The 142,488-nt window shown below is 52.9% G+C and overlaps 1 protein-coding gene across 3 annotated transcripts; it reads left to right on the top strand.

Annotated features, from left to right (window-relative positions):
* Positions 1-85,810: 85,810 nt before the first annotated feature.
* On the top strand, positions 85,811-141,910 carry PMEPA1 (prostate transmembrane protein, androgen induced 1). 3 transcript variants are annotated; one of them, XM_037811410.1, is made up of 4 exons: positions 85,811-85,974; positions 132,294-132,448; positions 139,851-139,904; positions 140,370-141,910. In XM_037811410.1, exons 2-4 carry the CDS (start codon positions 132,317-132,319, stop codon positions 140,916-140,918), a joined length of 735 nt encoding a protein of 244 aa, XP_037667338.1. In that variant the 5' UTR covers positions 85,811-85,974; positions 132,294-132,316; the 3' UTR covers positions 140,919-141,910. The 3 variants fall into 3 exon arrangements, with proteins under 3 accessions (XP_037667338.1, XP_037667336.1, XP_037667335.1); XM_037811408.1 differs by lacking the exon at positions 85,811-85,974 and adding an exon at positions 86,339-86,916; XM_037811407.1 differs by lacking the exon at positions 85,811-85,974 and adding an exon at positions 89,325-91,668.
* Positions 141,911-142,488: the final 578 nt, after the last annotated feature.

Genomic DNA, 142,488 nt, shown 5'->3' with positions numbered 1-142,488 from the left:
AGTGTTGACCCTGCCTCCATCCTTTTAGGGTGTGTTATCCGGACCCTGGGGGTGGCCGCTGGACAAATCAGAGCATCTAAGGGTCCCCTCCGGGCAATCCTGGGGACCGGAGCAGCTGTGGCCGCTGAGCCGTGGGCAGCTGAAGCCTGGACGGTACTGAAGCCCGAGGCTCACCCAGGACAGAGGCTGAGGTCAGGGGACGAGGCAGCCGCAGAGAGGGCCACTGGTTGTCGGCCTCAGGATAGCATGGTCTGTCACTGGGGAAAGCGGCCAAGGCCTAGGGCACGGGTGACACCTTGAGGAACCTGCAGTGCCACCTAATGCAGCTGGCATCTGCCCTTTTCCCCAAGGCACCCCCCGCCGCGGTGACCCACCCTGCCGCCCCCACAGCAGGCAAAGACACCCGAGCCTCTCACAATCGGGTGGTCGGAAAAATTAAGCAAACTCATATTTCTAAAGCCCTTGGAGCAATGCTGGGCAGACAAGGGGCATGACGTCAGTGTTGGTAAATAAGTGAACAAAGCCGGATAATTTTCAGAATGGTGTGCAGAGTTTCTGGTTTGCTTGGTCATTTCGATTATTTAATTTCTGTTTGGCCAGAACGCGTCAGAGCCTGCTGCACTTCCCTCAGGTAAACCTTGCTCGGGCGAGACATGTGGGAGGAAAGGACGTGGGAGAGCACATCTGGCCTCGGGTGCCCATGGCCTCCTCGGGCCCCGTCTCGCGCCTCTGCGCCCGGCCGCCCGGCTCCGTCCACTCCTGCCCGCGCTGGCACGGCCCCTGCAGTGGCTGCTACTTCATACCAGAGTCGTAACGAGCTCTGAAAGCACCATTTAAAAATAAAAATAGGACACGGGAACTCATTTCTGCTGAGACGATAGTATTTTTCCAAGCTGCCCGCAGGAAAGAACAATAAAAAAAAAAAAAGTCCTTAATGGCATTTTGCTGAATTTTGCCACAGGAGACGTTTTTCTCCCCATTAGAGGCTGGAAAGTTCTTGGTGGCGCTGCATCCGGCCCTCGGCCGCGCTGTCCCCCACCTGCCCCCTTCCTGCTCACCGGAGGGCAGCTGGCTGTCCCCCTCCTGCCTCACCCCCAAGAGTGGACGCTGGTCGCCCGCCCCGTGGAACTCCCCTCGGGGAAGCTGGCAGCCCGTACTCAACCTCCCCTCCATCCCCACCTCCCAGGGATAGATAAAAGGGTTGTGTGACATCCCAAAGTAATTTGGGCAGAGAATAAAAAATATACTTACAGCCTCCCTGCCCCCCAACCCCGCCCTGAGGAGCTGGGGGAAGGTGCAGAAGGGTTGGACTTCCTCACCTGGACTGGTGTTGATGTTGTCACAGACATTGGGACTGGCCGTTTGATGTGTTGAGCCCTCAATCGTGGGACCTGCCCTTACGAAGCTTGTTACTGCAAAGAAGAGGCTAAACTTGCATTTAATTGTGCCTAAGAGTCTCCCCCTGAGTACTTTGTTTCTCCGATGTGGCCCTCTCTCTCTCTCTAAGTCACCTCGGCAGGTGAACTCACTGCCCTCCCCTCTACATGGGACCTGACTCCCAGGGGTGTAAATCTCCCTGGCAATGCAGGATATGACTCCCAGGGATGAATCTGGACCTGGCATCATGGGATTGAGAATATCTTCTTGACCAAAAGGGGGATGCAAAATGAGATGAAATAGTTTCAGTGGCCGAGAGATTTCAAATGGAGTCGAGAGGTCAGTCTGGTGGACATTCTTATGCACTATATAGAAAACACCTCTTAGGTTTTAATGTATTGGAATAGCTACAAGTAAATATCTGAAACTACCAAACTCCAACCCAGTAGTCTGGACTCCTGAAGACGGTTGTATAATAATGTAGATTACAAGGGATGATAGTGTGATTGTGAAAACCTTGTGGATCACACTCCCTTTATCTAGTGTATGGATGGATGAGTAGAAAAATGGGAATAAAAACTAAATGACAAATAGGGTGGGATGGGAGGATGGTTTGGGTGTTCTTTTTTTTACTTTTATTTTTTATTCTTATTCTGATTCTTTCTGAAGTAAGGAAAATGTTCAGAAATAGATTGTGATGAACACATAACTATATGATTGTACTGTGAACAGCCGATTGTACACCATGGATCATTGTATGGTATGTGAATATATTTCAATAAAACTGAATTTAAAAAAAAAGGGTTGTGTGAGGAGGCAGAAAAATGAGAGGAAAGAAAGCCCAAGAGCCAGAAAATTAATTTCATAAAGCTGGTGTGTTGCGATGTTAAAAATCTGCGGAGGGTCATGAAATGAGAAACGAAAAACAATTAACAAGGGGCTTCTGGTTTGTCCTCTCCACTTACCTCTCTACTGTTTAAAATTTTACAAGAAACATTTTTTATAAAAAATGTTTTATTACAGAAGTTGTAGGTTTACAAGAAAATCATGCATAAAATAGAGTTCCCAAATACCACACCCTTATCGCACACACAGTTTTCCCTATTATTAACATTTTGTATTTGAGTGGTGTCTTTGTTACAATTGATGAAATATTATTGTATTTATACTATTGACTATAGTTCATAGTTTACATTGGGGCTCACTATTTGTGTTGTACAGTCCTATGGTTTTATTTTTCAATTTTTATTCTAGTAATATATATATATATCTCACTTAAAATTTCCCCTTTTAGTCACATTCAAATATATAGTTCAGTGGTGTTAATTACATTCACAACATTATGCTACCATCACCACCATCCATTATTAAAACTTTTCCATCACACCAAACAGAAACTCTGTATCAATTCAATATTAACTTCCCATTCCTTGCCAAAAATCAATTGGCCATAGATGCGAGGGCTTATTTCTGAACTATCAGTTTGATTCTGTTCTGTATGTTCTATATGTCTGTCCTTGTGCCAGTACCATGCTGTTTTGAATTTTCTGACTTTGTTAATAAGTTTTAAAATCAGGAAGTGTGAGTCCACTAACTTCATTCTCCTTTAACAAGATAGTTTTGGTTGTACAGGGCCCTGAACATTTCGTGTAAATTTGATGACTGGCTTTTCCATGTCCACAAAGAAAGCTTCTGGAATTTTGATTGGGATAGTGTTGAACCTGTAAATCATTTTGAGGAGAACTGAGTCTATGCAATTGCCTTGGGTAGTATCTTAACAATATTTAGTCTCATCCATGAACATGGAAAGTTCTTTCTATTTACTTATGTCTTTGATTTCTTTTAGCAATGCTTTGTAGTTTTCCATGCGTTAATCCTTTACATCCCTAGTTAAATTTATTCCAAGATATTTGATTATTTTTGTTGCTATTAAAAATGAAATTTTTTCTTGATTTCCTCTTCAGATTGTTCATTACTAGTGTATAGAAATGCTACTGTTTTTGCCTGTTGTTCTTGTTGATCCTGCTGCTTTGATGAATTAATTTATTAGTTCTAGTAGCTTTGCCGGGGATTTTTTCAAGTTATTCTACATAAGGGATCATGTCATCTTCAAACAGGGAAAGTTGCACTTCTTTCTATCCAAAATTTGATTCCTTTTATTTCTGTTTCTAATTGCTCTGAACTTCCAGTACAATGTTGGATAACAGCGGTGATAGTGGGCATTCTTGTCTTGTTGCTGATCTCCGAGGGAAAGCGTTCAGTCTCTCACCATTGAGTATGATGTTAGCTGCGGGTTTTGATTTCTAAATGTTTTCATCAAGAAGGGGTACTGGATTTTGTCAGTTGCCCTTTCTGTGTCAGTTGAGATGGTTGTGTGGTTTTGCTCCTCATTGTGCTAATGTGGTGTATGACATTAATTGATTTTCTTATGTTGAACCACCCTCACATGCCTGGGATAAATCCTACCTGATCATGGCATACAATTCTTTTAATATGCTGTTGGATTTGGTTTGCAAGTATTTTCTTGAGGATTTTTTGCATCTATATTCATAAGGATATTGGTATGCAATTTTCTTTTCTTGTGATTTCATTATCTGGCTTTGATATGAGGGTGATATTGACTTCATAGAATGAGTTAGGAAGTATTCCCTCCTCTTCAGTTTTTTGGAAGAGTTTGAGCAGGACTGGTATTAATCCTTCTTGGTATGTTTGATAAAATTCACCAGTAAATCCATTTGGTCGTGGGCTTTTTTTCTTGAGAGGTTTTTGATGATTGATTCAATCTCTTTATTAGGTATTTGTCTGTTGAGATCTTCTATTTTTTCTTGAGTCAGTGTAGGTACTTAGTGTGTTTCCAGGAATTTGTCTACTTCATGTAGGTTACCTAATTTGTTGGTCTACAGTTGTTCATGGTATCCTCTTTTAATTCTTTTTTACTTCTGTGGAATTGGTACTAATGTCCTCCCTTTCATTACTGATTTTAGTTATTTGCATCCTTTCTCTTTTTTTTGTCAGTTTAGCTAAAAATTTGTTGATTTTATTGATCTTTTCAGAGACTCAACTTTTGGTTTCTTTGATTCTCTCTTGTTTTTATTCCCTATTTCATTTACCTCCCCTCTAATTTTATTATTTCCTTCCCTCTGCTCACTTTGTGTTTAGTTTGCTCTTCTTTTTCTAGACCATCCCATTGTGAACTTTGGTCTCTATTTGAGATCTTTCTTCTTTTTTAATGTAAGCATTTAGAGCTATAAATTTCCCTCTCAGCACTGCCTTTGCCGCATCCTGTAAGTTTTGGTATGTAGTATTTTCACTTTCATTTGCCTCAAGATATTTCCCACCTTGCCTTTTGATTTCTTCTTTGACCATAGGTTTAGTGTGTTATTTAATTTCCACATATTTGTGTGTTTTCCAGTTCTCCCTCTGTTATTGATTTCTAGTCTCATTCCCTTGTGGTCAGAAAAGATATACTGTAGGATTTCAATATTTTTAAATTTGTTGATACTTGTTTTCTGACCTAACGTATCCTAGAGAATGATCCATGTGCACTAGAGAAGAATGTGTGTTCTGTTGCTGTTGGGTGAAGTGTTCTATATATACTCTTTAGGTCTAATTGGTTTATCATATCATTCAAGTCTTCTATTTCTTTATTGTTGCTATGTCCAGACATTCTATCTATTATTGAAAGTGGTGTATTGAAGTCTACCACTATCAACATAGATCTTTCTATTTCTCCCTTCAAATCTGTCAGTATTAGCTTCATATATTTTGGGGCTCTGTATTAGGTGCATACATAGTTATAATCGTTATGTCTTCTGGTTGAACTGGCCTCTTTGTCATTATATAATGAACTTCTTTGTCCCTCGTAACTTGACTTAAAGCCTATTTTATCTGATATTGGTTTAACTATGCCAACTCTCTTTTGGATACTTTTTCATGATATATTTTTTCCATCCTTTCACTCTCAGCCTACTTGTGTCTGAATTTCAGGTGAGTCACTCATAAACAGCATAGAGCTGGGTCATTCTTTTTTTTTCCCACTCTGCTAATCTCTGCCTTTTGACCAAAGAGATAGTCTATTTACATATATAGTCACTACTGATAACGTAGAACTTTATTCTGCCATTTTGCTATTTGTCTTTGTAACTCATACCTTTTTATGTCCCTTAATTCCCCAGTTAATGGCTACTTTCCTATTTATTTGATTTTTTTTCTTTTTTTTCTTTTTTTTTTTTTTTTTTGCCTTGCACCATTTTGAATCACTTCTCATTTCTTCCTGTACCTGTTTTTCATATATTTTCTTTATGGTTACCATGGGGCTTGAATTTAACATCCTAAATCTACAACAATTATGTTTTATTTGATACCAACTGTTCTGGTTTGCTAATGCTGCCATCATGCAAAACACCAGAAATGGATTGGCTTTTATAAAGGGGGTTTATTTGGTTACAAATTTACAATCTGAAGGCCATAAAAATGTCCAAATTAAGGCATCAACAGGAGTATACCTTCACTGGAAAACTCTGTTGGCTGGGAAGACACGTGGCTGGCATCTGCTGATCCTGGGTTGTGTTTCAGCTCCTCTCCCAGCTCCTGTGCATTCTTCAAAATGTTGCCCTTGGCTGCTCTGAGCTCCTTCTTTTGTGAGCACTTTTATAGGACCCCAGTGATTAAACCAAGACCCACCCTGAATGGGCAGGGTCCATATCTCCATGGAAATAACTTATTCAAATGTTTTATCCACAGTCAATTGAGTCACATCTCCATGGAAACACTTAGTCCAAACATTCCAACCTAATCAACAGTAATACGCCTGCCCCCACAAGATTGCATCAAAGAACATGGCATTTTGGGGAACATAATACATCCAAACTGGCACACCAACTTAACTTCAATAGCATACACATACATTTTTCCCGTACCTCCCCATACCCCCATCTTTTCATTGTACTTGTTACAAACTATGTCTTTATACATTGTATGCCCAAAACCACAGATTTATCATTACTTTTCATGCATTTGCATTTTAGCACTTGTAAGAAGTAAGAAGTGGAGTTACATATCAAAAAATATAATACAATAGTACTGGCATTCATAAACTACCATACAGTTAACTTTACCAGAGGCCTTTATTTCTTTCTGCCATTTCAACTCATTGTCTAGTGTCCTTTCTTTCTCTCTGAAGAACTCCCCTTAGCATTGTTCTAGGGCAGATCTAGGGGTGATGGACTCCCTCAGCTTTTGCTTATCTAGCAATGTCTCAATGTCACCCTCATTTTGGAAAAACAGTCTTACCAGACATAAAATTGGTTGGCAATTGCTTTCTTTCAGAACTTGAAATATTTTGTCCCAATGCCTTCTTACTTCCATGATTTCTGATGAGAAATTGGAATGTAATCCTATTGGGACTTCATTATACACAACATATTGCTTTTCTTGTGACTTTCAGAACTCTTTCCTTGTCCCTGGCATTTGACAGTTTGACCACTTTGTTTCTGGGTGTGATTCTCTTTGGGTTTATCTTGTCTGGGGTTTTGTTTGGGTTTTTTTGAGCTTCTTGAATGTGCATATTCATGTCTTTCATTACATTTAAGGAGTTTTCTGCCATTATTTCTTTGGCTATTCCTTCTGCCCTTTCTCTCTTTCTTTTCCTTCCAGGATCCCATAATGGGTGTATGTTGGTATAATTGATGGTGTCCCAGACATCTCTTAGGTTCTGTTCACTTTTTCATTCTCTTTTCTTTCTGCTCCGCAGCCTGAATCATTTCAATTGTCTTGTCTTCAAGTTCACTAATTCTTTTTCTGCCAACTACAATCTGCTGTTGAAACCCTGCAGGGTATTTTTCATTTCAGTTATTGTGACCTTCAACTCCAGTATTTCTGTTTGGGTCTTTTTCAAAATTTCTGTCTTCTTTATTGGGACTTTCATGTGTTCACTCATTGTTTTCCTGATATCCTTATATCCTTTAGTTCTTTTCCTCCTTGAGCACATTGAGGATCTTTTCTTTTTTGAGTCTTCGTCTTAAAGTCTAAAGTCTAGTCTTCTTCATTGGTGGTTTCTGGATTTTTATCCTGCTCCTTTGGATGGGCCATCACTTCCTGTTTCTTTGTTTGTCTTGCAATCCTTTGTTGCACACTGTACATTTTAAAATTTAAGTGCTAACTCTGTGTTAAGTTTCTGATCTGTCTATTCCTTAAATTTTGTATCCAGTTAGTGATATGACAAAGGTTTCCTTCAGTGCCAGGAGCTAACAAAAACAAACAAACCAATTCAAAAAAAAAAAAGAACACCTTTCAGTCTTAGCAAATCGGCTCTGCATTTGATGGTGCTCTCCTTCAGAATTTATTCCTCCTATCAGGAAGATCAGCCCAAGTTAATGTGAAGTGCAGGGTCTTCTCCTGGGCTTTTGCTTGCAGGAATTTGAAAGCCCCCTTATTCCTTATGAAGTAGACTTTCTCCCCTCCAGGATGCACTTTTGTGTGATGTAAAGCTGGGGTAATCCTTTGCCCCTGGCCACTTTGGCTTAATTGCTTATTAGACACCTTCAGCTGTCCACAGCTGTTTCTACCTGCAGGGCAAGTCCTGGGCTGGTGAGCCAGAGACGAGTTTCCTAGTTCAGCCTTTCACACCACCGCCTGATAGACTGGCACTGACTACAGGCACTACAGTATGTATGTAGAGGTTGCTCTGCTCCCTCCAGATCAGGGCCTGGGACCCACAATGCAAGCACAAGCTGGCTCCACACCTCACTGGGAAGGGTGTGGGGGACAGTCCAGCTAGGGCCCCACGAGCTTCTCCTAACAGTTTTTAAAGCTTCAATTTCATGATTCAGCACTTGCCCAGTGACTGCAACCCTTTAACTGTTTTTCAGAGTTTTGAGGAAGATGGCTCTGCCAGTTTTGGCTAATAGTTCAAAGATTCTGTGAGGGGATATACCCAGGAGCATCTTATGCCACCATCTTGGTTGACCAGAAGCCATGCAGGTAACTTTTAAAAATAATTAAGAAAAATTAAAATGAGAACTCCCATATGATTAAAAATAGGTTTTAAGTTGATATATCACTTGTTGGGGAATATGTACAGAATTGCCACACACCATTGGTGGGATTGTGTATTGATACAGCCACTTTGGAGAATAATTTTTCAACATCTATAAAAGTTTCCAACATGCAAGCCAGCACCGAGCACTTCCATTTTTCTGAGGAACATACACTAAAGGACACAGGTAAAAACATCCATTACTGTTCATAATAGAAAAAGAAACTGGCAATACCTTGAAAGTCCCTCCAGAGGGGGCTGGCAAAATCAACTATGGAGTGTCCAAACCACGACCTCTGTCACCACATTTAAAAGCATGAAGTAGAGTTAGATGCCTGACCTGGAATGCTCTCTAAGATACTTTTTTAATGAAAAGGAGAGTATTGCAGAATAGCTGCTATAATATTATTAGGGATGTTTTCTTGAGTACATATGACATTACGGGTTTTCTATGGGTACATCTCTCTGTATACAAACACATAGAAAAAGACCTCAAAGGAAATGCACCCAATGGATCCCAGTGTGTGGCAGTCACCAAATTGTCCTCCAGTCATTTGGTTGCTGCCACCATGGAGCCACCACCACAGCTATGGACAGTCTGCTTTCAAACTAGAGAGAAATAAACCTCCACCTCAAGCCACTCCTAATTCTGGTGTTTGTTACCAACATCCAAATGCTCTTAACTGGTGTATCTTCTAACATCCATGTTCCTCGGTCCTATTATGAACGCTGATGAAGATGATGATGAAGAAGTTGATGATGAGGAGATAGCTAACACTGTTTCTTCTACACTTAGGCATTTAACATGTTGACTATTTCATCTTTATAACACCCCTGTGAGGCAGATACTATTATTATTTCTATTTTAAGGATTAGGAGATGAAGGCACAGAAAGGTTAAGCCACTTGCCCAAAGTCACACAGCTCTTACACAGCAGAGTCAGGCTGTGAACCCAGGCAGGCTGGGGAGAAGCTCCCCACTCTTGCCCACTACAATATATCACCTACTCTCTCAGGCACAGAACTTCCCGGACATTCCCTGAAAAAGCCATTTCTTCCCCCCACCCTTCCCCTGTCTTATGACTTTCTAGAATGACAACTTTGATATTTCATTTTCTAAATGAAGTAAACTCATCAGGCTTAGCAGAGCAAAGGGTAGGATTTCCCAGCAAGCCTTCCTCAGGACACAGGTGCCTCTGTGACTTAATGAAGCCTTTTGTGAGAAGACGGGATGGAGTGACGAGAGAAAACGCCTCGGCCCCACTGAGGAGGTTTTGGGGGCTGTGACACCCTGACAAGCTGGGGACACAGGGACCTTGCCCTGCATTGTCCAGGCGAGGCCCTCACACGGTGTCCGTGGGCACTTCCGGGGTAAGATGCAGACCTCCTGGTGTCGTGGCGACAGACGGGGGAGCAGGCAGAGCGCACCACACGCGGCAGCTGCTCCTGACAGCGCTGGCCAGGACGGGAGGGCGGGCAGGGAGGGCAGGGAGATGCGCCTCACGGGAAAAACGTCATCCCTGTGCCAGAGTCCTGGGTTCAAGGCCTTCCTTCCCCTGTGCTCTGAGAGCTGTTGAACCTCCCTGTGCTCACATCTGGCCGAAGTGAGGCAAGTCCGGGCCGCAGGCTGCCCCCGTGTCTACACTGTGGAACCGATGCACAGAGGCCGCAGTGAGCCTCCAGCAGCCCCGGGGGCTGGATCCCAGCTCCACACTGACGAGCGTGCGATCTGAGCGTGTCGCCTCTGTTCTCTGGGCCTCAGTTTCCTCAAAAGGATAAAAACTGTAGAGCTTACCCTAGCATTCTTGTCCGCTTTTTCAGCAAATATTTATCAAGCCCTGCTATGTGCAGGCCCTGCACTGTACCCTGCCCAGTGGAGGGGACCAGCAGGCTCACCCTCACCGCAGGCCCAGTCCGGGGAGCAGACAGACATTACCCCATATTAACTGTGCAATGTCAAGTTGTGATGTGGTATCTGCCTCGTGAGAAGTGTGGACCTGTCAGGAGGGCAGCAGGAAATGCATGTGCAAAGGCCCTGTGGTTTAGACGGTTAAACACGGAAAGCCCCAGGACCCGATGGCCCACGTTTGTTTCTCAGTAGGATGCCCTTGGTTGGATTCCAGGAGGCCTCTGTGTCGGCGACAAACTTCCCTCATGAGTCCTCCTCCCCCAGCTGCCATCTGCTTCCGCCTTCTGACGCGGGGTCTGCCCGCAGGTTGGAAAGGGCTGGTCACTTGCCCCCTCGACAGGAACTTCTTATAAACAAATACATTGGCCTTCTGGTTTGATATGCTTTTGGGGTGCAGGGGTGACCCTAAGACCACCAGTACAATCAGGTTTCTTGTCTTGTGCCAAATTCACCCAGGTAACCAATGCCACCCTGGGGAAGGGGGGTCCCAGGGACCCCCAGGCAGCCTCTTGCAAGTGCCTGTTTTCTCCCTCACTGCAGTGACTGCGAGGACAGGCCACAAGGGGCTTGGGACATGGTGCGTTTCCCTTTTATCACTTCCCAGATTCCGGACAAGTTTCTCAGCTCTGCTTCGGGAAATCCAGAGCCCTGAGCTTCTCTAGACATCAGCTGAGGGGACAAACATCCTAAGAGCAAACGTGAACTTGGCATTCCAGGTCCTCACAGGAAAGGGGAGGCCACTGGCCTGGCAGCCAAGATAGCTCGTTCCGCATCCCACCCAACACCCTCGCCGCTGAAGTCAAACAGGATAATGTCTCCTGTCACAGGCTGCGGGGCCACCGGGCCCCGAGATGCATATTTCATCGTCGCTGTGCTGGGTCAGGGTTCTGGGGGGCTCATCAGCACCCCAACAGAGCATCAAGGCCCCTCCACAGGTTGTCACATCTGGGGCCGGTCACAGCCAGGCCAGGGGCCACACCTGGGCACCTGCCCACACCTCCAGTGCACCCCATCCTGGGTTAGCCCCATGTGCAGACAAGGCTATTCCCGGGGGGACTGTCCCCCAAGTGCCAGAGGCATCCCTGACCCTGCCTGTGTTTGACCAGAGGGGCCACTGAGGCCAGGGGGCAAAGGTCATGGGCCAGGCCACCCAGCCAGCGCGAGAGGCCCTCGCCTTCTGACTCCGCCCCACTGGCCAGCCGGGTCCTACATCCTCCCCTCCAGCGCTGCCCCCGGGGACCCACTCACCCCTCAGGACCCGACTGGGGTCCCCGCCTCTCCAGGCAGGTGCAGGCACCCTGCTCCCCTCTCGCAGCCCCCGGCCCTGCCCTCGTCACACAGCCTCCATCAAAGCCACCTGGACACTCGCCTGGGCCCTGTGGGAGGCCACGGCGCCCACTCGGTGTCCATTAGAGGAGTGAACACACTCACACACACCACAGCCACACACGTGTACATGCTCCATGCACTCACATCACGTATCACACACATCACACCCACACACGTGTACATGCTCCATGCACTCACACACATCACACACTCACACCCACATCACACCCACACATGTGTACATGCTCACATGCACTCACACACACACACATCACACCCGCATCACACACACACACACACACCACACACACGTGTACATGCTCCATGCACTCACACACATCACACACTCACACCCACATCACACCCACACACCCCACACCCACACACGCGTACATGCTCACATGCACGCACACGTATACACACTCACTCACACACATGCACTCTCACTCATTCAGCAAATAGTTTACTGTGCACCCACTATTCTAGGCTCTTAGGATCCAAGAGAAAAAAAGTAATCCAAGAGCCTTGCCCTCATGCAAAAGAAGACAGACCATGAGCAAAAATATGATAAATAAGGAAACTGTATACCATGTTAAAAGATTCCCTGTACTACGGGGGAGGAGGGCAAGGTAAGGGGGGGGTCGAGAGTGTCGGGGGCTGGGGGAGGTGCACTGCTGAGTAGAGGGCAATGGGGGGCTGGGGGAGCTCACAGAGAAGGTGGGGCTGGAGCAAAGACCTGAAGCGGGGGCAAGGGAGCAGGGGAGCCATGTGAGCAGCGGGGGGAGAGCATTCCCAGCAGAGGGAACAGCCAGCGCTAAGGCCCTGGTACAGGCACTGCGGGGGGGTAGGGGGTACTGTAGTGAGCAAGGGGGGATGTAGAAGGAGGTGGGGGCAGTAGAGGGTCAGCAGCTGCAGACCTGGAGGTCCCTGAGCCCATTTTCAGAACTATGGGTATTCTGATGAGCGAAATGGGGACACGGCAGGGTCTTGAACTGAGGCGTGGCACGCTCTCCTTGCTATTTGCTCTTGACGGGCTGTGAGGACAGAGGCAGGGAGAGCGGGAGGAGACACCGCAATGGCCCAGGTGAGAGAGGATGTGGTCAGACCCCGGGCGGTGGCCGTGCAGGTGGGGACAGGAGCGACCCGCTGAGGTTAGAGGATATTCCAGGCCCACCGTGGAGGTGGCCCTGGAAAGGGGACAGGGGCTTCTGCAGGAGGGAAGGAGCCTCCCTGCTTGGACCCCTGTCCCAGGAAAGACCTTTGGGAAAAGCAGCAGAGCTGCTTTGCTTTTGTCCAGAGGATACCATTCTGTGACCTTGAATCTCCGTCCAGCAGTCCCCAGGGTGACCAACATCTCCCACCTCAGCGCTGAAGAAAGCTACTGCTGCTGCCTCCCCAGCAATTTATCTGTTTACAGGGTGTCTAGAATGTCTAGACAGGCTTCGGGGGTCAGAGAGTGCAGCCCCAAGGCTGTTCTCAGCTTGGTCGCGGGCCGGGCTGCAGGGAACAGCTAAGCCGACAGCCGGAGAGCCGCGTCTGTCTGCACAGTTGATTAAACAGGACTTGGAATATGCTTAATTCTTTTCTTTTTTATCAGTTGACAGCTTCCAGCAGATAAAGCTTTTTTTTATTTAAGCTTTCACATACCCAGCAAAGATAAATATCCCTGAATTCTAGTCTTCACAGGAAAAGAAATTAGAAGTGGACGAAGTTGGAATGTTAAGTAGGTTTCCCGATATTTGAACAACGACAGACCCACGTGATTGGGTCCGAATTAGATCAAGCGTCCAAACTGTGATGAGTTTGGAGTGAGTGGGGTCGACTGGACTTTGGTGCTGGAGTTGAGAAAAGATGGACTGTCCCCTGTGAAGGACGTAAATGGAGCTGCGGTCAAGATTGTTCCAGGGAAGAGATCAGTCCCTGGTGGCCTCGGGGATCAGGGCTTCTGGAGTCAGCTGGAGAGGAAGAAATTGTCTGTAGGATGCCATCGCTGCGGGTTTAACCCCGGCCCTGATGCTTGCAAGCTGCATAACCGTGAGCACAACACTTTGCTTCCCTGTGCCTCAGTTTCCTCAACTGGAATTCACACTCATCGTGTTCAGAAATCGTGCAATATATTTTGCCCACCCACTGTAATGCAACACTTCTCCCAAGCCAAGTAATTCATTTCTGCAGCGTGATGCTCAGGGGCTGCGCACTTCTCCAACATGCAGATGTGTGTAACCCATCCCTGCTGCCAGGCAGATAGATAAGTGCCCTTTTTACCCTCATAAACGTGGCAGAGGTAGACTTGCAGTTCCCATTCGGTCTTCCAGCAGGCACCTGTATGTCCCCCCTCTCCGGTGGCTCAGGGCAGGGAGGTCTGGCGACAAATCCATGCCCAAGAGCACCGCCTGGGACCCTGCCCTCAATTCCTGGATGCTGAGCTGAGGCACTTTCTAAGTGGCCCCTCCTGGGACCTAAAGGAAGCCCGATGCCATCACCACAAGGGAGCTGGGGGCTCTCAGTGGCATTTGCCGACAGGACACAGGGCAGGTCAAAAAGGGCGGTGGACAGAGCCAGAGACCACGGGGAAGCCTGTCCCCTGAGGCAGGTACCCCGCCCAGCGGTGGAGACCCCACTCGTGCTGCCAAGGCTGGTCCCAGGCCCCCCGTTCACATCCAGGTGCTCAGCACTGGAGCCGGGGTCCCCGGGGAGCTGCCCACCACCTCTGCAGTGGACCCCCCGAGAGCCCGGCGGCTCTGTCGCTGATGCCTGGGGGAGGTCCAGGACAGGGCCTGTCAGGTGGAGTCCGGGTCTGCAAGGCGGTGCCACGGGGACAGTGTAGCAGCATCCGGCGGGCTGCAAACGGCCTCCTCCCTGCCGCTGACCAACCGGGAGTTTTGCATAAATTGGCTGGAAAAAAACCGTCTGGCTTTAAAAACTAGTATGCGGGGAAGGGGTGCGTGTGCTCATAAAGGGCAACCCGGGGCCGCGCGGTGGGCTGTCCTGCACCTTGGCTGTGGTGGGTGTGGGAACCCACGAGTCGTATCCAGCCCCAGCGGGGTCCACACCGCACGGCTGAGTGCCAGCCGCAGGGGACAGGCCTCCCCCGGTCTGGCTGCACCTCGTCCACCCCCCGTTCCCAGCCCAGGTCTCCCCTGTAGGTGACAAGGTGAACTCAGTGCTCACACGCGAGTACAAGGAGCGCTGGGGAGGCGAGTGGGAGCCACGATCACGAATATCGTGCCTGTGCCACTGCGCCCAGCTGCGCGGGAGGCTGCCGCTGGGGCAAGCCGGGCAGAGCGCACGGGAGCCGCTGCCCTGTTCCTTGTGGCTGCACGTGAAGCCGTGGTTGCCAGCTTAAAAATTAAAAAACTAAAACAAAACGAAAAAGCAAAGTATGAAGATCCCTGAATTGGTGACCTCCAAATGCCCTTTTCGGCATTCATTAATTTATTCCAAAAATTCAATCAAACAAACTTGTTTTATTCAGCAAATATGTCTTGACACCCCTCTGGGCCAAACACCCCTGTGGACAGGGTGGGCGGCCGGGGCCGCGGCCTCTCTTATGTGCCTAAACCCCGTGGGGGCAACAGACCCCAGACCAGCAGATGAGTGAGTGCAGGATAGCAGCCGGGATGATAAATGTTTTCAAACATAAAACCCAGGACATGTTTAAGGCTGCCAACATGGAGGCCCCTCGAGGTGACAGAGAGCCTGAGTTTGACATCGCAGGAAGACCCCAACCGGGGAAGACCGAGCTGGAGAGTTCCAGAAGGAGGAAGCTGCAAGGACAACGGCTGCGAGGGGGGATGAGCTTAGCCCATGTGAGGGTCAGAAAAAACCACTGGTGTGGACGGAGACTGGCACACGAGGAGGACGGGGGACGATGGGCTGGAGGGTCGGGCAGGCCTGGTGGGGAGCCAGGGTTTCAACCTCAGGGCCACAAAGAGTCACCAAAGCATTTTTTTTTTTAATTCATATATTTTATTGTTGAGAGCAGTTTTAGGTTTACAGAAAAACTGTTTGGAGAAAGTACAGGGGGTTCCCATGTTCCAAGCTGCCCCCCCCCAGCCCTGCACACAATTTCCCCCATTATTCACATCTGACATTAGAGGGGTGCATTTACTATAACTGATGAATCGATAGCAATGATGCTTCCTTATTCACCTGTGTCCATGGTTTACATTGTTAGGCTTCACCCTTTGTTTTGCTCGGTTCCATGGGTTCTGACAAATGTATAATGTCATCTATCCGCTATTATAGTATTGTACAGAATAGTGTCACTGCCCTATAAGTGTCCCGTGCACCACCTGTTCACCCTCTCCTCCCTCTTCCCCTTCTCTCCAGGCCCAAATCCCTGGCAACCTCTGATCTTTTTACCGTGCATGTAGTTTTGTGTTTCCAGAATGGCCTACAGCTGGAATCCTGCGGTCTGGTGCCTTTTTCAGGCTGGCTGCTTTCACTTCGCAATAGGCATCTGAGATACTCCATGTCTTGGCAACGCGATCAAGCGTTTCTTGGCATTGCTGTACAGTGGTCCACTGTGTGGAAGTACCACCACCAAAGCCCTGCGAGCAGGTGGCGTGAGGGGGGCCGTGTCTGTAGAAGATCACTCTAGCTCCCGGAACCTTCTGGCCAAGTCCAGAATTCTCCTGGGCATTCGTAAAAAGCCTACTATGTGTCCGGTGCAGACCCAGGAGAGGCCTGGCCCTGCCCTGTGTGGCCTCTGGTTGGTGAGCTGGGGCGTCAAGCACAGTCGGTGCCCATGGGGATGAGCACGAGCTGAGGGCCCATGGGTGCCTGGCAGCGGGTCATGCTCTCGCCACGTGTAGACCCCGGAAGCACCTGCCTCCCCTGGCTCCACAAACAATCCCACTCCCCAGTGGAGCAGGCACAGCTTGGCCTTTTGGTCCCTCCATTCCCCCATCCCCAAGCTGAGCAGTGACGGGGGTGGGGGGCAAAGGAAGGTGACCCCACCCCACCTAAGAGGGGTGCAGAGCCAGTTTGTGGCGTTCCAGGGAGGCTGCCCGGGAGGCCCAGGTGCTCGCTGCTCGGCAGAGAATCCCAAAGGTCACAGCTCGGCAGCCAGATCAAAAGCAGCACAGATTTCAGACAGCATCTCATATATGGTTTATTTTTAATTAACTCCTCTCCGGCACATGCAGAATCTGCACTTCCTCTCCCTCCTGGCTCTTCCAACCCTGTGCATATATAACAGCTTGACAGCTCATCACGTGCTAAGTATAAGTCACATTTCAAGCTGTGAGGGTTCAGGGGCAGGTGGGGTCCTAGCCCCACACACCTCTGGGCTATTTTGTTCTTCTGCTTCTTGCTGGTCAGGTATGTGGGTGCTCCCCACCCCACCAGTCACCCCCAGGAGACCACAGACCCAACGTGCAGTAGGTATTTGTTGTTTTCGTTGTCCCACATCCATACCCCCTCCTCTGGGAATGGCACCCCAATTTTCCTCTGGGCAATGAAGCTGACCCCACATCCACTCTAAAGGGGTATGTGTGACCCAGGCCTGGCCAATCAGAACACTGGATCCCTCCAGACACAGTGATTGGTTCAGGAATGTGTCCGTCAATCAAAATGGCCCATGGAGAGACTTCTCTGGGACTTCTGCTGGAGCCAGAAGGACAGATGCTCAGAGGAAGTCCTGCAGCTCCTGGCAGCCACCTTGTCATCAGGAGGGGAGAGCTGACCGAGGCTGAGGCCAGTGCAGAGAAAAGCAGAGCCTAAAGGCAGGGGAGCGAGAAAGGCTGTGTCGTGCGCACAGCACTTGATGCCCTCGATCCAGCCACACCTGAAGCTTAGCCCGGTCATGTAAGCAGGAAGTTCCTTTCTTGCTTCAGCTACTCTGAGATGGGTTTTCTGTTGCTTGCAACCAAAAGAGTCCTGATGCCATCAATAATCACAGAAAAGGGGGAAAAAGAAAACATTATAAATGGGAGGTGCCCAGCACTCAATGGACACTCAACAAACATTCTTTTCTTTTCTTTCTTTCTCAGCTCAGTCTCTTTCTTCCTTCACAGCAGGATGCCCAGTGATACAGGACTCACTTGAGCACAGCTGACGGGTCTGTGGGATCCTCGGAGCCAGCTGAGGAGGGATGCCCACCCACATGGGAGAGCAGCCTTCTTCTCTGAGGCCCTGCCCAGCTTAACCCCCATCTTCCTTACTATTGTTATTCACATAACAACAAATGCTTTTGTTACCCTTTGACTACTTATCAGCCAATAAACACCCACGCCTCACAAAACAACAAAGAAGTAGATTCTACTATTGACTCATTCCCTAAATGTGATGTCCAAATTATTAGAGCTGCTATTTGATATGGACCTCCTAGGTGTCGGATCCTTTTATATGCATTATCATGTGGGACCATCACCCCCAACCTCTGAGGTAAACATTGTCTTCATGATCCCCATGACTTGGACAGGGAAACTGAGGCTCAGAGAGGTTAAGCCGCTGACCCAAAGCCAGCCCGCTTGGAAGGAGTGGAGTGGGATCCAAGCCTGGCTCCCTCAGACCCCAGACCCAAGCTCAAGCCTGCTCTGGGGTGCTGCCCCCCACTCAACTGCCCCAAGCAGGGGCCCTGGGCTTCCCCAGAGGGGCCAAGGCTCACACCTCTTAAAAGCCAGTCCCAGAGCAAACATTTCCGACAGTTTTCTTATTGGAAAAGGGGGAACCCTCAGAAACCTTCAAAGTGATCCCCTGCTGGTCCAAAGAGTGACATAAGGGGGTGATTTGGGGAGATTTTTCAGAACCTGGAAGGGATAAAAATTTGAAATTTGTGGGAAGGTAGGGGGTACAGTACAGGGTGACAGTGTAGACTCTGCACTCTGGAGTCAAGATGTTTGTGTTCAAACCCTGGAGCCATTCTCCCAGCCCTTTAGGAGGAACTAGCTGCCCCCCGGTGAGGGAACCCCTCGTTTACAGCAGAACGCCAGCTCATTAACACAGGCAGAACGCGGGCCTTAGCGAAACCTCCATTCGCAACTCCTGATGAAGCAATTGATCCAGAAAAGGTCCATCCATGGATACCAAAACATCAGGTGCAGGTTGTCGGGGGAATAGATTTTTTGCAAGAGGCCGAAATATCCCCTCCTACAAATTAATTTCAAATGGAGCCTTTCACAATAAAAAGGTTGGTGGCCGCCATCTTTTCCAAGAGGCCACTCGGCTTCTCTAAGAGTGGACTGACCTACCATTGCATGTGTGGGGGAAATAGAGGAGAGAGAAGAGCAAGAAAAATCTGGCTTGAGGACTAGTCTGCAGGAGAGCTAGTTCATTCACTTTGAAAAGTCAGTGTCATGGGGGACAAGGCAAGTGGGAAGATGCTCCAGATTTAAAAAAGAAAATCCCAAGAGATGTGAAAACTAAATGCAATACAAGAAAATCGTGTTATCCTGGTTCAAAATCAGAAGTACTGAAAGGATATTTGGGGAACAAGTGGGGTAATTTGCTTATGGGCTGAATATAATAAATAGTATTAAGGAATTATTGTTAATTTTCTTAGGTGAGAAGATGGTGGTGCAAACATGGAGGAGAATGGCCTTTTTATCAGGAGCTGCTGCTGAAATATTTAGGAATGAGCTGTCATGATGCCTGCAACTTACTTTCAAATGGTTTAGGAAAAAAACACACACACAGATAAAGCAAATATGGCCAAAGGGCAGGCATTGTTGAATCCAGGTGGTAAGTATATGGGTGTTGTAGTACGAGCCTTCCAACTCGGTGTATATTTGATACTTTTCATAATGAAAAGTTGGAGTAAAAGCCCAGCCCCCTCACTTACTGTGCCATAACCTTGAGGATGCCACTTTACACCTCTGACCTGCCTCTTCCTCAAAAAAAAAAAAAAAGAAAGTGGGGGCGACAACATAAAAATCTCCCTAAAGCTCTTGTATGCATTAAATGAGACAACCCATGTAGAAATCTAAGTTTTACTGTGTGGCCCCAAAAAAGCACTCAATAAAGCCTAATGTTCACATCATTAGGAAACAGGGAACTGAAACATTCCCAGTCATAACCAAGAGACCCCAATGGTAACAAACCCGGAAAGCACAGCGGCTCGTCCTCCGGGGCTGGAGGTGAGTGACAGCCCAACACTCCCGGAAGCAGGCCAGACGGGACCACCGCCGGGACCAGCCACCTGGGGACTATCCCTCTTAAGTACCTCCTAGGACCTTGGTTTCTACTTGGGAAGATAAGTTAGGATCCTACTCCTGGAAATAATCCTCTCAATCACCTGTTCAACCAGCAACGATGGAAAAGATGGACCACACACAGTGTTGGTGACAATCAGGGAGAGGGGGTCCTTGCGTTTGCTCCTGGGGGGGCTGTAGCCCGGGCCCAGCTCCTTTGGAGAACAAATTGCCCAAGAAACGGACATGTCCCCTAGTGCAGCAAAGTCTGTTTCCAGGAATCCATCTGAAGGAACAAATCGGACGGTGCAGAAAAGTGTACAGGACATTTGTTTCCAGCCCCATTTCTAAAAACAAACAAACAAAAAGAACTAGAATATACATTAGGGTCCATCCAAACAAGGAAATAATGCAAAACCATTAAAAAGGCTAGTAATGAGTGTTGATCGCCTGGTAAGGGAGGCCCTGAGGCTTACTGAAATCACAAGGAAGCAGTTAACAAAATAGCTTGTGTAGAATAACCTCATCGTTGTTTAAAACTCTGTGTGGGTGTATTGGGTTTGCATCAAAAAAATGTATTAGGGAGGGTCATTTTAAGAATTATTGCACATTGTACTGTGGAATACCATGCAGCTGTTTTGTTTTTTTTTTAATGGATGAACTCTGAAAGTGCTGATGTAGAAAAGTCTCTAAGATATATTTTATTGCAAACAGCAAGATGTAGAACCATGTGTGTAACGTTTTACCTTGTATTTGTAAAAGAGAGGAGAAGAGTATATATTTGAATTCGCCTGTAACTAGAGTTCCATAGGAACCTGTCGGGTGCAGGAAGCTGGGCAAAGGGGAGCAGGGCTGGGAATGAGACTTCACCGTATTCCTTCACGTTGTCCAATTTGTGAACCTACAATTACCTATTGGAAACTTTTTCTCCTTGCTTATTGGGCCACAAATAAATTCTAGAAAGACAGACACTGGAATTATACTAGTGGTTATTTCCAATTAATGAGATTTCTAGTAATTTTTATTTCTACTACAAAGCTTTTTAAATTATGTTTTCTTTTCACAAGGAGCATGAATTTTTTTTTTAATCTGAAAACAATAAAGTGCTTTCCATTCTGAAATTTCCAAAGCAGCCATACTTGCCTTTCTTTTTTGTCTATTTCCCTACTTTAACATCCCCTCCTCGGTCCCATCACCGCACCACATACCCACATACGTACATATACACACATCACAAACTACACACATACCACACGTATACCACACCACACACACACCATACAGCACACAAATACACACATCACACATCCACACACATCCCCATAACACAAACACACACATACACACTGCACACACATAAACATACACCACACACACACACTACACATACACCACACCACACACACACTATACAGCACACAAATACACACATCACACACCCACACACATCCCATAACACAAACACACACATACACACGGCACACACATAAACATACACCACACACACACACACACTACACATACACCACACCACACACACACTATACAGCACACAAATACACACATCACACATCCACAAACATCCCATAACACAAACACACACATACACACGGCACACACATAAACATACACCACACGCACACACTACACATACACCACACCACACACACACTATACAGCACACAAATACACACATCACACATCCACGCACATCCCATAACACAAACACACACATACACACGGCACACACATAAACATATACCACACACACACACTACACATACACCACACCACACACACACTATACAGCACACAAATACACACATCACACATCCACACACATCCCATAACACAAACACACACATACACACGGCACACACATAACAAACATACACCACACACACACACACACTACACATACACCACACCACACACAGTATACAGCACACAAATACACACATCACACATACACACATGCACACCACATGCACACATCCACACATCCTCACACACGTATACCACACATGCACACATGCACACAGGTTGCTGGGTTTATTTCCTGGCCCCTCTGGCTCCCTGTCGCAGGTGCATTTATTTGCTGGCTGCATGTAAAGGGGACCGTCCTCCCCAAGCGGGCACTGAGACTCATGCCCCCAGGGTGAACCAGGACCTCTTGTAGCCGAGCGGGCAGAACGAGGAGAGCTGGACCAGGCGGACGCAGGCAAACAGCACAGGAAACAATCCCCACAGACCAGGATGTAGAACCAAGTCCACAACTGTGACAGCAGGTTCCAGAAACTATTCACAACCTCTAGGCACTTTAAAAATAGAAAACAAATCCTCAAGGTCAAAGTAAAGGGCAGTCTCCCCTCAATCCTACAAGTTGTTGGCCTTTTTCTCATGCATGTTTACAGATGGAGATGAGAGAGAGATGGGTAGAGCTACTTGTCTCATCTACTCCTCACCACAAAGCAGTAAATAATACTAGAATCCTGATAAAAATAATATAGCTGACATGGAAATGGCAATTAATATGTGCCAAGCACCATTCTAGATTTTGAATATATTCACTCTTCTAAACTGAGCAAATCTAAAATTATTCTTAATTTATGAATAAGAAAGCTGGGCCCAGAGAGCTTAAGTGCCTTGCCCAGGGTCACACAGCCAGAACAGGGAAGCTGGGACTTGGCCTCTGGCCATGTGGCACCCTAGCCCATCCTGCCAGCCACTGTTCCCTGCTGCCCCACTTTCCCGGAGGGGGAAACAGGATGCGGAGAGTCTAAACAGCTTGCTCAAGGTCACGTAGTTGGTGGGCCTGGGCAAAGATTCAAACCCGGGTCTGTGTTAATCAAGAACCCAAGTACCTCCCGGCCACGGCATGCTGCCCTTCCGGTCCCACCTTCTCCCCCCGTGAGGTGCGGGATAAACCCGCCTCACCTAGCAGAGGGCACCCAGCAGTGCCTCGCCAAATACTGCCTAACCCCGGTGGAAATCGGTTCGCCCTGCGCTCACTTTGCTGCCAAGCTCAGTGTTTGTTCCCCCACCCTCTCCCCCAAAAACCTGACACAAAAGGCCGTGGTGAGTCAGGTAGACTTTACCGAGGGTGTTTGAGGCCAGGAGGAAGGAAGGGCACCTCAGGCCACGTGGGCAACTTCGTCAAACATCCCTCCTCCCAGGTTCCAACTCTCCTTTAAGGTTTTCCTCTCTCTTCTCCCCAAAGCCCCATTTTCCAAAGCAATTCTGCAAAACCAGCCTCTGGAGCTGCTAACCAACGCTGCCCTTCACGCAGCAAACACCAGGCTGCAGACGCTGAGGGGGATAGAGGGAGGGGCACTTAGGGGAGCACCTGGTGGACGGAGGGGAAGGAAGCAGACGGGGTAGAGGGAGACAGTGGGGTGCAGCTCAGGCCCCAGGAGGGCCTCAGCCCCGTCGTGCAGCTCAGGGGGCCCTTTTGAGTCATCCGGAGTTGGGGTGAGGGAGCGGCCAGGCCTTTATCCCCCAAGCTGAGCAGTCATCGATGCCGGCAGTCCCCAAAGCAAGCGTCACCCTGGGGGAGAGCCTTGCCTGCAGCCAAAGCAGTCCCCCGAGAGCGCTGACTGCCGAGGACCCCTTCCCACGGCAGACCCTGGCCAGCCCTGGCCGCGTCCGGCACACGCACCCTGGAAGGTGACTCTCCCACCAGGCGGGGAGCCTCCGGAGTCCTCCCTGCTTCCCTGGGCAGAGGCACAGATGAATGCATGGCCCGGAGGAGCTGGAAGCTTAGGGGAGCACCCCTCACCTCGCCCCACCCTGACCCCAGCCCCACACCTGCTGCCCCAGGGCAGAAGCCCAAGAACTGTCCTCTTGGCCCCCAAACGCCACACCCAAACCCACCATCCCCCTGAGAAGGCAGGCTGAGGGCACCCTTGTCACCAGCTACCTGCGTGGAGCATCAGCCCCTGAACTCAGCACCCCCTAAAAGTCCCCCTGAGCTCCGAGGGGCTCACACTGGGGCAGACTCTGGGGAAGGAGGGAGGCAGCCGGAGGTGCAGACTAGAGAAGTCCAGGGCCATGGACACCGTGGAGTGGAAGGACCCACGGTCAAATACAAGCCCATGATCCTGAGCAGCACCTCAGTGCACCTTGCCGAGTCTCACCTGTGCTCTCCCACCTGTGCTCCCCCACCTGTGCTCTCCCACCTATGCTCCCTCACCTGTGCTCTCCCACCTGTGCTCCACCTGTGCTCTCCCACCTGTGCTACCCCACACCTGTGCTCCCCCACCTGTGCTCCCCCACCTGTGCTCTCCCACCTGTGCTCCCCCACACCTGTGCTCCCCCACCTGTGCTCTCCCACCTGGGCTCCCCCACCTGTGCTTCCCCACCTGTGCTTCCACACCTGTACAGTGAGGATAACACCCCTGCCTTGCCAGCCACCAAGAGCACAGGGTGAGAGGGCAGATGCAGCAGTCACCTGTCCTACTGTCCCACAGCCTGGCCGCTGACCATCAGTGGCACCTCACTTTGTATAGGGCTCTGGTTCTCGATTTTGGGAGCGGCAGCCTCAGCATCCCCAGGGAATTTATTAGAAACGCACATTTTCAGGCCTTACCCCAAACTACTGGATCAGAAACTGGGGGTGGGTCCCAGGAAGCTGTGTTTCCAGAGCAGCCCAGGTGATTCTGACACACATTAAAATGTGAGAACCACTGTTTGAGGGAATATACCACGAATCAAAAATGAAAATGCCAGCCATGCACCATCTGGGCAAGAAGAAAGAAGAGGAAAATGTCAGAGATGCCCTGTGCAGGCATCCCAGTCCACTGGAGGTGGAAGGAGATCCCAGCCCAGCACAGGATGCAGCAGAAGCTGGTGATGCAGAAAGCATGGCAGGGGGCAGAGCCCGCCTGCGTGAGCACTGTGGGAGCCAGGGCCCCTGTACCCAGAACTCTGCAAAATGAAAATAATCAGAACACCCTCCTCAAGGGCTGCAACCAAAGTTAAAGAGATGGTTCATAAAGGCCATGCTGCAGTGCATACAGTGAGTGCTCAATAAATGCATATGTGGTTAGAGGTAATAACCAATGCATGTGACTTTAGTTCCTCTTAGAGAAGGGTCTTTGTTTGGGGTGGACTTCCAGGGCCTAAGGACCAAAACCTCTAGCCGGGGAGAAGGGCTCTGCGTAAAAGCCAGCGATTTGGGAGCTGGGGCAGGGAGGGCAGTAGAACCCTATCGAAAAGGAGCCAGAGAAGAGCAAAGATGGCTGGGAGGACTGTGGGCTGTGAGCCTTTCCCAGAACCCCAAAAATGCACAGGAAACTGTCCCAACCTCAGGAACACCTGGGGAGGGAGATATTTTTCTTGTGGACACCAAAGAAGCAGCCAGAGAGCCAGAGGCAGAGGAGAACTGAGGGACAAATGCTGAGATTTAGCAGAAACCCTGGAGAGTGCCAGGGGACTCCCAGGCAGTGAGATCTGATGGGGAGGCAGGTGTCATGGCAAAGTCACTGAACTTTCAGGAGGCCTGAGTGGACAGCAGACAGCAGGCTGGCGCCTACTTTCTCTATCCCTGCCTGTCAGTGAGGATGGTTTCAAGTGCAAGTAACCAGGATCACTGGCTCAGAAGGGCACAAATAAAGAGGACCAGAATTCTCTTGCCTAACAAGATACCCCGAGGCAAGGAAGTGCTAGGGTTGGTCAATCACAGCATCTTTTTGAAGGATCCAGTTTCTTTTCATCTCTGTGCTCTGCCCCCTGCCCCAACCCATTGACTTGGTCCTGGCTGGCTTCCTCATGGCCCCAAGGTGGCTGCCACAGCCCAGGAATCAGGGCAGACATGACCACATGTAACAAGAGAAGCGAGGCTACTTCTCCTGGTGCGTCTTTCATTATTATTGTTAATGCATTTATTTACTATGAGCTTTAACATATATACATAACAGTGATAACTTTCAAAGTACAATTTAACAAGTAGTTAGCAAATTTCAAAGAATGTCATGGATCACAGTTCCACAGCTTCAGCTATTTCCATCACTGTAAAATATAACATATACACAGAAAGGTGCTAACTTTGGATGTACAGCTCAACAAGCAGTTATACAGGTAATTTCAAAAATTGTTTTTGGTTACAGTTCCACAGTTTCAATCTTTTTCTTATTATGCGATACGAGGTATATACAGAAAGGTGAAGACTTTCAAAGCACAATTCAATGAGTAGCTATAGAGCAGATTTCAAAGAATGTTATAGGTTACAGTTTCACCATGTCATCTACCTCCTTCCAGCTATCCAACACCCCAGCATCTAAATATATATATACATAAAGTTTCAGTATTCATAGACCTTTGTTAAATCTTATCTTGCCTGTTGCTAGCCCTTCCTCTCACTTAATCTCTTTCTCCATCTTCAGGGGTGTCTAGGCAGTGCACACCCTAATTTGTTCATATTGAAAGGTGGTGTCGACTGTATGGGGAAGGGGGCTGCATCTGATTGTTGTTTTTAAAGAGGCTGTTGCCTCTGGGTTTTAGGACTTGTCTGGCATAGGAACATTCTGGTGGATTTAAGTTTCTGAAAGACAAAACTTAGTGAGTGAATCTTTTATAGAATCTCAGGTAGGGACCCAGGTATTGGGGACTACTTTTGGTAAGGGCATGGCTTACTGTGGCCATTTGGGATGTCTAACTGGAGCTTACACAAGAGAAACCCCCAGGATAGCCTCTCGACTCTGGGATTTCTCAGCCACTGGGACATCAGCTTGTTACCTTTCTTTTTTCCCCCTTTTGGTCCAGTAGGCTTTTCCAATCCCTCGCTGCCAGGGCCAGGCTCATTCCTGGAAGTAGTGCATCTCTTTTTAAGAAAAATGAAAACCTTCCTCAGAATGTCTGTTTTCACATCACATGAGCCACAACTGGGCATATACCCCTCTCTGGGGAAATGGGGCTCCCTGGGTTGGTTGCCCTGCTCAGGGCCTGGGGTTGGAGCCGGATCTCAGGCCACTCAGAGAAAGGTGGATCCTGAACAAAGTCAGAGCTGTAGGAGAGGAGGAAGGCAGAGGGTGCTGGATAGCAGACAACTCGGCTGCTGCATCCTTCAATTTACAGATGGGGAAACTGAGGCCAAGGGGGCAAAGTGGGTGCAGGGCACCCGACCCCTGGCCATGTTTGTACACCAGGCGTGGCCTGGCCACTGGGTCTGGGTGGTGGGTGTTTCAGGACCACAGGTCTTATTTCTGGGCCTCGAATGATGACAACACAGCAGACCACCCCCCCGCTCCTTGCCCCCTCCCCCAAGGCTCCTTGGTCGGCTGGAGGCATTGGGCTGGTTTTGCACACCTGCAGATGTGCACACATGCTGTATACATCCCCATGGCTCACCCCTTCCTTGGGGCTTCCAGGTGCAGCTGGTAGGTGTCTGGGCTTCATGCACCCACCCCTGAAAGGAGAGAGGGCTTTCCACATCCCAAAAGATGCCCCAGGCCCCGTGCAAGGTCTTGGGGGCCCTGGCTGTGCTCTGAGGAAGTACTGGATGCCGTCTCCTCCTCCTCTGGCCATGCCACCTTCTCGCAGCACAGACATATTCAGGCCCCATGGGCACCCCAAGGTGCTGTCTACCTGACCAGGAGGGACGTACTGCCTGGAGTTGGACAGACTGCACAATCAGGCTCACTCCCCCAAACGCTGACCCTCGAGTGGAGAAGTGGATCTGCTGGTCCCCTGGAGAATTCTGCGATGGACTCTGTCCTGCCACAGACTGAAGATGGACTCTGCATGGTGTCATTTCCATCCTGCTCCCCAGCCCCAATCCCAGGCAGGGCCTCTGATATCTATCCATGGCACCCTGTTGTATCCTCAGCACCCCACATCATGGCAACCACGCGGCTGCACGGCTTGGTGTGCTTGTTGTTTAATATTCATCCCCCAACATGTCTGTGGGCTCCGGCAAGGCAGACACTCTCTGGGGCTTGTTCATCTCCACATCCCTAGAGCTCAGAGCAGCTCCCAGAGCTTAGTAGGCTCTGGATCGATGCGTGCTCAGTGAATTGACTGAATAAACGAAATACAGAGGGTTTCAAGTGTCCATTATACAGGCAGTGAGTGAAATAGCAAACAAATCAGTCCCCCAATTCTTATCACCCCAGGACCTCCAAAGCAAGCCCAGCACCTCCCTCCCTGCAACTTGAGGGCCACCCCGGGCTGGGTCCTGAACAACAGCCCTAGGTTTCCTGGGGCTGCCCCACGCAGAGTCAGCTAGGAAATATTCATGCCAGGCCCTTCCCTGCAGACTGGGACGTGTGCCTGACTTTGAAATCACTTTGGCCTTTGAGTTTTAAAAGAGGCTGATTCTGATAAACTGACCTGAATGTTAACCGCCCAGGAGTTTAATTTGTATTCAGATGGGAAGAAAATCCCCCACTCCGTGGAACCCGTGCTGTTTAATTAGGTCTGGTAGTTAACTCAGAATAAAGGCAACGCACTGCCGGGAACCAGGAGGGGAGGCAAAACCTCCCGGGAACACGCAGACTTCAGAGCTGCTGCAAAATAAGAAGCCAGCGGTTTAGAAATGACAAATTCACTTCCCGAAGGAAAGAGACCAGAGCCCCCCAGCCAGACATGAATATTTCCTAGCTGACTCCCAACTGTGGCTCCCAATTCAGCCCCAACTAAGGAGAAAACAAGTGGGAATACGTTGGAAAGGACTCAGGTGTGCACATGTGTGTTCACAGCATGTGGGCATGCATGTGGTGGTGTGTGTGCACATTTATGATTTGTGATCATGTGTGTATGATGTGGGCATGTGGGCATGTGTGTGGTGTGTGGGCACACATAGTAGAAGAGCCAGCTTTTAATTCAAGCAAGAAATATCTCTCCTAATGCTCATAGCAGCACAATTCTTAAGAGCTCCAAAAAACAGGGAATGACTCAAACACCCATTCCCAGAATGGACAAATCAATTGCGGGGCAGTCTCACACGGAGTACTACACAGCAAGGAAAAGGGACAAGCTCCTACCGTGCACGAGCACATGGACGAATCAGAGTCATAGCAACGAGTGAAAGAAGCCAGCACAAAGATCACATACCAGCAGCTGATTCCATGTATACAAAGTTCAAGAACAAGAACCACCAATCCATGGTGGCAGGAGTCAGAACAGAGGTCACCTTGGCAGGGAGGACAGACCAGGAGAGGGTGGGAGGGAGCTCTGAGTACTGAAATGCTCCGTGCCTCAATCAGGGTGGAGGTCGGACAGATGGGTATGTGTGCAAAAGTGTGAGTGGCATGCTTTTTGAAGAAGTGTGCACCCTGCTGTGTGTGCACTGCACCTCCATGGAAACACATGCATATTGAAAGGAAACCCTATTCCAAGACTCCTGGCAGCCAAGCCTGGCATCTCTGGCACCGAGCTCCTTGGTGTCACGTTCCTGACATGTGCAAGCTCCAAGCCCTGCATCCCTCCCCACGGCAGACAAGCACAGCTCCCGGTAATGGGGGATATTATCCTCACAATTATAGGTTGAATTCTTTGCAGTTGTCTCTCCAGTTCGCAAAATAAATTATACATCTTCTCTACACTCACTTTGCCCACATGGCTTAATAAAGTGGGGAGACTTGGCATTTCTTGCTTTTATTTAAGGGCTCCAAGGGGTGGAGAACCAGGAAGACATTGCAGATTGCTAACTGATTTGCTCCTCATGAAATTACATGGTGAGCGTAAAGCTGTCCCCTTCTACAACCGAGCACGAGAGGAAGAAATGAATTATGCCTCAGAGTTATAAGACGTGAAAATTGATTCAGGAAAGCTGGCTGTTTTCAATTTTATATTGCCATTTATTTTAAGAACACCCAGGCTCTCCCAAACAGGAGTTTTTAGGAAGATATGAAAATATAATTAACACTTAAACTGACACTCGATATCCTGGGGTGTTGGCTTTTTACGCTCTGATCTGCGTGCTAGGCAAACATGATTCAAACCAGGCTTAAACAACGAAACAATGAAGCATCTAACAATAAATAAAATATAAAGAATCTGCTGCCCTTTTCCAGATTTTCCTTCCCATTCTGTCTCCCTCTAAACTTTTATGTGGAGACTTCTCTGAGAGGAGAGGGAAATGGTTGGTGATAGGATTCTAGGGACTTTTAGATTCAAAGGTAGAGAGGAAACAGATCTTGCAAAACAAAGAGCCCAACTGAAACTCCTTTGTTTGCCCATCTGTAAAACGGGACAATAGGGTGGTGGCGAGAGCTTGAGGTTTAGAGACAGAAAGTTCTAGAGTCTGATATCAGCTTGGGCACTTACTAGCTTGCAAAATCATTCTACCCCCTGGAGCCTCAATTTCTTCATTTGTAAATTGGGAGAAAGTAGCAGTGCCCCTTTCCTAGTGTTGTTGGGAAAATTCAAGGAAGACATTCGTGCAGAGCACGTAGACGGTACCTGGCCATCCAGGGTGTGCGGTGGTTCTTTCGGTCATTCCGTCCTGTTGTTGTCAATGAGCCAGCATCAGGGGTCAGGGCCCCAGCCACAGACAGACCAAAGAACCAGCGTCCGCGAATCAACTGGGAGCAGGAGCAACTGCATAATCTTTGGGAGTCACTCAAAAATGAAAATGTGGGGTCCCTTGTTCAGAAAAACAGGAGATGGGGAGCTTTTTCTTTTCTTCTGCAGTGTCTCTTTTGAGGTGTTTTTTATTTGCTATTGAAGGCTGTTCTAAGTAAGGATATATTAAAATTTTTAATGATTGGCAAGAATTTTACTGTTACATGTTTATATTGGGCTGTGCCTGTTTTAAATACAAGCATAAGAGCATTTACCTCACAGGCAGAGTCATCAATTTACACAGGTCGTATTTCGGAGCTCGTTCATGCACATGTATTTCATTCTTACCAGAACAGTGGAAACGCCAAGCAAAACGAACCGGCCGTTTTCGTTTCCTGTCCTGGTCCCGCGTCGCACCCACGCTCTGTGCCCGCAGTTATGACGGGAACGAAGGATGGAAAGGAAAAGGCCTTCTGGCTGCCCCGTCCTTCCCCCGCCTTCGTTTCGGCCTGAGCGGTTGGCCAAGGCAGGAAGTGGCAGAGTAGGAAAGGGGACAGTGGCTCCCTCGGCCACTCAGGTTTCTCGGGACCCTTCCTGTGTTTGAAGCAAGCTCCAGTTCAAGTGGTAGCGCGTCCCCCAGGCTGTGGGTGCTCCCCGCTCTCTCAGACACGACGCTCCACCCCGTACTTGCTTTGAGTCTCGCTGAGCTCCCAGGCATCATGGGTCCACCTGAATTCCAGTTGGAGAGTGTTCTAGTTTGCTAATGCTGCCAGAATGCAAAACACCAGAGATGGATTGGCTTCTACAAAAGGGGGTTTATCTGGTTACACAGCTGCAGTCTTAAGGCCATAAAGTGCCCAAGGTAACACATCAGCAATCGGGTACCTTCACTGGAGGATGGCCAATGTTGTCCAGAAAACCTCTGTTAGCTGGGAAGGCACGTGGCTGATATCTGCTCCAAAGTCCTGGTTTCAAAATGGCTTTCTCCCAGAATGTTCCTCTCTAGGCTGCAGTTCCTCAAAAATGTCACTCTTAATTGCACTTGGGGTATTTGTCCTCTCTTAGCTTCTCCGGAGCAAGAGTCTGCTTTCAACGGCCATCTTCAAACTGTCTCTCATCTGCAGCTCCTGTGCTTTCCTCAAAGTGTCCCTCTTGGCTATAGCTCCTCTTCAAAACATTACTCACAGCTGCACCGAGTTCCTCAAAAATGTCACTTTCAGTTGCTCTTGGGGCATTTGTCCTCTCTTAGCTTCTCCGGAGCAAAAGTCTGCTTTCCAAGGCCATCTCCAAAGTGTCTCTGTAAGCTGAAGCTCCTCTCTCAGTTCCAGTGCATTCTTCAAAGTGTCCCTCTTGGCTGTAGCAAGCTCGCTCCTTCTGTCTGATCTTATATAGTGCGCCAGTAATTTAATTCAGACCACCCAATGGGCAGGCCGACACCTCCATGGAAATTATCCAATCAGAGTCATCACCCACAGTTGGGTGGGGCAAATCTCCATGGAAACACCCAAAGAATTACAATCTAATTAACACTGATAGGTCTGCCCACACAAGATTATATCAAAGATAATGGCTTTTGGGGGGACATAATTCATTCAAACTAGCACAGAGAGCGTCATCTCTGCCCACACACATGCTCCTTGTCCCCTTGCGCTTCTCCTACAAAAGAGGCTCAAAGGCAAGCTTGTTCTCACTTCCAAGGTGGCCGCTGTGGAGCGTGCGACCCAGCAGGGTCCCCTGAGCCCTGAAGGGGTCGGGTCGCTGCAGCCCACCCTTCCCGCTCCTGGAGTGACTCTCTGAGCATCAGGTGGTCCAGTCAACTGAAGATGTGGACACTTGTTTCAAGTGCCCTCGCGCCAGGGACAGGGCGAAGCAAGCATTACCCCAATTTACAGACGAGAAGACTGAGGCCCCACAGGTCACCTTTCTTCATGTCACACCTCCAACAGGTGCAGAAGCTGGGCTGGGACCTGCGGATCCAGAGACCTTGTTCTGGGAGGGATCCCGAGGTGGCCCTGGAGCCTGCTGGCCCATGTCCCCTCCCGCAAGTCTTTGGGGCCCACCTTGAAAGGCTCAGGTGTGACACAACCCGGGGACCTGCAGCCAGGAGTGGCCTCCTTCCAGCCAGAATGGACGTCAAACAATCCAACAAGGTGGTTAGAAAAAGACAGACAACACAATTTGTAAAAAGGGGGCAAAAGATGTGAGTAGACCCTTCCCAAAGAGGATACATGAACGGTCATCATGATACCCTCAGCTCCGGGGCCTGTGCTCCGGTCGGATGCTCAACTGTCACAGCTTGAAACTTAATGGTGTTTGAACAAGAGGGCTGCGTTTCCATTTCACACTGGGTCCTCCCGATTATTTAGCTGGACAAGGCCCCCGTTCCTGTCTGTGTAGGGGGGACCCCAACAGCCTTTGCTCCCGGACGTGTAGGCGTTGGATGTGGTTATGACAGCGTCCGTTCACAGAGACTTAACAAGTGCCAGGCCCTGGGCACACAGCCCCACAAGGTTGCCTCATTGCCATTTCACAACATCCATGGGACTGATGTTACCCCCCTTTATTTTTTTTTAATATTCATTTTATTGAGATATATTCACATGCCATGCAGTCATACAAAACAAATCGTACATTCGATTGTCCACAGTACCATTGCATAGTTGTACATTCATCCCCCAAATCAATAATCCCTGACACCTTCATTATCACACACACAAAAATAACAAGAATAATAATTAAAGTGAAAAAGAGCAATTAAAGTAAAAAAGAACACTGGGTACCTTTGTCTGTTTGTTTGTTTGTTTCCTTCCCCTATTTTTCTACTCATCCATCCATAAACTAGACAAAGGGGAGTGTGGTCCTTATGGCTTTCCCAATCCCATTGTCACCCCTCATAAGCTACATTTTTATACAATCATCTTCAAGATTCACGGGTTCTGGGTTGCAGTTTGATAGTTTCAGGTATCTACCGCCAGGTACCCCAAGTCATTAGAACCTAAAAAGGGTTGTCTATATTCCTCTCGGCTCCTTTTGGAATCTCTCTGCCACTGAAGCTTATTTCGTTTCCTTTCATTTCCCCCTTTTGGTCAAGAAGATGTTCTCCTTCCCACGATGCCAGGTCTACATTCCTCCCCGGGAGTCATATTCCACATTGCCAGGGGGATTCATTCCCTTGTGTTACCCCATTTTATAGATGAGGAAACCAAGGCTAGGAAAGGTGATGTAACTGACTTGCCCAAGGTCACAAAGCCAAGTGGCAGAGGATTTAAACCTAGGTCTGTCTCCTCTGAGTCATGCTTGTGTTCTGCAGTATTGCTGACCTCCCTGATATGACACCAAAATTTAGAGAGCAGCTTTGGAGAGAAAATCTCCTCAGGACCTCAGAGGAGAACTAAAAGAGGAGCCTGAGGAGGGTGGAGAGGCAGTCACCAGGGGCTTGATCAAGCCATTCCTGAATCCCACCCATACAAGCCTGTGCCCTGGAGACTCCCCAGTCTTATTCCTCAGTAGAACTGCTCCCAGGGACACACAGAGGAAGTTGGCAGGGCCAGGAAAGTAACCCTTGGTGGAGCAATCACACTCCGGGCTCAGCACCAAGCCCAGCACAGCCCAGGGCTCATCTGTTTATTTGGGGAACACAGAGGAGAATCACAGAAAAGCCAGAGCCTGGGTGTGATGCCTGCAAAATCAAGGTTTGCATCCTGGCTTTAGCACTTACTCTATGACTTGGAGAAATCCCTTCACCTCTCAGCCTCGGCTTCCTCATCTGTAAAATGGGGCAACACCTGCTTCCAGGAGCTTTTGGAGGATGAACTGCATACACAAAGCACTAGTTCACGTCTGCTATATGCTGACCACTCAATAAAGCACTACCAAGATCCTCTGGACCACAGGTCAAGCTGTCCTCAGAGAAGCCAGCCACGGCCAGGGACAAGCCTCCTCAGCATGGAGACAGGCCCTGTGCCTCCCCATCCCTGGTGATGGATGCACTTTGGGGAACTTTCCTGCAGATAAAGAAATCCATTGAAGGCCCATAGCCTTGCTCCATACGATTCCTTTGTTTTCTCTGGTGAGGAATATTTTGCTTTCCCTTCTCCATAGAACAAACCCACTTCCCTCCCTGCATCGCCAGCAACAAACAAAGAGGGAAGAGAGAAAACATGCCTGGTCCTGACGGGACTATTATAAACTCATGATGTGATTGTCTCCAGTTCATAACTGGCAAGCCATCCCCAACCTTCCTGCATAGGCCAATCATTCCCCTTTGCTGAACATTAATGATGTTTTGGGAAACCTTTGCACCAGGCTGCCAAGGAGAAAATGGCTCCTTGAGGTGAGGAGAAAGGAGAGAGGAGCTGTTTGGGATATGGTTGCTGGAGGCAACTGTGGGTGCCCAGGGTGACACATTGCCCTCGCCCTAACCCTGACTGCATTCTCTGTGTGCCAGCCCCTCTCCTTGCTCCCTGTGGGTGCCAAGCACCTTCCCACCTCAGGGCCTTTGCCACTGCTCTTCCCGCTGGGAGAACACTCTCTCCCCAGATACCTGCAGAGCTGCTCGTCCTCTCCTCCCCAGGGAAGCCTGCCCCAACTCCACTGTCTAAAGATGGATCCACACACACATATTTGCTGTTTGTTTTCTGCAGAGCACTTACTTCATCCTGCAATTAGCTTATGTATTTAACCTGTGTTTTTGTCTTGCCCACTAGAATGTAAGTACGTGAGAACAGAGCAGAGTGACAGCTTCTAGAATGTAAGTACGTGAGAACAGAGCAGAGTGACAGCTTCACACCGTGCGCCTAATGTCCAGTGCAGTGCCCAGGGATGGCAGGACTCAGTAAATGAATGAATGCTGAATGAATGAATGAATGAATGGGCTCAGTATTTGAGAACGGGGTGAAATAGGAAGGAAAGAATGTGACCCCTTCCCCAGAACTCAGTTTCCCTTTGTGCTCCATGCTTTGAGCCGTGATTGGACCAAATACCCAGCCTCCTTGCTCCCTCTGCAGACAACCTCACTCTCTCCTCCCCCTAGAGCTCCACCCCCAAAAACAAGGGTTGGGAAGCTCATCCGAGAGCATCATCAAAGAGAATCGAGCTTCCCCTGGGGTGAGCCCTAGAAACCAATCCTAGAAACAAGGAAAATAATAGCATTATAGCAACCACCAGAAAATCATCACCATTATCACCACCGCCATCATCACCACCATCACCACCATCAACACTACCAACACTACCATTGCCACCACCACCACCATCAACACCATCATTACCACCATCATCACCACCATCACTACCATCACCATCACCACCATCACCACCACCATCACCACCATCACCACCATCACCATTACCATCACCACCACCATCACCACCACCATCACCATCATCACCACCACCATCACTACCATCACCATCACCACCATCACCACCATCATCACCACCATCATCACCATAATCATTATTTTCTTCATCTTCATCAAAATGACAGATCTTGTCTCTTTTCTGGTGATCCTAGTAATGAAAAATATATTAAAAACTCTAGGACATGTCCCAAACCATTGTCCTCTCTTTTGTCTGCCTTCAGATCCTGGGAGAAGCCTCCACCTCATGAAGCTCTTCTTTAGGTACAGGCCTAGGAAGCTGGGAGCAAATGGGCCCAATTCCTAGAGACTTGCTTCTGGGTTTTTCTGGAGATTTATTGTGGTTTTTGATCCTTGGTTATTGGGTTCAGAATAGTTGTTGTAAGACATTCAAACAAAGAGAGGATGGGTATGAGGATGAATGTAAGAAAAGAAAAAGTAAAGAAGCAAGAGTGGGTTGGTGAGTGAATGAGTTAATGAGTAGACAGATGGACAGGGATGGGGGAATGGAGAGGTGAGTAGCTACGACAGATGAGTTGAGTGAGTGGATAAGTGGCTCATGTAGCAGACACAGTAAAAATTATCCCATCCTTTCTTCCCCAGTGAGACCTCTACAACTCCAAAATCTACTTTCTGCAAAAGCCCCAGACTCTGCCTGAAGATGTTTTTCTGGCTTGTTTAGTCCAGGAGCAGACTAAGCTGGAGGTGCAAGAGAGTTAGTGGATAAATACCCCGGCTTCATCACTCCCTGATTAGGATGTCTCTGAGGCTCTCCTACGCGTCTTCCAGCGTTACCCAGGGGCACCAACCCCGAGTTTCCCATAACTGTAACTGGCATTATTAAGTAAACTTCCCTCCATTCCCTGTCTCACTTCTCCACTCTTCTCCTCATAATTCCTGGGAACCCCTCACAGCTGAATTACTTGTACTCAAATCCTCATCTCATAAGACCTGTTTCTGGGGAAGCCAAATCCAGATGGAGAGATGGATGAATGAATGGGAGGGTAGATACAAGGAAGGATGAATGGAAGAGTGGATAGGTGGATGGATACATGGATAGATGTATGAATGGGTGGGTGGATGAATGGTTACCTGGATGGATGGATGGATGGATGGATGGATGGATGGATGGATGGACGGACGGATGGAAGGATGGATGGATGGATGGATGAATGGATGGATGGACAGATAGATGAATAATTGGACAGATAGGTGAAGAAGAGCTGCAAGTTTCCTGATTTGGTTCCCACTGTTGGAAACAGGCCTTCCCATACCCCAGGGACAGTCACGTAAGCAGCCCTCTCCTGAACTGTCCTGTCTCTCAGTTGGTGGGCTCCAAAGCCCTCCACGGCAGAGCTCTCTTGCCTTCTGGCTGCACAGCAGCCCTTCTCTTGCCCTGAGGCGCTCATCCTCATCGTTTTCCTGGTGTGCTTTGCTGTCAGTATTTCCTCCAGGCACCTCTGCTATGAACAGCTGCTTCCCCATGAGCCTTGCTCCTGCCTGGGCAGAATTTACAGACCACTTGCCGTGAAGACCCCCAGCTGGACCAGCCCCGCTGCAGAGACGAGGAGAGGAGCACGGCCAGGCACTCCGGGCAAACTGGGCAGGTCACCCGGGTGACTCGTTCCCCTTCACAGACTTAGTCGGAAACCTGGGGCTCATTCTCCATCCCACGGGCAGCTGTGACGCACGGCCCCGGGCGGCTGGAATCAGAGGCTCGGCCTCGGGGCGTGAGGTCTCCTCAGGTGAGGGGAGGACTGCGAGTCCTTGTCAGCTGAGCTCGGCCAAAATGCTCATTGTTCTTCCTAGATTCTATTCAGGAAAATATTGAGGCTTTTTTCTCCCCCATTCTGGATCAAATTAAACTTTGGCCTTTGTTTTGCATTTTTCATGGCTGACCTCACAGTCTTTGACACTTTTATCATGTTTATGTCAACTGCAAAAATATTAGGGAATCAGGGCCAGTCTTTGATGCTCTGTGGCTTTGTGGTTTATGCTTAGGAATATCAGGCTACAGGTGGGCACTGCAGGTGCTACCAGGTGCAAGGTGACACGTGACACCAACAACCCTGCCTTCCAAGAAAGGTCCAGAAGCCGAGGACACCTCCATGAGTGTGCACTATCCCTTCCACTTCCCAAAGCCCTGCGCCCCACGACCTCAACTGACCCTGACAATGACCCAGGCGGGTCGGAGGGAGATCAATGGCTTCCCCCAATTTACAGCTGAGGAACTAAGGCTGAAAGGGGTAAGCACTGAGCATTTATGGGGGCTTACTATGTACTAGGCACTGTGGCCTGCCATTCATCCCTTCATTTCTTCACTTGCTTATTCATTCATCTGTTCAGCAAGCATTCATTAGTCTCCAATTGTATGCCACAGGTACCTGCTAGGTGTCGAGAAGACAATGGGAAATAGAATAGATGTGAGTCCTGCGCTGTGGGGCCTTCAGTCCAAAATGGGGATCCACGGTACACAAGTCCTGCCTTGGAGCCGACAGGCTGTTTGGGGAAATGCTACCTGCACAGGTGAGAAATCTCAGCCACAAACTTTCACCTGGGGTAGTCATTTAGACCAGTGGCAAAACTAACTGGAACCCCAGGGGAGCATTCGCCCAGGTAGCCTCCAGAGCTTTCTAGCTGAACCAAGTCCCCCTCCTCATTTCCCTGAGCAACAGTTGGAGCTGTGGGCTTTTGCACAAGGTCACTCCAGCTCAAGTGCACTCAGTCATGACATGGATTCCCTTCTTTATCTGGTGGTGTTTTAGCTGGTGTAGACTGCTCCCCCAAATACACTGCCACCCCCACACCTGGACTCAGGGTGGAGCGGAGTAAAAGGCCCAGCCCAGCGCCTGGCACAGAGCAGCCCCCAACACCTCCAGGACTAGTAGGAGACCTGAGCAGAGTCATCAGGGACAAGGTAAAGTGACAAAATTCAAAAGCATTTCTTGACACCACCGGTCACCTAAGTTGCCCACTGGAAAACATGATCGTGAAAAACCATATGTCTTTCATTAGAGCAATAAAAGGTGGGAAGTGTCTAGAATCAGTTTCATCCAGAACACACGAGAGCTGTGTACAGAAGACTTTTAAATTCAAATAAAGGGTGATGTAAACAAACAGAGCATCCTATCACGCCTGAAGACCGGGCAGCATAATAGTGTAGGGATTTCAAATCTCTGCAGAGAATCTGCAAATTCAATGCAACTTCAGTCAAACTTAACAAACTACACCACTTGTATCCATAAAGAGCTAAGTCCACCTTTTAATCAAAGCGTGAATAGGCAACCCGGGGCCAGGGGTGGGGTGAGGCGAGAGAGGTGGCTGGGGCACCTCTGCATGGTTTGCACCCAAGGGCCTCACTAGACTCACGCTGCTCCCAGCCCTGGAGCAGACATAAGGCTACCAAGCCTCAGTGATACAAGCCACGCAGCCCTACTGCAAAGACAAACGGCCAAGGGAACACAACACTACATGTTCGCACGGCAACTTAACATATGGCAGCAAAAACTCCAGAAACCCACTGGGAAATTAGTGGTCATTTTGCAGACAGTGTCGGAGAAACTGTCTGAAGACAAATACCATCATGTTCCCGCCTCTCAGGCATGTAAAGTGGACTCCAGACGAACTGGAGACCTGGACGTGAAAGGAAACAGTGACATTCAATGGAAGAATGTGTAGGATTGTCTCTTTGTGACCTGGGATGTAGGGGATGACTTATTGAACAAAATTTCAAGAGTACAAACCATAAAGCCAAAAAAGTGGATTCATTCAATTACATCAAATTGAGAATTTCTGTTTGACAAAGTACAACATGAATATTCAGTTCACAGAGCCATGACGATTGAGAAAAGATATTTACAATCTCTAAAACCTACAGGGGATTAATATCTGGAGCCTAGGAGGAACTCTAGCAAGTCCACCAAAAAAGAGAGAAACCCTGGTGGGAAAGCAGACAAGAGATAAGAATAGGCAATATATGGACAAGGAAACGAGGAAGCTGATAAGCAGAGGAAGAGATGTCAAAATTCATTAGCAGGCAGAGATACACACATGGAAACAATGACTGAAGATAATTAGAAGGCCGGTTAGTGCCCAGGTTTGAGGGGCACATGGGGATATAGGGGCCTCAGGCCCTGGCAAGGAAGCCTGGAGTCCCCCAGACTTCCCGGGGGTTCAGCAGTCCAGCCTCTGGGTTCCGGGTGCACAGGCCAAGGCAGTGTCCAGGAGGAGGCCTGTGGGAGAGTGTTCATCACGGGTCCATCTGTGAGGGGACCTGGGGGCCGCCTGGAGGTGAACCCCCCGACGGCAGTGCTGCACTCAGAAGCAGCGCGACAGAGCATCTCCTCCGGGGGCTGAGCGAGGAAAGGGGATGATGAAATCTACAACGCATCTACCATTTACATGAATTAAAATCCTTGCCCGTAAAACTATCCTTATTTTGCAGGCACACATGACAGCAAAAGGAAACACATCACCCATTGGAATGGCCGCTGGTGGGGAGGGGGCTTTAGGAGCAGGGACTAGCTGGAATAACCACATAGAAGAGAGCGAAACGCGGTGTTAGCTGTTGTTAGGAAGCCGGCTCAGCCCAGAGCTCCAGAGCTCAAGGTCGGCAGCCCCCAACTCGCCCGGCGGAGGGGGACTTTGCTTTGGGAGGACAATGTCAGCGGAGAGGGTGGGCTTTCTTCCCACATAAGCCAGGCCACTCGGGGCCACACGGCTTCCCTTCTCCACCCAGGCCCTGCCCACTCCTCCGAGGGTGTTCCTCTGCCCCTACCAGGCCCCCGGGCCCAGGGGTGCCCAGGTCGGGCGTGAGAGCCAAGGCGGCCGAGGGGCCAGTGGGCCTGGAGCCAAGCAGCCCTGAGCCTCCCAGCTCGGAGCTCCCAGCCCTGCCATCCCGACACCCAGCTCTCAGGACCCTTCGCCAGTTCCAGGGTCTCCTGGGTCCCAGTGTCATCCTCTCTGTTCATCCCAGACCCAGAGAGACGGCTGTGGGCACCAACTTCCACTCCATCCTCAGCGTCACTGGCCCTCCCTGAGCTCCTACTCTGTACCGCAACACCCGGAATCCACACAAGCAGTCACAAGGGTCTTATGTTACAAACCCACTGTACAGACGAGGAAACTGAGGCTCAGAGAGACAGGTGATGAGCAGGTCATGCAACTACTGAGAGGGGGCTTGAACCCCGCTCAGCCTGCCTCCTGGGCTTTCGCTTTCACTACTGCCCCTCACTGCCAAAGGTCTCTACAGCATCCGGAGCAGCCACCAAGGGGGGAGCTTGTGGGGGCACGTGTGGAACATTCCAGAAAAGCAGCCCCTAGGAGCAGCCTCAGTTCCTGCAAAATCTGATGCAGCAACTACGTTCCTTCCTGAATTTTCCTCCACCCCCAGCTCGGACCTGCCACCAGCCCCAGTGGAGCCCAGCAAGCCGGCACTGGTTCCAGGTCTGGGGTTTCACAAGCACCCACCTGCCCCTCCAGGCTGGGAATTCCTTAAGTGTGTGTGTGGGTGGGTGGGTGGCGGTGGGGGCTGGGTCTGATTTCTCCAAAGCCAGTTCCCAGCAGAGGAGGGTGTCCTGGCCCAGAGCCAGACAGACTCGGTGCACTCCCCACCCCGCCTCTCCCGGCTCTGTGACGGGGGCAAGTCTTCCACCTCGGGGGTGGTGGGTCATAAACCCCCAGCTGCCGGGACCCCTGCACTGTCAGTGCGGATTGGGCTTCGTTCCAGAGTCATCACGAGTTAGTCCACACTGGCCCAACATCCCAGGATCTTTGGGAAAGGGAGGGAAGGGGACAGGGTGGCATCTCCCCCAGGCTGGGGGCTGCACCCTGGAGGAGCTGGGTGGGAAGACAGAGCCACCGGAGCGGGGGGTGGAAGCTGGGGCGGGGCGGGGGGTCAGGGGGTCTGCAGAGCAGGGCGGGCACCCAGAGAAGAGCTTCTGCAGGGACTCGGCAAGAGGACATACCAATTTGGGGAAGAGCAGGACCTCCCAGTAAAGAGTTTTAGAAAATATTTCAGTTTCTTTCCAGTTGAGTTGGTTCACTAGGAATATTTTTAAAGGGAAAAAAACCTCTGGTTTGATTCCACAATGCTGAGGAAAATATGAAACTTGGGGTCTAGGTCACTCTAGTTCATGGTTTGATCGTCTCCACTGCCTCCCCCGTGTCAGGAAAACCCAGGTGTCCTGTCAGGTCCCCACCGGTCAGCGAGCCCAGGCCCCAGCCAGGCCATGACAGTGACCTCACTCTAGACCAAGGGTCAGCAAACTACGCCCATGGGCCAAATCCAGCCCATGGCCTGCTCTTGCATGGCCCACAAGCTAGGGATTTTTTTTTTTTTTAACTTTTTATTGTGGCAACATAATATAACATGAAATTTCTCATTTTAACCACTTTCAAGAATACAATACAGTGGCGTTAATTACATTCACAGTGTTGGGCTACCATCTCCACCATCATTACCAAAACTTTTTCCTCACCCTCACTCCCCATTCCTCTCTGGCATCCCCTCTCCTGGGCCCCTGAAACTGACTTTCCATCTCTACGAATTTGCTTATTCCAGGCATTCCATATGGGTGAAATCAGACAAAATTTCTTTTGTGTCTGGCTTATTTCACTCAACATGATGTGTTCTAGTTTAATCCATGTTGTCACATGTATCAGAACTTCACTCCTTTTTATGGCCAAATAATATTCCACTGTATGGAGAGACCACATTCTGTTTATCCACTCATCTACGGGGGCGTTTGGGTTGTTCCACCTTTTGGCTATTGTGAATAATGGTGCAATGAACATTGGTGTACAAATATCTATTTGAGTCTCTGCTTTAAATTCTTTGGGGTATGTACCTAGAAATGAGACTACATTTCTAAATGGTTGGGGAAAGAAAACCAAAGGAAAAGAAAAAGTCATGTAATGTTGAAAAATTACATGAAAATGATTTAAAACTCAAATATCAGGGTTCATAAGTTTTTTGGCACCCAGCCACACCTGTTCATTTGCATATCATCTAAGGCTGCTTTTGTGGGACGACAGTGGCAGTTACCATGGAAACCCTATGACCCACGAAGCCGAAATGGTTACTCTCTGGTCCTTTATAGCAAAAAGTTTGCCGAGCCCTGCTCCAGCCCTCTCTGCAGCTCCTCTGATGGCGTGAAAGGAATGGAGGAGGCCGATGGCACCAACTGAGCACTGACCCCCAAGACTTTTCACGAACTCAATCTCTTTAAATCCTCAAACAGCCCTATGAGTGAGGCACGATCACTGTTCCCATTTTACAGACGAGAAAACTGAGTCTCAAACAGATGAAAAAATCACCTGCTAAGAGCCAGGACTTGGCCCCAAAGCCCTCAAGTTTCCTGCACTGGAATGATGTGAAGTGGGGGACGGGAGGCTGAGTCGGGTCAGCAGCAGCCTGGGGCCGAGGGGCACCAGCCCCCACCCAGCCCTGCCAGGGAAAAGGCTGAGTCTTCCCTGGGGTCGATGACTCATTTTGAATCACAAACAAACCGAGCCACAGACCTCCGCCTGGGCCAGCAGCTCCTCTGGGGGCTGGGAGAGTCCTGGATTGGCCGCCTGGTTGTCGTGGGTGTCCCCTGACACCCCGTGAGTAATCACCCCATGGCAAAGGGGTGGCTCTCCCTTCCAAGCACCTGGAGGAGAAGAGCAGACCCAGTCAGGTTTCTGAGTGTTTTCTTGTTCCTGGAGCGGTGTCGTCCCTCCCAAACCCCAGCTGCTGGGGGTCTCTCCTGATTGCTGCAGAGCCCTCCCCAGGGGCCCCTTGGCCTCTCCCATCCTTTCTCCCGGGGCGGCCAGCTGATCTCCAAACCCTGCTCCGGTGGTGCCTCCCACAGCCGCCCCTGGCTCCTGGTTTGAGGCCAAAATGCCCTGCTCCTGTCTGCAGGGTCCACCCACAGGGCTGCCAGATCAGATACAGGTGGTCCCGTCCAATTTGAATTCCAGAGAAAAACCGAATAATTTTCTTGTAGTGTAAGTATGTCCCATGCAATATTTGAGACATACTTATACTAATAAATTATTCATTGTTTACCTGGAATTCAAGTTTAACTGGGCATCCTATATATATATTTATATTTATATATATCTATAAATATATATTTATATTTATATATTTTTTGTATAAATATATATATAAATATATTTTTATTTATATATATATAAATATATATATTTATATATATATATATTTGCTAAATCTGACAACCCTCCTGCACACCTCTGCAGCTTCATCCCTTCAACGTAACTCTGCCTCCCCTACCCCCAGCCCCCATCTGTGCCCCCACCCTCCTGGCCCTCTTCCAGTCCTGAGGACTTACCAGGGCCTGGGCCCAGGCTGTTTCGGTGCCTCTGAGCCTCTTCCCTCCCACTGGCCACGTTCAATCCCGTTCATCCTTCAGACCTCAGCTCAGATGCTACTTCCTCAAGGAAGACCAGCAGCCTCCCAGAGCAGAGCAAGTTTCCATCTTACACAACCACAAAAACCTCATCCCATCCACAGGACCACTGTCTGGGTAAGGGAGAAAATGCACGTGTTTGTACAGTGCTAGGTCCAAGTCTGGTCTCATGGTTATTTTTGGCGAGCGACTTTCTGATGCTAGAGGAGGAAGAGACCCAAAGCTCAGCAAGAGCCATGTGGTAGACACTCCGTAGTCATGTGTCCCATCGACAAATCAGCAGCCCCGAACCTGGAGAGCAGAGCCGAGGGGGAGCCCTGGGAGGCCCAGGGACCCCATTCCATTCCCCCCCTCTGCCGCAACCCCCAGCGTCTTCCAAGCACCTGCTTGTTTGCAGTGGGTAATGGCTTGTGAGCAGAGTCTACTTAGCAAAGCTGGTTTGGGGAAATAAAGTGTGAAAATCCTGAATAACAACTCGTGGCAGTGTAATGCATCATTTTTCAAAGTTTCATTTTCCTGGCAGGAAGAAAAAAAGATGCTTTCCCAGAGTTTACCATTTGGAGGACCTGCTGGGCTTGAGGACCTGCTGGGCTTGGAGACTGGCCAGCACTAGCTTCAGGGTCTCTTCCTCTAGTGTCAGAAAGATGTTTGTCAAAAATAAGGTTGAGACCAAACTTGGACGAGCACTGTACAAACACGTACATTTTCTCATTTACGCAGACCATGGTCCCATGGCAGAGGAGTCTACAGATGAGGAAACTGAGGTGGAGTGGGCCGGGGTCTCTTGCCTGCAGTGGTGCCACTGGTGAGTAACAGAGCCAGGCTGGAACCCGGTGCTGAAACCTGGGGTCATCCTCTCTTCCCTGTCTCCCTCCAGGAACCAGGTAGGAAACTAAAGGGCACTCGAGGGACCCCTAGATTCAAGCTGAGGGCTTCTGCCTCTGGCAATTACTAAGACTTTGCCACATGATTCCACCACAGAACACCATGATGAAACTGGCACAATGCAAAAAGCCACCCCCAAAGGGCAGGCGAGTGAACGGAAGCAGACTGACTCTGGAGGAGGGGCAGAGGCCCTTGTACAGAGCACGATCTCATCCTGGTGGCCTTTGGCCTGAGGCTGGGTGCAGCTGTCCCAGGGCAGGGCGCAAAGCAACGGGGACATCAGGGGAAATCAGCCTTTCCCACTTAGGCAACCAGAAAACTGATGCTGGTGAGCCACGGCTGGTGAAGGGAGAAGGGGAATCCTGAAGGGAAAGCTGTAGAGAGGGAATCCCCAAATTCTGTCCCCCGACGTCTCTGACAGCCCCCTGACCACGCATGGAGCAGACTCAAGCCAGCCCAGCTAAGCACAAAGGATGTGACCCAAGAGTGGGGCGGCCACCCCAGAAACAGAGTTTGAAGTTCAAATTCAGCCAAGATACCTGCCTGCCGAAACAAAAGAAACAAAATAACAAAATTTCAGAATCTTCACAATTTAACATTCATTATGTCTAGGTGTATTTCCTGTGGCCACTGTAACAAATTAACACAAACCTAGTGGCTTAAAACAACACAGTTCTGGAGGTCAGAAGTCTAGAATGGGTCAGCAAAGCTGCATTCCCTGCATCACTCCAACCTTGCTTCTGTCATCTCATCTCCTTCTCTGATTCTGACCCTCCTGCTCCCCTCTTATAAGGGAGCACCCAGATAATCAGGTACTCTTCCCATCTCATGGTCTTTAATCACAGTTGCAAAGTCTCTTTTATAAGGTAACATATTCACTGGTCCGGAGGATTGCGACATGGACGTCTTTGGGGACCCTTATTCTGCCCATCACACCAGGATAACAGAAGACATTCTCAGAGAAAAGAAAGCCGACCAACAAGAATCTCAAGAGGGACCAGATGTTGGAACTAGATACAAGCAGCTTACAGTGGATGTTTTAACTATTCAAAAAGAAGTAAAAAAAGAAAATGTGCTCACAATCAACAAAAAGATACGAAATCTCTGCAGAGAACTAGACACAACAACAAAAGGACCAAATGGAAATTCCAGAGCTGAAAAATGTAATATCTGAAATGAAAATTGCACTGGATGGACTTTTAGCAGTCAAATGGAAAAGAAGGAAGAAAGAATAAGTGAACTTGAAGATAAGTTAATAGACATTTTCCAATATAAAACATAGAAGAATGATTTTAAAAATATGAATAGAGCCTCAGGAGCTCACTTAAATGGTATTAAACAGCCCCACATACATGTAAATGAAATCTTAGAAGAGGAGAGAATGAAGCAGAAGTAATATTTTTAAGAAATATTGACCAAAATTTTTCTAAATTTGGTGACAAACTGATACATGATGCTCAGTAAACAAACAAAATAAACACAAAAAAGCCCAGACCAAGTCACAACATAGTCATTCTGTTGAAAGCCAAATTAAACCACACAGCTTGAATGCTGCAAGAGAAAAATGATGTATTGCATAAAGGGGAGTGCTCCAATTATGCCTGACATCATATCAGAAATCATGGAGGCCAAGAGGTGTGGGACTTCTGTCAAGTGATGAAAGACAAAACTGTCAACCAAGAATTATATATCAAAATGTTCTTCAAGAATGGAGCAAAATAGAGGCATTCTCATATAAAGAAAACTAAGGACATTTGTTGCCAGAAGATCTGAACTACAAGAAATGTTAAAGGAAGTTCTTCATCCTGAAGGGAAATGATACCAGATGGAAACTCAGATCCTCAAAAAAGGCTAATGTTAAATATATGGGTATCTGCAAAAGATAATTATCTTCTTTTTTCTTTTTTCCCCCTAATTTTTTTAAAAATCATGGAAACATTGTGATACTTATAATGCATATGTAAGTAATAAATAACAACTAAAATATAAAGAACATAGAGATAATCTTACACATTTGCAGGACTTGTACTTTTTACATGAAGTGGTACAACATTAACTGTAAGTAGACTGTGAAAGGCTAAGTATACATACTTGAATATTTTCAGCAACCATTAAAAATAGAATGCAGAAAAGTATAGCTAAAAAATAAAAAAATAATAAAATGAAACTCTAAAAAGCATTCAGTTAATAAAAAAAAAAATGGTAGTACAGGAGCAAAGAAACAGAAGAACCACAAAACAGAGGAGACAAGTAGAACAGAAAAATAATAAAATGGTGGACACAAACACAACCACATCAATTATTACATTACATATTAATGAAACAAACATTCCAATTAAAAGACAGAGATTCAGAATGGATTTTTTTTAAAGATTAAACTATATGTTGTAAGCGATGAGTAGGCTGAAAGTAAATGTATAGGAAAATAAATAACCTGCATAGTGTAAGCATAAGATTGTAGGTGTGACTATATTATTATCAGTACAATAAGCTTCAAGACAAAATGTATTGTCAGAGATACAGATGGCCATTTTATAAGGATAAAAGGGTCAATTCATCAGAAAGACATTAAAATCATAAATGTGTAGGCATCTAATAATAGTGCTTCAAATTATATGAATCAAAAAGTAGCAAAATTGAATGGAGAAATAGATAATTCCACAATCATAGTTGGAGATTTTAAAACCTTCTCTCAGCAATTGAAAGCACAACCAGACAAAAAAAAAAAAAAAAAAATCATGAAATACATAGATGTTCCACACATTACTATCAACCACTTTGATTTAATTGATATTTATAGAACACTGTACACAACAACTACAGAAGACACATTCTTTTAAAGTGTGCATGGTATGTTTACAATGACAGACCACTTACTGGGCCATAAAGCAAGTCTTAATGAATTTGAAAAGATTGAAGTCATACAGAGTATGTTCTCTGACAATAATGTAATTAATTTAGAAATCAATAAGAACAATTTTTGAAATGTCAAATATTTGGAAAATAAACAATACTTTTCTAAATAATCCATAGGCCAAGAAGAAATTGCAGAAGAAATTAGAAAATATTTTGAACTTAATGACAACAAAAATATAACACATCAAAGTTTGTGCCATGTAGAGAAAGCTGTGCTAGGAGGGAAATCTATAGTTTTTAAATAATTATAAAACAGAAAATAAAAGATCTAAATTGTTGATATGAGTTTCTATCTTAAGAAATTAGAAAAAGAAGACCAAATTAAACCCAAAGTGTAAGGACAGAAATAATAAAGAGCAGAAACCAGTGAAATAGAAGAAAGAAAAATAATAGAGAAAATCAATACAAACAAATGATATTGCTTTAAAAGATCAATAAATTTGATAAGCCTGATCTAGTAAAAATAGACATTATAAATTACCAACATCAGGAGTGAAAGAGGAGACATCACTACACAGACTACAGACATTAAAGGGCCTTAAAGTTGCTCTCATGGCAATTTTGTGCCCATATTTTCAAAAACTGACACAGGAAGAAATAGAAAACCTGGAGAGCCTGTATCTATTAAAGAAATGAAATTCTTCTTAAAAAATTTCCCACAAGGAAAACTCGAGGACAAGGGGTGGACTGTCCTGGGAACATTAGTGAGGGCTCCTGGCAAGAGCTGGCTTTCTTAAGGGTCAGCTCCAAGTGCTAACGTTTTCAGGATAAGCACCGTTAGACAGCGTGAACTTGTTCTATTCTCAAGCGCAGGTTCCGCTGAGCACAAAGCAGCACACGCGTGTGCAGTGCTTACAAGCAAGGGGCTGATAGCTGCTCCCACGTCATACTGTGTGTGCAAGGCCCTCAGCCCTTCCAGGCGTGTGGCAGGACTGCACATCCTCACCTCCTTCAAAGGTAGGCTTGGCCTTGTGACTTGCTTTGGCCAGTGAGACACGGGCAGAAGAACCAGGTCACTTCTGTACAGATGCTGCAAGAGCCAGCACGTGATTTTGCACATACCTTACCCCTGCTGCTGGGATATTGGAAGCACAAGTCTAGGCAGAGCTTCTGTCAGTGATGGGCCCTGAGTGACCACCGTGAGAAGCAGCCCCTACTGATCAGCATTGATATAGAGCATGAGTAATAAACCTTTATTACATTAAATCACTGCAATTTGGGATTGTTTGTTCCAGAGCATAATCTAGCCTACCCTGACAGATATACCCAGATATTCATTATAAATAGACTTCTCTGGATACTCTTTGAAGAATAGATTGAAAAGAAGCAGGAGCACTTAGGAAGACATTACAGACATTCAGACAAGACAGAATGGTGGCCCAGGCCAGGGTAGAGGAGTAAGATCAAGATAAGTGCATTGAACAGACATTTGCACACTGATGTTCATTGCCAAAAAATGGAAACAACCCAGTATCCATCAACAGATGAGTGGATAAACAAAATGTGGTATATACGACGGTGATAAATGATGGAATATTATTCATCAGTAAGAAGGAATGAAGTCCTGAAGCATGCAACAACATGGATGAACCTTGAGGACATTATGTTAAGTGAAAAAAGTCAGACACAAAAGGACAAATATCATATGATCTTGCTGATGTGAACTAATTATAGTATGTAAACTCATAGACATAAACATAGAATACAGGTTACCAGGATATAGAACAAGGCTAAAGAATGAGGGGTGGCTGCTTAATATGTGATTAACTGTACAAATATAAGAAAGTTCTTTCATGAGCTAGAACAATTGTAAGACACTATTACAAGAAGTTAATAATAGAGAGGTATATAGGAAAAGATGTACCTATTGCAAACTATGGACTATAGTTAACAGTAATATTTTAATATTCTTTCATCAACAGTAACAAATGTACCACACAAATACTATGGGTCAATAATAGGAGGAATAAGGGATATGGGAGGCTTTGGGTTTTCTTCTCTCTTTTTATTTCTTTTTTGGAGTAATGAAAATGTTCTAAAATTGATCATGGGATGTATGCACAACTATGTGATGATATTGTGAGTCAGTGATTATATACTTTGGATGGTTTGTATGGTGCGTGAAAATATCTCAATAAAACTGCATTAAAAAAAACAAAAAAGTGCATTGACTTGAGGGCTACTTAGGACGTAGAATCTACAGGATTTATGGATGAATTGGGTGTGGGGGTGACTGGGGGAGTTTGAGGGCACCCAGGTCTCTAGCTTAAACACAAGTGGGGACCGACGGCCATTGACTGAGAAAGAGAACAGGTGAGGGACACCATTTGGAGGCTCAGATGAGGTGACAGAATAATAGTCCCACCAAAGTTGTCTGCCCTAATCCACAGGGCCTACAGATATGCTGCTTTACCTGGAAAAGTGACCTTGCCGATGGGATTTAGGGCGTGGACCTTGAGATGGAAAGAGTATCCTGGATTCTCCAGGTGGGCCCAGGTTATTCGCATGAGTCCTTAAAAGCAAGAACTTTCCCAACCAGGTCAGTGAGAGAGGTGACAAAAGGGGCTGAGAGATACAATGTGGGAAGGGCTGAGGCTGGCTTCGAAAATGGAGAAAGGAGGCCACAAGCCAAGGAACGCAAGCGGCCTCTGGGAGCTGGAAAAGGCAACGAAACAGAGCCTCCTCTAGAGCCTCCGGAAGGAACACAGCCCAGCCGACATCTTGATTTTCAGTCGGGCGAGACCACTGCTGGATTCCTGACCTCCGGAACCGTAAGGTGATAAATGTGTGTGGCTGAGTGTCACTAAGTGCACAGTGATTTGTTACTGCAGCCACAGGAACTCAGACAGAGGAAGAGCTCAGTTAGATGGGTTGAGTGCAAAGGGCTGGGCGACCTCAGGGTGGGGGGTGGCTATTGAGTAGCTATGTGGCTGGCTCTGCCAGTGCCTGGGCCCCTGGGGGTCCTCACACCTGGCTTCAGCATGTATTTTCTTCTGACGCTGTGCTTCGGTGACTCTACAGAGGCCTTCCCAGGGGCGACTGGAGCTGTTTGGCCTGCATGTGAGGAGAGCCAGAAGCGCCTGGAAGTTTATACAGCCCCCACCCCAGGACATCTCTGCAGGACTACAAAGCCCAGCTCCCTTGTCTCCAGACGGGACAAATGCAGCAGCATAATTTACACTGCAAAGCTCCCTGCGCGATCAGGCTGGGGCCGGGCATCCTTGGAGACTGCACCCTCGCACCTTGCATAGACTCCTTTGCCGACCTGCTACCAGGCTCCCTACCCGGTGTCCCCAGGGAGCACGCCCTCAGTGAAGCACCTGCACCCAAAGAGTGCCTCTGGCGAACCCACCTCAAGGCAAGGTAGCTGAACATACAGTTCTGGACTTCACTGTACCCCACAGTAGCCACAAGCCACCTGTGACTCTTTAAATTTACATTTAAATTAATTAAAATGATAGGAACCCAGAAACTCAGTTCCTCAGGGGCACTAGCCACATGTCAAGTGCTCAATAGCCACGTGTGGCTTGTGGCTGCAGTATTAGACAGAAAGAATATCTCCACTGTCATGGAGGGTCCCACTGGTCAGTGTTGGTCTGGAGCTTGGGAAAGAGGTCAGGGCTGTGGGGTTCAGGGGGAGGCAGGTGGTCTTTAGTGTCTGTAGATGGTGAATGAGGCCAAAAAGATGACCAGAAAGCACCTCAGGCTCTGCTCCCCTGAAGACCCAAGAACCCCCTCAAATACACCAACAACAGCCCTTGCTGTTTCCTGCCATGTTCCCTTTGGCCACCCACGGAGAGCAGGATCTCCAGACACCCAGTCCACCTGCGGCGCACAGGCCTTTCCATGGGAGTCCAGAACACTCGCTCCTAGCCTAGATGAAATACATCACCAGGCAATCACCCGGGAGGAAAGATGGATAATTTCCCCCTGTAGCCTGTTGGTCACATCATTAGTACAGAGAAGATTTCGGAAGGCAACCTTTTTCTCTTTGCCTGCGAGCTGACTGAGTATGTACCCACAGCTGCCAAGCGAAAGCTCTTCCCCATCATTTTGCCTCCATCTTTGTCCTCTAACACTGTCAGTCAGCATGAAGATGCAGCTCCAGCTCAAGGATGAGCAAGCCACCCTCGGGATAACAGACTGCAGGCAGGAGCCCCGGATTTGCCGGGTCTCGTTAGGAGCACTGGGGCTGGATTTGAGCCATCCCAGACAGGAATCACAGCCTGGTAGCCTGGGAGCACCGAGGCCATTGGCACTTCTCTGTCTCGGAGATCTAACTGAGATGATGCACGTGCCCAGGACATCAATCCCTGCCAAGTGTTGGCCATAGTTGACACGGTTCAAAAGTGGAAGAATGGTTCCTGGAGAGCCCGTCCCCTTCCTAGTCCCTCAGGGGGCTTCAAAAGAGCAGAACATGACAAAGTTATGTCAAATAACCAGTTCGAATCTTCTAGAAGATTTTCCCTGAACAGAAACCTTTCCCACGTGGGAATTATGTCAGGGAGAGAATACGGGTTTGGCATGGCACACACCATGTGGCCTCAGGTGAGCCATGTTACCTGTGATTTGCAGCCTCTTCAGTGACAATGGCAAGAACCACCTGAGAAGAAGGTGCAGGGATCAGTGAGAGAAATACATGCAAATCACCTGGCACAAGGTGGATGCTCAAATAAAGAATGTCCCCAGAGCCTTCCAGCAAGAGTTGCCCACTGGGGAGCTGGCCTCTTGGCAAATCCACAGAAGAAACTCATCAAGGAGAAGCCCACGGAGGGTGCCGTGTTTTTGCTCTCTAAGCCAGCAGACGACCTTGAGCAGAAAGCCCCTCGACCCAGTACCAGGCACGGAGGTGGCTGCCAGTGCCAGGACCAGGGCATTTGTGGGTGGAGGTCTGTTCTGTGCACGTCAACGTGGAAAGAACCGAGAAACGATGAGTCTTACGGTAGTTTTAAAATATGGGCGTAAATTTTCCCTTCAAGAGTTGGAATTTCATTCCCTTCCTTTGAGGGTGGACTGGTCCTCATGACTTGCTTCTAACAAAGAGAAGTTTGTGGAAATGACTGGGTCATAAAAGACACAAAGTTTCCTCCTGGCTCTCTCTTGGATCACTCACTGCCACATCATGGCGACACCCAATGTGCCCCATGGGGCAAGGAACTGGGGCCTCCTGCCAACACCCATGTGAGTGCGCCGTCTTGGAAGTGGATCCCCAGCCCCATCGAGCCTTTGGATGGCGGCAGCCTGGCCAATGGTGTGACCGCAAATGACCACAAATGACCGCAACCTCAACAGAGACCCCTGCCAGACGCCCTGGCCAAGCAACTTCAAAACTCCTGACCCATAGAACCTGTGAAATAATAAATAGCTGCCATTTTAAGCCACTGAGTTTACAAGTAATTTATCATATAGCAGTAGGTAATGGATTCAGGCTTCAATTGGTTAAATAGAACGAATGAACAAATGAATGATGTTTGTGTCCTTACCACGTTAACGAGAGACTTAGTGTAAAGAGTAGCTGATGGATGCTATTGGCTGCCTACTAGGAACGATTGCCCCCATCCTCTTTCCCAAGGGATCCTAACTTTTGTTCGGTACCTAACTGGTGGCAATCGCAGTCAGAATAGTGGCTTTCCTGGGAGGGCGCCGCTGGCTGGGAATGGGCTTGAGGAAGTCTTCTGGGGTTCCGGGGGATGGTTACACGGTGTCCGCATATGTGAAAATTTATCATACTGTACAAATAAGATGAATTAATTTTACTCCAGGTTTGTCAGACCTCAAAAAATAGATGCAGCAGCTCAAGCCACCTGGCTCCTGGGTACCTTCTTCATTCCGAAGCTCCACCCTCCGGTGGGGTACCTCCCGTTGCCACCTGAAAACTCCTCTCTCCTGCTCCTCTACCCCCATCCCTCAGGGAGCAGCGCCACAGCTGCCCACAGCTTCCCTCCACGGGTGCAGCCCCACAGAGGACTCAGGACAGGGGGCAATTTGCCCCCAGGCCCCCCACGAGTTCTGTCGAGCCCCACCTCTGGACCTCCTGGGGGGACAGGGGGAACTTTCTCTTTTGTTTTCAACGAACAATCCCAGACCAATTCCCAATCCAGTTCCCACACGGGGATTCGTTGGTGTTGGCAGAGCCCTGGGCTGTGTCTCGCGGTGGGGGGCAAGACGGGAAGTTGGTCACAGGTGGGTTCTCTCAATCAGTCGGGGGCTGTTGCGTGGCCAGAGGAAAGCAGGCAGACGGCAGGTGTGACAGGACTCGCCCACCCCGGAATGTCAAGGGTGGAAGGGAACCCCAGGGGATCCAATCTCTGCATCTGATGGTAGATCAGAAGGGAGATGTGCGCCTACACGGCTCACAGCACGGACAGAGGCACAGGGAAGGCCCTCATTTACTTGCCTGTTCTTCCACCAGGCCAGGAGGTGGGGGTTCTGGGTCTCACCCAACCCCGCAGCAGGCCCTGGGGATGTGAAATCAAGATGTCCCAAGAAGACACACCAATGGCCAACAAGCACATGAACAGACACCCAACATCAATTGTTAGGGTCGTGCAAATCAAAACCACAACAAGGTTCCATTTTGCTCCCACTAGGGTGGCTAAGAAAAAAAACACAGATAATAAATGTTGGGAGGATGTGGAGAAATCAGAACCCCCATGCATTGCTGGCCAGAATGTGAAACGGTGCAGCTGCTGTGGAAGACGGTTTGGCGGATCCTCAAAAAGTTAAACATAGATTTACCATATGACCCAGCAATTCCACTCCCACGTATTTATCCAAAAGAATTGAAAACAGGGACTCAAACAGATACTTGTACAAAATGTTCGTAGCAGCACTGTTTACAACAGCCAAGGTTGAGAGCAGCCCACATGCCCACCAACAAATCAATGGATAAGCCAATGTGGTCCATCCATCCATACAACAGAATATTATTCAGTCATAAAAAGGAATGAAATACTGATACAAGCTACAACATGGATGAACCTCGAAGACATGCTCAGTAGAAGAAGCCAGACACAAAGGGTCACGTATGGTTTGATTCCATTTATACAAAATACCCAGAATAGGCAAATCCAGAGAGACAGAAGGCAGGCTGCTGTGGCCAGCGGCTGGGGCAAGGAGGAATGAAGAATTATTGCTTAATGGGACCACGTTTTATTTGGAGGTGGGGAAAATGTTCTGGAACTAGATAGAGGTGGTGGTTTCACAACCTTGCAAATGTACTAAACACCAATGAATTGTACGCTTTAAAGCAATTAATTTTACTGTGTGAATTTCATCTCAATTTTAAAAATCAATGAGCTAATCCCTGTTCTGAGAAACCAGAGATGACGGACTATTACATAAACAAGGGCACCCAAAAGCCCTCAGTTCTGATTGTCTATTGCTGGGTAACAAATGACCCCCAAACCTCACGGCTTGGCCGGGAACTGGGGCAGGGCACAGCGGGGTTGGCGTTTCCTGCCACACAGTGTCTAAGGACTCAGCAGAGGGGACTCAGATAGCAGGGCTGGGCGGGCACTTCTCTCACACACCTGGCACCTGGGCTGGGCACAGCTGGGGCGGGACCAGCCGCTGCAGCTGAACCCCAGACCGGAGACCCAGCCCAAGCCGCCCCGGAGGGTGCAGACCCCCATGTGGCCCCCGAGGATCTCTCCCCAGAGCAGCCTCAGGGCACCAGGACTTCTTACAAGACCGAGTGTTCTAGCAAACCAGTCGGATGCTCTGCGGCCCTTTACAACCCACCTGTTAGCCGGACGGCACCACTTTGCCGTCCTCTGTCAATGAGGTCTCCTCAAGGGGAGGGGACACGGACCTCACCACTCAATGGGGGGATGTCAGAGAAGTTGCTGCTGTTTTGTACCATGTCCACACCCATCCCTAGGTGTTGAATAACTTATGGCCCATCTCTATAGTAGAATATTATGCAGCCATTAAAAAGAATGAGGTAGCTCCCTCTATACTGATAAAGGGCAGTCATCCAAGATGCAGAGTTAAGTGAAAAAAGCCAGAAGCCGAGCCGTACATGTAGTCAACACTGCCACTTATGTGTACTGTAAGTAAAGGGACGAATAGAGACAACACGTGCTGGTTAGAGCATGGAATATCTCTGCGAGGGGTCCTGAGAAACTGGGAGCAGGCAGCTTCTGGGGAAGGGAAACTGGTGGCTATGATAGTGCCAGAAAGAGAGAGACATTTAATTTTCACTCTCTATCTATATGTACATTTTTTTTATTTTTTTACCATGTGTCTATAGCATAGTTTGAAGGAAAATATTTATAAAAAACAAAAATAAAAGAATAAAGTAGACACACATTGTCTTGGAAAGATGCCAAGACATTGTTTTGAAGCTTCTTGGTTTTTGGTTTGTTGTTTAATATGTGTTGTCCAATCACATTTATATACACAACAAATCAGTACAGAAAAGCATACACTTGCACACACTCGTCGTCACCCTCAAAAGGGTCAGGAAGGTCACATGCCAAGCTCTAGGGGCCAGGGGGCCTGGAGGATTAGGTGTGGGGAGATCTCTTCATTTTACTCCCCAGGCATCCGAAATCTTCAAGTTTTTATACCGAGAAGATATCCACAAAATACTTATGAAAACATTTTAAGTAAGAAAATGTATGACTTTTAGCCCAGGCACCACCCCCCCCAATGTGATATGTATGAAGAGGGGACTGCAGAGGGGTCAGGAGAGTGGAGGAGGACAGCCGAGGGGGTGGCAGTCAGGGGCGGCTGCCTGGAGGAGGCGGTGCATCAGCTCTCACAGCTGCTGTTCTCCTTGAGGCAGTAGGGTTCTCCCCTGGTAGGACCTGCCTCGTTCCTTCACTCAACGCAGCTGGGGCTTGCTGGGCCAAGACCCGGTGGGGGACCCATCACCTGCAAACACTGAGGACGCCTTGCTTCTCCTCTTCTGCTTTTCTCTGCTCCAGCCATCCCTCCCCTTTATAATAATACTAATTAAATACTAATTCATAATTGCCGCTTTGTGCCAGGTGCTGCTGAAGCATTCTGCTTGTTTTATTTTTTCTTCTCAACAACCGTAAAGGTGGGTGCCATCATTATGATCAACTCCCAGGACTACAGATGAGAAGTCTGAGGCACAGAGAGGTTAAGTGACTTGCCCAAGGTCACACAGCAGGGAAGTGGCAAAGCCAGGCTTTTGAACCTGGATCCAGGCCCTGCCCCACTCACGAGCTGCTTATATTTCAGGTGCTCGCTCACTGTCTCCTGCAGGCCCCCCAGCCCCTTCCTCCTTCCCTCCCTCACCCTGCGCGGCTGGCACTGAGGAAGGTCAGTGTCCTTCCACAGACAAAGCACATTTCAGCTGGCTCGGGTTCCTAGAGGCCACTGTCCTCCCAACCTTCCAAAATTTACTTATCTAATTAAGGATCTCCTGGCAACATAACATGCCACGAAGAGTTCCTATCTCAAGCAACACACACACCGGCCGGCCCAGCTCCACCCTGGCAGGGCAGCCCCCTCCCGGGAGCATCACCGTACCAGGGCTTGGGGGTCCGGGGTGACCATCCCCCCCGCAAAGTCAGCGCCCCACACGACCCTGGCACCCCAGCCCCAGCCAGCTGCATTTCCGGCCCGTGAACCTGCCGCTCAAACCTCCTTTTTAATTAACTGCGCGTCTCAGGCGGCCGGGGCACGTGGACCAGCTTCCCTGTGACTTCACCACCGAGCCAGAGCACATCGCCGTTTGCTTTCCAAGAATAGAAGCGGGAGATGGCGGCAAGGGAGGAGGCCAGGCTCTAAAAATGAATTTGCAGCCCAGAGCAAAACAACCCAGCCCAGGAGAGGGGAGAGAAAGCAGCACGCGTGCGCGCGCGCGCGCGCACGCAAACACACACACACACACACACACACACACACACACACACACACACACACACACACACACACACCCCGCGCACCAAGCCCAGTGGGTGCTGTCTGCTGCCGTCCCTGGTGTGAAACACAGCACCTGGCAGGCTGCCCGACTGTCTGGCAGGGACGGGAGGGGGGCTGCGCACCCCAGGAGCCGGCAGCTGGGGACGCCCAGGGGAGTCTGGATTTTTTTCCCGGCTGGTTGGTTTTCCCTGTCGGCGGAGGTGATTCATTGGCTTCCAGGCTGGGCTCAGGGGCTCACGAGAACCTCAGGCATGGCACAAAGTTTCAGAAATTCAGGAGCCAAAATGCCTATTGGGGGGGGGCATCCATCGGTGTTACCCCAGCCCCACCGGGAGGGTCCAAGGGAGAAGGAAAAGACACCTCCGCTGCACAGGAGAACGCATGCCAGGCAGGGCCCGGGCAGCAGACCTGGCTGCCTGTGAGGACAATGACAGCGGCTACCGTTGACTCAGATTTCACTCTGTCTGTCACTGTTCTGGATGCTGTACTTGGATTATTGACCTGGAAATGCTGACGAGCAATAGTATGTGAGCCTCATGGCAGCCGTGTGTGGTTCAAGCCATTCTTGCCCCATTCTCCTGACAAAGGGGCTGAGGCCTGGGGAATTTGCTGCCGAGACTCAGGTGGCTCATCCTCTCTGCAGCATCATCCCTGAAAAGCCAGCCCCACGTCTAGCTGCCACGGCCTGCGGCAGGGCCACCAGCGTCACCTGAATCCCTCAGAGGTGGGGCGTGGATTATTCAGGGTTCCTGGGACCCAGCCAATAACAAGGAACTGCACAGGGAGAAGGTTCTCCCCCTTTTCAATTCCCTTCCAACCCTTCTGAGTGTATCTGTCAAGGACAAAGTCACGTGGGGTGCTGTCCCCAACACCTCCCGGCCCTTTCTAGTCTCCCTTTTGAACAGAGAGCAGGACTAGAACCCACCGAGAAGTTAATACTAGCGTGCTTTCTTTGTGTTTTGTCCATTACGGCAAGTGACCCAGATTTCCCTTTTTGGTTTTTGTTTTTTTTTTTTTTTCCTTTCCAGATTTTCCTTTTAAGGAAGTCATAAAGTTCACTTTTAAAATAAATTAAGATTTAAAGTAAGTTGAACCTTTTCAAGATAGAACCTGAAATCCTGACGGACGACGCGACATGCTGTGTGGGATTTGCTCTGGGGTCAGGGGAGTGAGTGCAGCTGTAGAAGAAACACCTCTGCCAGGAGTTTGGAATTTTTGAAGCTGGGCGATGGGTACACGGGGGCTCGTTATATTATTCCGGCTACTTTTGTATGTGTTCAAAATTCTCCATAATAAAAAGCTTTCTAATGCTATATGAAAACTTTTAAAGTAACTTATTTTAAAGAGACATATTAAGTAATCATGTAAGTGGTACCCAGATACAGCAAAGACCAGGGAATGAGGTACAAGCAACCAAGATGGCAAAACCTATTTCCAACATTTGCAAGTTTATTCTCCCCTTCCAGGACCCAGTCCTGCCCCCTCCTCCAGGGCTGCCCCTCCTGACGGGCTCCCTGATGAGGTCGGTGGTCTCACACTATCTTGCAGACTTCCAGGAGGGGGGCAGGAAGGAGAGCTTTGCCTTTTTGTCTTTTCCCTTCAACGATATAAAAGTGCAATATTGCCAAAATGATTCCCATCTGGAAATCCAAATGCATTAGGCGTAGGCAGGCCTGGCTGGGCAGGGGGAGGCGGCTGCTTCACAGGGCTCTGTGCCAAGGTCATTCCAAGGTCATCTGCAGGCCCCTCTGCAGCTTCCTGAGAACCAGGACCAGGGTGCGTGGCTTTGGGGGTGCTGGGAAAGACCCGGAAGGGCTCTGGGCTTTGGCAGTCGGGCTGAAGGGACCTCGCAGAGCCGAGTCCACGAGCCCGTTGGAGGAAAGCGGGCGGAGCCTGCGAACCACACCCAGGGTGCCTGCTCTGTGCCCTTCCGCCTCGGGAGCACCCCCAAACCGGGCTCACACTCCAGCTTCAACACCACACGGCAGAAAAATGCCCCCCTTCTCATGGATGGCCATTTATTCAGGCATTCATTCGTTCAGTTACTCAACTAATATTTATTAAGCACCTACTGCATACCAGGGGTTGTTCTAGGAGTTATAAATATAAGAAGGGCAATGCCACGAGCCAGGGTTCCCAGCAGTGCCACCGAGGTCACTCTCTCCATGTTCAGATAGATAAGGGGTGGGGATTGCAGGGAAGAAAGCAAACAGCCAGGAGTGCTCCCCCCACGAAGCACATGCTGCAGGGGCCCTGTGGCCTCTCCTCCCCAGGACACCCCCGGGAGCTGGTGCAGCTGGCAGGCGCCTCTGCACACGGGGCCGAGGAGCGGGCACGCGACTTGCCCAAAGTGGTCCAGCCGGCGTGGGGCGGGACAGCAGTTTCAGTCCGGGGGGCTGGGATGGAATCCAGAGCCATGCCAAGCGCCGTGCATTACCCACCATCATCCCGGGGGTCTCAAACAGCCCACGTTAGGAAGCGCTCTTGGCGGGTGAGGAAGTCAAGGCACAGAAAGAAATCAATATTGCTCTAAAGTTAATGAGTCCTCACCAAGTTCCCCACACGGTGACAGATCCTGTATTTGCCTCTGCACTTGTCCAGCACATAGCTGGTCCGAACTGAGACGGGCCCTAAGGGGAAACCAGGCCCTGGGTTTTGAGGCTTAATGTACATATAAAGAGAGAGAATATAAAATATCTCATTGATAATTTTTTTATTACAAGTTGGAGTGATAATATTTTGGATATATTGGCTTAAACATAACTTTAAAATATGTGGTTAAAATTAATTCTACCTGTTTACTTTGATTCTTTTTAACGTGGCTACTACAAAAATTAAAATTACGTATGTGGCTAAGTCCATTTTGCAGATGGGGAAACTAAGGAGCAGAGAGGGGCACTCAGAGGGCCCCCTGCTTGGCCTAACGCCCTGCCGTGGCCTAACTGGACCCTGCATTTGCAATCTGCACAGGGCCTGCACCCCATGGCAAGGCCAGCTGCCCAAAGCAACCCAGCAGGGCTGCAGCGGAATTGGGTCCAGTCCCACCACCCCGGCACCGTGTGGCAGACAAGGGCAGCCCGCGTGACGCAGCCAAGAGTGGCCTTCAGACCCCAGGCCTTTGCTCCTCATGCCTCCACCACACTCTCGGGGCCTTGGCAGCTATACACGGCGCCCGCACATTTACCTGAATTTCCTATTTAATTTTCCCAAACTGGGCCCGGCCTCCTCAGCCCAGCTCCTGCTTTGTTCCAGAAGGCTCCATCCTCCCAGCCAGCTCTTCACTCGGTTCCTTCCAGCAAAGAGAAGCAAAGAGAAGCGAAGGGGCCTAATTGGGAGCAGTTTATGATAGGCAGGAATATTAGTAAGGCACTTAAGAGGTTATTAACACCTTTTATGAACCTCATTGTTTAAAAGCCTGCCATGCTTAATCATTTTAGCACCATTAAATCGGTATTAACAACAAACCCAGGACTGGCGCTCCGAAATGTCACCATTTGATAATACTCATGAAGTGCAGTGCCTTGGGAAATCTGAGTAGAACGAGTGGGCTCTCAGCTTCCCTGCAAATCTGTGTCCTTAGCCTGGCAGCTCCAAACTGAAAAGGGGACGAGGATCCTCCCCAAGGGCCCGGAATGTCAGGCAGGGCCGTTCCCCACCCCCTCCGCCATTCTCGTCCCAAGGTGGTAGGGGGCAAGGGAGAAAAATTGGTAAATCAAGTCACGCCTTTATCCTTTTGAGGCAAGTCAAACAATGTAGACGTTGGTAAAGTAAAAATTATACATCCTCTCCACCCCTGAATCTGTAGTTCAACAAGCCTGGGTTCAAATTCTTGCTCTGCTACTTACAAGTTGTGTGACCTTGGGCAAGTGACTTTACCTCTCTGTGCCTCCATTGACTCAGCTGTAAAAAGAGCACCAGCACAGGACCTGCCTCACCGTCCTGCTGCAAGGCTAAGTGAGCGTGAGGGAATCCAGGCATTTGGCACAGCGCCTGGCACTGAGTTGGTGCCGGAAAGTTTCCTACCCTCTAAATCCCAGAAGTAACCTTATCAGCAGACGGGGGTAGATCCTTTCGGACTCTGGTGCTCCTAAAAAATATTTCTGCATGCATAATGTTCCACTACCCTCACTTGACACAGATTTTGTTTGTCTTTTGTTCTTCTTTACAATGTTATTTATAATAATTATGCCATTTTGCTTCCTCCTTCCCCTCTTGGTCATGGGTAGCAAGAGGTCATGGAATGCTTTCCACCTCATGTTGATGGACGTAGCCCAGGGGTCAGCAAACTTTTTCTGTAAAGGGCCAGACAGTAAATATCTCAGGCTTTGCCACTCTGCCACTGTAATAGGAAAGCAGCCACAGAGGGTCTGTAAGCGAATGGGAGTGGCTGTGTTCCAGTAAAACTTTATTTACAAGACAGGCAGCAGTCCAGACGTGGCCCTCTCCAGCCGCACTCTGGTGGGCAGCCCCCTGGCAGCCGCTGGGCAGTTGTTCTGTTATTAACTCAGGCCCTACTGACAGGCATTTGAGTTGAGTCCCAAGTTGGCCTCTTGAACGATGCTTCCAGATCGCACACCAGAACAGTGAGTCAAAGTCCCCTCCTGGGCTCCCGGGGTGACAGGACAGGTCCCCTCCAGTGTCGTCCAGTTGTGCTTTTAATGCAGGAAGGTGCCCTTGTGGAAAGCAGAGGCTGATAGGGACATCAGGGGAGCGCTGTTGTTTCACGGACACAAGCAGAGGCCATTCTAGAGACGTGACCTCCCCAAGGTCACTGAGCAAGGTGGCGGGGGGCAAGCAGAGGGGAACCCTATTTCCTGAGCGGAAACTCAGCGCCGGGCTGACAGACACCAGACTCTGCTCACTAAGCCATGGTCCTCGGTGAGATCTGGCCCACAAACATGTTGCATCTTCAGATAATTTATTTTGTTTCTATTTTAACTCATTACTAAAATGTAAAAATCAGGACAAGTCACATAAAAAGCAGGATTCTGGCTTCTCTTGAGTATTAGGCAAGTCCAGCAAATGTGGTCCCACATTCCTCATTAGGAGCACAGCCTCAGCCATCAGACTATCTGGGGTCAAAGTCGCTCGACACGTGCCAGACCATGCACATGGGCACGCTGCGCCTCAGTGTCCGCTATAGTAAAATGAGGGTATCACCTCCTCGCTCACGCCACTCCGGATGTGGTGCTCTGGAACTTCTGGTTTCCCACACTCACCAAGGTCTTGGCAACGCCAGGGCCTCGCATGTTTCCAAAGGCGACTCCCTCCAGGCCAGGCTTTCAGGCCTCAGCTCACCCGGCTGCCTCGAGGAGGCCCTTCCAGCCCTGCAGATCCCAAGCAAGGAGTCCCTCATTCCAGCACTTCTTTCTTCTCCCCCTCCACCCCCGTGGGATGGTGGCAGGAAGGGCTCTTGAAGGGAGGGAGTCGGTTCCAGCTCCCCCAGCCTCAGCACTGACCTCTCTGGGCTTCTCTTTCCTTGCCTGTAGGGATGAAGTGAGTTAGTAAAGGGTGCAGAACTCTGCTTTGTGAACACAATATATGTTAGCCATCTCTGTTACCGCGATTCTCCACTGCCCAGCAGGTACCACATTCCCCAAAGCCCCTTCCCACAAGAATATCCCACCAGGATCTCTGGCATCCCTGAGGGACTGGCTGACAGCCAGGCCTAAGCACTTTACAACTCATTTACTCCTCCAAGCCCCTGCGGAGTCTACTCCGCTATTGTTCCTATTCTAGAGACTAGGAACCCAGATGCTAAGGAATAAGGAACACATCCGGATAAACCTCCAAACCCTTCATTGTAGAACCCAGTGTTAGCATCACTAAGGCAGCAATCCCACTTGCAGGAATTTATCCCGAGTTCAGAATCAGACAGTTGCACAAAAGGCAACGTGCAGGGATGTTCATTGACATGTTGTTTACACAGCGATGAAAAACCAGAAATAACCTAAACGTCCATCCGCAGGGAATTGCTCAAATAATGTGCTGGATCCAAACATGGAATGCTCTGCAGCCAGAAAAAAATGATGAGATCTCTGTATTCATTATCATGGAAAACTGCAACAGTTAAGCAGGAAAAAAAAAAGAAAAATAGCAAGCCAGTAAACCACATTCATAGTGTGGTTCTATTTTTGCTTCGACATACATTTAGATATCTATATACATATACATATACCCATGTGTGCAAATATGCATAGAAATGAGACTGGAAGAAAACGCATCAAAATGTTAAAAGTAGTGTTTCTGGGCAGTAAGATTCTGGATTCTTTCCACTTTTCTCCTTAAGATTTTGTTTTTGCTGTTGTGTATGTGTCTTTTTTTTTTTTTTTTTTTTGCTGCGAGCATGTATTGCTTCTATAATCAGGGGTGGGTGGAGACGTAAAAAAAAATTAAGCTATCATTAACTTCAAAAATCTGCAACCTGCTTTTCCTATTTTATGATAAGTTGTGGACAGCACTCCAGGTCCACAGAGAGAGACGGAACCCCTTGTTATTGCTGCCCAACATTCTAGAGTATGGAGGGATTATCATTCACTCAACCATCCCCTCAATTATGGGCTGTCAAGTTGGGCAAGGCTAGAACCCAGAAAAGCTCCCGAGATGGCTCCTCCATCCAATTAGGCAACAGGGTACCCTGGAGGAGGGTGGGAGAGGGCAGGTGGGCGGGTAGTAGAAAGAGGTTGGCTGTGGGGCTGGAAGACAGGAAGCAAGAGTGCACCCCAGGAACACATGAGCTGTCAGAAGCTGCTGTCCTCACCCCCAGGGATCCGTGATTTAACAAGCCCTCCAGGTGATTCTGATGCACAGTCAAGTTTGAGAACCACTGATTAAAAAAAAAAAAAATTGATTACTGTCTGTCTCTTCCATCACAACAGTTCTTCTCTTCCCTAACTGCATGTTAGAACCAGTCCATGTATTAGTTATCTATTGTATTAATTATACCCCAAAACTTAGCAGCTTATAACAAGCAGCAGTTATCTCACAGTTTCTGTGGGACAGGAACTCGAGAGTGGCTTGATTGGGAGGTTCTGGCTTAGAGCCCGACAGGAGGCTGCGGCCAAGATGGCGGCCGGGGCTGGAGGAGCTGCTTCCAAGATGGCGCTCACCGCCCCCTGCCCTGTGGGCCTCTCCTCAGGCTACCTGAGTGTTCTCACATGTCATGTGGCTTCACCAGAGCAAGGAATCCAACAAACAGCAAGGCAGAAGCCCTCATGCCTTTTACAATCTAGTCTCCAAAGAGACACATCATCATTCCCCACAGACTATTGGTTACAAGGAAACCACACTTAAGTGGAAGTCAAGTGAGCTCCACCTCTTGAAAGGAAGAGTATCAGAGAACTTGTGGACTTCTTTTTTCTACACACTTGTGGACTTGTTTTTAAAACACCACAGTTGGGTGCCTCCAATTCCACTCCAGATCCCCATGGACCACCAGTGCCAGCCCCACCTGGGAGCTTATTACAGATGCAGGACCCCAGCCCCCAGCCCACCCCCAGGCCTGCTGAAGGCGTACATTGAAGTTTGAAAAGCGGCTACTCTAGATCGTTTGAGGCAAATTTTGCAGGGCTACTTAGGCATCAGCAATTTTAAGAACTCCAAAAACGAGTCTAAGGCTTGACCACTGTCTGTGAGTACCAAGGCATGTTTTGTGTCCCGGGCAGCTTGTTGACTGCGTTCGCTCCCTGGGGCCGCCGTAACCAAGTCCTATAAAGTGGGTGGCTTAAAACAACAGAAATGGATTCTCTCCCTGATCTGGAGGACAGACATCAAAATCAAGACAGAGGTAGGGTTGGTTCCTTCTGGACTCGCGGAGGGACGCTGTGTTCTACTCCTCTCTCCTCGCTCCGGTGGTTGCCAGTAATCCTTGGTGATCTCTGGCGTGCACAGCCTCTGTGTTCACGTGGCGTCCTCCCTCTCGTTCCCTGTCTCAGCATCTGCATGTCCTCCCCTATTCCTGTAAGGACACCAGTCCTATCGGATTTAGGGCCTTCCCTACTCCAGTATGACCCCATCTTAGCTAATCACAGCTGCAATGACCCCATTTCCAAATAGGGCCACATTCGGAGGTTCCAGCTGCACATAAACTTTGAGTTAACACTGCTCACCCCAAGACGTCCATCTTCATCAGTACCAAAAATAAAACCAAACTTAAAATATGTTTAAAATAAGTACTCCTGGTTCATCACTGGCCAGTGGTAACACAGTACAGTGAGTCTCGGGGGGCACCCCCTCCACCTACCCACCCACCCCCTGCCCCATGCTCAGCCAGCTGGTTCAGGTCACCCAGCCTCTGTCGCTGCTTCCGGGATGAGGCGTGGCCTAAGCGGGTCCAGTCACAGAGCTCCATCCCCACGGCACATCGTTAGCTCAGGGGTGGGCATGCGACCCAAGTCAGATCAATGAGCGCCAGCCCGGGGACTTTGCTGTAACCATGGGGAAGAGGCCTCCCCTCTCCCCTAGGTTTGCTGAACCAGAGTGTATAAACCTGAGTCTGTGGGGACTAGCTCTTGGGAGGGGGGACCCACCTGAGAATGAAACCAAACACTCAGAGGAGAGTGGAGCTACAGATGCCGAGAGAGTGGCATTCCACGCTATGCCACTTGGGCTCCTGGATGCATCCATGCCTAAAACCAGAACTTGCCCCTAGGTTTTTCAGTCCTGGGAGTAAACTTCCCTTGTTGCTTAAACCAGTTTGAGACATTTTGGTATCATTTGCAATGAGAAGGTTTCTACCCAATGCTGATGTTTCTGGCCCTCACACTAGCATCTTTGTATCTGATAGGAAACTTTTGGCTGCACATAACAAAAATTCCAACTCAGTATGGCTTAAATGATAACAAGAAAAATAGCAAGAAATTTCAAGAAGGGCAGAAGCAAGATGGACTAATTCTGCTGTCCAACTATATTATCAAGGACTCGGCTTCCTTCCGTTTTCCTGCTCTGCCTCTCTCAGTGAGGACGCTTGTTCTCTTGGTTGCAAAATGGCTGCCACGGCTCCAGGCATCACAGGCAGAACTTCTCAGGGAATAAGCAGGGCTGTGTCTTCCCAGGTGTCTTTTTTAGGAGAACGAGGAAATCCTTCCCTAGAAGCTCTCCATCAAACATCAGACATCCTCTCATGTCTCATTGACCAAAACTCGCATGTCCTGGGTCACAGGCCCTAAACTACACCTGGATTTTCTATGAGGGGTGGAGAAGGGGAGAAGGGCTGCTGGAAGGGCCCATGGAGCGGCCTTGCCTGCTGGGGTTTAGTCACATCATGATTAGGACCAAGGCAGAAGGTTGATCATATGCATTTCCAAATAAAGGAAGTTCAATTTTTACAACCATAAAAAGTATTTCAGTGTCTTTGGAGAAACAAAAGAGAATGGAAGGAAGTTCAATAAACAAAACCTGAAGGGAAATCTTGCATCTAACCCACATTTCCCAATGAGAGGCAACAACCTGAGAGAAATTTAGAAATTTCCCCTCTGGCTTGGTCTGGGTTCCCCCAGAGCAGATCTGAGAGAAGAATTCAAAGGCAAGTTGTTTATTTGGGAAGCGAAGGAAAGTGGGGAGCAAAGAGACAGGGAAGGGCACTTCACCAGGCCAGCCACCACCACGGGCAGCTGACATGCACGCCCACTAGGGACTCACCTTGGTGGGCGAGCCCCTCTCGTATCATTTCCTGGGAGGGGCTGTGGGGGTGCTAGTTCCCCACACTCCTGCCCTGCTCAGTGTTCCAGAACCACCCTTGGACACAGAGATGCAGCTACTGCCAGGTGGGAGTCAGCAGGAATGTGCTGGAATTGTCAGCAACACATGGAGATGGGCAGGACCGAGGGCCAAGGCGTTGGGGGGGCCACAGCCAGCGCCAGTGCACACACCCATTCCGAGGAGGTGCTCTGTGCTTTAGCCGAGTGTGGGCACCCGCAGTTCAGGGTTTAGGGGAGGCCTGGGGTGCAGGGCTGACAAAGCCTCTTGGAAGCACCCCCTAGGCCCATCCTTCTGGGCTGGCTGGCAGGGATCTTGCGGTGTAGCTGAGCTGGTGAAATGGAACCTGGATGGTTTTGCTTGAGTGACCACAGCAACATCTGCTAGAGATAGATTAGAGGGTGCCCACTCCCCCCAAAATATGCTTTTGCCCTCTTGCTGCAGTTGGGAAATGGAATCTCCCTGACCTGATGCTGAGCAGCCTGCACACTGGGGAAACTCTGGAGGCCATGTTGAAGGTCTGTTGGTGATCGCTAAGAGGAGCAGGGTCTGTCTGTGCTCCCCGCTGGCTCCTCCCTTGGAAACCCACCCAGAATCCAGCCACCCCCTTGGCACAGCCCATGCCACCGGGGCCAGGACGCCACGGCTCTCCCCTGGGTCCCGGCAGCAGCCTTCTCCCCAGCCTTCCAGCTTCCGCCCTTGACGGCAGGAGGGAGCCGTGGAAACCCAGGTGAGAACATGGCCCTCCTCTTCTCAGAACCCTCCGGGGCCCCCATCTCCCCCGGAAGACTTTGGGGATGTGATTCCATGAAGATCCGGAAGGGCCCAGAGTAATCACAAGGTCCTTAAACAGAACCTCAGAGGGTCACAGTGAAAGAGTAGATTTGAGGATGGAAGCAGACTCACAGAGGAGAGAAAACGCAACACTGCCAGCTTTGAAGATGGAGGAAGGGGCCACGAGCCGAGGGATGAAGGCAGCCTCGAGTAACCAGAAAAGGCAAGACAACGATTCTCCCCACGAGCCTCCAGAAGGAATGCGGCCTGCTGACCCATTTTAGACTTCTGGCCTCCAGAGCTCTAAGGAAAGCCATCAGGGTTGCTCTCAGCCACTAGATTTGTGGCGATTTGCCCCAGCAGCAGCAGGAAACTAACACAGGGCTGCGGGGGCTTGTGGGCCACCGCCAGGGATTTAGGTTCTACTCCTAGTTTGCTGGAAGGTGCTGGGGCAGGAGAACAACATGATCCACTTGGGGCGGCTAGGACCCATTCCAGGCCCCATTCGACACTCTTGGCCTAGGTGGTGGCGACAGAGCTTACGAGGAATTTAAAGATAATGTCTACTAAAGCTGAACCCATGCACACCCTATCACCAGCAGCCCCATTCCTGGGAGTAAACCCCACAGAAATGAGAACACAGGCACACAAAGGACTTAGGCAAAAATGTTCAGAAGAGCATTATTCGTAATAGTCAAATACGGGAAACAGCCCATTTGTCCATCAACAGGAGAATGAATAAACAAACCGCAGCACGGTCACACCGCAGAGTACCACCCAGCTGCAAAAAAGGAACAAAGTCGCAATACCTGTCGCCACAAGGAAGACCTCACAGCCGACACGTTGAGCGAAAGAAGGTGGATGCACGAAAGGGCGGGTTGGCACTCGGCAGGTGAACTCGCTGCCCTCCCCCCTATGTGGGACCCGACTCCCAGGGGTGTGAATCTCCCTGGCAACTCAGGAAATGACTCCTGGGGATGAGCCTGGACCCAGCATGAGGGATTGAGAAAATCGTCTTGACCAAAAAGGGAAAAGGGAAAGGAAACAAAATAAAGTTTCAGTGGCTGAGAGATTTCAAATGGAGCTGAGAGGTCACTCTGGAGGGCATTCTTATGCGCTATGTGGATATCCCCTTTTAGGGTTTAGTATGTTGGAATAGCTAGAAGGAAACACCTGAAATCGTCAAACTGCAACCCAGTAGCCTTGATTCTTCAAGACGATTGTGTAACTATGTAGCTTACATGAGGGGTGACTGTGTGATTGTGAAAACCCTGTGACTCACAATCCCTTTATCCAGAGTATGAACAGATGAATAGGAAAATGGGGACAAAAACTAAATGAAAAATAGGGTGGGATGGGGAAGGATGGAATGATTTGGGTACTCTTTTTTCCTTTATTTTTTATTCTTATTTTCATTCTTTTTGGAGTAATGAAAATGTTCAAAATTGATTGTGGTGACGAATGCACAACTATATGGTGGAACTGTGAAAAATCGATTGTATATCATGGATGACTGCATGGTATTGACTATATCTCAGTAAAACAGAATTAAAGGAAAAAAAAAGGCTGGGTTGGGTGATTCCATTCGCGCCAAGTTCAAGAACCGGCAGCATGAATCTCCATGTTAGAGAACAGGTGGGGTTACCTTTGAACCGGAGGCAGTGGAAGGGCTCGGGGGGCGTTCTGGGTGCTGGTCGTGTCCTGTTGCTTGACCTGGGTGCTGGCTATGGGGGCGCATCCACTTCGTGAAGAGTCTACAACCTGGGCAGATGTGATCTGTGCACTTCGCTGTGTGCACGTTATGCTCCGATAAATAACTGTGCTGTAAAACAGACGTGAATGGACAAACGAGCTGGGGTACATCCATACCCTGGGATACTACCAGCAATGAAAGGAATGAACTTGATAATCACAATGAGAAGCACGAATCTCCAAATAATCAGGCTGAGTGAAGGAAGCCAGAGCAAAAAAAAAAAAAAAGAGGATGGACTATATGATTTCTATCTCAAATGGAAAATAGTCTATAGTGACAGAGAGCAGATCAGTGGTTGCTTGTGAGCAGAAGGGGTGGGTGAGAGGGATTTCCAAGGGGCACAGGAAACTTTTCAGGGTGATGTAGAGGTTCAGGACTGGGTTACAGCCAAGATTTCAGTGTGTACACATGCCAAAATTCATCCAATTGAGCACTTTAAATATGTGCAGTTTGTGGTATATCAAATATGCCTCAATAAAGCAATATTTAAACATAGAGGTAGAACCCCAAGATTTGCCAATGGCTGGAATATGGGGGAGTGAGGGAAGGAGAGGGAGAGCAGAAGGTTCCAGACTTGTGAACCAAAGAACGGGGGACGAGGTGGAGTCTCTCATCATCGTTGTCAATTACTGTGCAGTTACTTGAAGCATGTCCGTTCCTACCCTGCGCCGCTCCGGCCAGCTCCTTGAGGCCCAGGTCTGCCTTTGGGCACCGCCGTCCCCTCGGTGCTTAGCAAAGGGCCAGGCACCAGGAAAGGCTCAACAACACTTGTGCGATGAGTGCTCGCTCCCCATGGCAAGTGTTTCCTCCCTAACATATTTCGATCGTCAGGCCCTGAACCCCACTGCCCATTCCTAGGGGTGTACATGTCTGCGTGTGCTTCCTCGACCAAGCAGAGCAGATCCAAAAGAAAGTAGGAAGAAGAAGAGGGGGGCCCAAAAGAGCCCCTTGCATTGCTGGGGCCCCCAGGACGTGTCCTAGAGAAGAGCAGCTGGGTCCAGACCATCCGACAAGTCAGCACCAGCCTTATTCCCATTCTACAGGTGAGGAAACAGAGGTGCGGTGGTTAAGAACTCAGGTGGAGTAGCAGTGGCTCCCAATAGGGAGCGATTTTGTCCCCTAGGTTGGGTTGTGAGACTTAGCAAATAAAAATGCAGGACACTCAGTTAAGGTGGAATTTTGGAGAAGCAACAAGTAATTTTTTTGACTAAGTATGTCCCAAATATTGCACGGGACATACTTATGCTATCCCAATGCCTGTATTGGGCACACTTATAATAACATATTATTTATTGTTGATCTGAAATTCCAGGTGAACTGTGTGCTCTGTATTTTACCAGTGGACATGTGGCAATGTCTGGAGACATTTTTGATCCGTATGACTTGGGGAGGGGGTGCTACTGGCGCCTAGTGGGTAGAGCCCAGGGATGGTGGTAAACATCCTGCAATGCAAAAGACAGCCCCCTCCCCACCCCCAACAAAGAACAATCCAGCCCCAAATGTCAACAGAGCTGAAAATGAGAAACTGATCTAGAGCCAGACTCTTGGGGTTGACATCCTGGACAGCTTCCGTGGGGTGAGCAGAGGCAGGACAGGGGCCCGGGCCAGTCTTCCCTCACCTGTAAGCCACAGGACACCCACAAATGTGGAACAGGGACACTCCCTACCCCCCCCCCCCCCCCCCCCAATAGCAGGCGCCTCGGCACATGCCCCCGCCCGCTGGCCTCATTTGTCTGGAAAGTGTGTAGAATGATACGCAGAGCGCCTAAAAATAAATAAATAAAGAGAGAAGCCCAAATTAGCTGCCTTATGGTTTTAGCATGGAGATTTGGTACAGCTTGCTCCAAGCATCCTGGTTTCCTTGGATACGTTGGCCACGCATTAGCTGACTCGGGCCAAAAATAAAAGATTTGAGATAAAGAAGCCGCAGGACTCTGCCACAGCCGCCACTGCTGTTGTGCCGGTGGTTTTAGAAGCCAGACGTTGCGGGGCTCCCGGGAGGCAGGGGAGGCTAGCTCCTTGGTCTCTCCCGCTGGCTGGAGAGCGCGGCGGCTGAGAGTGGGCTTTGGAGTCAGATGGGTCTGGGTTCAAATCCTGGCCCTGATGCTGAAGGGGCAGCTTTGAATACTTAGTCAACCTCCCTGGGCCTCAGAGAAGTTGCCCTCTCTGTTCAGAAAAAGGGAAGACTACTGGGTGGCATACAACTGCTGACTCCAGAGGCGGGCACAGGGGAGCACCCAGGCCACCGAAGCTGCATCCAGCATCGCCAAAACGGACGACTCTGAGGCCAGCACTCAGCCCCCAGCAACGAGACTCGCCGAGGCGCCACTGGACAGCAAAGCAGAGGCAGGGAACTGCCCCCTCCCACCACCACCACCGTGTTCACCTGTCCGCAGCCGAGGGAGATGACACATCCAGCAGGCCTGTGCCCCTTCACCTGCCGTGTCACCCATTCGTGTTCCCTCCTGTCCCACAGGCCCGTGACCTGGTGGGACCCTGGGCTCAGGGCTCTGCCCGCAGGGGCCTGGCACTGGCCTCACCACGGAGCTCCAATGTGCTGCACCCACCCACCCGCGGCAGTACTGAAAGCAAAACAGGGGAGCCTTAATGAACAGACAACACCTCACGTTGCATTCTCGCTCCTGGCTGCCCATCAGAATCTCCTGGGACCCCTTAAACACCCCGTGCCCAGGCCGCACCCTTGATCAATTGTAATGGGTTGACTCATGTCCCCCAAAAAGATATACTGAAGTCCTAACCCCAGTATCTGTGAAGGGAGACCTTATTTGGAAATGTGGTCTTTGCAGGTATACTTGAGTCAAGATGAAGGCATTCTAAATTACGGTGGGTCCCCCTTCCTTGTAGGAGGAGAAGGAGCGGTGTGGGGAGAAAAAGGTGATGTGAAGACGGGAGCAGAGCTTGGAGTGCTGCGTCTGCAAACCAAGGAGCACCAGGGATGGCGGCTACACCAGTTTGAATGTATTATGGCCCCCAAACACCATTATCTTTGATGTAATCTTGTGTGGGCAAACTTATAAGTGTTGATTAGATTGTAATTCTTTGATTGAGTGTTTCCATGGAGATACAACCCCCCAAACTGTAGGTGATAACTCTAACTGGATATTTCCATGGAGGTGGGGCCTCACCCATTCAGCGTGGGCCTTGATTAGTTCACTGGAGCACTATGTAAGCTCAGACAGAAGGAGCGAGCTTGCTACAGCCAAGAGGGACACTTCGAAGAACTCACAGGGGCTGAGAGAGGAGCTGCAGCTTACAGAGACATTTTGGAGACAACCTTTGAAAGCAGACTTGTGCTCCAGAGAAGCTAAGAGAGGACAAATGCCCCAAGAACAACTAAGAGTAACAGTTTTGAGGAGCTGCAGCCTAGAGAGGAACATCTTGAGAGAAAGCCATTTTGAAACCAGAACTCCGGAGCAGACGCCAGCCACGTGCCTTCCCAGCTAACAGAGGTTTTCCGGACGCCACTGGCCATCCTCCAGTGAAGGTACCCGATTGCTGATGTGTTACTTTGGACACTTTATGGCCTTAAGACTGTAACTTTGTAACCAAATAAACCCCCTTTATAAAAGTCAATCCATTTCTGGTGTTTTGTGAAAAGGCAGCAATTAGCAAACTGGAACAGCAGCAAACACCAGAAGCTGGAAGAGACAAGAAGGACCCTCCCCTGCAGGCTTCAGGAGGGCGGGGCCCAGCCGACACCTTGACTTAGGACTTGTGGCCTCCAGAGCTGTGAGAGAATAAACTTCTGTTGTTTTAGGCCACCTGGCTTGCAGCACTTCGTTATGGCAGCCCCAAGAAACTAAGACACAATTAAATCACAATCTCTAAGACTGGGACCTGGGCATCTGCATTTTTAAAGCTCCTGGTGATGGCCATGTACAGTCAGGTTGAGATTCACTGGTCTAGGTCAGGGGGTGGGAAACTTTTTCTTTAAGGGAAAATATTTTATACTGTAGGCTTTGCAGTTGCAGGCCAGGCAGCCTCCCCTGCAACTGCTCACCTCTGACGTCATAGTGCAAAAGCAGCAAACAGATGGGCGTGGCTGTGTCCCAATAAAACTTTATTTATAGACACTGAACTTTGAATTTCCTATCATTTCATGTGTCATGGAATGTTCTTCTTTTCTGTCTTTCCAACCATTTAAAAGTGTAAAAATAATTCTCAGCTCGCGGGTTGTTCAAATACAGGCAGCGGGCTGGATCTGGTCCACGGACTGCCATTTGCCAAAAGAAAACCGTGTTTAATTTTTAAACTCAAGTCACTGAGCATCTACTTAGTGCCAAGCACCAGGCACTGTGCTAGACCGTGAGGCTACATCAGGGAAGAATCTCTGGCTTCACAAATCACATGCCCAGTTGGATGGCGTGGCACCTCCTAAGGACCCCACAGGAGAGGGGTCCTGCTACTGTCTGCCTTTCCCAGAAGCGGCTGGGGGGTGTCCTCATGGAGACTGAATCCAAACCAGAATTTGGATTTTGTGAGTTGACATCCAAGCTGCTCTCCCCTCGGGGAAGGCCTGTCTTCCCCACTGAGCCCTGTGTGGGGTGCTGGCAAGACACACAGGAAGTGCAGATCTAGCTCCTTTCCTCAGGGAAAAGGTTCCAAGCTGCTGCCCCAGGAGGCGGATTTCCACCCATTTTTCAGATGGGCCAACCGAGCCCACAGGGGATTTGCCCAAGGACCTCAGCCAGGTGGGCCTGGCTTCCAGAACACCCTCACCTGTGGAGGGAGCTCAGACGACCTGGTTTCCAATCAAGTGCTGGGTGATCAGACCCAAGGACCCTCTGTGCCAGTTTGGATGTATTATGTCCCCCCAAACGCCATATTCTTTGATGCAGTCTTGTGTGGGCAGACATATTAGTGTTGATTAGATTGTAATTCTTTGATAGTTTCCATGGAGATGTGACTCAATCAACTGTGAGTGAAACGTTTGATTGGATAATTTCCATGGAGGTGTTACCCTGCCCATTCAGGTGGGTGTTAATTGGAGCACTGGAGTCATATAAAGGAGTTCACAGACAGAAGGAACTCAGAGCAACTGAGAGCGACATTTTGAAGAGGAGCTGCAGCTAAGAGAGGACAAAACACCCCAAGAGCAACATTTTGGAGAATGCCATTTTGAAACACAATCTGGGAGCAAGCGGATGTCAGCCACGTGCCTTCTGAGCTAACAGAGCTCTTCCGGATGCCAAGGCCTCTCTCTAGTGAAAGTATCCTACTGTTGATGCCTTACCTTGGACACTTTATGGCCTTAAGACTGTAACTTTGTAATCAAATAAACCCCCTTTATAAAAAGTCAATCCATTTCTGTTGTTTTGCAGAACAGCAGCATCAGCAAACTGGAACATCTTCCCAGCAGTTATCTGCAAAAGAAAGATAAAAACAACTGAGGCCCAGGTTGTTCACTGTCAACAAATAGGTCAGTAACACCTCCTTCCACACCAGATTGTGCAGGTTGGGGTAACTACTGGGAGAACTGCATAAAGCAAGGTCCATGAGCACTTTGTTCAGGGGCCAGCTCAGAGGCAGGCTCACACGGAGGGGTCCCCATGGCTGGGCTACTGGCATCGGTGGTACTATTATTACATCGGTGTTGTTGCCATCCTCATTGACACCCCCACCCCAATCCCCCACTGGGTTTTCTGACTCCCAATCGGAGTCCTTCCAGTAAGTCTGAGCATCAGTTTTAAAATCTGGTAATCTGAATCCAAATCCTGATCCACCAACTGGGCAAGTGACTTACCCTCTCTGGGCATCAGATTCCTTGTCTGTCCAACAGGGACTGTAATGAAAGACCCCCCTCAGCGGGGTCCGGGGAGGATGGCATGAAATTGACCAGGTAAAGTCCTGAGAAGGTGCTGAAGCAAGCATGCAGACCGATGGAAACTGGCTCCACCCCCTACTCTTTCCACCATGCATCACGGTCTCCACGAGACACCTCCTGCCTTCCCAAGTCCATTTGGCCAAATGACTTCCAGAAACCCCAGCTGACCTTGGTCCTGGACATGGGGTTGTCCAGCCACGAGCTGGCACAGTGGCAGCTCCTACACTGGCCAACTTAGACCTTCCCGGAAAGGAACCAGACCGCACCAGACCCCTTGGCACTGGACCCACAAATTACATAGCCGGGCCCGAGCAGGAAGCCTGGTGGTCGCCCTAAGTTTCTGAAGGACTGCTCCATGGAAAGAGAAGTGCATTTATGCTGCCAGGAGCATGAAATTATGGAAGTCAGGAAGCAGATAGACTTTGGCTTCATGTAAGGCAATACTTGCTGTCAACAACAGCGGCTCTGAATGAACTACCTCCCAGAGTGAAGTGAATGGCCCATTCAACAAGCACCTCTCGGCCAAGCCCTGTACCCCCATCAACTTACTTACCTCTCACCATAGTCTGAAAAAGAAGAAACTCTTCGTATCCCCACTTCACAGAGGAGGAAGCAGCCGGTTTTTATAATGTGCCTGGGATCACATAGCTGGCTGGTGATGAAGCCCGGATTTGAATCCAGGTGTGACTGACCAGGGTTGGTGTCTATCGCCTGAGTTTTCAGATACCCAAGCTGCCAATGGCACAATCTCAGGAGCCAGGAGAGGGGCTTTTGGCTTTGGGAGGGGCAGGACTTCAGAGCTCAAGGTGGAGATCTGGACGAGGCAAGGCCCCAGGAGAGGCTGGTCTTCAGGTGCCTGGGCCCCCCCCTGGAGATTTCCTTCATGATTAGAACAGGCCACAGACACTGAGAGGCACAGGCGGATCAGCCGGGACACATGAATGAAGCTGGACACGTGTGCTGCAATAGGGAGGGGTGGGGACTGTGGCAACTCATGTTACAAAGTTTAGAAATTGTTTAAACAAAATGCAAGCAAAACCAAAAACATCCCTGCAGGTTGCCCCCAGGTCACCAGTTAGTGGTGGCTGGTTAGACTGTGTGCCCGTTTGGATATATTACCTCCTCCCAAAAGACATGCTTCAGTCCAATCTTGTGGAATATTTGGATTAGGTTGTTTTCATGGAGATGTGACTCACCCAACTGTAGGTGATACTTTTGATTAGATTGTTTCCATGGAGGTGTGGCCCCACCCATTCAGCATGGGTCTTGATTAGTTTACTGGAGTCCTTTAAAAAGAGCAGACACAGGTGAAGACTTTTGCTGGCACTTTGGAGATGCTAGCCCAGAGTTTGCTCTGGACAAGCTAAGAGAGACAAGCCTAGCCAGACACATTTTGGAGAACGCCATTTTGAAACCAGAACCCCGGAGCAGATGCCAGCCACGTGCCTTCCCAGCTAAGAGAGGTTTTCCAGATGCCATCCACAGGTGATTCTTCAGTGAAGGCACCCTATTGTTGATGCCTTAGTTTGGACACTTTTATGGCCTTAGGACTGTAACTTTGTAACCAAATAAAACCCCTTTATAAAAGCCAATCCATTTCTGTATTTTGCATAACCAGCAGTATTAGCAAACCAGAACAGACTCTCAGCCCCATGAGGGGAGGGGATGGGCCCCTCATCCCCATCAGCGCCCTCCCAGCCCAGCACAAGGCCTGGTAGACAGGTGGCACTCACTACCTGTTAGCAAGAGCTGTGGCTCCAATAGCAGCCAGTCTGCAGCCTGCCTGATCCCTGCCACCCGCCAGGGCTGGACAGTGTGCTTGACCCACCTGAGACCCACCCCCTGTCTTCTCTCTCCCTTTCCAGTAGCACAAGTTCAATTTATAAGACTTTTCTTTAGCAAAGGAGGGCTGAGCATGGATGAATACTGGGATAGTGCAGGCGCTGACAGACATTGAATCCCAGCCCTAACACCTCCTAGCCAAGAAACCTCAGTAGGTTCAGCTAGCCTCCCTCGGCCTCACCTCCACATCTGCACAATGGGAACAATAATGCCTAACTTGGGAGTCTGTGGATTTTAAGTTAGATCAGGTATGCAAAATGCTAGACCGCCCCGCACATAATAGGCTTTTAATCTATGATAGGTCTTGTTCTTTATTACATGCGCAGTTACTATTTATCAAACACCTACTGTGTGCCAAGCACTGTGGTAAGAACTGGTCTTCGAAATAATTTATTCAACAAGTACATATTTAATGTAAATTTGGGTCAGACACTCCACCAAGCTCATGGGTGCCTCCCCCACAAGGAGCTGCTTTTTAGGGGAAACAGATTAAATGCCATGAGGGAATTTGGCAGAGCAGACGGATGACATAACCCGGATTTTACAGGTTGAGCCACTTGCCAAAGGTAAACAGATGGTAAGCGCGGGATTCAAAACGCGCTTCTTGTGAGTTCTGCCTTAAACCTCCAGCCTCCGCTCTCGCATCTAGCACACAGAAGATGCCCAGGAAATATCTGTCGAATGGATGGATGCCACTTGATCCTAATGAAATCCTAAAGGGCTTTCCTAAACGAAGCAGCCAACCTCACAAGGGCGGCCCCACACCCCCACACGTCCCTACCCGGGCCGGATCCTGCCTTTGGCGCTGCCACCCCCGCACCCTGCACCCCGCACCCCGCCCTCCCGCTACCACGTGGATTTAAAACCCAGCAGCTGCCGGGCTCCTGCCCCTCTAACGTCATTGGGCGAAGCCGCCCGCACTTGTGTCCAATCGAACCGGCTTCTTTCAGAATCGGAACTTGGGATTGGTCCGCCAGCGGTGTCATTTCGGGCCGTCTGTGACGTCAGCCATGTCTGGCACCCCCGCCTCTTCCGTGTCTTGACATGTTTTAAAGGAGCCGCAGGGGAGAAGACGCGCGTGTTGCTTCAGAAGCAATTTGAACAAGCTTTTGAAAGATTTTAAAGTTAATGCTCATTGTAGAAAATACAGCAAAGCGGTGCAAGAAAAATGTAAGTTGGATTTAATTTCATTACACAAAGATAACCAGTGTTAACGTTTCGGTGAATATCATTTCAGTCTTTTTCTAATAATAAATATAACTTTATTTTCACAACATTAGGATCAGTTTTTGAGGCCTATTTTTAAGGGTATTTTATAAAGGACTTTTTCCTCTGTGTCATCAATTATTCTTTGAAAACACAGGAGTTTTAACTGTTATCTTTGACCTTTTCTCCCTATTTTAAAAAATGTCATTGCATTTTTTACGTTACAAATAAAGAGAGGATGAATGTTCTTGTCCTTAAATCTTTGTTCAGTTCTCTAATTGTTTCCTTAAAATATCTGGTAGAAATGGAACTACTGGATAAGAGTCCTCATAGTTTTAAGGGCCTGATTCACATTTCCCGGTTGTTTTGTGTTCATTCCTCCCGCAAATGTCTCCTGAGTGTGCACGGGCCAGACACTGCCAGGAGCAGAGAACAAGACAGAGGAAGCTGGTGCCGCCTTCTAAAATGCAATGTCGGCTTCATGGCCTTTGGAGCCTGCTCTTGGACACCGGTTTCCCAAGGCTGTATCTAAGGATGGCTTCACCCAGCCTGCTGGGAGAAAGGACACGGGGGGGGACCGGATCTCCAGTCCTTCAGGGAACCACGGGAGAAGGGCCACAGTGTGTCCAGAGCCTCACCCTCGAGGGGACTGTTGGGGCACTGTCACACCCATTGCTCTGGACGCAGACGGTGCATCCCGGAGGCCCTGGGTGCACCTGAGGCCAGACACTGGGGACAGTGAACAAAGCAGTGCACGTTCATAAAAAAAAATCACAATGTGGGGTATCCTCGGAAGGGAAGGAGATTGTAAGGACTCCTTGGTATTCTGTATGCCACTGGGGGCTCCCTGAGGGTGGACCGCCCCACATCCATCATCACCATCACCGTTTTTCAAGGGCTTGTTCGGGCCAGGCCCTGTGCTTTCTCATTGACTCTTCCCAGCCACTCCGGGAGTTGATGCCTCTATGATTGCCACTTTAAAGGTGAGGAAACAGACCCAGAGTGGCCACTTAGTTTTCCCAAACAAGGTCGCCCCAGTTGAAGGGATGGTCTGTCTTTGTGAGGTCCCATGGCCGAGGCAGGAAAAATTCAGTATTTGGGGAATGGCCCGATGAATGAGTGAGCCTGGGCTGGCACTCCACGGCCTCCGTGGTCCACTTGGCCTTGCTCCCACACCCAGCCCTTCTCTCCACACCGCACCTCTCGACACCTCTCTGCTTGGTGCAACCACCTGCCCTCTCCCCGAAAGCCTTTTATGCCATTGAAAACCATGTTTTTACTTTATTGCTCCTAACAGCAGTAAAATGCATTGCTCGTGAGAACAGAATTTCTGGTCCGTGAATCGGCTTGAATGACAAACAGTTCTTTCTGGAAGGGTTTAAGACGTAAGTTGAACATCTGGAATCTTCCAAATCCCTCTGAGGCTCAGCCTCTGGCAGAAAGTTCTGTGAATAAAGTCATTCGAGGTAACCAAAGACCTCACAGGCCTGGGCTGGAGGTCAGAAACTGGCTTCTAGCTCAGCCCAGCCTTCCCCTGGCAGCCTGGCCTGGGCCAAGTCAAGTTCCACTCTGGCCTCAGTTTCCCCCTCTAACAGAAGACGGGGTCTGGTTACGGAGGTCCCAATGGCCAGAGGTACCCCTTCTGCCCACCCTCACTCTCCTTCCTGGGCGCTTTAGCCATGTACACTCGACAGGAACCAGTTCCTTTCTGGAAACAAGCATTTGACTAGACAGGAGAGAAGGGGCTCAGATGATTGACCAGTTGGGGGGTTTGGGGAAAGTTCATCTGTGGCCAGTTTATTTGAGCTGCTCTCACTTGCTGCTGAAGAGCCACGTGACGCTTGTGCAGGATCTAAGTGCTTGTATCATCACAACACACACTCTACAACCAACAAAATACACACATATACACCCATCACATGCAACACTGACACCACACATATCGTGGGTTGAACTGTGTCCCTCCAGAAGACACCGCCAATACCTGTAAATGTGACCTTATTTGTAACTAGGGCCTTTGCAGATGTAACCGGGTTAAGATGAGGTCATACTGATTTAGGGAGGCTCTAACCCACTCTGACCGGTGTCCTTGTAAGAAGGGGGAAGTTCGGACACACGGACACACAGGGAGAAGGCCGTGTGGTAACTGAGCAGGGACTGGAGGGATGTGTCTACGAGCTGAGGGACACCCAGGGTGGCCAGCAGCTGCCAGAAGCCAGAAAAGGAAGGGAAGGCTTCCTGCCTGGAGCCCTGGGAGGAGCGTGGCCCCCAGAACCGGGAAAGGATTCATCTCTGTCGTTTCAAGCCACCACATTTGTGGCAATCTGTTACAACAGCCACGAGACACTAATACATCTACAAACATCACACACAGCACACATACCACGGATAATGTGACAGCCACCCAACACACCCACATACCCACAGCACACACCACACGTCTTTGTGGCTACATGTTCTGGTTTGAGTTTTGGTTCCAGGCAAAGGCTGGTTCCCCTTCTGGGTAGGGGCTGCTCCAGCTTTGTGTTTCCCGGATACTTGGTTAGAAGCATGTCATATGCAAGCGGGCACCCAGAGGACTGAGGAAAGATGCAGAAGGGGCAGAAGGATAGAAAGAATTGTTAGGAAGTAATGAATGAAGTCCAAAGGCTTTGTGCATTTGTGTGGCTGCGTGTCACTCCACAGATGTGTGCTGAGTCCCTGCTACGTGCCAGACCCCCGTCAATGCCCTCAGGGACGGGGCAGGGAACCAGTCAGACTCCGCCCTGCCCTACTTGGGTTGACTGTCAAGTGAAGGAGAGGGACAGTATGCAGGCTCGCACACCCAATGCCACCGGCCCCGGCCTCGCTGTGAAATGCTGTCCCACCGCCACTTAGCAGCAGGGAGACACAGGTCCAGGAGCTAAGCCCACCTGCCAAGGCCCCTGGGGCAGGATCCTGGCAACTGTGAAGGGCCTGTCTGTTTGGTCTGGACCCCCCAGCCCACTGCACAAGTCAACTGAACCTCATCTCTGTCGGACTGATGAACACCAGCCTCCAAGCCAAGGGGAGAGTGGTTGAGCCAGGGAAGTCTCCAGGTGGCTGAGGTGGAAGGATGGTGCTTGGGTCTGGCAGGGATGGCCGGGCTGGACCCAGGCAGGGGCAGTGTGGGTGGACAAGGGGCTTGGAAGGCACCATTGGCTGAGGTGGGGCTGTGGGCTTTGGGGCCCAATCCCTGCATTTGCTTCCCAGCTCCCCCTTACTCGCTTCACTGCATGTGCCCGAGCCTTGATGTCCCCATCTGTCAAATGGGAATAACATCAGCCTGGATCTCACATTCAATGACCTAATGCCTGGCACACAGCAGGAGCCTATTTGTTCAATGGTTAGAAGGATGAATACAAGGCGGTTAGAGCAGGGCCTGGGACACAGGCAGTTATTGGTGTTTAAAAACAAAACAAAACAAGATAGAATCCTGAAGCTGACAGGCCCATTGAACTGCAGGCAGGTCTTGGGGGAAATGACTTGGACTGATGGAGTTTCCAAATCTGGGGAGAGGGGATGGGTCGCTTTACCCCTGATGCAGCCCAAGACTGCTTCTGAAAAGGCAGCTCTGTCCCTGCAGACCTGGGGGTGGCAGGGAGGGGGGGCTCCCACTTTGTCCCCACTGCCCGCTCTCAAAGCAGGCTCTGTCCTGACCCGTCTAGGCACTTGCCTCAGTGCCCAGCGGGCACAGCCAGGACGTTTCCAGCCACCCTTGGCTCTGGCCAGAACCCACGCTGGCTTCCCCAGCTGGCTGCCAACACCAGCCTGGCACCGAGGAGGCCAGCTATGGAATTTGTGGGAGCCAGTACAAAATGAAAACCCAGGGCGGGGCCCCTTGTTCACAAGTTAAGAATTCCAAGGCGGGTACTGGAAAACATTAAACCAAGCAGGGCCCTTTGAGTGCCCAGGCCGCCGGCCGGTGAAGCTGGTCTTGTACCCGAGCCCCAGCTGCGCTGGGAGCAGAGCCTCCAGACTGGCTCGGGCCGGCCCCTTCTCTCTAAACATCCTCTGCAGCAGATTCATCCAGCACTCAGGGAGCACAGTGGGGCTGTCTCGCAGCCCTGAAGGGCCTTGGGGGCACCCACCCATTTCACAATCCTATGTCCCGAGACTGGGTTGGGAAACATGGCCTGAGCCCCAGACTTCCCGGGACCTTGGGGGAGCCCTTAGCTCTTCTGCAAACGACTTTGGCCTTGCACCTGCTGCTCTCCCAGTCTGGGCCTCTCTCCCTGCTGTCCCTCACAGGCTTGGCCCCTCATCACACCCAGTTCCACCTCCCCAGAGAGGCGGCCCTGACCACTTTGGCTCAAGAGGCCTCCAGGCCCCCTCAGCTTTGTTTTCTAACCAGCTCTTCTCTGTGAAGTTAGCCCCAGGACTCCTATGTTTCCACATCTATTGTCTGCCTCGTCTGCAACAATATGAGGCCCCATGGGGCAGGAGTTTGTACCTGGCAAGCCGTGGGGGCCCAGTAATTACAAGTTGAATGAAATGCCACCTCCTCAGGGAGGGCTTCCCTGATTATCACCCCCTCCCCAACCCTGATGTTAGGGATGGAACTGTGGCACCCCCCCCCTCCCCCCAAAGATACGTTCAAGTCCTAACTCCTGGTCCCATGAACATGATCCTATTTGGAAACAGGACCTTTGAAGATGTTATCAGTTAGGATGAGGCCAAACTGGATTAGGGTGGGCCCTGATTCAATATAACTGATGTCCTGATGAGGAGAGGAAGTTGGGACACAGCAGAAGACAGAGAGAGGGAGAGACAGACGGCATGGGATGGTGGCAAAGCTTGAGTTACGCCACCACAAGCCAAGGAATCTTGTGCCCGGCTGGCCATCGCCAGAAGCCCACAGACTTCACGGGAAGTATGGCCTTGTCAACACCCTGTGCTGGACTTGTAGCTTCCAGAACCGTGAGATTAGACAACGCATTTCTGCTGTTGAAGCTGGTGTTCTTTGTGACAGCAGCGCTAGGAAACGGAGGCACGCGGCCTCCGACTCCTTGTCACCACTCTAGGAAATGACCTGGCTGAGGTATGAGTTTACACCTGGGTGTGTAGCCACCCTTGCCATCCATGATGTCACACAGGGCAGGGAACTTGTTTTGTTCACTGCCTTATGCCCAGCACCCAGCACGGAGGTTGGCACTGAGCAAGACTCCAATCGTCACCTGCTGAACGAATGAAGGAAGCATCTTTCCCCAACTCGTGGCTTCCTGGCCCACCTCCCAGCACCCCCACAGAGCTGAGCTCTCCCACCCGGGTCCTGCACCCATCGCCATGGCCCCAGCACAATGCCTGGCACACACAGGGTGGCCAGATTTAGCAAATAAAAATACAGGACACCTGTTAAACTTGAGTCATTTTTAGTGTTAAGTATTTAGTATTATGTCCCAAATATTGCATGAGACATACTTATACTAAAAACGATTCACGGCTGATGTGAAATTCAAATTTCACTGAGTGTCCAGTTTGTCACCTGGCAACACTTCATGCACGTGAAACTCCCGGTGAGGGTGGGGACTTGAGCCCATGCTCCTTCCAAAGAACTCTGTCCTTCCCTGCCACCCTGCCATGTGTCCAAAACTGTCTGATCTTTAATTGCCTGGTGTAAACTGAAAAAGACACAGCAGTTTCTACCCTCCCAAGGTTGCCATGAGGAGTTAAATAATAAAAGAGCACGTGCCTGGCCATCCTCTTCTGCTTTCAAGGAACCCCCGCCTTCAGTTTGCACAACAAACCCCGTGCAAAAGTCACCATTAATGTCCCCACTTTGCGGAGGAGGAAACCGAGGCCAGGGAGCTGGGGCAGGCGAAGGACTGGGCCCAGGCCACACAGCCGCGTCCCCTTGGCCTCCCAGCTCTGGGTCTTCAGTCACCCCAGGCAGAACCAGCCTTGCAGCAAGGTCCCAAGACCTGGAGCTTTTCCCCAGTGCCGCTGCCACCCAGAACAGGCACGTGTTGGCGCTCAGTAAGCAGAGGCCTTTGGTGTTGTCACAGGACTCCCTTCCCCGTGTCCCAGACAAACAGGGGGTCAGTCGTGGGTAGTTTTTTTTTTTAATCCACTGAATTAACTGGTTCTTTTTGCCCGCTAGCAGTTCACCTCCCTGGTGTAAACGCTGCCTCATTTCCAAGATAATCCACCTCTGATTTTGCACCTCCTGCCACTGGTCTGCCACAGATCTCCTCTGGCAGTGACTTCAGGAGGGAAGGGCCCTTCCTGAGAGAGAGCTAGAGGCGTGCCTGCCCCCAAGGCTGGGAGAGAGCTGATCCAGCTCCCCGAGTTCTCCAAGAGGGATCCACGCCGGTTTAGACCAGTTCTGCCCTCCGGCCCCACCTTCACTTCCCAAATCTTCGCTTTTCCTCCTCCACCCAGTTTGTTAGTAGGAAATAGCTTAAACTTTTTCCACCCTGAATGCAAAAGGTGTTCCTGCTCATTACTAAACTCCAGGCATCACAGGGATGTGCAGATATTTAAAGAAACAGGAAAATGCATGTGTGGGAAAAATACTCAGCAGGCACCAGAGGCATGGCTCAGGAACCCCCACTGTGTGACCCTGGGAAAGCCACAGAGCCTCCCTGGCCACAATTTCCCAGTCTGTAAAATGGTCATAATAAAATTCTGCCTCGCAGAGTTGGTGTCATATTGCCTTAACACAGAGCAAGCGCCCCTAAGTGCGTTAAATAAATGGAAATTTGGGAAAGGGTTTAGAAGGGGACACACGGAACTGTTAAGAGAGGTCAGGAGATGTGCCAGGGTGGGGGGCCTTCTGTGTAATATTTTAATAACTTTTTAAGCAGGATACTGTGTTTTTGTAGCACATGTAAAATTAAAACTTCATTTTTAAATAAGCCCCGCCCCGCTTTTTGAGCTCGGGAGCCGCGCCCTCCGGCCGGTGGCCCCTCGGGCCGCAGACGCAGGCGGTGTGGATCTGAGCCGGACGATAAGGGCTCCCGGGCGTGTCTACGCGAGTTCCAGTCTTTCCCAGTCGGCCTCCCGGGCTCGGGTTAAAGTGCGCGGGGCGGAGGGGGGGTGCTGCAGTCCCGGAGGCGAAGTCTCCTGCGAAGTCAGGTAACGGGAGATCTGGGGCACTTTCCCACTTTCCTTCTATTTCTCCTGCCCTGAGTACCCCGAGGGCCTCCTACTCCTTAGGAGCCCGGCTCCCCACAAAAGCCTGGTCAAGAGCCCCGGGCGGAGAGCTGGAGAGTGGAGCATCCGCAACGCGCAAGGGGCCGGGTGGGCGCGGCGGGTGCGGGAAGGGGCCCCAAGGTAACCCCGCGGAGCCCGGGCAGCGCGCGTCTCCGCCGCGCGGGACCCGGGTCTACGCCGGCAGCCTGGCTCCGGCCCTTTAAGAGCCCGCCCCTTTGCCCGTCACCCCGCCCCGCGGCCCGGGGAGGGGTGCGGGGGAACCTCGGCGGGGATTGGCGCAGCGCGCGCCCCCTCCGCGGCCCCCGCGCGGTGGGAACCGGCAGCCCCGTCTAGCGCTGACGTCAGACCGTCTGCCTGCCTCCGACCGCGGTCTCGGTGCGAAACCCGATCTCCTTGGACTTGAATGAGGAGGCGGCGGCGGCGGCGCTCGGCTGGGGGAAGCCAGCGGCTCAGGCTCAGCCCCGGCGGCGGCGCGCGCCCCGGCTGCCAGCCCATTCTCCGGACGCCACCCGCGGGCACTGCCGACGCCCCCGGGGCTGCCGAGGGGGGCCCGGGGGGCGCCGGAGAGCGCGGCCCCGCGTACTGAGCCCCGCGGCGCCCCGGGAACTTGGCTGCGCCCCTAGCCCGGCGAGCCGGGGCGCGCCTCCCCCACCGCGCGCCTCCTGCATGCGGGCCCCGAGCGCCGGGCGCCGGCCGGAGCCCCCCCCGGCCGCTCCCGCTCCCCCCGCGCCCCGCGCCGCGCCGCCGCGCCGTCCATGCACCGCTTGATGGGGGTCAACAGCACCGTCACCGCCGCCGCCGGGCAGCCCAATGTCTCCTGCACGTGCAACTGCAAACGCTCTTTGTTCCAGAGCATGGAGATCAGTGAGTGACCCCGCGCCCCCTCCCCGGAGGCCCCGTCGGGCTCGGACCCCAGTCGGGGCGCAGATGCAGGCGGGGGCCCGGGCCCGCGCGCCCCCTCGGGCCGTGCGCCGTGCGCCCCGGCTGCGCCCGCCGCGCCCCGGGCGCGCCCTCCCGGCTCGCGGCAGTTGGCGGCCGGCCTGGCTTTGTCCCGCGGCGCTGCGAGCCTGGCACGGCCCCCGCGCCCCGCCCGCCGGCACTCGGACCCGGGGCCGAGCGGCGCGGAGGGCCGGGGCGGGTGAATCAGTGAAGTTTCCATTTTATTTCCCTCGGGGGCAGTCGCGATGGAGCAATTAGGCCGGCTCTTTATCAACTTCGGGGTGGGGGGGGGGTGGAGGTGGCGGCATGTGAGACACTGTCTGGCCTGCGAGGTGTCTGGGGCTCCGAGTGTGCGTCTGGAGGGTGCGTGGCGCTGTGTGTCTCGGTCTCGGTGGGTCTGGATTTCCTTGCGTCTGGGGAATGTGCGTATCTGTGTGTCGTCTGAATCTGGGTGCGTCTCTGGAGCGTGTGTCTCTGGGTCTCTGCGTCTTTGGATTGTGTCTGCCTGTGTCTGGGTCTGGATCTTAGTGTGTCTGGGTGTGTGTCTGGATCTGAGTCGCTGTCTGTGGAGTGTGTCTATTCCAGTCTTCTTGTGTCTCTTTCTTTGTCGGGGTCTCCGTGCGTCTCTGTGCTTTCTGGGGGTCTGACCGGGGCTAGGTCGGCTCTGGGGACCATTTGCCTCCGGCTCTCCGAATCCAGGGCTCGGTGCTGGTGCGTCTGGCTGACTGTGGATCCCGAGTGTGTGTCATTGTGTGAGTGTCTGTGTCCCCGATGTACCTATAAATAGCCTCTGTCTGGACAACTTGGCAGAGTCTTGCTGGGACAGTGGTTACAAATGAGTCAAAGTTTGGGGCTGTGTTTGGTACTGTCTTGCCCTGTAAGTGGGTGGTGGGTCAGGGGTGGGAAGTGGGGGTGTTTGGAGTTGACTCAACCTATCCATGTAGATCACAGGCCATTCCGGGGGTCCTGAAAGCCTTCTGGGCAGTTGGGGAGTACACACACACACACACACTTATTTATGTCTCCTGTACATGGAGAAGTTGAGACAGCGAGCCTCGCATTTACCTATATGTAGCCCACCCAGGTGGACGTTTGGGTTGGGTGGGGAATCAAACCACCGTACCCTGGGGTCTGACTTACAGTCTGCACCCATTCCCCAGCCCACCCACTTGAGGATCTTTTGCCCCTGAGCCTCAGTTTCCCATCCTCACTCCGAAGCACCCTAGACGAGGGGGGCCCCACCGTACTTCCCTGCACAGGCCAGCCCAGGCCAGGAGTGGGGAGGCACCCGCCACCGAGCCGAGCCAGTCTCGGGTGACTCATAAGCCAGTTTCCGCAGGCAGTTGCTATAGTTTGCGGCCCCTGAGCCTGTACAGTGCTATGCAAGAGGTAAAAATAACCCGTAGCCAGCCCTGGGCCGGCTCTGGGGGTGGGTCATTCCGTCCACCTCGCCCCCCTCCCTCCTATCCTGGCACTGAAAGACCGCCAGGCCAGCAAGTTGCCAGGAGAGCCTGCACAGAGCCAGTGTTTGCAGAATTCACTTGCATTAAACCAGACTGTTTCCCAAAGGCCCTTTGTGAACTCGGGAGGCTAATGAAATGCACGAGGTTATTATTAAAATATGTTTGCACGTGTTTGGAGAGAATCTTACCGGTGCTCAATGGATCCCTCCCTGCCTTGAGTGTCTCCCCTGCTTTATCACCTCCCCCAGTCTGTAAAGCTGCCTTGGGAGAGACCTCCTGCCCCAGGCATTGGTGCTGTGCTAAGCTTGTCCCCCCCAGCAAGGGCTGGGTGCAGTCTAGCTTCCCCCTCCTCCTCTCCCCTCCTTTCACCCCCCTCCCCTTTCTGTTCCGGACTGTTATTTTTAATTCCTTCCTACTTCCGTCCTTCTTGGGCTAACCAGCGCTGATGGTGTCTGTGCTGACAGCAAGGCATCCTGTGTGACCCGCTGCCTCGGCTGTGTGCTCTTGCCCACGCACTGCATTGGAGGGGGCCCTCGAGATTAGTGTCTGGAACCCCCGTGTGCTCTGGCTGGCTGGCCGCTGGGAGCCCCGGATTGTCAACGTACTCAGTGTATTTCTTTAACAGGGCCCCTGCTTACTGGAAGAAAGCCAGAAAGCAGGGAGGGAATGGATCTTAAAACTGCAGGTATAATGTAACAGTTTGTTGCAAGTGCTAGTCACATTTCCCAAAAGGGTGGGGTGAGGAAGCTTTAAGGCCTAGTGTTTCCAGGAGTTTCTTTATACCAGAAGATAGAAAGGAAGGGAGGGTGGGAGGGAGAAAAGTAATAGTTCTTCTGTTTATTTCACCTAAGAGCTTGCCTTGGGGGCTGTCTACAAATACAGCTATAACTGGGTTTGGGAGTTGGGCTGCAAGACATGGTAGAGGTGGAACTCTCTTTTGTAAGAGACTTTGTTTCTGCAAGAGGATATTAAGCTTGTCCGTCCTTTAAGCTGTCCTGGGCTTCAGTTTCCTCTAAAATTGTTCGGCCGTGCAAGATAAGGCCTCCACCCTCAGGAAGTCTGGTTGGGACGTCTCAGTGCCTGACGTGGCTCCCTGCCCACTTCGGGAGTTTACGGTGCTGAGTCTTCTCTGTGGTCATCAGGTGCCCCCAATTCCAAACCGGGGAGAGGCCTGGTGAGTGCAGAGTTCAGGGGAAGGCAGGGACAGGACTAGACCCAGCCCCGGAGGTATGTGTCCTGGACCACACGACTGCCTCTTGAACTTGGACCGTGAGCCCCAGAGCAGGTCTGCCTTGAACCTGGGGGCTGCAGGAAACGGGCTGGGGTCCCCTTCATACCTGGGAAGATGGGAACAGGAAGTAGGATGGGACTGGCTTGAATTCTCTTTAACAAGCCCAAGCCCCTCCGGGGACCCCAGTCTTTTCTCAGAGTCAAGGAGTGAGGGACACGGATGGGGAACTAACTTCCAAAGTCCATCCCATGGAAAGCGTGCTGTTCTTTTAGAAAGCCAGGGGTCCTGGGATTAAAAACAGCTGTGCAGATGACAGCCAGGGAGTTGGCTGTAGCTAGGCTTGAGGGAAGGCCTCCTCCTGGCGTGCATTTTGCTTGGCACTCTGGTTGACCTCTTTTCATTTCTGCTGGGTCTCAGAGAAATTACCCCCCTCCCCTTCCAGCTCCCACCTGAGACTTGGGGCAGATGGGCAGATGGACGCTCAACGTGAGTTGGGGTGCCACAGCGCCATTGACTCACATGGCCGGCATTTCTGGAGGGCCCCGGGAGGCACCCCATGCCTCTTTGGACAGTATTTGCAGTGGCAGTTTGGTTTTTTAACATCACCACTGGCTGCAGCCACTGGGCCTCTGATTCCCCTTCTCCAGCCTATTCCAAATGAATGTTGCAAAACCCTGAAGACCCGACATTCAGAAACTCACAGACACCCAGGTTTCAGATGGGCTGTCTGTCTGGCACTGGCTGCTCATGTTTAACACTTACTTGAATCTCACCCTCGGCCCTAGTGACACTTGGGGCTGGGTAATTCTCTTTGGTGGGGCTGGCCTGTGCCTCGTAGGATGTTTAGCAGCGTCCCTGGCCTCCACTCACAAGATGTCAGTAGCAGTCCCCCTCCCCAGTTGTGACAAACAAAAATGTCCCCAGACATTGCCAGATATCCCTTGGGGGGGCACGTTGCCCCTGGGTGACACCCCGTGTCTTAATCAATTACTGGTTTCTCCGAAGGGGTTTGGGGACCGGGGAACAGCACCTGAGTTGCCAGCAAACGTGAACCCTCAGTTCCCCTTCCGGAACAGTCCTTATGAAGACTGGTGGCCACGCTCCAATTGGTGTGGCCCCTTATCCACTTAGCCTCTATTGGGTGCCCACTGGATGCCACGCAGGAAAGATCGGGGGTCCTTCTTGAGATGAAGTCTCTAGCTTTTGTCTTGGATTTACATTTTAAGAAGGAGAGCCTCGGATATCAGTGAAAACTGCTATTTCAGGATTTGGTTAAAATATGGACACTGGGCTCCAGCTCTTTTCCCTCGTGGGCATTCCAAGCTGGGGCCTTTTAACCCGCATGCTTTCTGTCTGGGATTTAAGTTGTGGCGAAATAAGGTGGTTGAGTTCTGTGGCTGGAGTCTCAGGTTGGGAATTCAAAGACAAGTGTGCCCGGTTAACCGCAGTGTCCCAGGAGGTCTGGGTTAAGCCAGCTACTCGGTTCAGGATGACCCAGGGTCAGGGGTGAGCCTAGTGTTTGTCAAAACGTAAAATAACTAATTGTTCATACACGCACACGTGCGCGCGCACACACACACACAGCTGCTAAACCTTTCTGCCTTTTCTGCCACCTTCTCTTTGGGTCGGAAATGGTTAAAACGTCTGGGCATTTAAGGAGAGAAGGGGGAAGGAGTGTGCACACATGTACTTACAGGGTCCTCCCCTATTAGTTGTGCAAATTTATGCCCGCCCTTCCTGAGAGGAGAAGGGAAACTGAGCGGCTGGTGATGCCTTCCTGGAGAGAGGAGCTGTTTGGGAGTGTCGCGATGGAGGCTGGAGACGAGACGCCCACAGCAGAGATTCTTTCCTTTGCGGACCCACCTGGGAGCTGCACCCGCCACCCAAATCCCAGAGCCACCAGCTCGGGTGCACCTGGGTACCTGCCCACAGCTCCTCTGTCGCTGGAGCCCAGGGCCCGGGCTTTTAAGAGTTCATGGTTCGGTAAGTTGTTGAAAAGTAAGAGAATGTTTGCCATCGGAGGTGCTGGTTGCAGGGCCCAAACCAGAGGTGCCGCTGGGCTTTCTCACCTCAGTTTTGTTATCTGAAGAGAGGGCTTGCAGGTGATGCACTTGGGGTCCTGCCTGGGGAGAAGTGACTCTGACAAATGGAATTTTGGAGGCTGTGCACCTGCCAGCCCTGGGCTTCTGCATGGCGCATATGCTAAGAGAAGGAGATGGAAGCTGAGGGTGTATTCTTAGCTTTTTAAAGTGTGTGTGTACATACGTGTGTGCACGGCTAAGGGCATGTGTGAGCAGCCGTGTGTGCTGGTGAGCCCAGCTGTCTTCGTGTGCTCTCTGGGGCAGTGAGGAAGGCACCCTGCTGCACCGGGATTTTCCTGGGGCTGGGAGAGCATGGTCCAGGGTGGACCTAAGGGGCTGCCACCTCTTAGCCCGCCCTGTGGCCAGATTCCTGCAATCCCAGAGAAGCTGGAGTCTAGATTTTGCTGTGAAACTCCGGGTTTTTAAGTCCCGGCAAGCCCTTTGTGTTCTCACTGCCGGGGCCACCAAGACACACCTGGAGGCCACCCCTGGCCTGCGAGCCACCGTCAGGACCTGAGAGATGGAGGCTCAGCCCGGCTCAGACTTGCCGGCACATCCCTTTGCGCCAGCTACTTGGTCATCCGTGAAGTGGGGTTCAGTAAGAGCGCCCGTGTGTGGGGCTGTCGTGAGCCTGTATTGGTGGAGATAATGCGCGTCGAGCGTGGCGTGGCCTGTGGCCCAGTTATAGGTTTGGGGGAGGGCTGATAGCGGATTAGACTCAGCCATTGCTGCCCAGTCCCCTGGCCATCACGCTGCATGTCACCCTGCCTGACGAGGAAGGCCGTTGCCAGAGACAGGTTTCCCCAGCCTGGGGCTGGTGGGCAGAGGTTGGCGGGGATTGTTGGGAGGGAACAGGCCTACTGCACGCCTGGCCAGCAAAGCCCCGGTACCCCATCCTGGCCCAGGAAGCCCGGGCATCCCCGGATGCTCCCGTGGTGCCTGCCAGCTGGTCCCAAATCCATCGCCAGCCTTGGTGGACAGAGGCTGGTGTGGGTGAGTGGGGGGCAGTGTGAGGCACAAAACGTGGCCTGTGAAGTCACAGCCCTCTCACGCCCAGGGAACCCCCCAGGTCCAGTTCATAGACAGTCTTGAGAGCCGAAAGCCAGGAAGCCACGGGATGGTTTGAGGATCCATCAATTTCAATTTCTAACAAGTGAGCATATTGGCGGGGTGTTTGGGGGGAGTGGTGAGTGGTCAAAAGAAAGACCCAGATCATTTTTCTCCCGAGGGTGTGATGGGGGCTGAGTCTTGGGTTTCGTTTCTCCTCCGAGCACCTGCGTCTTCTCCCCAGGGCGGGCTGCACCCCTTTGTGAAGTCGTGGCAACCAGAACCCTGGCATTTCCCGCCTCGGGCCGACCTTCCTTTCGGACGACACTACAGAGCCATTCCCTGACCCCCCGGGGGTCCCGCTTGGGTCCGATGAGGCACTGGTGGCCGTGTCAGTCGCCAACCTGGGAAACAGCCCCAGGACCCCTCACCGACAGGGGCAGGGGCTTCAGTGCCCCCGGGGTGGGCCTGGAAAGCTCAGGGGTATCCTTGGCTTCCCAAAATCCACCAAATGGCTTCTCTTTTCTGTTTCCAGGGTGACTGATGGAATTTTGCTTTTGTTCCCTTTCCTGGGTGGATATGGAGCACTTATCATGTGCCAGGTACCAGTGACGCATTTTTCTCAATCTTCAAAACAACTCTGTGAGAGCTGTTGCTGTCACCACTTTGTGGATGCAAAAAGGGGATCAGAGAGGGCAAGTCACTTTCTCTGGGTCACACAGCCAGGAAAAGACGCTTAGCTGGGACTCAGACCCAAGCTCCAACCCCACACCCGTGCCGTCCTTCCCTGGGCACCAAATAGACCTGAGCCCAGGGGATTTCTCTCCTCACCTGCAGGGTGTCTGAGGCTTTGTCCTAAGACATCAGGCCCATGTTGGACTCTGAATTAGGGAAGGTCAGTCACCTCTCAGAGCAAACAAACAGGTTCCTTTACTTCGGTAAGATGCTTGCTGTCTTTCATTGGAAACACGCGTCCCGCATCAGGCCATGAGGAGCTGGCATCTCTCTCTCTAGCCCCTTCCTGCGTCCCTGACTCCAGCGCCAACAGATGCTGAGAGTGGTAGGAACTTGGTAAGTGACTGTGGAATGTTCTGGAGCGACCACATCTGTTAACCTTCCTGCTATTTCCAGGCCGTCTGGAGTCTGTACCTTGCCAGCCTCCTGGCCAGAGTGAGGCTATGAAAGTCTGGACTCTCTAGGGGACATAGGTGGGCTCACAGTGTCCTTTAGATGCATCGGACACTACTCACCGTGCCCCTGCCGTGCCGTTCCAGCGGCTGGCCCAGGCACTGCGGGGAACAGTAGGGAACAGCACAGACAGAGCCCTGCCCCCAGAGCCGCTGCTCCAGTGAGGACACAGACGAGGAAACTGGAGTTCATTTCAGGGAGGGGGCTGGGAGGAAACTAAAAAGGGACACTTCAAGGCCTCTCTTTCAGGGAGCCCCCAGACCCACCAGATCGGTGCCCCGTGAGGGCTCTGAGAGTGCCATGTGGCCCTCCGGTCGTATCTTCTGTGGTGTTCGTTGGATATTGGTGTAATGAGTTGTGCTGTCTCTGCATTCCCTTTGGCCCCCAAGCACTGAGGGATTGGGGACGTGTGTGTGTGTGTGTGTGTTTACATTCCCGGAGCCTGGCACTTGGCAGGTACCTCATGCATTTGATGAGGGAAGGAAGTGGGCAGGGGAGGTGGGCAAGCAGCCCCCAGGCAGGCTGGGAAGAGGCAGTCGAGAGTGGAGACTTGGAAATCCATCCCTTTCTGTGTGGCCTTGGGCAAGTGGCCAGATCCCTCTGGAGCCTCCATTTGCCTCTCTGTAAAATGGGGAGAAGATAGCACCTCCTTGGTATCGGGCACAAAAGATCATTTTTAATGTTCCAAAGACGGTCCCATTGTCTGGGACAGGAAGCTGTGCCTTAACCTCCTCCCCACTGCCTCTTCCTGAACTAAGGGGCAGGTGCAGAAATCAGTCGGACCTGCCCGTCCCTGCTCAGCCTGAATCGTCTTGGGAGGGTGAGGTTTTGGGGACCATTGCTTCTGTGCTTCCAAAATGCATGTGCACACAACACCCCCCAGAAGGAGAATTTCTGGGGTTATTTTTTTTTTTTGCACACAGGCGCTTGAGACAAGGAACATTTGTTGTTACAACCCTCCCCGTTGGGCACCCACGAGTGGAACTTGCATTTGCTCACGTGTGACCTTGGACGACTGCTGTGACTCACCTCCAGAGCGGTCGGGGTGATCACACCTTCCGGATGTTCCAGGGGATTCTAGTATTTATTTGTATTCCACTGAGGTTGAGCGGAAGATAGGGTGGGTCACTTGGCTTAGAATCGGTACTTGCGGAAACTTCTTAGGCGTTCAGAAGCAATGGGGAATGGGGGGTCTGATTTTCTTTCCCTTCCGACATGCTTTTACTGAAATCATTTATTATTGTAACAGTGGGTTTGGGAAATGGCTCCACTGGCAGAAAAGAGAGTTTTGATTACTTGGTAACAAGTTTAAACTCCCCAGCGACTCTGGGATCCGGATGCTGGGCAGTTTGCTCTGGGCCTCTGGGGGCCGACTCCCCGAATTCCACTGTCCTCTTGAATCGCCGCCCAGTTCTCCAGGTCACGGTGCTGGGCTCCACCCAGGCCCCTCTTCCCGTTGTAACAGTCCAGACAGATGCAACCTAAGCCTCTGAACAGTCCCGTAGGTTCAAGAATACTGTGTTTCCTTTCACGTTTTGAAAAACTGTCCCATACCTTTTGTCCCTGGTATGGTTTTTTTTTCTTTTATTGTTTGTTTTCTCTTTTTTTGGTGGAAGTAGGGGAGGCTCTGCCGAGTTCTGTTTTGGGGAGATAGAAAACTTCGGCATGATCTTGACACAGAGTTGGTGTGCAGTAAGCAGTTGGTGAATGGGGGGTTGATGGTGCCCCTTGGTTTCCCCCGGGCTGCAGGGAGCCTGGAGAGGTGTTCTCTAGCGGGTTGGCCCATGTGGGGTCAGTCCATGGCAGCCGTCCCCCCTTCTTCCCTTCTTGTTACCAGTGAGTGGGCATCGAGCCCTGGCGTGTGGGCCACTTGGGCATGGGGGCCTGCAGGGTCTCTGTTGGTCCTTAAGGACTGCAGGAGAGGGATGGTTTCCACCCCCAGTTTTGGGAGGTAGGGAGTGAAAGTGACAAATCTCACGAATCCTCCATCCACCAAGGCTGGGGACTCCTCTGACGTCTCTCGACTGGAGTCCAATCTGAAGGACACCCCCCCCCCCAAGGTGTGCCCAGGGATGGACACTGAGCCTTCCCGCCACTCACCCTGTGGTCCCCGGGATGGTGACACCAGATTTCCTGGGCTCTGTGCTCAGAAGCGAGGACGTGGCAGCTGAGTCAGCTCTCCAGCTAATTTCGGGCAAAGCAAATGACTCTTTTCCAAAAGAGGGTTCTCAGCCCTGCTGCTCGTCTACACTGGACCCCCGAGAACTCCCATGCGCCCCACTTGCTCGCCTTGCTGCACCAGCTGCCAGCCCAGGCCTGCTGGTGGTCGTGGGAGGCGGGCGGGTTTTCTTATCACTGAGACCCTTTCTAGATATGTGGTCCCCTGAGCTTCTTACTCTTCCCAGTGGTAGCTGCCTCTGCTGTAAACTGGGGTTCATGATTCCCGCACCACAGGGATTGAATGCATTGTAGAGCACAAGCTCAGCACTTGGCGCGTAGTGGGTGTTTGGGAAGCGGTGGTGGCGGTGACGAACGGCTCCTGCCTGAAGTGAGGGCCGGGCGCACACTCGGTTCTCAGTGATTCTGGCCCACCCCCCATTGTTGGATGCCCCTGACTTGGGGGTAGGGGTGGGCATGCAGATTTTGCAGAAGCTGTGCACCTAGGGTCGGGTGCCGAGCCCTGTGGGTGACTCGCCAGAGGCCCCAGTTCCTCCAGGGAGGCTGAGGATTTGTGTGTGGCCACCACGGTCACAGTTTCTGCGTCAGCCTGAGTTTGTTTCGATGGCTTTGGTCTGAAATACCTGGAGTTGGCAGCGGTTGAAAGATGACGTCAGACTTTGGTTGTTGTCCTTAGGGGTTTCAGGATCCCCATGGCACAGGGAGACTGTTCACATTCTATTACAGCGACGACGCCTAAGGGATCTAGGATCAAAGTCAGCAGCAAGACTTCTGCTAAAACTCTTTCTATACCTATCCCCTTCTTTTAAATCGCTCATGTGGCTACACCTTTTAAGGGCATCATCAGGGCCTTGAAGAACCTTCCAGAAGAAGGTAGGGAGTGAGGGGGAGGGGGTTCCATTCAAGTCTCTGGGTACCCGGGAAGAATTCGGTGCCAGCCCCCACCCCACTTTGCAAATTCCCGACGGCAAGGCTGATGTGTTGCAGCAGGTTCTGCTCTAATCGCCTTCCTAAAAACAATTTAGTCGGTAATAATTCTGTAAACCTATGAATCAACTTTGCACAAACACCCTGAGTAATTTCTTTGTTCTTTTCTTTCTACTTCGTAATTGGTGTCTGCAGAAGCCAAAGGTTCGGGTTGCGGAAGGCATGATTCATTTATTGGTGTCTGCCGCCTCGTTATCGTTCAGTCGGTTCAGAAGCCACGGGTGAGCCAGGAATGATTCATGCCGGGCCAGGCCTAGCAGCCTGTGGGGTCATGGCCATCGGAGAAAACTGTTTTTCCTAATCTATTTACAGTCTGGGAGAAAGGGTGGGTGTACGGAGGTGATGGAGTGGGTGTTGATTGCATCGGCGAATATAGCCGATTAAGTAACACCGACGGGCCCTTTAAACACCACTCCGTTCACTGTTGTTGCCTGTTATGATAGATGACAGCTGAATGCACTCTTATCTTGAAGTGTATCTCACCCTAGGTTTTGGATCCTGATCCAGGCTGATGTGGAGGGAGCCCACCTCCCCACCCCCACCCCCAAACCTAGACTGGAGCTTCAAGGCATGCACTAAACGACAAATGCGGAGAACGTTGCCTCTTTAAAAACATGTGCACGACGGAGCAGTTTAAACGTCTAGACTTAAGTGTAAGGGCCCTCTGCCCACCTCCCTCCCATCTCTCCACCAGTGACACTTCCTGCATCTTTACAATTACTACATCTGCTTTATCCTGCAGAGTGTGTGAAGTTACACTTGGCTCTGCTGGTGTTGGCCTCATTGTATCTGTTGCTTTGGGTCTTAAATGAAATTGTCACTGTGCTCCCCACCAGAGGGGACTGGAGTTGCTCGCTGCATTGCCCACAGGCCTGGTTGGAAGTAAATCCAACTCCCAGGTGTCTGTAAAGCTGGGCCCTGCTTGCCGGTGCATGATCCTAAAGGCACGTTCGGTGAAGGAACAGTTCTCTTTCTGCAGTCGCCTTCTGCATAACTCCCGTCTGCATAACTCCTTAGCACCCCCCCCCCCCCCACTCTGCCTACCTGAGCAGGGGCCTGGCTCAGGTGTTCTTGAATCTCCAGCGGGCCAGGCATGGACTGTGCCAGGACTTGCCTGTGGAGCCGCTGGCCAGATGACTGAGAAAGGGCCTGGAAAAGAAGTGTCATTAGAGAAGACGCAGGCCAGCCAGGATTTCTTGAGCCACCTCGTGCCTTCTGGGGTGTAGGTCAGGGATGCTGAGGGCAAAACATTCCTTCCAGTACTTCCTTCTCCTGCCCGGGGCAGACATTGCTAATTGATCACAGCATTCGTTCTAGCTGGGCTCAGATCCTTGACCCAGGTGTGCTCCAGTTTGGCCTGGGCTGAGAGTAAATCTGCCAGCTCTCCAGAGTGTAGGCGACCCTCCCAGGGAAAACTGGAAGTTGTCTGCACAGAGACATGGCTGCCTGGGAGGGGGTGAGAGCTGCCGGGGTCCTGGAAGCGGAAGGACTCGCCCCCATGTGCAGCCACCAGGAGTGCCTTGCTGCTCCTCCTAGTGTCACCGGCTGCTTAGCGGGCAGGCAGTCCCTTCTTTGGGTTCTAAGGATGTCCTGCCACCGGGTGGAGTGGCCCTGGTGCCACCTTCAGCCATCAGGCCTGGGTCCCTCCCACGTAGGCATCCAACGTCTCTGCACTCGTCAGTGAGGCTGTATCCAAGCATGGTTCTGAGTGCGAGGAGCTCCCCAAGATCACGAGATCTGGAGGAAGGGCTCCACCCACTAATGCTTGGTCCACTGACGGTACCCTCTTTAAAAATCTGAATTTCTTTAAAATTGGGGGGCACAAACCCAAATAAATGCACACAGAAGCCTCGGTTTTATCTCAACACCCTCTTTCTGTGGAAGTCTTGAACTAAGCACTGGCAGCATTCCTTTACACTCTAGTGAGAATGAGCTCTGGACCTTTGTTCCAGAGTCGACCCAGAGGCGAGTGGGGTGAGGTTCAGAAGTGAGCAAGACAGGGCCCTGGGAGGCCATCAGGAATTGAGGGGTGAAGCCAGACAGACTCCTGGCAGCTTTGTTTTCTAGACCTTTCTCTCCCTGCCGGCCTTGGTAGCGTTGTGGCTTTTTGAACCCAGCTCTTCCTCCTGACGAGCAGATGCTCACCGAGCACTGTGCACACCCCGTCTCGTTAATTCTCATGGAAACCCGTGTGCACACGAGGAGGCAGTGCTCTGTCTGGGGCCGAGCAGGACTGGGATGTGAGCTGTGGACTCTGAATCCTGGGCTCTGTCCCAGCCGGGGTGGGGCTGAGCTGCGGAGCCACCTCTCCTTGGTTTGGGGAGTACAGCCAGGTCCTGTCTCTCCTCTCCTTTCACCCTCCCGGACTTTGCAGCCAGACGTGCTGTCCCCCTCGGCAGGTATCCCTTCTTGGAAGGGCCAGCAGGCAGGAAGGCGATCCCCAGGGCTCAGAGAAGGAGAGAAATTACCTAGTAACGGTTGCAGCTGAAGGGAGAGGGGGTGCCACTGTGACCTGTAGGGCCCTCGGCAGGGCCTGGGCTCCCCAAGAAGGGTGCTGGTGAGTGGGGGTGAAGGGGGAGCCCAGAGCATGTTAGACAGGAAGGCCTTCCCCAGCCCCTCCTAACCTCAGCAGCTCTCAGTCCCGGCTGCACATTAACCGCCCCAGACCCACTACATCCGAGCTGGGTGGGGGGCGTTGCAGGGATTCCGGGTGTGGCCAGGGTGGAGCCGCCCTGTCCTGGCCCCCGCCCCTCATTCGCAGATGGAGAAATTGGGGTTTGGGAGGGGAAGGAGGAAACCCAGGCCTGTTTTCAGCCCCGAAGTCGCCGGCTCCATTGGAGTCCTGGTCGTTTCCCTGCCAGCAGTTGCGGCAGCACCGAGCGCTGGCAGGACCCGTGGGGGCCCGGCGGCGTGGCGAGCACAGGGAGGCTGCTCCCACCGAACCAGGGACATTGCCCCAGTGCCAGGACCCCACAGCCCACTTGCGGCGTGTTCCGGCGCTTTCTGGAGCAGGTGCTTTTAGCAGCAGAGGCCTCACTGCTGGTGCTGGGGACCCCTAGGTTTTGCTGGGTTTGGGCCAGGGCCTGTGTGTTTGTCTTCAGTTCAGGTGAAGGGGACACACTGGGTGGGTGTGCGGTTTTACCAGGAAGGGAATGGGCGCTCGGCTCCCTGGCGAGCTGAAATGCCCTGAGGTGCCCTGTGCCTGGCTGCTTGGTTCCCGGCGTGCGGCTCTGTGCCTCCCCTAAGGGTGGCGGCACGGCTTCTTTGAAGGGGACTCGGGCACGGAGGGGAAGGTGTATCTCAGGCATGAACAGGGCACTGTGGTTGAACTCAGAATGTTCCGGAAAAGGATTTCTTGTCTCTCAGAGCCCACGTTCACAGGCTCTTGCAGCCCTACTGGGCCCCCCCACCCCCACCCCGCTCCCGTCTCAACTTTTTTCTTGCTAAAATGGACATAAGCCCACCCCAGGGCTGTTGTGAGAAGGAAGACAGCACAAATGCCCAGTGAGACCACCCCACTCCTCCCTGCTCTCCCCTGAGGTGGCCCCCTCCTCTGGGAGCGTGCATGCCCTGCTGAGGTGCAGTTACCGAGGTATAACTGAGACAGAACAGTGTGTAGCTCTTACGGGTGCAATATGATGAGTTGGGCAGATGTACTCAGGCGTGTACCAGCCTTCAGCTCCGGGTGCAGAAACCCCTTCTCCCCAGAAAGCTCTCCCTCCCTGCCCCGGCTGCACCTGCGCCCCGGAGGCAGCCCCTCAGATTCCATCACCAGCGATCACATTTTCCGATGGTAGAATGTTGCGTAAGTGGCATCCTGCCGCATGTTCCCTGGGCCTCACTCGGCTGCGTGTCTTCAGATGCATCTGTAGTCGGGTCCTGTTCATTTCTGAGTTGTGTTCCCCCAAATGGATGAGCCGCAGGACTTGCTGTTTTTACCAGGGCAGTGAGTACTGTGAAAAGGCACAGATCTGTAGTGGGGACATTCCATGCACGTCAGTGGGGGGGACCCAGGGTCCCCTCCCCGGACTTCTGTCCCCACCTAGGTATGGAGGGCGCGGTGAGCTTGGGGGCGACAGGGCCCGAAGGAACCCCAGCAGACATGGCACCTCTGCCTCCAGATCCCAGCCCAGGGCCGCCTGCTCACCTGGCCCTCCCACCTGCTCACCTGGCCCGCATTCCCTGACAGAATGAGGACGTGGGTGCCCCCAGACAGGTATGAATCATGTCTCGCAGAGGTGGTTACTCAGAGGCGGTGAGCGCCGGGGCTGCGTTCCTCCCGGCTGACGGGCGGCTGGGATCTCTAGAATGGAGCCACGTGTCCTGGGGTTGGGGTGTGGCCAGTGACTAGAGTGGGGCTGCCGACTGGGTCCCGTCCCCTCGATGCCAGCAGGGTGGCCCCAGAAGCAAGGTGCCAATTAGAAATCATCCTCCATCCCTTCCCAGCTTTGTGCCTCTGTGCCCCCACTCTTCACCTGTAAAATGGGGGTGCTGGTAAATAGCCCTACCTTGTTGGGCTATCATGAGGGTGATGGGTGGCCCAGTAGTTTTTATTTACTGAATGTTCTCTGTGTGCCAGGCACAGGGCTCCCTGTGACCCCTGAGGGAGCTGCTGTTACTAGAGCGGTTTAACAGATGGGGAAACTGAGGCTCAGAGGATAGGGGCACATGACTAGTCGTTGGCTGCTCTAGTTTTGTCACGGGTGCCCTGCCATGTAAGTTCCAGGTGACCTCCAGGCCCAAAGCAAACCGGCAGCCCAGGAGAATTTTAGATGGCACGTAGATGGTTATTTAAAAACTTAATGGTTATGAACTTACGTGAAAGTGTACTGGAAAAATACATAGCAAGCACATCATTGATCTTGTGAATATTATTAAGACGAGGCTTCCTAATGAGAGCGAGTCAACTGAATGTTTGTATAAAGAAAAATATTAAGGGCTTTTCATTCCTTTAATGGGGTTTCAGAGATGACTGTTTGCGAGTGATGTTGGAGTCTGAGTCCCAGGAGCTCTCGTGGGTTTTTAGTAAGTAGTTACAGAGCCCCGGCCCCTCCTTCAGGAGGGGAGCTCGGTGCTCTTTGGCCTTCTAAGGTCACCTAGCGGTTTGGAGTTCAGGGTCAACTCATTTCTAACGAGATCGAGGTCGTGGGGTCATGGCGCCAGTGGGAAGCCGAGGGAAAGTTCTGCCCAGGTTGGGGAAGCCGAGAGGTGTGGCTGCTGAAGACCCCGCATCCCCCGGCCCGGAGAGACAGCTTCCAGAAGCTGGTGGGGCTCCAGCCTCATTCTGGGGCCGATGCAGATCTGATGATGGGGAACCAGCACTTACTGCCCGTGGCATTCTCACCGCACCCATGAGGTGAGGGGCCTGCTGTTACCGCCGTTTACACAGGAGTGCGTGGAGGTTCGGGTGGCCCTTACCTGTCCCAGGCCCTGCAGGCGTGTGCCCTCGGGATCTGTGTGTGTGTTTTAACCAAGATCTGAAGTTCCTTTTTTGTAATGGGAAAAACATCCTTAATTTAATTGTGCTACAGTGCCTGAAATGGTCTGATACTTCACAGAACAGATCCGTGGCTTGTTACGATAGCCTCAAAATGTACCTGTTTGGCTCTGGGGTAGGAATCTGGTGAAGCGAAGGGCCCAGGGGTGTCCTTGCAGTGAGGGGTACCTGATTTTCACCTGCCCTGTGGGGCATGGCCACCCTCCCCCGTCACCCAGTTACTGCAGAGAAAAGTCCTGCCAGGAGAGCCATCGGGCTAAGCCCTGTGCCTGTCTGGCCTGGGGTTTGGCAAAGCTGTGGTTATTTCTACTAATTTTTAACCAGCTTGCCCGTGACGGTCTGTGGTGGAGCTTTCTGAAGACCCCCTAACGAGTTCTGGACTTGAACCTTTAGGGACATCAGAGCTCCCCCGAGGGAAGTGGGGTCCCGCCACAGCGACGCAGCCTCCTTCCCAAGGAGCTTTCGGACCCCAGGGCTCATCCCAGGCCTGGGTCTGCCCGAGGCCCAGAAGACAACGGCCTCCCCCTGTTGTGGGCTCATCCCGCACGCCTGCCTCCCCTGACCGCCTGTCCGGGAGTGTTTACTGCATCGCACTGCGGCGCTGCAGCTTGGTGTTGTTTGAAGGATGGCAGGGCGGGCATCGGACCTGACAGGGCAGGAACCCACGAGATCGAGAGCCAGCGGGCAATGCCGTTCGGCTGTCTGAGGGTTAGCCTGGGGTTTTCGGTTGTTGCTTTGTGTCTTTACTGTGTGCGGTGGTTTAGACTTCGGTTTGACCACTTCCCTGAGACCTTGACCCACAGCAGGGACTGAGAAAAACCATGGATTATGCAGAAGGCAGGGAGATGGTGCCTGGCCAGGTCTCCAGAGGTCACTGTGCAGGCTCCCTGGGCTGGGTGACCCTCCTAGCACCCCCGAGGTACTTGCTCTCATCAGTCCCATTTTACAGAGGAGGAAACTGAGGGCCAGAGCAGAGGGTCTTGCCTTAGGTGACACAGAAGAGCGGGAGCTGAACCCAGGCGCCTCTGTCCAGTGCCCACTGGTTTTAGCCCAGGCCCTTTAGGAATTAGACTGGTTTTCCAGCCCCTTGTCAGTCCCCAGGAGAGATGGTGCCCAGGGCCTGACGGCCTGGAGGAGGCGGCATCGGGCTCAGCGTGGGTCCACCAGCCCCTGGGGCCCCGAGCTCCAGGCCGACCCCAGCCTTCCGCAGGCTGCCCTGCCAGTGGGTGCCGAGCCGACGGCGCCAATGGGCATGGGAGCTCTGCCCTCCTTGACCTGGCAGTCTCGGTCCTTGAGGAATTCTTCCTGGTGCTAACAGTGGCTGTGCCCGTTTCCCAGCTGGCGCTGGCCCAGGCGGAGACCTGGAGGCCAGGCTCCCGGGTACCAGGCACCTGTTAGGCATGGATTGGTGACCTGCGATTGGGGGAGCCCCCCTCCTGGCCACCCCATGGTTTCCTTCCCTGCTGGCCTGATAGCCCCATTGGCTGCAGCTGGTGCCCTCAGTCTGTTGAAGTCCTGGGGGTGAGGCCAGACCCAGTCTGGAGGGAGGGAGCAGGCACCAACGCCAAGGGTCCAGAGCAGGTCAGAGGGAGACAGGGGCTCGGGACTGTCCCCCCCTCCCCTCGGACATTCTGGAACCAGTCAGCCTGGGTTCAACCCCACCCTGTAGAAGGATGTCCTTAGGCAAGTTGCTTTACTCTCAGAGCCTGTATGTCCTTATCTGTAAAATGGGCTTGTAATAATTACTTGCCTCGAGGGGTTATTGTGAGGGAGATAACACAGGGACAGTGCTCAGCATGTTGTAAATGTTCCAGAAATGTAACTGGATCTGTTGTTGAGACACAGCCTGTGTGTGAGAAGAGATGGCTACATAAGCCCCAAGACACCCCCCCCCCCCCAAAATGGGACGGAGTCCCTGGCTCCGGTGAGAGAAGTCGGGAGGCTCTTTGGGGGACATGTAAAAACTGGGCTTTGAAGCCTGAGTAGGAGCTTGCCCAGGGAGATTATGGGCACTAGGCACCCCTGGGTTTCTAGTGTCCTCCTTCTCTGAGTGAGGAAATAGAGGCCACACAGGGGAGTTGGCACTAGAGCCAGGCTGGGGGCCTGAGCCGCTCTGAGGAGTGGTGTGGTGGGACCAGAGCTGGACCAGGAGCCGTGTCCGTGCCCCCCCAGCCGTGTGACCTGGGCAGGTGCCCTTCCATGCTCTGGGAATGGAGAGAGGGTGAAGGCGAGAGTCTCCGGAGTAGTGATTTCCTTGGGGGAAAAATTCCAAGGGTCCAGGGGAGGAGTTCTGGAGAACAGGAGTGAGGTTTCACTCCTTCAGTCATTCAACAAATTTATTGAGCTGCGGTGTTCTCGGCCTACTGTTTTTGAGTCAAACAGCTATGAAGAAACCAGACAAACTACTGTGCGGTGGACAGGAAACAAACATGGAGCCCCGTGAATGTATAGTGGAGCTTTTCCGAAGTTGTATAGGAAGAGACTGGGACGGGGGGTGGGGAGCATGTCTGGGCCCAGGGACCGTCCCTCTCTATTGGCTCCCGTTTCCAACCAGCACTGGAAACGGGAGCCCCAGACCCCGAGGTAGTTTATCGCGTCTGTAGTGGTTCCTAGCTCAGATGTGGAATTTACAATGGGAGCTTTCTAGACCATCCCTCTGGGATCCTCATCAGGAAATTCTGGGGTGGGCACAGGAACCTGCATTTTTTCTCCCTGGAAGAGTCATCCATTTTCGACAGCTCAGAACTAGCACCCCTGGGTGTCCTCTCCCACCCCCGGAAATTCTGGCTGGCTGGGCCCAGTCTCCGGACGTTTCACTTACAAAAAATGCTGCACATTCTTGAAGCCACACCTGTCCCTTCTCTGGTTGTGGATTCCCTGAGGACGCATTCCCAGCGGTGTGCTCACAGGGCCACTGTGCGTGTCTGTTTTCCGGCTTCTGCGACATGTTTGCACATTACCCTTAGAAGCCCCCATAGCCACGTATACTTCCCCTAGGAGGGTGCAAGAGCTAATTAGCATTTTTTTCTTTTTGTTTCACAATGAAAATCGCATGACTCTTCTGATTGTAAAAAATTGATATATGCTTATTTCACAAAAAAATTCAGAGAATTTGGAGAATGACAGAGACCGAAGTGGAGAGAGGCCTGTGATTCCAGCACGTGCGACTCAGAACCAGTTGCCGTCTGCCATTGGAGTCTGCTGGCCTGACTCTGGACTTCTGCTTTTAAGACTGATAAAGAGCTTGGGGGAGGGAGGGGGGTACCGGACCCCCTGAGGCAAGAAGGGGAGATCCCGCCTCCCCATCTCCCCTGACAGGCTTGGAAGAAGGAGCTGGGGGAAGGATGAGAGGCAGCAAGCAAATCCTGGGTCAATTCTGTCCCTCCCCAGGGTGAGAGGTCGGGGGCTCTGATGGGAACTTTCTGGGGATTCTGTGTCCGTCCTGCTGGCTGAGGAGCGGCTCTGGCATCAGGGCCCCATGTTGGAAGCAGGTGGGATTTGGATCTGGCGGCCTGGGGTGAGCCCAGCTGCCTGGTGCCTCACTCTCCTGGTCTGGAAAATGGGGTGATGCCAGCCAGCAGCCCCCATGGCGGGGAGATGAAGTGGGGGGTACCTCGGGTGTCTGGAGGGGTGTGGACAGCCGGAGTGGCTTCCGTATCCATTGAGCTCCTGAGCCAGACTTTCTCCCCAAAACAAAGGCTTCTGCTGTTAAAAACGAGTCTGAAAAAACTGCAAATCTGATTCAAGCCTCTCTTTTTACAAATGGAGGGTCCCTGAGACCCAGATAGTGCACAGGGCCCTGGGTTGCATCACGGGCCATGGCCAGGTCTCCAGAAAACGGCCCCTCCCCACTTGGGCCCGGCCTTCCCAGACTTGGGCATGTGACCGTATGCTGGAAGCCCCCTGGGTCCCTGCTGGGGACTCTCACCCCCTTGTCACCCCGGGCTGGAAAGCACACTGAGCTTCTCAGTTGACCGTCACAGCTAACTCCAGACACCTCCAGGATGCAGCCCTAGTCGGAGCCCCTTTGAGTGTTAGTTCCTTTGGTGGCTGGCCCAGGGTGTGTCCTGGGTGTTCCCTCACGTGGTTGGACCCCTGCTGGGCCAGAGCCGCCCCTTGCCTGGCCTGTGCCCCCCGACCCTGCGCCATGGGAAGCCAAGGCCCCGTCCCAGCCATACGGTACCCCCTTCTCACTCTCAGACTGTCCGCCTGGATGCCCACACACCCTTTTGTTACAGAGGGGTCAGGGGTTGGGAGGAGCAGCCCCAGAAGGTGGGATTTGGGCCGAGGCAGAAAGAAAGGATCCCGGAAAGGAGAAACAGGTTAGGTGTGTGTGAGGGGAGACCCGCTTCCAAGGAGGAGCCTCTCTCCGCCTGCCCGGCGAGTGACCAGCCCCCCATCAGGACATGGGTGGATTTATAATTACGGGGCAGCTCCCTGGCAGAAACGCGCCTTGAAACCCAATGGCGCCAGCGCCGGACTGCGCAGCCCAGCAGAGCCGTGGTCCGGGCCAGGACGTCTGGGGCGGCTGCAGCCGGCACCAAAGACCCGGAGGCAGCTCCCGGCCCGGCCACTCCTCCCTGGCCTCCAGCCCTCCCCAGAGATGCTCCCGATGGTGGGGAGCACACATGTCCCGAAGGAGATGGAACCCCAGAGCCTCCTCGTTGCCGAGCCCGTTGGCGACAGGAAGCTCGCAGGGAGATACCGGACCTGCTGTCAGGCCTCCTGGTTCTGGACCTGGTTCTTGGTAGTGAGAGCTGTACCCTTGGGGAGCCTCAGCTGCCTCATCTGTAAAATGGGGACACAAATGGTCACCCTAATTCCCCATGGGTAGAACCAGCCTGAGGATACACGAGATGATTCATGTTGGTTGCTTGGTGCTAAACTGAGCCGTTACCACCCTTGACATTGATTATCACGTTGTTATTAATCAGCTCCTCATGCCTGCCACTCGGTAAGTAGCTTCCTAATTCTCTATCCCACTGGTTCCCAATGGGGGCAACCCCCACCCTTCACATTTGGCAAAGTCAGGAAACATTTTTGGTTGTCACAACTTGGGGGAGTGGGTCTGCTCCTGGCACCGAGTGGGTAGAGGCCAGGGACGCTGCTGAGCACTGTAGCTCAGGCGGCAAAGAATTATCAAGCCCCAAGTATCAGTGGTGCCGAGGTTGAGAAACCTGCTTTTCTCGGTCCGGGCCTCCAAGACCCCTCCCTGACTTGATCCCTGCGAATCTCTCAGACAAGGTGAAATAGATGGTCGGTTGTTCGGATCTGGGTGCGAACACAGAAAAGCCTCGAGATGAGCAGGAAACATCTAGAACACACCCCTCCCCCTTTCCAAGGCGGTGTGGTGGAGCCCTGCCCCTGACCTGCTGTGTGATGCAGGCTCTCGCCTGCCCTCTCTGATCAGCGCGTCCCTACAGAAGGCCTCTAGCTCTGCCGTTCTGGGGCCGAGCCCCCCAGAACTCGGTGGCATGTTGCTCTTCGCTGCCTCATCACTCACCCAGCACATGGTGGCCCAGCCTGGGGAGAGGAGGAGCAAGAGTTTGTCTTTCAGGGACGATGATTTGGGAGTGTGTGGTGCCTTCAGGAATGTCAGAGCTGCACGTGGTGGCGGGAGCTGAGGGGTAAAGTGGGGAGCAGTGAGAGATGGGGCCATGAGGGCAGGGACTGATCCTGTAGGATCTTGGAGGAGTTTGGAGTTGATGGAAGGGTACTGGGGAGCCCTGCGAGGCTTTAGAGCAGGGGAGAGATGGCAGCACCCAGCTGATGCCCATCTCTGGCCACTGCACAGAGGACTGACTGGAGTTGGTGAGACCAGTGGGCGCCATCACCCGTGGCCCGGGGCAGCTTGCTGGTGCCAGGACCGGGTGGCGGCAGACATGGGGGAGGGGTGGGCTCAAGGGCATCGTGAAGGCAGAGGCCACCTGGAGACCTGGGCCCACCTGCCCGGCCTCGCAGCTCAGCGGGGAAGATGGAGATGGGCATAGGGGCAGACAGCTCACCCTCCAGATGCTGCCTTGGTTGGGTTTATGGCCCCAGACAGGGAGCAGGCGAAGTGGAGAGACCACTGCTTCCTCGGTCAGCCTGGGAGGCCCTGGGGGTGTGAGACGAGTTTGAGAAATAGAACACGATTGACAAAGGCCAGCAAAGCGGGGCCAAGGCGGGCAGCTGGGCATTTTCTCATGCATTTGTGGTGGTTCCTGGGGCTGAGCTCTTTCTCCTTCTCACTCTGTGCCCCTGACTGTGTCCTGCTGGATTTCTCTTGTTTCTTCCAAGTATTTTATCATTCCCTTTCAGGTCAGACTTCAGACGACTTGGTTTAGAGAAGAATTGGGGGAAAAAAATTGCTTCCTCGGCACAGACTTTCTGGGGCACCTAGAAGAGGGAGCCCCTGAGGCCCATGCGGGATGATCAGGGAAAGAGTGCAGTGATCAGTTAGTAATGTCTGCTGTGGTTACCACATGTGGAGGTGGCGGCAGGTGTGTGTCGTGGGAAATTCACAAGTACAAGCCCTGGCTGGGCAAGGTACTTTCCCTCTGGCCTCGGGGTCCATCCATTCTCTAGCTACTGTATGCCCTTATTTGAGAACCTCGGACCTGCCCCAGGCCCAGGAGACTGTGAGGGGCTCCAGGGTCCCACCTGGAAGAGATGTAAATCGTTTGGTGGAACCCCTGGAGGAAGGAGACCGCTGTTCCATTCTCCGCCTCTCATCCCTGCTGACGGCAGAAGTCTTCCAGAACCTGCACATTTGTGCAGCTGCCGTAGAACCAGTGTCTGCCCTGGACAGTGACACCCTCGGCTCTGCCACAGGAGAGCGGAAATCTGACTGCAAAGGCAGTCAGAAAACGGAAGAGGAAAACACACAAGTCTTTGGTCGCCTGTGATGTAGGCCCCCTCCCCCCTTTTTAAATTTTGGCTGTTTGGAGTTACCATAACGGCCAGCTGGGGAGGCTCTCGTCATTAATCCACTTCCCTCCCAGAGGGTGGTGTGGACGGCCTCGGGGGTGGGAGGCCTAGTTATCGAATAGTTGTGCTCGTGGAGCATTGCCCCGATGTCCCCTTCACGAGCCGTAGCTCCCCTTTTCCTGTCTTGCGTATGGGGTGGTATTTATCGTGGCCCCATTTCACAGGCCAGGGCAGCGAGGCTCGGGAAGGACAGTGGACATGCTCAGGACCTCACTCCAGGGCACAGCTGGTCACGGGGTGCACACCACTACACGTTGTCTTTACAGCAACCCCTGGGGCAGCTGGTCAGGACCCTGCTTCACAGTTGGGGAAACTGAGGCTGGGGGTGGGTGACTTGCCTTAGGCTGACCAGCTTCAAAGTGGCAGTTTTGAGCTTTGTCCAGCTCCAATGTCTGGACTCTGCAATGTGCGAGAGGAGGGTGGAAGGGAGAAAGCAGGGTCTTAGAAATGTAGACTCTGTCCCCAGTGCTGGCAAGAATCTAAGGGAAGTGGTTGTCAGGCCAGCACCCTGGCAGAGAAGGTGCTAGAAGTGTGTGGAATGATCACCCCTTTATTGGACACCTGCATGGGGGTCCTGGGCTTTGCTCTAGAAGCTGACAGTCCCAAGATGGAAGCCAGAGCTCCCACCTAGGAGACCCATCCCTGTGTGGCAGCCCCAGATTGTGACAGGGCAGAGGGTCAGCACTGTGACGAGTTTGGGTCCCCCTCCCTTTTACCTGGTCTGGTTGGGAAGGGGTGCACTCCCTGGCTTTGGGGTGTCAGGGGTCATCCTGGGTGTGTCTCAGGGACACGCCTCTGTGGCCCACACACTTCCCACCCTGCTTTCTTTCAGGGCGGCCTGTTTTGCAGTGACCTTTTGTACCACGGGAGCAGGGGGCCTGCCTGCAAAATGCAAAAGCAGGAGATGCCAACTTCATCCCCATTTATACTTCACTGTGTCTGTCAGAGGCAGGTGGGGACAAGCGCCCCAGTCCCTGTAAATTTAAACTTAACCCTTTTTGTCATTCCACCCCCACCCCACCCCCACCTTCATGTGAACAGTGCTGCACAGAAATTGCTGCTACTAGGTGTTAGAAAAATTTTAGCAGTCAGCTTCTCAGAACGAGAAGGGTGAGAATTCTTTGTCCGGTCAGCCACGTACGGTCCTATTTTAAGAGGCTCCTGGAGTGCAGCCCAATCGGAGAGGATTCGTTTTCTATTTCCTCAGCTGGCCCCCCCCACCCCGCGCCCCGCAGACTGGCGGACCCCAAGCCAGACCGATAACTTAGCATTTTCATTTAAGTCCATCTGACAAATCGTTTTAGGCGGAGAAAGCAATACTGCATCTTTAAATGGCTACTTTGTCAGCGCGTCTCTGGGCGCTGTAAAAAGTCCTTTGTTATCTGTGTCTAGACAGCACGCCAGCAGAATATTGGGTCTGCACGAGGGGAGAGAGATCTGACAAGGTTGAAATCATTTACTAGCGTGTACTTAGAGCGGAATTTCAAAACACGTGCTCATCAACGGTTTTCCACCCAGATGCCCCCCGGCTTACCCCCCCAGCCCACACTGGCTTTTCTGGGTTTTATAATTTTTTGCCCACCGGGCAGTTAGCGTGGGGTTGCAGCCGGCCTCGCTGGCTGGCAAGGAGGCGACTCCCGGTGACTGTGGCTTGCAGCCTTTTTTCTTTTTTTAATTGTCCTCTTTATGACTGTCTAGACGGCCTGCAGATGTACATTGGGGCCAGTGGTGTTTCCCTCTGGTTACAGGCACTAAATGGGAAGGGCGCAGACCCCACCCCCTCCAACCATTTGACACCACCACCCCCCCCCCAAAAAAAAAATGTTCTTCAGAGACTTTTCCTTTCCTTAAATGAAGGCGCTTGGCCTCCTGGCAGTGTCTTTGTGTGTATAACACATTCGCTTCACTGTGCTAATTTTATACCATCACCAAAGGAAAAAAAAAGTGGGGGGTGACATTCTGGGATTTCTCCTCTCTGATAGGTGGGCACCCCCCCCACATCCCTCCTCCTTTTTATCGCTCCTTTTTGCATGCATTTTTTGGTAGCACACATAGGCTAGCTAATAAGACACCAGAGGTTGCCTTTTCCAGAATGAAAATATCAGGGCGATTTGAATGGGTCCATGGTTTTGGTTATGTGAAGTAGATGCATTAATTAACCTCGTTGCCATAGCGACAAGGTGATTGTTACCAGAGTGAAAAGGGGGCAAGCTGTGTGGGTAGAGGGTCTCCCAAGCTCCCCAGCCACCCCATCGCCTGTCCCCACGGGAGCCCAACGCTGGGTCCAGGTAGGCATTGTCTTGCCAGCGACCAGAAAAGTGGGCCCACGGCCGGCTTCTCCCAGACTCTGCATTTGGGGAGGGAGGGGCTCTTCATGGCCCCATCCCCTTATTAGGCAGCTGGAAAGCCCAGTGGAGTTGGGAAATCACAGTCCAGCCATACTTGAGGGCCCCTCTAACCCGCAGGCAGGTAGGAAGGGAGCTGGGACTCCTTCTGAAGTGAGGGGTGCAGGATGGTGAGATGCAGCCCACACCCGCCTCCCAGCCAGCCCCCAGCGCCCCCTCCCTTGAAAACTATTGTCCTTGCTGATGACCCGGTCAGGAGCAGCCATAAATCTGCCTCCTGCTCCGCCAGGCCATCAGCAATCTGCTCTCTGCTTTTTGCATGGTAGGGGGCACAAAAGGTGGGGAGGGGGACATCGGGGGCAGGCAGCCGACCAGATGTCCCCTGGGATCCCCGAAATGCATCTCATTCCTGCCAGATGAAGCAAATCCAGAAAATAAATCTACTTGCTGGCTGGGGGCGGGGGTGGGGGGGAGGCATGGACGTTGCATCTGCAGGAGATGGAGAAGGGGCCTCGTGACTCTCTTCCTTTATTTCTCCCTCCAAAAAGACAAAACCCCCAGGCAGGGGTGGCCTGTTAAACTGCCACCCCATTGTGCCCAGCACGAGTTTATTACCAGCTTTGAGCCAGCAGCCAAACAGTGTTGCTCGAGGCTGAGGACCCGGCTGTCGGCTGTCGGGGCTCCACTTCGCCTCTTAATTGTTGTTGGCCTGACAAGTTGGGGTTCCCAGCCCGGCTAGGAGAGGTCCAAGACTGAGTTTACGATGCTGCCTTAGACAGTCATTGAGTTTCTTTGACACCAGCTTTAAGGCAAAACGTTCAGAATGATTTTTTTTTTTTAAGGGGAAGGGGACTTTTTGTTTTTTGTTTTTTTTTTTAAACCGTAAGCCAAATTAACATCACCAAGTTCACAATGCCTGAAACATGCTGCGCCTCTGAGATCTTCCTCTACAAAGCTCCCAAGCTGGAAAGTTCCTTAAGAGGGACCTCACAGAGGACTAGTAAACTATCAGGTCTTCGGGCTGGCAGATGTGTCTGCACCATAATTGGGTCTTGTCCTGGAGTAGTTAAAGGAAAATAATTATATTAACCCAGTCACCAAGCCAGTGTGGCACGGAGAGACAAGGGGCACTGGTGTTGCTTTTCTCCCCGAAAGTTGACATTTCTCAGCACATCAAAATGGACTCGGGCTTGAATTTCAGGGGGCAAGTTCGGCTTTTATTTTTGCATCTTGTCTAATTGATCAAGTCTCCTTGTCTTTTTCCTTCTTAAAGAGCAGCTGCAGCTCCCACAGGGGATCTGAGCTTTGAGAAACTGGTTTACGGTGCGTGCTACCTCTCACCCCTTGAGATGAGATAGAAGGGAGGTCTGGATTTTAAACCTCAGATCTGGGAGGCCTGGACTCTTTTCTTTTCTGGAAAGTTGGAGAAGCTGGAGTTTAAAGACGGTTCTCGGTGTGCTTCCTTATTCAGGAGGCGAATTGCTGATCATTTGTCAGGCAAAACAGATGTGGTGGGGCGACAACATCTATTTTCATAATTTGAAACAAATCTGGTGAGCCGCCTTCCTTTTCAGCGGGGCCTGCTCATGCAGAAAGCTCAGCTCCCCAGAAGCATTTAGCAGAAATATTTATAGCTCGTCAATTGAACTTTCCTCCTGCCTGCAGGAGTTGGTTTCTGCTGGAGACTGGGGGTGCAGGCTCTGCTCACAGGGAGTGGGTGCTGTGGTGGAGATTTTTTTAAAATCAAAAAACAGAAAAGTGGGGGTCCCAGCCGGACCAAGCAGCTGCACCTCTCACCCCGTCAGTGGGGTCCTTTCATCGTCCGAGTAGTGTGGGGTGTTGGTTGAGGAGCTCTGAGTCCCCATCACCATGAGCCCCTCTTTGTCGGGTGGGGGAATTGGAGACTGGGTGTGGGAGAAACCCCTCTGGGCAAGCAGCGGGCACACCTCAGGCTTCTAGACAGCCAGGACCGGGCCCCTAGCCGGCGGGCAGCTTGTAGGTAGGTTTGCAAAGGAACTTGAGTGCCACTTCCCCCCTCCTAGGTGAAGACACTGAGGCAGAGAGAGGAACACACGTTTCCAAGGTTGCCCAGCCAAGTGCTGGGGAGTGGGTCTCCTGCCTCTTGGCCTGTGGGGCCGAGATCTGGGCCTTTCTGATTCTGCTCAGGTCTTCACCCCCAACACAAACCTTCGCTACACTGTAACCTGCCACTGAATGTAGCCACGTGTGCGGGGGTGGGGGTGGGGCTGGCGCCTTTGGGGATTTAGCCGTTGCCTGTTCATTGGTCCGACAGTTGCGCTCCTACTGTGTGCTGTTGAAGAGCTGGGGATCTGATTGCTGGGATGCAGACGCCAGTGGGGGTGGGGGGCAGGCAGTGAACATTGATTCAGATACTTCAAATTCATGCTGGGGAGAAAATAGAACTGGGTCACGGGGCTGACCCCTGTGCTGAGATTCGAGGGGGGACGCTCAGCAGGGGATGGGGGTGCCTGTTAGGATCCACATGGTGACTGGCTTCGGTCACCTGCTACCGTGTCACCTTGAGGGAGGGGCAGACTGGGTTTCAGTCCCCTCATCCGTGAAAGGATTGCTCCACACATGGTCGAGTTTTGCACCCTTGGGGGTAGCTGGGCGAAGGGTCTCCGGATCTCTCTGTGTTGTGTCTTAAACAGGAATCCACAATTATCTCAAAATAAGTTTTTGTAAGATAGGAAAGGGTCTGGGAGAGCCTCTTTACGTGGCTGGGATCCCGCTGGGAGAGGGCACCAGGTTTTCATTCTCCTCCCTGCGGAGAAGGGCTATAGGAATGCTGAGCCCTTCCCGATTGTTCATTTCAGGAGCATTTATTAAGCGCCTGCTGTGTGCTTGGGACTGGCAATGGCTCCACGATCAGGGCAGCCGCTGGCCCAGTCTTCACAGAAATCTCCAATCCAGGAGTTAAATGAGAAAGCCGCCTTCCCTCATCGTGTCTGCTTTCAAATGAGGTTTCTAGACTGGGTTTTTGTTATTCTTTTTTAAACCAGCAATATGTGATGTTACTCTTTGCTGCCACCTTCGTGGTGGAACCTCATTAGGAATCTCTTGTTGCCTGGATAACTGAGCAAGTACTGGGTACCAACACCACTTCAGAGGTTAGCTAGCGTCTTATTTAATCCAGGGTTTCTCGACTGCAGCACTGTCGATATCTGGGGCTGGGTAATTCTCTTGTGGAGAGCTGTCCTGAGCCTTGCTGGGTGTTTAATAGCATCCTTGGGTCCTACCCTTTAGCTGCTGGGGGCACCCCCTCCCCAATTTGTGACAGTCACAAAATGTCTCCAACATGGTCTGTTGTCCCCTGGGGTAAACAGTCACCCTGGTCGGAACCACGCCGTCCTCCCGACAGCCTGCCCTACAGTAGCTGTGTGAGTGAGGGCAGGTTGCCTCAGTTCCTTCATCTTTCAAAGGCAGGTGATAGTGGGACTCTCCACAGAGCCTTGTCACGAGCCTTCAAGGATGTAATGCACAGAGGCTGTTAGCACAAGGCCCGGCCGAGCCCCCGTGGCTGAAACGCAGCCTGCTGGTGGGTCCAGATGGCAAAGCCATCCTGTGCATTCACTCATCCCTCGGCTCCCTGGGTCTGCACGCAGGCTCTGCTCCACACGCAAGACCCACTCACAGGGATGGGCGAGCTCACGGCACTTCCGTCAGGATCAGAAAAAGCTGCCGGTGTGGACAGCCTGTACCCGCTGGACTAGAAGGTGCAAGGCACCAGCTCCTCCCAGCTGTGTCCGGGTACCTGTGGCACTCAGGGCACCTCCCGTCCCCTCTCAGGCACATTTCAGGGCTCGCCAGCTGCGCTCGCTCCTCTCCTCGGTTCCCGCTTGGCCTGGGGATTTCCCCTGGCTCACTGGGGGGCCCAGGCCCTTCAGGGATCTTTGAACCACTCAACGTATTGGGCGCCTGCCCCTTTCCCCTCCCTTCCTTGTTAGCAGCTTAAATACTGGCCTCAGGTTGGCTTGGACGTCGGGAGCCTCAGCATAGAATGTGTTTGAGCCAATGGTTCCTTGGCTAAAGGAGCAGAAGCCTGTTCAGATGGGTTAATCTGCCGTGGGGCTCAGTGTGGTATGTGGGGGGGCTTCCTAGGGATTCTGATTCGTAGCCTTGTTTGGAAAATCACGGGCCAAGACAGCGTCTGAATCATTTTCAGGCCCAAGTCATCTGTGCCACACGGTCACCCCAGGAAGTCCTGAACGTAGTTTGCCAGGGCCCAAGCAACAGCCTCCTCCTCATAGTCTCGTTCTCGGCCTCCTTTCTTGCCCTCACATGTGCCACGTGATCCTACCTGAGGACATTTGCACCTGCCGTTCACTCAGGCGGGCGGTGCTTCTCCCGGTTCTCCCCTTGGATGTCCCAGCTTTAAAGGCTGCCTCCTCCGGGAAGTTCTCCCTGAACACCCTGTCTCAGGAAGCCTCGGCTCATAGCTGTTGGTGCTTATCTGTGTATTCATCGCTGTGTTGTCGGGCTCCAGAGCGTGACTTGAGCTCCCTGGGGGCAGACATTTGTTTCTCCCTGATGCGGAGGGACCTGCTGTCCTCTAGCTCAGTTCCAGGTTCCCGAGAAGATGCTCAAGCAACGCTTGACAAGAGGAGGACGTTTGCATGTCCTTGTGTTGTGAGATCCCTGGAATCCCTGAGTCTTTCCGGATCTGGGATGGCCATTCCAGCGGAGTTTAGAGCTGCCTTATCAGCGTCACTGGGGAAGCCCAAGCTGCCTGCCCCCTCCCCACCCCCAGTCTTGTATCTCCACTGGGGAAGGGGGTCGCTGGTTCTTGGCTCATTGCTCTTGGGGAAGACAACAGGAATCGGTGCTTTGGGGTGGTATTAAATGCTCTTTCTTCATTTCTAGATCTTAAACGGAGTGTTTAGAATTTAATCATTCAAACCTGAGAGCCAGACCTGCAAGTTGAAAGATGGCAGCCGAAGGATGGTTTCGTTTGGCCGGCCGCAGCGGCAGATGGCAGATGCTGCGGGAGAGAGGCTGGGGGGAGGCCGAGCGGGAGGGGGCGGCTTCTGATTTGGTTCTTGCCCTCTCCCTGCGCTAGATTGGCCTCTCGGCGCCAGGCTCGGGTCGTGCCCTAGGGATCACTCAGCTGTCGGCATTGCCCTCTGCCAGCGATGCCAAGGGAAACTTTCTATGTTGAGTTAATTGTAGATTCACAGGCAGCTGTAAGAAATAACTAATGTGCCCGTCACCAGCAACCCCCCCATGGTAACATTTTATGCAACTGTAGTGCAGTAAACACAACCAGGACACTGATACTGGTACAGTCCAGCGTCTTATTCAGATTTCCCCAGTTCTGCACACTCATTTGAGTGTGTGTGTCTCTGCAGTTTTATCCCATGTGCAAACTGTGGCTGGCTGCACCCCAGTCAAAACACAGAGCACTCCCTCCCAAGAATCCCTCCTCCTCCCTTTTTATAGCTACATCCACTTCCTTCCCCCCACCCCCTCCCTGACCACTGGCCACCTCTAACACTTGCTCATCTGTAATTTTTTAACTTCAAGGTTGTAGGATGGAGTCATCAGACCAGATGTAGCCTTTTCAGATTGGCTTTTCTCACTCAGCAGAATTCCCTCTAGATCCAGCCATGTTGCTGGGTGTGTAACAGTGTGTTCCTGTTTAGGGCTGTGTAGTATTCCATGGGATGGAGTTTGTATAACCATTTGCCCATTGAAGGGTGTCTGGGTTGCTTCTGGTTTGGGGCTGTGATGATTAAAGCCTCTGTAAACATTTGCGAGCAGGTTTTTTTTTTTTTTTTTGCGTGGACATAAGTCTTCATTTCTCCGGGATGAGTGCTCAGGAGAGCAGTTGTTGGGCTGTGTGGGAAGTGAAAAGAATCCTCACTTTTCAACACTGTCCAACTCTGGCCTCTGTGAGGATATGAGTCCTAGTGAACGGATGCTGGTCGTGGACCCTTTCCTTGTCCAAGTATTTAAGAAGATGGTTTATTGTGCCAGGCATGGTGCTACATTCCAGGGATACAGCAGAGTGTGCCAGAGAAAGGCGCCCTGTCGTGGACCCTTCTTGCTGGAGAGGTGACATAAACAGGCAAGCAAATGCATAAAGATGACTCTCAGCTGCTAGCACTTATGAAGCTGCTAGTGCTTGCTCCTCGCCACGCACCTTCTAGGTGCTTAAATCATAATCGATTCAGTGCTCACACAGCCCAGCGAGGCAGAGCTACGCTTCACCCCATGGTGCAGCTGAGGACGCAGGGGAACAAAGAGCCGGGCTACCCAGGCCCCTGAGAACACACTGCAGGCCCCTCGTGAAGGAGGGCCCCTGGGAAGATGGAGAGTCACTTGATGAGAGGAAGCACGGGTGGGGGACCTGCAGGCCTCCCCAAGGTGGTGCCACGAAAGGCCAAGCAGAGACCCTGGGTGATGCATGTGCAAAGGCCCCGAGGTGGGGCCAGGCGAGGGGCTGATGTGTGATGAGGAAGACAAGGAGGTCGAAGCTTTGCAGGCCTCAGGGTTTTAACCTAAGAAGTGTGGTGAGAGACTGTGATTCAGCTGATGCTTTGGAAAGCGCACTCTGCTTGCTGGATGTAAAATAGACCTGGGGGGGGTGGTGGAGTGAGCAAGGGACAGGGAGGACGTGGAGAACACCCTTGATTCTGAGATGGGACCCCCAAGCATCCCCTAACCTCAGCCTGAGGAGACCCTGCGGCGTCCCGAGTGGGAGCACAGTTGAGGACAGAGTCTCGCCTGGCCCCGTCCACCTCTGCGCAGCCCCCCGCAGCTTTGCCTGGCCACAGCAGGAGACAGAGACCCCTGGCCAGCCGGCCCCCGCAAACCTCTGCACCCCAGCCCTGGGCTCCGGGCAGGTCTGTTTTCTGATGGATTTTTCTGGTTTCTCTGTTTTTCTGGCCATTTCCCTCTTCTCTCTTTCTCTCTTCACACCAGTTGTTATCATGTAAATTGAATTTACCTGCTCAGTATCAGACCCTCCCCAGATAATTAATAAGCACGTGCCTGGCGGTCCTGTTCCCTCCCAGGCCTCACCTGGGCAGGTGGGGCTGCCTGCTTTGGAGCCTGATTGTGGCCATCGTTTATTGTGCACTTACTGCGTTCTGGCTGCCGTTTGGAGCCCTGGCACACACCTGCCATTCCAGCTGATCCTTAAACCGCCCTGGAGGCAGATGCTGTTTTGACACACCTCAGGCTGAGGATGGAAGGCAGGAGGGCCGAGGGACACCCACGATCATACGGGGCAGCGTCTGGATTCACACCCAGAACCGGGGCCGCTGCCTCCCGCTTCTCTGCTTGCCTCCTTCGGAGCGGCCAGCCGGAGCCTCGGCCTTTACGTCGTTGGGGCTTTTCTGCTTCTGGAAAAGCCCTTGTCTTGTAGGGATGGGGGGATGGGGAGGGGCAGCTGGTCCCCAGGCGGCCTCAGACTTCCCTCTTGGAATTTGTTTCGGCTGTTGCCTAAAAAAGAGCGAGGAAAAGACTTAGGGACACAGGACAGGACTCAGCAGGATTAGATCCCAGACACATGCATGCACACGTGCACACACACATACATACACACTTGCACACATGCACACACACACACAGGAGACACCCAGAAAGGCAGAGAGAAAGCCCTGAGAGAGATGGGCCCAGGTACACAGACACTCGGAAGGGAAGACCCAGGCCCCCGGGGAGGCGGAGGGGGGCAGTGCGCTTCTGCCGGGGAGCTTTCCTGGGGGGCATGGGGAGAGTTGAATGAGATGACAGACTCCCAGGAGGGCTGTCACGTACCCACTGCATGCTCCTTGTGGTCAGGCACTTGGGTGCACGTCCGCTGCAGTCTGGGGGCCCAGGTCCGAATCGTGCCACCTCGGGGATGGCCTCTGCTGGGTGCCACCGTCACAAGCCTGGCCTTGCTCACCCAGAATCCTGTCACACAGCACGCGTCGGGGAGTGAGGAATTGTGCTCCTTGGATGCATGAGTGGGACTGAAAAGCCCTGGGAGGAGATTCAGGTTACAGAGGAATCTCTCATGGAAGATCCAGCCAGACACCTGCCAGGCGTCCGGGCCTGAGTGGCGGAGAGCTGGGCACCGGCCGTCCTTGTGTCCAGGGGCCGACCCTCGTGGGCAGATTTCCCACCTCCACAACCTGCCGCTCGGGTGCTGATTTCCCTCCATTCTGCCTCTTCCATCCATTCAAGGACCCCTTTCCTTTCCTTTGGCTTCAAACAGGCTTTGGGGCAGCTGGCAGCTGGGACTGTCCCTTTAGGGTTCTCTGTGAGCCGGCCACTGGAGTCTCACGGGGTTCTGTCAGCCTCAGATGCCTTGGGGTTGTGGGGTCCGAAGATGCAGAAACGAACTCGAGAGGTGAGGTCATCACTCAAGGTCACACAGGTGCAGGTGGGAGCGGACTCAGATGCCACGCTGTGCCTCGCCCAGGGCCACTGCTTGAACCCTGGTCTAGCACCAAGGCGGCCAGCTCCTCGGCGCTTTCTGACCCCATGCTGACTGACTGGTCTTTTCCCCATCATTGCCCAAGTGCTGCCGTGTGCCAGGCCCTGAGGAGGGACTCGTGATGATGACGTTCTCCCTGTGGGGCCGGGTGGTCTGTGCTCTCACCATAGTAGATGAGGAGTTCTTGGATAGCCAGGGCCGGGCTTTGAAGGATGAATAGGAGTCCAGCATTAGAGGCTTAGCAGATGTGCTCCCACTTGCCCAGACCATGCTGGCTCTTTAAGGAGGGTGCAGGACAAGGAGATGGCATCTTGACAGAGGGGCCAGACAAGCAGTGGCAACAAGGCACAGACCGGGATTCGGGTTCTTAGAAATCAGGTATGGTGTCCTGGATGGGATTTACCAAAACTGTCAGCTGTGTGGTAGAGCTTAAAACTGCCGGAAAAAGCCTGAGCAGGAAGTGACTGCAAGGGCTGAGCCAGCTGGAGGTGAGTTCATGGGGCCAGGACCCAGCACCGAGGACTGACGGGGCTGTTGGGGGCCCTGTGGCAGGTGGACAGCCCGGACCAAGGTGCAGCAAAAGGAAAATGGAGATCCCGGGGGCTGTGGGTGAAGGGGGATGGCCAGGCAAGCGGGAGGCAATGAGGAAGGAAAGAGGGATGCTGGGGGGCCCCGAAGAGCCCCAGGTGCTGGTCCCAACAAGCCAGCGAGTAGACCCCATTAATAAGTGCAGACGCTGAGGCTCACCTGTCTGCACTAGGTGCCTTTGTAGCACTTGTTTATTTGCTGACAATGCCAATGTTAGTGGCACCTCCCCTTTCCAAATGGGGAAACTGAGGTGCAGATAATGACATATTTACCTGACGTCACAGGTTTGGCCAGTCATTGAGCTGGGCTTGGACCCGGGCAGGCCAGCTCCAGGGCTCCGGCCAACAACTGGACGCCCCCTGCCCCTTGGGGGTTCACTGACACACTCAGTTCCCAGGAACCCGAGGGGGCCTGGCTAAGCCCTCCCCAGCTCCTCCATCCTCTCCTGACCTCTGACCTGGCCTCCCACTCACCAACCTGCCCCCGCCCCGGGCGAGAGGAAGAGTAGCTGTCCCCTCGCGGACCCCTAAGGCAGGGCTCCTGCAGATGGTGCCTGTCTCCAGCTTGCCCCGGAGGCTCTTGGTGCCCGGGCATCTGTGAGGGGGAGCCCTGGAGAAGCAGCCACATACCGCCACCCCGTGCCGGCCGATTCAGAGGGGCACTTCATCAGAGAGGCTTGAGAAAGGAGCCGGTGCAGGTGCCCGGTCCAGACGCACAGGTCAGGGAGGGAGCCCCGGGCTCTTGAAAATAGGAAGCAAGGAGAAGCTGGTTTCCAAGGAGCACATGGCGCCTTCCCAGGAGGCAAAGCCGCGCGCGAGTCGCGTTGTCAGCTGCCACTCAGGCACGCCCGTGGGCACACACATGCACACGTGCACACACACACGTGCACACCCAAATGCACGTGTGCACGTTTTTGGTGTATGATTAAAAGATTTTTAAATTAAAGTTATCTATACTTGTAAAAATGCAAACAATATAGAAAAATAAAAAGTAAGAAACAGCCATCGTTAACTATTTGATTTTTATCCTCATTTGTGTTATAAAAATGGGTCCATATTTTATAAATACTGTGCCAGTATCGTCATTGCTTCCCAGTGGTGAGGCTGATACCCGTCCCTCCTTGTGCCTGGAGACCAGTGGGTCTTACCCGGGGGCGAGTTTGCCCCCCACTCCCTCCCTGGGACATGCAGAGCACGGAGGCATTTGTAGTTGTCGTTCGGTGGGGTACTTCTGGCATTTGGGGGGCGGGGAGGGGGACGTGCTCAGCCTCCTGCAGAGCCCAGGACGGCCCCCCTCACGTGTCGGAACGGCGGAGGGTGAGAACCCCTGCTGTGGGTTCCTGTCGTCCTTTCACGTGGCCGTGCTGCATTCCGGAACGTGCCGGGCGAGGAGTTGCGGGGTGACAGTCGGACGGTCTCTTGGTGGCCCACGCCGCTGCGGCCTCACCCGGGCCTCTGGGCCCTTCCGTGGCTGCCCCTGTCACACATCCTGGGAGGCGGCGTCGCTGCCTTGGAAGGTGGCATGCGTTCTTAATTTTGATGGGTGCTGTCAAAGTGCCCGCCGGGGGTGGTGGCATTTAACTCGCCACCGGCTGTGTGTGGACAGGGTCACCCCCACCCCACCCCCCATTTGTTCCCTCCTCTCCTCAATTAACTGAGTGCGTTTATTTTAAATAACTTTCCTTCTCCTCCAGTGGGTCCGTCCCCGAGAGCAGCCCTCTCTCCAGGAACTCACTCCATTCTCCTGGTAACTCTTGAACAGTGATTGATATTTTGCTGACAGTGGGTGTTTAAAGATGTTCAATGCCAGTGACAAAAGAAAAAAAAAAATCCCATTAGTTCTTTCCATTTGGATAATAGCAAGAAAGATGAAAGATCCGGCTTTGTCTTTTCTTGTTGAAGGTGCGTTTAATCATGAGCCTCTAAAATGATTATCCAGGCGCTTTGCTCCCTTGTTCCGCTGTCCCTTTCCCGGGCGCCGTCGGCCTCAGTGCCCGGCCCTCCTGGCTCCAGCGCCCCACCCCGCCCAGGGCGGAGTGGGGTGTCTTGGCAGTTCGGGGACCCCCGAAGCCCCAGGAGTGAGGTCTGCACACTTCCCCTCTGACCTGGGTGGTCCTTTGCAAATGAACAAAGCACCTTACTGTGTAAAAGGAGACGCACTGGCGGGTGGTGTCTGTGGAGTTAATGATCGATCTTTAAAGGGTTCTTTAAACCTGACCCCACAGTTACTGTCTGGTTAACTGCACCTTCCTGCACAGTCCCGTAGGGCCCCTTAGGGCAGCACTTACCGCTCTGTGCTAGGCTCTGGGTGGGGGGCATACAGAGATGGGGGGTGCGGAGCTGAGCAAGGCATGCCCGGACCCCGAGACTCTCATGCCCGGCGGGGACGTGGACAAGGAGGAGTTTCAGGTGTGCAGCGGGACAGGCGTGTGCGGAGTGGAGCACGGCGGCGCTGTGTGTGTGCACCCTCTGGTGCAGCCCGAGGGCCGGGCTCAGCGTCGGGGAATTCTCAAATTCAGTCTCGGCCCTAGCAGTTTGCAGGGTGGGTGGGTAGATGGATAGGAGGAAGGAAGCAAGCAAGGATGGACGAATGGATGGGTGGATGACTGGAAACAAAGAAGGATCAGTGGATGGAAGGATGGGTGGGTGGATGGGTGGATGGAGGAAGCAAAGAAGGTGGGAAGGGAGAGCAGACGGTGGGAAGATCGGAGGAGGGATGTTCCCAGAGTCCTCCAGGTGAAGGAAGGTTGCAAGGAGCATCCCAGGCAGCAGAACGGCTGAGCACAGACCCTGGGGCGTGAAGCAGGGTGGGGAGCTGGCACCCTCAGGGCCGTCTTCTCTTGTCCCATTTGCAGCCCAGAGGCTCAGAGTGGCTTGGAGGTCCAGAGTGGACACCTTTCTCCCTAGAGTGGCCGTCAGTCCAGCCTGGTGTCAGGAGAGGCAGTGAGCCCCCAGGGATCACAGGGCGGCCCGATGTCTGATGTGTGTTCCTACCCCCACCTACACACACACACACACACACACACACACACACACACAGACACACACAGACACACACACACACACACGACGCAAGGTGGCCCGGGGATGGAGACAGCCGTCCCGCACCCGACTCTGCACACGGGGGTGGCCAGACGCCTTCTGCTCTGCTGACGTTCACGGGGCCTGGCCTGACCCCACCAGGAGGGATCCCCTCCCAGCCCCCCTCGCCCATCACGGGGTTCCAGCATCTCCGCAGGGAGACCACCGGGGAAGCCTCATGGGGAGCGGCCGTCTGCTCTGGACCCTGACAGATGCTTCTTGAAGCACCCTCTCCCACTAGAAATGTAATCATATGTGCCCAGAATGCCGCGAGTGCACATGTGTGTTACGTGGAAGGTGACCGCCCATCTCCATGGACCTTCCCAGGGGTAGCCGTGGCCGGTAGTTGGGTGGGTGCCCAGCCTCCTGGCCTCACAGCTTTGCAGACCGAGACACCCACAGATACAGGTGTGTGTTGTAAGACCCCACTTTTGTTGAAATACATACTGGTTTTTTTGTTGTTGTTTTTTAACAAAAGCAGCCCCCCGTCTGGCGGCCTGGCCACTTTCCCTCACAGGGGCGTCTTTGGTCGATGCACGCGGATCCACGTGTGGCCATGTCCTTGTGTGTTCCATCAGCCCCTGTTGGTGGAAGCTTGAGCGGCTCTCGGGTGGTTTTGCACCAGCCGGCAGGGGCGTGCCTTCACACTCACCTTCGCACGTGAGAACAGATGTGTTCGCTGCTTTGACGAGCTGATTGTGCACCTGCCCTGGGGAACGCGCTGTTGTAGGCCCTGGGACCACACCAAGGAGGGCCGTGTCTCCACCCCGGCGGTGCTGACACCACTGGGGCAGGGCAGGAGATCACATGGGTTACCAGGTAGCCTTCCAGGTCAGGGCTGCAGGGGAGGATAAAGCAGGGTTTGGGGTGCTGGGCAGTTGTAGGCGGAGTGCCCAGGGCTTGCCTCCCCGGGGAGTCATATATGAGCAGAGGCCAGAAGGCCATGAAGGGGGGAAGCCTGAAGGGTGTGGTGTGGTGGAGATTGTCAGCAGGCAGGGGAGTGGCTGCAGCACGTGCAAAGGCCCCAAGGTGGGACTGCGCTGGGTGTTTCCGCAGAAGAGTGGTTGGAGCAGAGTGAGGGAATAGGGGAGCCCCAAGAGACGTGAGTGTGTGCTCCCAGTTTTCACTGTCCATGCCCCATGGCAGAGAGCTTTTGGTGGCCTTCTCCGTGTGCTGGGGAGTCAGGTCAGCACTGGGAGAGGGGCTGAGCTGTAGGAGCAGCCCATCCCAGGGCCTGGCTTTCTTGCCTCCAGGGGTTCCCTCTTGGAAATCCCCATGGCTCCATGTTAGGGCACGTGCTTCTCAGGATGACCCCGTGAAGACGAGTGATTTGCTCGAGGTCGTTCAGTAACTGGCAACGCTGGGATTTGAACCCAGGACCCCTGCAGGGGAGCCTCGTGCTCGTAACCTGCATCCTTACATTCTCCTGTGAGCAAGGAATTCCAGGCTCAAGCCCCAGCCCCCCGACTTCCAGAGCTGACCAGCACGTGACTCGTCCGCTGCCAGCTTCTGCCTCCTCCCTCGGCTCGGGACAGGGTTGCAGGGACGTGACGGGTAACGGGTTCCCGGCCCCCAGCAGCCGCCCTGGCACATAACATCCTGTACACAGGGCATTCCCTTCTTAAGAGAAAGCCAGCCTAGAATTGCTGCTCAAGCCTCAAGAGAAAGACAGAACAATTTTTTACCCACCAAAGATCTTACCCTGAGAAATAAATGTGCCCTCGGGGGTGTTTCAAAAGGCACCAGGAGCCAGCAGAAAGGTATTCCTTTGACATCTGGTTTGATTTTATTTGAAATTCTGGCAGGGGAAGGAGCTGGGGGAGAGCAGGGGAGGGGGACAGCAGTGCCGGGGCTGGGCCTGGGCCTGCTGGGGCTCCACTGAATGGCAATGAGGCGCTCCCCAGCCCAGATCATCCAGGCAGGGCTAACGAGATTAGATTTTCATAAATTTCAGACAGCGCCAATTCCTAATTCTTCATGTATGGCCTGGAGGCCAGACAGGGCCGCAGCAGTTGTTAACCGGGAGGGTCAGCCGGCTGCCCCTCTGCAGGGGTAGCAGACACGGGGGGGTGGGGGATGTCTGGCCCGAAGACCTCCTCCGCGCTGGTAGGAGCCAGGTGGACTCTGCCCCTCTCTGAGCTGAGGGGACAGAAACCTGCTCAGCACCCCACGGCTGCTCCAGTGATGAACCAAAAGCTCAGTCTTAATTGCACCCACTTCCTGCACCCCCGTATGTGTGGGTGGGTTCTCTGCAAACACGAAGGAATTCGGCACCGGCCGTTTCTCCCTTTTACAGGTGAAGCCTCCAGCTAGAACGTGGCAGAGCAAGATCCGAACCCAGGGCTCCTGCTCTGCTCTCTCCCTCAGCTCCTGCCTCCATCCCCAAGAGGTCCCTTGGCTTGGGTGGAGGACAGGTCACTGATTTCCAGTGAGCCCAGCATTTCCTTTGGTCACGAATGTGGGCCCCAAACTGCAGTCCCGTGGCAGCCCCCGCAGGGTGGACTCCATCAAAAGGACGGACTTCCCAGCGCGTTTCGGTGTCTTTTACACTCCTTAGAACTTAGAAATTGTGACGGTTACTAGACAGCCACAAAGTTGTATTTAATGCGATGATATCCCTACGTTACAGATACCATCTCATCTTTTATTCCTGTGTCACGAATCTGGTTGATAGTTTGATGACTGTATTTCGACATCATTGGGTCCCTTTTTAATCCTGTGTGTTTTATTTTCAAACCGTCTTCTGAGAAAGGCACAAAGTGGGAGCCCCTGGCACAGACGTCCCCTCATCTGAGGTCGGGTGCTTGGCACGCAGGAAGCCACCCAGAGATGGCAGCTGCTTCTGCCGTTACCCGTGGGAGGTGCTCAGACGGGCACCCAGGACATTCCCACTTCTCCTGGGAAGTGGCTCCACAGTGGCGGCAAACGCTGGCTTCGTGGACTCCACTGATCCAGCCTGGGGATCATCCCACTCCCCGTGCCCTTTCGTGGCTGTGCGTCGCTGACACCCTGGGGTTGCCGTGCCCCATGACACTACATCATCACCTGGCCGGGAAAGCATGGGCCTCGGGGTCAGGGAAGCTTGAATCCAGACTTCAGCCACGTGGCCTCGGACCACCTGCACCTCCTCGGCCTCAGCTTCCTCACCTGTCCACTGGGGGTTGAACTAGTTCCTGCTTCGTGGGTGAGGGTGGCAGAGGATTAAATAAGGTGAGGCAGTCTAGGCTTTGGCCCCAGGCCTGGCACCTGGTCTCGCGAGCATTAAGACGTGGGCCAGGAAAGTATCGGAGATGGGGTTGCCTTGTCCCCAAGCCACTGCCTCTTTCTCCAGAGGAGAACATGAAGGGAGGGCCAGGCTGTGCCAATGAGGCGGACCGAACCTGTTAATTTGAAATTATTCATGAGGAAAGAGAATGCTAAATTAAATTAGAGTGACCTTACCGTGCATGTGGAAGATGGGGTTCAGGCGTCCTCCGGAGTCCTCTAGCGCTGGCCACATTCATCACCCACCCCAGGGGGAAAATTACCAAGAAAAATGGCACGGCCACTTCCCCGCCCTCCCCATGCGAGCACAGACTTGACGCCAAGAACAGAGCGAGGGAAATGTGACATTTCTTTCCCAAAAGGCCCCTGTTCCCGTGGCCAAGTCCTTGGAGCAGGGGCCAGTGTCCCCAGGGCCCGAGGGCCTTGGGTCCAGCCCCCACCCAGGATTGCAGATTGACCCAAACCCCAAATCCCGAAACCTGGGGGCCAAAGAGGGAGACTTTACCTGTAGTCGCTGCACAGCTCAGTAGACCTCGGCGTTCTTGGGGCCTGGCGGGGACGAGGGGTGCTTTGGTCCCCCCAGGGGGCCTGGGTGTTCATAAGGACAGTGCAGAGCCAGCAGGGGTGGGGGGGCTCCCTCTCTGTGCCTGCCCTGCTCTGAGCTCTTTGCCTCCTCACCCCCACAACAAGGGGCCCTCTTTTTACAGATGAGGATGCTGAGGTTCACATGCTCAGTGACCTTGCCTGGGTCTGGGAAGCTGGGAGCTGGCAGGTGAGGATCAAGCGCTGGTTGAGGTGTACCCTCAGAGAGACAGAAACGAACATAAAGGCTTTGGGGGAGCTGGAAGGATTTAAATGCCGAGGGGGAGGATTTTTCCAGGAAACCAAGACCCTCTCCTGTCCCAGGTTCCTTGAGGCAGCTCTGGGCTCAGGCCCCAGCCTGGCCTGGTCGGGGGCAGCTTACCGCTCCCTAAGCCCTCGGCTTTGTGATCTGCATGTGGGATGGGGACATCCGCCTCCTCGAGGCTCTGGCTTGGTGTGTGGTGTCACCGCTAGAATCCTAACAATGGTTCCTGCAGTGGCCGAGGTCTGGCTCTGGCCGTGGTCAGGGGTGGGGGGTGGTAGGACCCACCCCTGGGAGGACCGGGCTGGGCCAAGGCTAAGGACATCTTAACCCTATACCTAGGTGACGGAGGTTTGCCAGATTAGGGAAACTGAGGCAGGATCCATGTGGCTCTGTATCCACCGTTAGTAGCTGTGGGATCTGGGGCCTGTGTCTTGACCAGAACCCCAGAGCCACCCATCCTGCAGATGCGTTGGTTCAGCCCCTCAGTGTTTTCAGAACTCTTGATTTAGTTGCGTTGTCAGAAGCCAGGCAGCTCACGTACGATTTCGTGGGTTGCTGGGGAGACCCGGCTGCTGTCACCCACTTCCCCTGGGCTGTCCCCGGGTGGGCCCACGAGGCGCGCCAGCGATCTGAGCTCGGCCCCATCTGCTGGATGGGTCCCGCTGGCCTCCCCGTGTTCAGGGAACGAGCGAGGGGGCACAAGGGTTTTGTGGACTAGCAGGATTTCCCCTTGTCAGTGCTGCTTCAGGTGGGGCGGCCTGTCTCATCGATGTGCAGTTCCAGGCCAGCCTGGTTGTGGACTTGGTGGCGGAGGCGCTCATGCCCGGTTAGCGCTGCCTGCTGTGGGCAGGGCGGAGGAGCAGGGTGGGCGCTGAAGCCAAATCCTTGCAGCCCTGGGGTTGCAAACTCTGCTGCCGTGGGGCCAGGCAGCCCACACGTAGAGGGGGTGGCTGCTCAGAGCGCCGTGATGCCAGTGGGCCCAGCATGGCAGCGTGCTCCAGACGATGGGGGGAGTGGCCAGAAGGCTGCGTGCAGGGGTGCCCTTTCCAGATGACGAGTCGGATCTGGGGGAGCAAACGTCCTTGAGCCCCCATGTGCAGCCTCTCCCAGCAGGTGCTTGCAGGACTTGAGGGTGCTGTGGGCAGCACCAGAGCCCCCACACCCCATGGCCAAGGGTGGGGTGACCCCTGGCTGCTGCCAGAGGGGAATTCCAGCTCTGACGCTTTGCCAGCCCTTCCTCCTGGCAGGTGGGGTTCACCCTCAGGCCTGGAGATCTTGGAACCTGCAACCCAAGCTGCACCTCTTGCACCCTTTGGTTCCCTGCTGCCAGGGCCTCCAAGCCTGGTGTGTTCTGGAACGTCATGCATGACATTTGCTTGTGCCCTGCCTGGAAAGCCTTTACCTTCTACCTACTTTTATCTCTCCCTCCTCCTGTGCCGAGCTCGGCCACTCAGGCCCCAGAGCCGAGCTCGGCCACTCAGGCCCCAGAGCCTGCTTGGCGTCCCCTCTGCGAGCCCGGCGTGGTGAGGCAGGTCTCCCTTCGTTCTGTTTTGTTGTAGTGGGGATGCTCAGCAGTGACTGGACCCGCCTTGCCGTCCCTCCATTGATAATGTTTGCTTTAGAGGTGCTCCCTCAGCCCCGAGCAAATGAGCAAACGGTCCACACAAGCTCCACGGGGCAGGGGCTGCTCATCTCCTGCTTTTGGACTCAGAGAGGTGCAGCCACCTGCCCGGGGTCACACAGCCAGGCCGGCCAAGCCAGTGCGCAAACCGCCTCCCTGGGAGGAGGGGTGGGGCAGGGGCTGAGCTGCTGCAGAGGCTCGGGAACCTTCGGGAACCTCCCTCTCCCGCTGGGTCTAGACCCCAGGCCTTTGGCTAACAGAATGCAGCCCTGGAACCAGCGGTATCTTCTGTAGTTCTGACATTTTTACCTGCTCCCCGATGCAGTTTCCAGGTCATGTCTGTACCTTAAGCTCTTTGCAGCTTGTTTCAGGGAGGGGGTCACCCATTCTCCAGACACAGACGCCCAGAAACCAAATCCTCCCAGCCAGCTCGCGCGCCCTGGCCTCACCCCAGCTCCCTCCAGCCCGAGGCATCAGAGCCAAGTGTCTGTTGGCCCCGTGGGCTCAGCCGCCCGTCTCGCCACTGCCGTCTGGCCCCAGACAATGCCAGGGGGAGGGTGGCCCCCACCGGCTGCCAGGCTCTCAGGACGGGGACAGAGGCAGCCAGCAAGCCTCTCCCGCCCCCAGGCCTGTGTGGGCAGGCCCCGGAGACAGCCAGGGGGAGGGGGCGAGGGTGCCCCCGGCCGGGGTGAAGAGTGCACAGGGTTTGGGGGGGCAGCAGAATCACAGGGCCCCTTCATGGAGGGGGTCAGGGGTGTGGGCGTCGGACAAAGCAGGCCCTGTGTGTCGCTGGCTGAATGGACGCTTTATCCCAGGCCTGCATGGCTGGGGCCTGGCCCCTGCGGCGTCTGGCCAGGCTGCCCGGCCCGGCCGGCCTGGTCTGGGGTGACAGGAGGTGTGGCAGCAGTGACGGGACCTGAGCCGGCCTTGCCACTCCCAGCCCTGCCCTCCTGGCAGGGGAGTGAGGGGTCCCCCAGGCAGCTCGGGTTTGGCCCAAGTTCCCACTAGGTGGGGCCCCAGCCAGGGCCCCCAACTCTGTGCTTGTGAGTTCATGAAATTCCTCATGTCCCCGCTCTGTGCCTCAGTTTCCTCACCTGTGCGGTACCCTCAGCCTGGGACGGGGGTTCTCAACCGCGGCCCTGTTGAAATTTGGGGTGGGATTGTTCTTTGTCCTGAGGGGCCATCCTGTGCATTGGAGGGTGTTTAGCAGCATCCCTGGTCTTCCCCCACAAGGTGCCAATAGCCCCCCCCATTTGTGACACCCCACAATGTCTGCAGGTATCGCCGCCTCCCCTGGGGGCTGAGCAACCCCGGGTGAGAAGCTCTGACTCCCGTTAAAGAACACCGTTAGGGACGTGGTGGCACTGGGGGTCAGTGCTTGAGCAAGTGTATAAAGTGGCCTGAGAAAGTGGAGTTGGGTGGGGGCGTCCACAGGAGGCACGGCCGTGGGTGGTGGGGCCTGGGGACCACTGGCGGTTGAAGGGGCAGCTGGGGAGCCCCTGGGCGGAGGCCTCTGGGGGGGAGTGAGCAAGTCCAGGCGAGAAAAGCTCCCTCAGCTTTAGGGGCAGCTCCGGCTTCACTCTGGGACGCCGCGGTTCTCAGATCGAGGAGGCGCAGCTGGTGGCGGGAGAGGCTCGGCCCTCTCCCTGGAGGGTTTGGGGTTTGGGGTCAAAGCCAAGGCCAGTCGTAAGGGTGCCCAGACCCCCAGTGCCTGTTGTGGGAAGGGAAGGAGCCGTCAGGGGCCTGGGCCTCAGCTGCCTGGGCCACCCTGTCGAGGTGCCTTGTCCCTGGGGGTCGGTGGGGGGTGATTTCCTGAACTCATCGGGGGCTGCGACGTTCCGGCCCGACACGCTGGCTGGTGCCTGCTTGGCCAGGTCACCTCCGGGGTCCCTGCAGCCTCCCGCCAGCACTGGGGGCTCCGCGGACCCCTGCCTCCTCCAGCTGTCGGCTGCTCCGACACAGACCCGCTCGAGTCAGCAGAAACCGCCCCGACTTAGGCCTGATCAGAATAGCACACTTCCTCTTTCACTCCTCGAGGCTTCTCTCTCCTTCTCGGGGAAAAGTAAAACCAGTCTTTTTTGGTTGGGTCGGGTTTTTGTTGGCTTTTCTAAATGAGAATCGCAGTGTCGTAAATGCCTGTCGTGTGTTTTCTGAGTCCTCTTCTCCAAGAGGGGCTTCCTCACACCCCTGGCCTGTCGGGGGCGCGTGCTTGTGTGTGTTGGCGTGTGTTTGGGGTGTGGTGTGTTTTCGTGAGGGTGTATTTGTGTGTGTTGGTGTGTTGACGTGCTGGGTGTGTGCGTGTGTGGTGGTGACACGCATCCACATATACTTCAGTCTCGTGCCCCCCACGCAGGGTCGAGGGGTTTCCCGCCTTTAACGTTGATGACCCCAAGTCTGGGGTTCCCTCTGGGGCCTGCGGAGGGCCTGGGAGGAGGGTGGCCGAGCTCACGGTGTCCCCTCTCGCCCGCAGCGGAGCTGGAGTTCGTGCAGATCATGGCCATCGTGGTGGTGATGATGGTGGTGGTGGTGGTGGTGACGTGCCTGCTGAGCCACTACAAGCTCTCCGCGCGCGCCCTCATCAGCCGGCACAGCCAGAGCCGGCGGCGGGAAGAGGCCCTCTCCTCGGTGAGTGACCCCACCCCGCGGGCCGCGACGGGGGCACCTGTGGAAACGCCCGAGGGCGCCTGTACCCGGGCGGGTGCGGGCAGGGGTCCAGGGCCCCAGCAGGAGGCCTGGGAAACCCACCCGGGACGCCTTGGAGAAGGGTCACCGTGCTGCTCCCGCCCGGTCGACTCAGTGGCACCACCTGGGCCCTGGGGCCTCGGCCATGCGGCCTGGCAAGGGCCTGGCTGTCCTGGGGTCGACGTCCTGGGAGAGGTGACGAGGGCTGCAGAGGCCACCGTCAGGGAGCTGGTTCCACAGTGGGGGTCGAGAAGCCTGTCTGAGGAGTGGACCAGTGACGTGGGCCCCGTGGGAGCCCGGGGGGCGGCGGGGGGTGTTGGGGCAGCGTTAGGGGCAGGGAGATGAGTCAGCAGCCTCGCAGGGGTTCCTGGGGCGGCCAATGGAGGCAGGGCGTTCCGGGCCGCGGATGGGCGGAGGGACGGGTCGTGGCTGGGAGTGGGGGCGGGAGAGGAGCGGCATTTGGCTCTGTACCGGGTGGGACGGGTGGTGGGAGAGAGTGGGACCGGCTCCCTGGGTCCCACAGCACGACCCAGAGGGCCAGACTGGACGCGGTGGCCCCACCCTGCAGGTGTCTGGCTGCAGAGTCACAGGGCACCGTGACACCGGACAGGGCCTCCCTGGGCCCGGCTTTAATCCCAGCCTGGCCCGTGCTGGCCGCGTGCCCCAGGCCACATCTCTGGACCACGAAAGGGGCTCCCCTCCCCTCAGCCATAAGAGGAGCTGACAACGATGCCCCCTCCCAGGGGGCCAAGTTCTTAGCACATGACTAGGGCCCCCATGGGAGTATTTGCATCACTAACTCATTCATTGATTCATTCATTCAAGCATTCAGCAAATGCCAGTTGAGCTCCCACCGTGTGCCTTGTCCAGGGCCTGGGGGGACGGCTCGAGCCAGTCCTGTGGGGATCCGCCCTGGTAGAGTAGAGGGACAGACAGAGGCACCCAACACTGAGCAGACCGGGAGCCTAAGGGAAAATGCAGGGGGGTGCGGCTGAGGCCTGGAAGGGTGCAGAGAAGGTGGGTGGGCGGCCATGCGAGGAGAGGGCAGGGAGAGGGAGAAGACACCCCTGGTGTGCACCTGCTGATAACGATGATTTCAGGTTTTAACACGGTATTAGAATTGGGTGCCTCATTGGGCCTCTGGAAAACCCAGAAACATCCCCCGGGGCTCCCCACATTCAAGTGGGTGGGGGAGATGCAGCAGTTCCCTTGCGGTGGGGCCGCCCCCTTCCTGCTTTCCCGGGGCTGAGCGCTGCCCCTGCCCCGGGCCTTTCCTCTTCAGCAGGTGAACGGAAAGGCAGGTGCTGAGTTAGCCCCTCAGTGGTTTCATTTACCGATGTGGGCAGAGCTGCCAGGCAGGCCACCCTGGGGGCCGTGGGCTCCCGCCGCGGGCACGGCACCCTCGCCAAGCCGCAGCCCCTGCCGCCAGGAGCGGGGAGGATGGGACACGGCAAAGGGCACACGGAGGCGTGGCCCCGGCTCTGGGGTCGCGTGGGGTTGGCAGGGTGGGCCCTCCGTGGGCGGAGGAACCCGCAGGCTTGTCCCGGCAGGCCCGGGCCTCCCTGCTCTTGCATCACACCCCGTCTGGGTGCGTCACCAGGGCGGCCACCTCAGGGCAGGGAGCATCTGGGCCCTGCGACGGGAACACTGGGTGTCCGCAGGGCAAGCTCCGCGCTCGCTGCTCTGAAGGAAACGTCTCTGAAGCCTGAGCTCACCTGCCTGTTCTTGGCCGCTGTCCTCCCAGACAAGGGGCTGCACCCGCTGAGCTGTCCCCTCTCTCCCGAGGCCCCACAGCGACCCAGGGACTTAAAGGGCTCGCCTCATTTCTCAAAGGAGAAACTGGGCTCAGAGAGGTGGGGTCATCTGCCTGAGGCCACACAGCTCTCAGATCCTGGCCCGTCTGAGCCTGTGTGTCTAGTCTGTGAAAGGGGGGCCAGGGGCCCCTTTCCCAGCCCATCCCACAGGGTTGTGGGGACAAGAAGTTAGGACAAGAGTGCTGGGAAAGCAGCAGAATGCCTGGGTGAGGAGAGGTCCTCTCTTTTGACAAGGGGGAGATGGGGATGTGGTGGCCCTTGGGACTTTGTTGCCGAGACAGAGGTTAGGACTCCAGGCCTCGGCTCCCCAGACACCAGAGGATAAGGGGAAGGGGAAAGAGGTGGGGTGGTGTGTTCCTCTCACCCCACTCTCCCTCTGGCAGCCAAGAAGCCCCATCTCCTCAGCCACCTGCTGGAGCCCCCGGGGACTCCTGGCTGGGTAAACATGGAGTCTCATTAGTCCCAGAGTAGAAGGTGGGGTTCCCTGGGGAACCCCCACCAGACAGGGCGCGTCTGAGGAGTCTCTGGGTCCCTGTGACCTCCCCCAGGGACCCCGTCCTGGCGGCTGTCTGCCTGGGACTGGGCCAGCCCTGTCCCACCTGCTCCAGGTGGTCACCACCCACCTGGGACCTGCCCGCTCGCACCCACCCCACGTCCCTCGCTCCTCCAGGACCCCCAGTCTGAGGGTGACTGAGATCAGGCAGTGGCGAACGTGCCATGTCCAGTCCTTGTGTGTAAAGGGGACCCACCCTGAGCCCCAGTTTCCACATCTGTCAAGCAGGGTGAGAAGAGTGCTCAGAGGCTGAAGTTTCCACGCCAGGGGACCCTTGAGCCCTGGGCCGTCCCTTCCCCACCCTGTGCCACTGCAGTGACCACAGCTGTCCATGAGGGGCCACGCTGCAGCCGCCGAGATGGCTCAGATGGGAGCTCGGAGGGGCCTGTCCTGGAGCAAGGCGGGAGCATTTACCTGTCGTGGTGGGCGCGGCTTCCACAGGTGTGGCAGGCGGTTGAGGTGGGGTGGGGCCAGGAGGTGGGCCGGGGCACCGTTTGCCCGGGCAGCCCCTGGGCGGCATGTCGTGGGAGGACTTCCCTGAGCTTGGCTTCCAGGCACCAGTTTGGATCAGTGATCCCTGCTTTTAATTTCCTTTTATTACACAGTCTTTAATTATACACATAAACGTTTATGCATCTGGAAGACATCAGCGTGTGCCCGAAACCTGCCCACTGTGGGCAGGGGCAGGAGCCAGGCTCTTGGCACATGTGGCGGTGGGATTGAGGCCCAAGTGGCACCATCCGCCCTCCCAGAATGGGCAAGTAGAAGCTCAGGCAGGGCCTTGGGTGGAGGCCACGGTTCATCCTTTGTCCCCAGATCCGTCCTCCCAGGGATGGGGGCAAGAGTGAAGCCAGGCCAGGGGGACAGTCTGCCGAGGAGGGGGCAGCAGGGACCTCGCGTGCAGCTCCGTGGCTCATGGGGACCCAGACCTGCCTTGGACCCTGCTCTGGCCACCCTGTGTCGGGCCGCGTCCAGCCCAGTGTCGTCTGCTCCTCTGTTCTGTTGGCGGCAGGTTTGAGGACCTGCCCCGCACCTGCTTTGAGTTTGGCAGATGGTGGGCCTGGTCCCTGAGATGGAAGACTGCTATCGGGGGGTTTGGGGGGCAAATCAGAGTTCTGTTCTGGCCATGTGGCGTTTAAGAAAGGTCTTAAAGCTTGGTGACATCAAGCAGGCAGTTGTTGTTAAGAGCGGAAGTCAGATCGGGGGTCAGCAAACTACGGCCCATGAGACGCTGTCTGTAAATAAAGTTTTATTGGCCGGGCCCATGCTTTTTGTGCCATCTTGGGCTGTTTTCACACTACAGCCAGAGTCGGGTGGTTGCAGCAGACCTCCTGGTGTGCAGAGCCCAAACTCTTTGTGGAGACAGTTTGCGGATCCTGGGCCAGCCGGGGATGGCTGCAGGAAGCCTGGGTGAGCTCACCTTGATGAAGAGCGTAGGAAGAGTAGGAGCCAGAACTGGGCCCTGGAGATGCCGCCTTCGGTGCCAGGGAGAGGAGGGGTGAGGGAAGGGGGCGGTTCTGAGGGGGAGGGCGCAGTGGGCCATGGGAGGGATGCCCGCAGCCCCAGGGTCTGGGAAGGCTTCCATCTGGTTCCAAAGTGGTGCCCACAGGTCCCACGTGGACTGGCTCACCTGGCTTTAGAGTCTGGGGTGGTGAGCGTGGGGCCACACAGAGAGTTCGCTGTTCACGCGGCACCTCCTGAGCACCCACGGTGGGTTGGCGCCCTGGCTGGTCCTGGGGCATGTCAGCCTGCGCCGTGACCCTGCTCCACGGGGAGTCAGACGAGCAAGGGGACAGGCAGTTACCAGCAAGGGGGGTGCACCGTGCAGGGAGGTCAGGGTGCCTGGAGGGTCCCGAGTCAGCCTGGAGGGTTCGGGGGGGCCTCAGGAGCTGACACGCCTACCTGGAGACATGGCCTCACTGCCACAAGGTGCATATAGGTGCCCACGTAGCCTTTCACTCAGGTGAGAAAACGCTCTTGGAGGGAGGACCGCAGACGATCACGGTAGAGCAGGGCTGCAGAGCGTGCGAGGAGCCCGGAGCTTTCTCCTGAAGGCAGTAGGGAGCTGCAGGAGGTGTAAGCGGGTGACATGGTCAGTGTTTGGGCAGAAGAGATAACTCCATCCTCCATGTGGAGGAAGGACCATGGGGGCAGGAGGCCTTGGAGACCCTCCAGGACCTCATGGACCCTTGGCATCAGTGTCACCCAGGCTGGTTATAGACGTGCGGCATCCCCAGCGCCAGGTCATCTGAGTCAGAATCTGCATTTCTCAGGGTCCACAGGTGCTCTGTTCCTGCTCCAGGCTGACGCCCGGTGGTTTTGGAGGCCTTCGCCATCATCCAGGGGTCTCAGGGAGGGACAGGGTGAGGGGGATGGGCTGGTGGGAGCAGTACCTGGAAGGATGTCAGAGCTGTTCACTGAGCCAGAAGGAAAAGCAAGAGGCTTCAGAACCAAGTGGACACGTGGTTACTGTGCAGTGGGGTGAGGCCAGCAGCGGGGGGCTGAGATGCTGCAGAGCCCTGAGGGAGTGTGAGGTCCTGGAGGGACCAGGTTGGAGGTAGCTGGGAGGAAAGAGGCTGCTGGGTGGTTTTGAGGCTACTCACCTAGGATTGGGTGCCTGGGGAACCGACTGATGTTTTCCGGAGCTCCCTGCATGATGATGCTGTGCAGCCCCCGGGGGAGGCCCTCTGGGTTCAGGCTCGGGGGGTGCCAGCCAGTGGAGGCACCGGGAGGCTGGCAGGGGCCTGATGAAGCAGAGCCTGAGGAAATCTCAGGAGGGTTTTGAGCAGGGGCTTGTGTGGGTCCCAGTCCACCCGTGCTGGCCGCAGGGCCACGGGCACCCTCCTGCAACTCCCTGCCCTGTTTGGGAGCCGGTGGACGTCCCCCGCTCCCCCTCTCCTGGCGCATGCAGGGACTGTGCGAGGGAGCTGGCTGGCAGCGGCAAGGCCTGCCGGAAACTGACCGGCCTCCTGGGTCCTGGAGGGCAGGGCCAAATCTGACTCACCGGGCGCTGCCTGGCTGGCACTGGCCCGACCCCGAGCGGGCCCGGAGGCAGACGGCGAGGATTTGGATCTGGCCTCTCACCGGCTGGGCCGACTCAGCCTGGGTGCCTGATCCCATCTCCCAGGCCCAAGTGCCAGCCTGGTAGGTTTGGGGAGAACAGAGATCCCGCCTGGCACTGAGGCTGTGGCTGGTACGGCATTACTGACATTGTACCCAAGTGGCCTTTAATGACCGTACTAATTTATATTCATGGTGCCCGTCTCTGGCTGCATCTTAGACCCCCGGGAGCCTCTGGGGGACAAGGGCCTCCGGGTGGGCAGGTGTGAGAGCCTCAGGGCCCCCTGGTGGCCGCTCGGGGACTTGCAGCCTTCCAGCCGTTCTCACCCAGGCGGCAGCAGGTAACTTACCTGGGAGCCCCCTGGAAAACGCCCCAAGGAAACTTCTGGGGGTGACGGCTGTTTATTATCTTGCTTTTGGTGATATACATTTGTCAAAACTTATTGAATGGTTTGTCTGGGATCTGTGCAGTCTATTATATATTGATTGTCTCAGTAAAGCCGTAGAATCGAAAGCAGCAGCCACCCCAACCCCAGGTCTGGGGTTTCACTGAACACCAGCGGCCTCTGGGTTTGCCCCTCAAGAGAAACTGGTCCCAGCATGAAGTTCTGCTCCTCTGGCCCTCAGCTCTGGGGGGGTTTCGACCCACTGGGAGCTGTTCCCTGGAGTCTTGGGAGAGTTTTCAGCTCGGTGGCAACGGAGAGCCCTGGATGGATTTCCCGCCCTCCCGGCCCCTCCGTGAGGTGACCGCTCACCCCCTCGGGCTCTGTCTGGCCGCCTGGCCCGGGGCTGATGTGGTCCACAGGCAGTGGGGGGACGGGGGTCAGGCCAGTGGACTGCCGCGTGGTGCACTGTGCCCGCAGAGCCCACCAGCCTGCACTGTGGGCAGGTGCGAGCCCAGCACCAGCCTCCTGGGCTCCTTGGAGGAGCCGTGGGCCCCGCTGCAACTCCAGAGCCGTGGACACAGCTTCCCGAGGTGGCAGCCGTACCCCTGGGCCCTGGCCCGCGGACGCTTTGCTTAAACCTCCTCAGTCTCTGCTCCTTCCGCCGGGGCGGTCGGTGCTTAGGGCTTTAAGGAGACAGCCTGGTACACAGTGAATAAAACCAGAGGCAGGACAATTACGGGTTGACCAGTGCTGTGGAGGAAATGAATGGGTGATGAGATAGTTATTGGGAAAGAGCCTTGTAAGTAACAGTGTCCGGGGAAGTCTGAGGAGGGACACCGGAACTGAATAACGGGAAGGAGCAGCCGGCCGGAGGGGCAGCCTGTGCAGAGGCCTGAGGTGTGGGCTGAGCGTGGATGCATAGATGGGGGTCGGTGTGTGCGGGGCAGCACAGCGGTAGCAGCTGACACTCTTTACTTATCGAGTGCTTAGTGTGGTCCCAAACGGTTTGCACATGTGACTTGTTCATTCTTCAGCAACTGCAGGAAGCAAGTCCTGTAACTGTCTGCATCTTCAGTTGCAGGAACTGGGGTTCAGATGCTCATAACTTGCCCAAGGTGGCACAGCTGACAAGTGTGAGAGGCAGAGAAGGGAGTCTGAGGCCAGGAGGGCAGGTCACACTGGCCTTGCCTTGGAAGCCGGTTAAATAAATTCTTCTGGATTTATTCTGGGGTCACTGGGAGGGTTTAGCGCTTGGCTGATCCCTGTGTCAGAGTCATGTTTTGGAAAGCTTGAGACTGGAGGGGGATTTCTGGGGGTCAGCAGGGGGAGCCGAGAGATGGGGTGGGCAGCTGATTTGGTCATCCAGGCGAGAAATGCCCAGGGGCCCAGTCCGGGAAAGCCGGGGCAGGTAAAGGAGAAGCGGTGGGCTTCGAGACCTCTTTGCAGTGTGAGAGGCCTGGCTCTCTGACCCCTGCTCTCCCCCATCTGCCCGCACTGCTGACCCTGCCTCTTGCTTTCTCCTCCCCTTACAGGAAGGATGCCTCTGGCCCTCCGACAGCACCGTGTCAGGCAGTGGGGTCCCGGAGGTGAGCCCCGGCCCTGCCTCCCCTCTTCCGCCCTGCCCACCCCAGCCCTCCTCCCAGCCTGCCCCCCAAGGCTGCCGGAGCAGACGCTGAGGGCACCTTATAGCAGGTCCCCTGCACCATCCTGCCCCTTCCCTAAGAGCATGTTGCTGCTGGAGGTTCACACTCCTCCCTTCTCTGGAGAACTGGCCTTGGCTGCCGGGACCCTCCTTGCAGGGAGAGTGCACTCGCCACCCCCCCCCGCCCCACCCCATGGGAGCAGCCTATAGTATTTGCAACATGCAGGTGCAAGAGGCTCCCCCTCTTTCAAGGAAGGACATGCAGCTCTGGGTGCTGCTCACACCCCCGGGCTTGGTGCTTGACCCTAGCTGAGCCCGCATCCTTGCTCGTCCCCCCAACCTGTGTCCGTCTGTCCCCTCTCCTGGGAGCCCTGGCTGAGCCAGCGGTCCTCACCCTCTGCCCCTCCAGCCACAGGTCTACGCCCCGCCGCGGCCCGCCGACCGCCTGGCCGTGCCCGCCTTCGCCCATCGGGACCGCTTCCACCGCTTCCAGCCCACCTACCCATACCTGCAGCACGAGATCGACCTGCCCCCCACCATCTCGCTGTCGGACGGCGAGGAGCCCCCGCCCTACCAGGGCCCCTGCACCCTCCAGCTGCGGGACCCCGAGCAGCAGCTGGAGCTGAACCGCGAGTCCGTGCGGGCGCCCCCCAACCGAACCATCTTCGACAGTGACCTGATGGACAGCGCCATGCTGGGGGGCCCCTGCCCCCCCAGCAGTAACTCGGGCATCAGCGCCACGTGCTACGGCAGCGGCGGGCGCGTGGAGGGGCCGCCCCCCACCTACAGCGAGGTCATTGGGCACTATCCGGGACCCTCCGCCTTCCAGCACCAGCAGAGCCACGGGCCGCCCTCGTTGCTGGAGGGGCCGCGGCTCCCCCACGCGCACATCTCCCATCTGGAGAGCACAGCCATCTGGAGCAAAGAGAAGGAAAAGCAGAAGGGACACCCGCTCTAGGGAGCCCCCCGGGGGGCCGGGGCCGGGCTGGGACAGCAGCAGAGTAAAAGGCAAAACACTCCGCACTTCGTCAAAGAGAAGAGAGAGGCGGGCAGGGATGACACACAAAATGCAGCACGTAACCCTCCTTTCCCACCTCCCTGTGTATAAATATTTACATGTTATGTCTGGTCTGAATGCACAAGCTAAGAAAGCTTGCAAAAACCCACGTTTCTTTGTTGGGCTGTGTCTTGAAGGCAGAAGAGAAAAAAAAAAATTCTAGATAGTCTTCTTTTGTTTCTAGTCAAGCTGCGTGCGTGAATGCTTATTTTGTTTGTTTGTTTATGATTATTTCACTTAACTTTAAAGACATATTTGCACAAAATCTTTGTTTAAAGATCTGCAATATTATATATATATAAATATATATAAAATAAGAGAAACTGTATGTGTGAGGGCAGGAGTATTTTTGTATTAGAAGAGGCCTATTAAAAAAGAAGTTGTTTTCTGAACTAGAGGAGAAAAAAAATGGCAGTTTTTGAGTGCCAACTCGGAAAGTGTGTATTACCTTGTAAAAAAAATTACAAAGCAGGGGTTTAGAGTTATTTATATAAATGTTGAGATTTTGCACTATTTTTTAATATAAATATGTCAGTGCTTGTTTGATGGAAATTTCTATCATGTCTGTTGAGACTTTAAGGGAGAAATGTCAGAATTTCAGAGTAGACTTTAGGCGGAGACGCCAGCCCCGTTGGTGGCCGGAGAGCAGCCCTCCTGGCTGCGGCTTTCCCTGCAGACGGATGCTTCAGTTTAGCGATAGGTTATTACTGTGTTATACATTCCCTACCGAAGGGGACATGTTTTATTTTTCCTTGGGGCCGTTTAGATCCAAATGAACAAAATTCCAAACGGCCTTTGGGTTGCTCACGAAGTAGGAAAGTTACTCCAGAAACACCGAGTTCCAGGTGCCCGTTAGGCCTTTTCCAAAATGAAAATAAACTGTTCCCGAAGGAGTCTTTGTTTTTCCTCCTCTTTGTTTTCAACACGAAGGTCCCCGTGGGAAGGGGCCAAGGTGGTCCCCACCAGCTGCGGCCCCTGCCAGGGACATGGCCGAGAGGTGTTGAGGGGCGTTCCGCCGGCTCCAGAATTTATCAGTGAAGGTGGCCCCTGGCATATAGGAAAGGCCCAAAATATGAGGAATTTGACCTCATCCCTTTATTTTTCGATTCTCCTCTCTTAAAAGGCCGATAACCTGGACCTGAGGTGAAACGGTGGCACGGCCCGGGTTCCCCCAGGACACGTGCAAGGATGAAAACGAGGGAAGGAGTCAAACCAACAAACCCGTGTCTGAGGCTTGAGAAGCAGAACTTGCGCTTTCCCTCTTCTGCTTCTTCATTCCCTAACCCCGCGGAGACATCGTCGTGGGTGTGTGTGTTGATCTGTTTTTGTAAGCAACCTCGTCAGACTTGATTCTTGTTTACAAGGTCTTGATGGAGTGGATTTGGGGCTGGCGGGACCCCTTGGTGGTGGTCTGTTGGCGTAGAAGTGGGAGCAGGTGCACACGACCGGAAGACAGTGGGGTGGGGGCCTC

This window comes from Choloepus didactylus, chromosome 19, assembly GCF_015220235.1.
Source record: "Choloepus didactylus isolate mChoDid1 chromosome 19, mChoDid1.pri, whole genome shotgun sequence".
Classification (NCBI taxonomy): Eukaryota; Metazoa; Chordata; class Mammalia; order Pilosa; family Megalonychidae; genus Choloepus; species Choloepus didactylus.
The sequence above is the reverse complement of the archived record's forward strand: the minus strand, read 5'-3'. Positions and strand labels throughout refer to the sequence as shown.

Bases quoted from the DNA above. Each gene is read 5' to 3' on its own strand.
- PMEPA1 (XM_037811407.1), top strand. From the start codon at position 91,410: ATGCCCGCCCTTCCTGAGAGGAGAAGGGAAACTGAGCGGCTGGTGATG. The intron at 91,669-132,293 runs GTAAGTTGTTGA...TCTCGCCCGCAG, and splicing joins TTTTAAGAGTTCATGGTTCG to CGGAGCTGGAGTTCGTGCAG. The intron at 139,905-140,369 runs GTGAGCCCCGGC...CTGCCCCTCCAG, and splicing joins CAGGCAGTGGGGTCCCGGAG to CCACAGGTCTACGCCCCGCC.